The 143,496-nt window shown below is 45.5% G+C and overlaps 1 protein-coding gene and 1 long non-coding RNA gene across 9 annotated transcripts; one reads left to right on the top strand and one right to left on the bottom strand.

The window, feature by feature from the left end:
• Nucleotides 1-47,083: 47,083 nt before the first annotated feature.
• LOC122470591 lies at nt 47,084-54,204 on the bottom strand. 4 transcript variants are annotated; one of them, XR_006293951.1, is made up of 3 exons: nt 54,063-54,204; nt 48,704-48,907; nt 47,084-47,432 (listed from the first exon to the last, which is right to left on the bottom strand). It is a non-coding gene; the product is annotated as an uncharacterized LOC122470591 (long non-coding RNA). The 4 variants fall into 4 exon arrangements; XR_006293947.1 differs by lacking the exon at nt 54,063-54,204 and adding an exon at nt 53,919-54,053; XR_006293949.1 differs by lacking the exon at nt 54,063-54,204 and adding an exon at nt 49,148-49,418.
• IRF2 (interferon regulatory factor 2) lies at nt 49,617-141,402 on the top strand. 5 transcript variants are annotated; one of them, XM_043558384.1, is made up of 9 exons: nt 49,617-49,738; nt 98,958-99,053; nt 107,276-107,375; nt 109,027-109,203; nt 109,527-109,573; nt 119,326-119,443; nt 130,923-131,087; nt 138,664-138,710; nt 140,035-141,402. In XM_043558384.1, the coding sequence occupies exons 2-9, from the start codon at nt 98,967-98,969 to the stop codon at nt 140,341-140,343; spliced, it is 1,050 nt and encodes a 349-aa protein (XP_043414319.1). In that variant the 5' UTR covers nt 49,617-49,738; nt 98,958-98,966; the 3' UTR covers nt 140,344-141,402. The 5 variants fall into 5 exon arrangements, with proteins under 5 accessions (XP_043414319.1, XP_043414287.1, XP_043414276.1 ...); XM_043558352.1 differs by lacking the exon at nt 49,617-49,738 and adding an exon at nt 54,345-54,537; XM_043558341.1 differs by lacking the exon at nt 49,617-49,738 and adding an exon at nt 54,850-54,929.
• Nucleotides 141,403-143,496: the final 2,094 nt, after the last annotated feature.

The raw sequence follows: 143,496 nt of genomic DNA, 5'->3' as shown, positions 1-143,496 counted from the left end.
AAACAAAAAGAGGAAAAGCTAGTTTCTGGTGAGAAGCCTTTCAGGAGAAGGACTGGGGGCTTTCTGTGGCCTACAGGTTCAATACGTACACATACTATGAGTACAGAATACAGAATATACAATATTGTTTGTTGCCATAACAGCTAAAACCTTAAGGCAGCCTTAGGAAGAACTCATTAGAAATAAAAAATAAAAAAGGGGCGCCTGGGTGGCTTGGTCGGTTAAGCGTCCGACTTCAGCCAGGTCACGATCTCGCGGTCCGTGAGTTCCAGCCCCGCGTCAGGCTCTGGGCTGATGGCTCGGAGCCTGGAGCCTGTTTCCGATTCTGTGTCTCCCTCTCTCTCTGCCCCTCCCCCGTGCATGCTCTGTCTCTCTCTGTCCCAAAAATAAAAAAAAAAAAAAAAATTAAAAAAAAAAAAACGTTGAAAAAAAAATTAAAAAAAAGAAATAATAGTGTTTTCCTACATGATCAAGGAAAGGTCACTTAGTCCTTGGCATACATAAAGAAAGATATCGAGAAGTAGCATAATAAAATTAATGAAAATATACAGGTAACATAAAATAGTATGTATCTCTAGAATGTAGAGAAAAAGACAGCATTATCAAAGTGCCATCTAAATCTAAAATAAGTTATTCTACCATATAAATAATGTGTTTCTTGCAGAAAGGAGAAAAAATTCTCTTTTAAAAAATTTTTTGATGTTTTATTTTTGAGAGCGAGACGGAGTCTGAGCAGGGGAGGGGCAGAGAGAGAGAGAGAGAGAGAGAGAGAGAGAGAATCCAAAGCAGGCTCCAGGCTCTGAGCTGTCGGCACATTCTTTTTTTTTCCTTGCGACTTTTTTCTCTTAGAATGAAGGAAAGAAGGGAAGGAGGAAGGAAGGATACTAGGGTGTTTAAAAAATTGCTCTGTATACTTGTTTTTCATACTCGAAGTATCTTATACCAGAAAGGAATACCTAGCCCTTGTAAACAACTCAGAGAACACATAAAAGTGTCAAAAAAGGCAACCTCTCATTCAAAGAAAAATAATCTTAACATTTTGCTGCTTATTTTTCCAGACTGTGCCATACTTGCATTTGCCTGCATGTCATATGCACAACTTTTTGTATCCTTTTTGAAGAGGCCAAAATTTCTGGAAAACGTTCTTCGGATTCATGAAGTGAATACGGAGGTCTGTTCTTTGAGTCTTTGGAACGGCTTCCTTTCCTTGATTCTACAGCATTTTCTCCTGGATGCATATTCCTGTGTGCAAATAGATGATGTGGCTTGTCCTTCGCCCCACACCCTCCACTTGGGGGCTATCGCAATCCATCTCAGACCTACAGCTGACCGGAGGACGACACACACCGTTCCCAAACCAAGTCTCCCTGTCCCACAGGCGTTCACGGAGGGCAGCTTTGCCTCCCAAAGTGAGAAGTCTTCCAAAGGAACCCCCCCTGATTTGCCTAAGCCCTTAAATCGTGTTAATTCCAGAAAAACTGCAATCCCCGCGAGGCTCTGCTCCTGGGTGCCCCGCCTCCACTCCTGCGCCTGCGCATTCCGAGAGTGGACCACAACTCCCAGGATGCATCGTGACGCCACCCGCGCAGCCCTACTTCCTGCCCGGGCGTTTCCCGGGTAACAGTGGCTCGGCCAGTCTGGGAAAAGTTTAAGGTGGGAGGGGCTTGTGGGCCGCCTGCAAGGCTTTGGAAGTAGCTGACTATTATCGTTATTTTTTCTATCACAAAACGGGCGTCTGGTTTTATGGTGTGCACAGACTTTGCTTTTCTGAACCAGGAGATGATGGTTCTTTGCACCTCGCTGTAGGCAGGCCCGGCACAGGTGGTTCTCGGCTTGCCCTTGTTTATTGTCTTTCTGCCCCTTCTGGAATGTAAGCTCCACACGGCAGGGATTTTTGTCTGTGGTTCACAGATGTATCCCCAGCACCTAGAACAGTGCCCGGCACGCAGTAGCCTCTCAATACCTGTGAATGACTGAATGAAGTGTAAAGATGAGCACCCAGTGAATATTTGTGGAATGAACAATGAATACGTCAACCTGGGGTATTCCTGAACAGTCTCAGTAGGAGCCAGGGAGGGTGGAAGGAGAGCAGATTGTAGGGAAGGGAGGAATTTCAGTGTGATACGTAAGCAGGTGGAAATAGTGAAAGAAGCAGCTTGGAAGGACCTGGGTGTGCATTCCATGTCCGCCTTCCTTAGCTATGTGGCTTTGGACAGGTTCTCTACTCTCTCCGAGCCTCAATTTCATCTGTAAACTGAGAATAATAATATCTGGTTCACAGAGTTGTTCCAATCACGAAAAGTGGATGCATAGAATAGGTTCAGCATAGGGCCTGGGAGGTAGTGAGCATTTCTTAAGAGGTAGCTGTTGTCACTATCGCCCTTATTCAGTACCAAAGTGCGGACATTAATAAGAATCATTGACCTAGACTAGAAGTTAAATTCTTGGAATTGAAAAGATAAGTCTTGTGAGGCGGGGATGCTAAACTCAGAATGGATGTTAATACACGAGCGCAGACTTCCCAGCGAGCTTGGTTCAGGATCTTTTTACGTAGCTGCAAAACAAAATGAAAATCTTTCAGCCTGTGCAACCCAGAAAACAGCTTACCCCAAACCCTTCAGTTTGCCCCAAGGTGCCACTTTATGTGCAGGGCTAGTGGGTTCCAGGTCAGAGGCCCCATTCATTCGCTTTCTACTGATACATGAGAGAAAATGTGCACTCTTTGCTGCTGATGCTGTGCTCGCCAGGATTGTTTTGTTTTTTCCTGAGCTTGTTGCTTTGGACAACAAAAGAGATGTTAGGTTCCAGAAAAGCATTATAAATACCCCACCCCAGCTCCTGTATAATTATTACCTCACATAGTTAGCAGGCATTTAAAAAACATCCAAAGGAATATACGCTCATCTTGAACCCTGTACATGTCTTGTTGCCTACGTAGTGATACAGAATTTTTAGTTTTGGTCTCCTCTGATAAAACATTTTTTTTTCGGTATGTGAGTTGTGTGCTTTTCAGAGAAATACTAATTTTGAAAAAGATAGTGCGGACCTGGTCATTCTATGACATCATGTCTGCTTTTAACTTCTTGTAAGGCAACATTTATAGCCATGAAGCAAAGTAGATTTCACGTAGAAGAAAGATGAAGGCCGGATGTTTGAGGTTTTTCTTTTGGCCTTGCTGTTTCCTGTAGTACCTGACTGCAGCTAGTTATAATGTGTCATGTTTATTTCAGGGGTGGGCAGATTGTGAAAAAATAGACAGTTGGCTGCAGTATTTGAGCTGTTTTTGCTGCTTGATTTCTGCTTTGCTCTGTTGTTGTAAGAAATCAATGGGAGAGCGAGCCATGTTTCAGAATGATCGGTGCTTTCAGCAAATCTTGTTTTGGCCCAAGGCCATTTATTTCTTCATGTAGGTAGGACTGTAAAACTTGGAGTATTGCTTCTGGAGTGTCATCCAACTCAGGATGGCTGACTTAGGTGGGTCAACGTGGTCACCTCGACCTTTCTTCAAGATTACAAGATAATTTTGTATCTAAATGTTAGGGGTGGGTCATAAAAGGATCGCTGTTCTGTGCTCTGTTTCCAAAGTGGGGGAAAAAAACGGATTTAAATAGAATTACTCCTTGCTCTCCTGTGTATTTTGTTTTATACATGTTCCTAAGTAGTTAGGAATTAGAAAAAGAATTAAAACAGTACTTTTAAATGTATTATTTTTAAATTAAGGGTAACGGAATGTCAATTTCATTCAATGTCAAATTACGACTAATTGATGTCCTATCCAAAACAATAGATTATCTTAATAAATCCTTTCCTAATAGGAATAGCCTAGGGTAAGAGTGAGTAAGACTCCAACACTTGACTTTGTTTTAGTGGTGAGATGCTCAAATCTGCATCCTCTCTAATAAAGCCCTTAGCAGAGTTGGAAACCTCATCTTCTATTATTTATTTAACATTATTGCACAACCCCAGGGGGCATGATGCACACCAAATTGTGTTTTTTTTTCCAAAGAGGAGACCTTGATTATTTGTTTCCCTCAGTTTCTTAAAAGGTGGAAAGGGAGATAATTGAGGTTGTATTTATACATTGCTCTTTTCATTCTTGAGATAGGACAGCTGTAGTCACTTTTTGAGTAAAATTGGGATCCAGTTCCTAAGGTTCCTGCCACTTGCCAAGGACACCCTGGCTTGGAGTTCTTGTTCTCACCTAACTTGCTCTCTCAGCCTCCGTGGGGGGACGCTGTGCTTTATGTTGCCAGATTCTTATCAGACATCTTATTCTCCAGCTCCCAGGTAACATGTCTCCCCTATCTTTTCCAAGTGTGCGGAGCCTAAGTTTTTATTTCTTGAGCCTCTTTTCCTTCGAACTCTCCGAGGAAATGACATTTTTAATCTTTTTTTTCTTTTTTAATTTTGAGAGAGAAAAAGCATGTGTGTGTGTGTGTACAAGAAGGGGAGGGGGGCAGAGAGAGAGGGAGAGAGAGAGAGAATCCCAAGCAGGATCCACACTGTCAATGAGAGCTCCACACGGGGCTTGAACCCATGTACTGTGAGATCATGACCTGGCCCAAAATCAAGAGTCGGACGCTTACCTGCCTGAGCCACCCAGGCGCCCCTTTATTCTTTATCATACAGAACAATTTAGCCCTATACTCCCATCTCAGCCTTGGACTTTACCTTTGCATATCCAAAATCATATTAATATGACCTGCTAATCAAGGGTCTTATATTAGGTCATCCACCCCTTAGCGCTGACAAAGGTTTTGAAATTTTGAGTCTTTTCTTCCCTTTCCATTCTAAGTGAATGTGAGCCTTATTTTCTAACTAATATAAATTATGCCATGCTCCCATAGAAAGAAGCAGTTAAAGTCATTTTTTTATTTCAAATATTCTTCACCCCCCCCATGCACGTTATTCTCTTCATTATTTAACTTTATAAATAAATATAAGTAAATAAATATAAACATAAATAAATATATTTATAAATAAATATAACTTTAACGAAATAAATTCTGCACACCTGTTAGGTCCCAGACACCAAAAATAGGTATGGGAATATAACAAAGAAAAACAAGACAGTTTCTTCCCTCATACAGTTCACATTCTAGTAAGGAGTGAGAAACAGACAGGAAACAAATGGACAAATTATATAATGACAGACAATGGTAGGTGCTGGGAAGACAAATAATCTCAGATAAAGAGCTAGGAAATGATAGTACTATTCGTTTAGACAGGATGGCAAGGGAAGGTCTTTTAGAGATAGTGAGTAGGTTCCAGAATAAAGCAAGCAAGGGAGCCATACTCACTTCTTGGAGAAGAACATTTCAAACAAGGAAATAGTAAGTCCAAAGGCCCTGGGGCAGGGAGGGCCAGGGAATAGCAGTTTGGACAGAGTGGCTAGCACACATGAGAGATGATGCTAGTAATGGGCAAAGACATTGCAGAGGAAACCGAGGGCCAGATCGCACAGGGTCCTGCTGGCTAAGACTTTGCATTTTATTTTAAGTGTGATGGGAAATCATTGTAGGGTTTCGTGCAAGAGAGTAACAAGATGTGGCTTATATTTTATTTTGTTGTTGTTGCATTTTATTTCATATACTGTAAAATTTACCCTTTAAAAAGTGTACAATTCCATCGTTTTCATATAATATATTCACAGGATTGTGCAGACGTCATCACTTCAGGGCATTTCATGACCCCCAAAAGAGACCTCTTAGCAGTCACTCCCTACTCTCCCCTGACCCTTAAAAACCCTAATATATACATATTACACACAGTAGAACAAAGATGAGGGTGACAGCATATTTCTTGCCAGAAATAATGCAAGTAATAAAACAGTGGAGCAGCATTTTTAAGGTAATAAAAAATTTTATTTATTTATTTATTAAAAAATTTTTTTAATGTTTATTGATTTTTGAGAGAGGGAGAGAGGGCGGGGGAGGAACAGAGAGAAAGGGAGACACAGAATCCGAAGCAGGCTCCGGGCTCCGAGCTGTCAGCACGGAGCCCGCCGTGGGGCTTGAACCCACGAACTGCAAGATCATGACCTGAGGTGAAGTCAGATGTTTAACCGACTGAGCCACCCAGGCGCCCCCACCGCCACCCCCCGCCGCAAAAAAATTTTTTTTAAGATTGCCTGGAATTCTGTACCTGGCAAATCTATCTTTGAAATATGAAAGTGTGACAAAGGTTTTTTTCGGATGTGCAAAAGCTGAAAGAATCATCACCAGCAGACTCACATCACAAGAAATAGTAGGGGTAGCCCTTCGAAGAGAAGGAAGATGAATGATACCAGTTGGAAAGGTGGATGTAAGCAAAGCCAGGAAAAGCACCAGACAAGGGAACTACATGGGTAAATATGTAAGATTTTTAAAAGTATTTAAACCTTGTTAAAAAATAGCTGACTGTTACCAAAAATAACTGCAATACAGGGCTACAACATGTATAAAACTAAACTATGTGATAATTATAGCAGAAAGGTTAGGAGGGGAGAAATGGAAGTATGTTATTTAAAAAAAATTTTTTTTAATGTTTATTATTTGAGAAAGAGACAGGAAGCAAGCAGGGAAGGGGCAGAGGGAGAGGGAGACACAGAATCGGAAGCAGGCTCCAGGCTCTGAGCTGTCAACACAGAGCTGGACACAGGGCTCGAACCCACAGACCATGAGATCATGACCTGAGTTGAAGTTGGCTGCCTAACTGACTAGCCACCCAGGCGCCCAGAAGTGTGTTATTTTTAGATTCTTATATATACGATGGTATAATATCACTTGAAGACAGACTGTGGTAAGTTCAGATGTCTAAAGCAACCACAAAAATAATAAAACAGTTATACCTAATAAACTAACAAAGCAGATCAAATTAAATCATAGAAAATACTTAATAAAATTAAAAGAAGGCTGAAATAAAAGAAAAAGGGGAAAAACTGATGGGACAAATTGAAAACACAGAAAAATGATAAATATGAACATAACCATATAAGTAATCAAGTTAAATGTAAATGGTCTAAATTTAATACAGAGATTTTCAGAATGGATGAAGTAGAATTTGTTTGGGGGCATGCTAATTTGGACTCAATTATATGTTACCTACAAGAATCACATTTCAAATGCAAAGATATAAATAGATTAACAATAAAATAATGAAAAAATATTTACCATGTTAATCCTAATCAAAAGAAAGTATGGCTGTATTAATATCAGATAAAGTAAACTTCAGAGCAAAGGATGTTACCATAGATAAAAATGTAATTCCATAATGATAAATTTATAATTTGTCAGGAAGGCATTCATCAAGACAAAGCACTAAGATAATATGTGATTTGAACACTATTGGGGCGCCTGGGTGGCGCAGTTGGTTAAAGCGTCCGACTTCAGCCAGGTCACGATCTCGCAGTCCGTGGGTTCGAGCCCCGTGTCGGGCTCTGGGCTGATGGCTCGGAGCCTGGACCTGTTTCCGATTCTGTGTCTCCCTCTCTCTCTGCCCCTCCCCCGTTCATGCTCTGTCTCTCTCTGTCCCAAAAATAAACACTATCAATCAAATTAACCTACTTGACAGTCATAAAATATTTAACCTAAATATGATACAATACACATACTTCTAAAATGTACATGGAACATATACCAACATGGGCAATATTCTTGTCCATTAAATAATTCCAAATAAATTCTAAAAGATTCAGTTCATACAAAGTAGTTCTCTGACTACCATAAAATTAAGTTAGAAATCAATGACAGAAAGATCACTGGAAAATCCTCAAATATTTGTAATCTAAATAACAAATGGTTAAAGAATAAATCAAAAGGAAAGTGAAAAAGTATTTTAAAAGAAATAAAAATGGGGGCGCTTGGTGGCTCAGTCTGTTAAGTGTTCGACTTTGGGTCAGGTCATGCTCTAACGGCTTGTGGGTTCGAGCCCCACGTCGGGCTCTGTGCTGACAGCTTGAAGCCTGGAGCCTGCTTGGGATTCTGTCTCCGTCTCTCTCTCTCTCTCAAAAATGAATGAACATTTAAAAAATTTTTTTTTAAAATTAAAGAAATAAAACTAAAAAGGCATCATATAAAATGCACTGGATTACCCTGAAATAATATGTAAAAAGAAATTTATTGAATTAAATGACTATATAAGAAAAGAAGGAAGATCTTAAGTTATTAACCTCAGCTTCCACTTTAAGACACTAGAAAAAGAAGAGCAAATTAAAACCAAAGTAAGTTGAATTAAAAAAAAATTATAGCACAAATCAATAAAATAGAAAAAAAGCGATAGAGGAAGTCAATGAAAACACCAATAAAATTGATGTATTTTTAGCTAGAAAGATCAGGAAAAAAAATAGATGACGCGAATTATCAACATCAGGGTTAGCATCGCTACATTTTCTACTGATATTAAAAGTATGATGAGGAACATCATGAACAATTTTATGCCAGTAAATCCAACAAGTTAGACGAAAGGGACAATTCTTTGAAAGACACAACAAATTACAAAAGCCCAATCAGAAAGAGATATCCTAATTGCTCTTTTTGTACTAAAGAATTTAATTTGTGACTGAAACCTTTTCATGAAGAAAACTTCGAGTCCACATGACTTCATCAGTGAGTTTTACCAAACATTTAAGAAAGAGATAATACTACTCTACACAAATGCCTTCCGGACGTTGGAAAGGTGGAATTGTTTTTCAGCCAGCATTACCCTGACACCCAAACTAAAGACATTATAGGTAAAGAAAACTCCAGATCAATATCCCTTGTGAATGTAAATGACAAAATTCCAATTCAAACTTCAGCAAATTGCATCCAAAACAGTAAGACGTCGTGACCAACTGGGGTTTATTAGGAATGCCAGATTGGTTTAGCATTTGAAATTCATTGAGGTAATTCACTATGTTTAAAAAAAACAAAACCAACAACTTTTTAAAACTGTGACAGTCTTAATAGAAATAGAAAAGGCATTTGACAAAATCCCACATCCATTCATGTTAAAAAACTCTCAGGAAACCAGTAGTAGAGGAACCTTTACAAAAAATCTATATTAACATCATACTTACCAGTGATACAATAAAGGCTTTTCCTCTAAGATGGAGAACAGGACAAGAATGTTTTCATCACTTTTGTTCAGCACTGTGCTAAAAGTTAGCTATACAAACAAAACTGTCTTTATTTGCAAATGATATGCTTATCTGGTCTTTTTGTAACCATTCAACCTTGCCATTGTAATGCAAAACCAGCCATAGACAATATATAGCCAATGAATGTGTCTGTGTTCCAGAAAAACTTTACCTAAAAATCAAGCATCAGACCACATTTGGCCCACGGGCCAGTCTTTCCCAACCTTCGGTCTATGTAGAAAATCCCTTGGAATCTACAAAAAATTTCTAAAGGTTGTAGGCTACAAGACCAATATATAAAAAAATAATTTTGGGGGCGCCTGGGTGGCGCAGTCGGTTAAGCGTCCGACTTCAGCCAGGTCACGATCTCCCGGTCCGGGAGTTGGAGCCCCGCGTCAGGCTCTGGGCTGATGGCTCAGAGCCTGGAGCCTGTTTCCGATTCTGTGTCTCCCTCTCTCTCTGCCCCTCCCCCATTCATGCTCTGTCTCTCTCTGTCCCAAAAATAAATAAACGTTGAAAAAAAAAATTTTTTTTAAATAAAAAAAATAAAAAAATAATAATAATAATTTTGTTTGTATATAACAACAATGAACAATCCGTGTAAACGCATATATTATTATTAAATTGCACATATAAATGCATAATGGTTGTATACTCTGAAATAATTGCACATTGTTAAAAAAAGTGGCAAGAATAACATACCATATTCCTGTCACTCAGCTTTAGTAATTTTAGGAATTCCTCTGTTCTCTTTCTAGGAGTTTTGCTGTAAAGAGAAGCAGAGAAATGGGCCTTATCTAGAAGGGATTATGGGATAAAGTGAGGGTTTTTATTTTTTTATTTTATTTTTATTTTTCATTTTGAGAAGGAGAACAGGGGAGAGGCAGGAGAGGGAGAGAGAGAGGGAATCCCAAGCAAGCTCCACACTGTCAGCACAGAGCCCGATTTGGGGGTTGATCTCATGAACCATGAGATCATGGCCTGAGCTGAAATCAAGAGTCAGATGCTTAACCCACTGAGCCACCCAGGTGCCCTGGATTTTTGTTTTTTATTAAGGTGGGATATGCTACGGCAGGTTTATATGTGGATGAGAGGAGAGGACACATGGAAGCATAAAAAAGAGGAACTGAGTCCTTGAGTGGGCAGGAGAGGCTGGGCTTGTGTCCTGTGTACAAGGGAGGCACAGGCCTCCGTACCAGACAAAGACGGATAGGATAGGACTTGCTTAACAAGCCACAGTGGCTCTTTGTTATTGATGATGCTTATGTCAACAAATACAACAATGAGAATAGTTGGGAGGTCCTTGTAGTCATTGTTAAATGAGTCCCACAAATTCAGCAGTACTTGACTTTCTTTGATGAAGTTTTCAACCAGCACACTGATGAGTATCTGATAGGTACAGATTTCTAGGTGTCCCCAGCTAAGAAAGAATGATGCCTGCAACCCCAGCTCTCCCTTGAAGCCACGTTCACTTAGCTTAGTTCGGAGTAATCAGCTGATAGGGATGATGGAAGGTCCTCTGCCTATGCCATTCGAGGTTTGCAGTGTTAGTAGTATTTTCATGAACTAAAACCTCTACCCCCTACTCCCTGTTCCTTTGCGAGCCCCACAACCATCAGTCTCCCCACCATTACTAATGGAGCAAAAACTAGCAGTCTCTTCCATTTATTAAGTAGTAGTCACCGATACCTCACAATGGCCCTACGAAGTAGATAGCATTATCCTCTGTTAACAGTTGTGGACAATGAGGCTTGCAGAGCTTAGGTCAGGGTCTCAAGTCACATCTCAGAAGTATCAGAGCCAGGATTAAAATCCAAGTCCGTGCAACTCCAAAGTCTTTGCTCTTAATGAGAATTGTATGTTGAGCCACCTCCCCCTCTCTGAACAGTTTCACTGGCAAGAGTGGATACATGCATATTTCCCTCCAACTCTAATTTATTGTAGGGGCCACATGTTGACATAATAAAGGAACTCAGAAGAATAAAAATAATTCACAGTGCCAACATCCTGTTGTAGCAACTGTTTCATTTTTCCCCATTTCCTTTTGATCTTTATCCATATGTACATATTTTACATAGTTGTAGATAATAATTTTGCATTCTGCCTCTATGGTTATTATACCAGACATTTTCCTTGTTGCTGTTCGGTCTTCAGTGGATGCATTTTGTTAAAAGTGCCGCGATTTAGTTCACCAATCTCCATGATGGACAAAGTTGTTTCCAGTTTGTTGTTGTTGTTGTTGTTGTTGTATAAACTACACTGCAGCAAAACATTTGATTCCCCTCCCCCATCTTTTATAATTTTTTAAAAGAATAAATTCCCGGGGCGCCTGGGTGGCGCAGTCGGTTAAGCGTCCGACTTCAGCCAGGTCACGATCTCGCGGTCCGTGAGTTCGAGCCCCGCGTCAGGCTCTGGGCTGATGGCTCGGAGCCTGGAGCCTGTTTCTGATTCTGTGTCTCCCTCTCTCTCTGCCCCTCCCCCGTTCATGCTCTGTCTCTCTCTGTCCCCAAAATAAATAAACGTTGAAAAAAAAAATTGAAAAAAAAAAAGAATAAATTCCCAGGAGTGAGACTATAGAAAAAATTTTAACATGTTTATGGCTTTGATACTTTAAGAGAGAGTCAAATTAGGAAAGTATGTACCTTTGATGATAGTAAACAGATATCCAACCCACAAAAACAGGTTAGCTACATAAATTCTTGTTTAGGGGAACCAAATAAAGAAAATGGGGAGAGATTGCTCGTGGGTACAGGGTTTCTTTTTGGGGTGATGAAATGTTTGGAATTAGACGGTGGTGATGGTTGCACAGCTTTGTGAATATACTAAAAATACTTTGTGTATACTAGAAAAAGGTGAATTGTATGTTATGTGCATTATATCTCAATAAAGCCATTATAAAGAATTAAAAACAAAGCTTCTGATATTCCAGGTAAGGGTTTCAACCATTGCTATCGACGTTCTGTTTGTTTTCACATTCAGAAGCAGCGCATCACAGTGCTTAAGAGCATCAGACTGTCAGGGTGTGACTCACGGCGTCACGTAACTGCCGAGTGACCTCTGGCCACTGTTGTAAGTTGAGTCCTCCTGAAACGACGCTGATATAGACTTTGGGGTACAGGATGTTTACTGAGGATCAGCACTTATGAAAGCTCCACAGAAGCAGGCCTGGGTGGAGGACGGGGTAGGAATGGGATGCGGGTCTGACGCAGCCCCAGTCACCACCCCTGTAGGGAACTCTGGACTGTCGGTGTCCTTCACTGAGCTGAAATGGCCAGGCCGACCTACATCTGTGACAGCAGAAGGCTGACTACTCTGCTCCGCCCGCCCCCCCCCCCCAACGGGTGAGCCACACCACCAGGCGCCTGGGTGGCACATTTCCATATCTGCCACAGCACGTGGCTCCTGTGGGTTCAAGCCCTGCAACCGGCTCTATGCTGACCGCCAGGGAGCCTGGAGCCTGCTTCGGATTCTGTGTCTCCCTCTCTCTCTCTGCCCCTCCCCTACCCATGCTCTGTCTCTCTCTGTCTCCCAAAATTCATTCTTAACATGAATAGATGTTTAACAAAAATAGTATCTACCTCTTAGGATTGTTAGAGAATCAAACAAGAAAATACATGTGAAACACTCAGAGTTTGTCATACGATAAAAGTTCCGAAAATCCTAGCTGTTACCGTTTTATTATTACTCTACTGAATAATAAAGTCAGTTTTCCCCAGGCTGGCTGAAGAATTGCGACACAGCATAGATACTGAGAAGGCTCTAAAGACTTCTTTTCTTTATAGGCTTTATTTATTTATTTTTTAAATGTTTATTTATTTTAGAGACAGAGAGACAGAGCACAGGCAGGGGAGGGGCAGAGAGAGCCGGGGACAGAATCCGAAACAGGCTGCGGGCTCCGAGCTGTCAGCACAGAGCCCGATGTGGGGCTCGAACCCACGAACCGTGAGATCATGACCTGAGCTGAAGTCGGACGCTTAACCGACTGAGCCACCCAGGTGCCCCTATAGGCTTTATTTTTTAGAGCATTTTCATGTTCACAGCAAAATTGAGCAGAAGGTACAGAGAGTTCTCATAGACCTTCCCCCCCCCCACACCCCCCCCCACATACAGCCTCCCTCACTATTCTGAAGACTTTTAAGAAAAGGAACAACATCTTTCTGCGGTGGCTTGTTTATATTTTGAGGCCAGAATGGGCAGGACCTACAAGGAATGAGTGGAATGTTGTGAAAGCCTCCCTGCTCCAAATCTCCCCATTATCTGTCTACCCCTGACTGATACTTCTATCTCATCCCATCATTCTTGGGTCCATTTGGTGAGTACGGCAGATTTTCCTGCTATGGCAGTGAGCTGTAGGCAAAACCTCACGTCCAGGAAATGAGTTTTGATAAATGGATCGGGGCTCTAGTTGTAGAATGGGCACAGCTGCCCAGGGCAGGAATCGCAAGGCGGGGGGTCTGGACGTTGCCCATAGCAGGTCCTGTGCACTTGGGAGGAGGGCAGGGTGAGCCCATGGGCGCCTTGCACCCAGGCTTGCAGGGGAGGATCAGGCAAGGGGCGCAGATCTCAGTAGGGAAGTGGAAGGTAACAGGAGCCTTTGTTTGTCACAACTTGATCTTCCGTATGACTCTCCTCGAGAGGAGAGACAGCCTAGACTTTTCACTTTCTGATTTTGGGGTTGGTTTCAATTTTATTCACGTTGGTTGGGAGAAATTATCTAAGTGTTGAAACAACTTTGTCTTGTCTCCTCCCCCTCCCGCTCCTCCCCCGTCCTCCTCTCCCTCCTCCCCATCCTCCTCCTCCTCCTCCTCTTCTTCAATCATCTCAGAGTGAAATGGACTTTTTGGGGGAATACGTTCGATGAATTTTAGCACATATACATTTATGTAACCACTATCACAGTCAAGATACTGAACAAAATTTCAGCTGCTGGTCTGTGCTCCATTGCTGTTGTTTGAGACAACTCTGCTTTTAATAATCTAGTATCTTATCCTCGTGGGGTTTGCAAAGACCGTGGGCTTTGGAGTCAGAGAGAAACGCTACCTCCTCCATTACTAAGCATGTGATTTGGGGAGGGTAACTTAATGACACATGGAAAGAAAAGGTAATATATTTATAGGGTCTCCCCTCCTGCCCAATGAGGGTAAAGCCTGTCCTTGCCACCTTGGTAACTGGACCCTACCTGACAGATCAGGGTAGAATTAAGGGGTGGGGGAGGTCCAAAAAGGGCTAGCCGTTATTATTTTCTTCCTCTACTGACCCCCACGGCCAGTTTTGCCCAGACCACGCCCAAAAACTGTGATGCGGCCTATAAACTGAGAAAGTTCTGAGGACTTTTTAAAAATATAGACCTGATTTTTTTTTTAGAACCGTTTTAGGTTCACAGCAAAACTGATTTACAGTGGAAAGGGCGGCAAGTTACTTGAGGGGAAGAATGGATTTGGCAGGGGAAATGAGAGAGGTGGAAAGAAAAAGAGCCAGCACAGGCTGTGTTTGAAGAGAGAGTTTTGTTTTGTTTTCTTTGGCGGGGGGGGGGGGGGGGGGGGGGGGGGGGGGGGGGGGGGAGGTGGAGGGGGGAAAGGTTAAGACGCAGGGAGACAAAGATTGGAGGTAGTTACACGCTTTGATCAGTAGGGGTTGGGGCAGATTGATGCTAGATGTGGAGGATATTACAGACATTTTATTATGTGTTATGGATGAAATCCTCTATGGCATTTTCAAAGGTGATACAAAGATTTTAAGTTGCTTTTAAATTAGTTGTGGATGTAATTCATTTACATCTTCTATTATTGAGGCAGACCATCAAGCCACACAAGTCTTTTTTATATTATGGCATAATTATTATGATATATAGAGATAGATACACATTTTGAAATGTGATATATATATATATATATATATATACATAAGTTTAATATATGTGTATATGCACTGTGCAAGCTGCCTTATCAACACCATCTCACTTAACCCTGGAAACAACCCTGAGAGGTAGATATTGTTATTATTATTCCATTTCACAGTAGAGGAAACCCCGGTTTAGAGAGGCTGACTAACCCATTCAGAGCTATTGAATGGATCTGTATGGAGGCTTTTTAAAGGTCATTGTTAACCAACTGAGCCCCCCCAGGTGCCCCTTGGACCCTATTCTTCTAACCTTCATGCTATATTGCTGCTACTCTGAGCCTCAAATTTCCCATCTGTAAGATAGAGAATAATTCCTGACTCAGAAAAGCATTGTGAAGATTAAATGAGATCATTATAAGCCACCTAAAGGGGTTTATTTTTGTTCTACTTTGATCCCAATGGTCTGTTACCCCGCCTTCCATGTAGGAGAAATTCAATAAAAGCGCTGCCATTTTATGACTAAGCATATTCCACGCTGACTCTAGGTTTTATGCAAGACAATTTTGAGTTAACGATCACTGTGCTGGCACTGGGGATACAAAGGTGAATAAAACAATCCTTGCCCTCAGGAGCTCATAATCCTGTGGGTTAAAAACATACAAAGACCTCATTACCGCACACTGCGGGTAGGTGCAGTTGTAACGGAAGTATAGATGTACAATCTGCCTGAAAGCTGTTTGACAGGCTAATCTGGGAGGGCGGGTGAGAAGAAAAGGAGAGGCATGGGAAGGCCAGACACAGTTGGGGGAGTGGAAAACCACTGATATTTGGTGTTTGTTACTGAGGCATAAAATGCTGGGCAAGAACTGGCAAGAAATGAGGTTGGAGATAAGCACCCGTGTGCCACGTGGAAAAACTTGAATTTCATCTTGTCAACCACCATTTCCAAAACGTCTTCTTTTTCCCCCCAACCTTTTCAAATTTTTAGCCATGTTGTCTCTGTAACGGTATTTATTAACTATTAACATCAGCTCACTTTTTCCTTATCTTGCTTAGTGTAATGTCCCTGAAATCAGTTTTGCCATGCTAGTTTTATTTTTCTAGGACACTTTACAATACATGGTAAAAATTTAGAAAATATTTATCCACGGATGACTTAGTCATCTCATATACCACCAAGGGCGTGTGTGTCACACTTATTGAAGTCAGCAGCGGGGAGTCCTTGAGGGTTCTTAGTAGAGAAAGGATATAGTTAGACTTCCTTTCTTTACAAAAAATAAAAATTTACAATTTTTACTCGAGAAGGATAAGCGAATAGGTATTTCTCATTACAAAATGTCTTCTTTAAGATTTAGGGTTTAGGGGCACCTGGGTAGCTCAGTCAGTTGAGCATCTGACCTTGGCTCAGGTCATGATCTCACACTTCGGCTCGTGAGTTCAAGCCCTGCGTTGGGCTCTGTGCTGACAGCTCAGAGCCTGGAGCCTGCTTTGGATTCTGTGTCTCCCTGTCTCTCTGCCTTCTCCCAACTTGCTCTCTCTCTCTCTCTCTCTCAAAAATATAAACAAACATTCACAAGATATAGATAAGATTTAGGGTTTATATTTCCCTTTTTATACTCCGGCTCCTAGACAAAAACTAGTTGATCAAGTTGAGGCACAATACTTCTTTTAAGAAGGTTTAAAGGGAGCCCTTGTTTCTTTTTATAAGCAAATACAAAGCATTGTGGAAACACCATTTTAAAGGTCCGTATGATTTTGTGATCATATTATTTTTTATTTTAAGAATTTTCTTTTTTTCCTCTTACTCGAATTCAATCTTGTTTTGTAATCATGCTTCTAAAGTAAAATCTACAAAACAAGTCGTATTTGAAAAACTCTAATTTCTATCCTTCACGTCTAAGTGGTTCCCTCAATCCATTCTATAGGGAATCATTTTGTTTATTAATTTTGTGGTTTATCCTTCCACTTAAAAACATATACAAGTTGGGGGCGGCTGGGTGGCTCAGTCAGTTAAGCGTCTGGCTTTGGCTGAGATCATGATCTCACGGTTCATGAGTTTGAGCCCCACTCTGGGCTCTGTGCTGACAACTTGGAGCCTGGAGCCTGCTTTCGGATTCTGTGTCTCACTCTGATGTACGGTTTTTTTTTTTTTTTTAAGGTATTAAGGTAAAAGGTATTAAGGTAAAATAAAGGTATTAAGATAAAAAGAAAGTTGTATTTCTACCTTGCTTTTTTTCACACTGTATTCTGGGGATCACTCCACAGCAATGTGGAGAGATATTCTTCATTTAGAGTGTACTTTTTTTTAATGTTTATTTTTGAGAGAGACAGACAGACAGATTGCTACTGGGGGAGGGGCAGAGAGAGAGGGAGACACAGAATCCAAAGCAGCTCTAGGCTCTGAGCTGTCAACACAGAACCCGACTCAGGGCTCGAACTCACAAACCATAAGATCATGACCTGAGCCGAAGTCAGACACTTAATCGACTGAGCCACCCAGCCGCCCTAGAGTGTACTTTTGAGGAGAAAAGCATGGCATGCAGAAACTTACAAGGTAAGTTTTCTTATCACCTAAAATTAAACTATGAATCAATAACAGAAAGAATATTAATCAACACCTGTCTAAATAACCTATGTTAAAGAAGAAATCACAAGGGAAAGGAGGAAAAATTGTAATTTAATCAGTCAATCAATTAAAATCATAACAAAATGATAATATGAATGGATTTATATGACCTACATATCAAATTTCTATGATGCAGGGAAAGCAGGGCTTACAGGGAAATGTATGGCACTGAAAGCTTATTTGGGGAGGGAAGTTCTCAAATTATTAACCTAAGCTTTCACCCTAAGATCAAACCTAAAAGACAAGAACAAATTATGTCCAAAACCACGCAGAAGAAAAAAAACAACAAAAATAAGAGCAAAAAAATCAATGTACTAGAAAAACAGGGTGGGGGAGGGGAATAGAGAAAATAGATAAAACAAAAAACTGTTTCTTTGAAAAAAAATCCATAAAATTGATAAAACCTCTAGCTGGACTGATGAAGAAGAAGAAATACAACAAACATACAAAAGAGCAATGTTAGGAATGAAAGGGGAAATCACTACAGATAAAGGATAAAAAAGAGGGTGGCTCAGTCGGTTGAGCGTCCGACTTCGGCTCAGGTCACGATCTCACGGTCCGTGAGTTCGAGCCCCGCGTCAGGCTCTGGGCTGATGGCTCAGAGCCTGGAGCCTGCTTCCGATTCTGTGTCTCCCTCTCTCTCTGCCCCTCCCCCGTTCATGCTCTGTCTTTCTCTGTCCCAAAAATAAATAAACGTTAAAAAAAAAAATTAAGGGGCGCCTGGGTGGCGCAGTCGGTTAAGCGTCCGACTTCAGCCAGGTCACGATCTCGCGGTCCGTGAGTTCGAGCCCCGCGTCAGGCTCTGGGCTGATGGCTCAGAGCCTGGAGCCTGTTTCGGATTCTGTGTCTCCCTCTCTCTCTGCCCCTCCCCCGTTCATGCTCTGTCTCTCTCTGTCCCAAAAATAAATAAACGTTGAAAAAAAATTTAAAAAAAAAAAAAATTAAAAAAAAAAAAGTATTGTCTTCAACTTTATGCCAATAACTCTGATAGCTAGATATAATGGACGCATATATTGGAAAAAAAACCCCACAAACTATTAAAGCTCACTCAAGAAGAAACAGATAACCTGAACAGTCTTCTATTATTAAAGAAATTGGGTTTATTGTTAACACTGTACTGCAGAGGGGTAGATTGATTTTATTTTTACATATTATACCTTTATACACTTGACTGTTAAAAAATATAATAAAGGTGGGGTGCCTGGGTGGCTCAGTCAGTTAAGCTTCTGACTTCGGCTCAGGTCGTGATCTCATGGTCCGTGAGCTCGGGCCCCACATCGGGCTCTGTGCTGATGGCTCAGGGCCTGGCGCCTGCTTCAGATTCTGTGTCTCCTTCTCTCTGCCCCTCCCCCCACTCATGCTCTGTCTCTGTCTCTGTCTCTGTCTCTCTCTCTGTCAAAAATAAATAAACATTAAAAAATATATAATGAAGGTAAAAAAGGAACTGAGGAAAGAAGAGAGTGAAGGCAGAGAGACAGAAAGAGGACAGAAGAAGAGATGAAGCTTAAACCAGGGCAGTGATTGCTAAATTAGAGACACGGGGCTTATGACTCCTGGTCTTCGGAAGGGGAGAGACTTGAGCTTGAATATTGGCTTTGCCGTGCACTATGGTGCGACCTTGGGCAACTTATTTGACGTCTTCAGTTCTGTTTGTTCATCTATAAATTGGGGTGGTAATAATGGTGCCCATCCACGAATACCTGGTATGATGTCTACAGAAGAGGTCAAGTATGGCTTTTGAGTCTTGCTTAAAAGGTTGAAGTAATGTGATGTAATGACTGATTGGGGCTTGGAAGTCAGGGAGCAGAGGGAGCGAAGAGTGATTCACAGGTTTGGATTTGGGTGATGGACTGCCACCAGCTGCCATATCGATTTGGAGGGAAGACAATGAGGTCAGGTTTAAATATGAGGTGAAGGAGTTGCTCTGACAGACATCCCGTGCTCCTTCTGGTGAGAGTCGCATGTTGGCACCCAGACCTCAGCGTGAAGTGAAAGGCTGTGGTCCGTGTTGATCTAACTTCTAATGCAAAGACATAAATAAAAAAAAATCCACAACGTAGACAATGAGTTACAATTTTAACGTGGGTTCGTGTTGAATATGTATCTTTGGGGTTCCCACGAATCGTTCAATGGTTAATTCTATGGCGCTGGTACCCACACCAACTATTGTTAGCATAACTCCTTGCGTCTTTGTGCTGAAACATGGTAGGCACTCAACAGATACTTGTTGAATGAATCTGTTAAATATTTCCTTTTTGCAAAGTATTGGAGGTTTTTGCAGTCCCTGGACTCCGATTACATATAGGCAGGTGTGGGATGCAACTCAGAAATGGATGTATAACTAAGACCCCTTTAAATTCATGGTATCACCTGGAAGGACGGGAGGAGTTGAAGCAGCTCGGTGACTACTTGGTGACTCTGCACGAAACGGGTGATTTCTTTTTGTCATTTCTTCCCCAAAGCGTCTCTTCAGGGCAGCTGCAAATCTGCTTTATGCATTCGTTGTATTTTTTATTGCCCTGGCAGTTGGAGCCATGCCAGAAAGACTAGAACCTTCTCTGAATTTTTTTTTTTTTTTTGAACTTTCCTTTTGTGACTTTGGCAACAGGTCCTGGAAGTGTCACAGGGAGAATATGTTTGAACATCACTGTTTTGTGGCCCAAAACCATTTTCGCTCATTCTTACCCGCTCAGTCTGCCTTGGACACCAGAGTATTACGTTCCTCATCGTGCAGGAGCCTGCAAATTCAATTAAAATCTGGAGTGACTTCCTGAAAATCACCAGTTAGGATGATTGCATTCCCTTAATTGGGCAGGATGGCGCACGTCCTAAAACTTGCTGCTGTATCTTATTAGCTGCTATATCGCACTACCCACAGTCCAAGAAAACAGTCCTCGTTCCGTGGTCATCATTTCTCCTGTGGACCTTCAGCTCTCACTGTGTGTTTTCTCAGTATCTTGTGCATGGAGCAGGTTGCCTTTGAATGTCACAGTTATTGAGCAAATTTGAAAATAAGTGGGTTTGTAGGAGTCAGAGTGAGAAGTTAACGGACTGTAGGAGGCGTGAGTCATAGCTGCTCTGAGCTTCAGAAACAGCTCAGCTCGGCCAGCTGTGGGCACTTGCCTCACCGTTTTAGTAAGCGCATCTATCCGCACTCCCCCGAGTGGGGTGGGACAGGAATGACTTGGGAGGTCCTGAATAGGAAAGTCCACACTTAAAAACTGTACCTTAGTATCTCAGTTTCACTCAAGGATGGTCTTTAAGGACTGGTCATCAGTCTGAGCTCACAGGAGTGACTGGAAGAAGGGACTACGAAGGTGATGGAATGCACAGGCTGGAATGCACAGAGGCTCACTTTTTCTGGTCGAGGCCCCCTGCAGGCTCTGCTGATGGCCGCATATTCAAAACTGGGACATCTTTGATGCTTCCTCCTTCTCAATTCCGACCAACAAGAATTTCACATGTATGTTTGTGCACCGCACCCTCAGATGTGTTAGGAGGAAAAAAATCTGTAATGAAAAGAAGCTGAAAAGAGAGGCACCGCAACGTGGTTGGGTTCCATCTGTACCATAGTGATCACATGAGAAAGCAGCTCAGAGGCGTCAGAGGTGCAGAGAGAAGAAAAGGCAAGCAGTTCGAGGTTGGATCAACCGTTCAGCGTAACAAAGGTATCGTTAAGCAGGAGACCAAAGAGTGTGGTGGCCTGTGATCTGGGTGAGGCTATGAGGTTAGGTACAGAGCAGGGAAGTAGACGGAGGAATGTGCCCTTTTCCCCGCTCCATTCCCCTTCTTTTCTTAGTGTGCCTCCCAAGGATCCCCAACTGTCACTCCTTTTATGGTTGAAGGACTCTACTGTAAAAGGCTCTTCAGCTCTTGGGCAAATGCAGCAAGACGAAGACCCTCTACACGTGCCTCTGAGTCACAGCTCTGAGATAAGACATTTGCTCTTGGGACCCCCGTATCCAGCTCTGGGAGACACTGCAGGCTCTCCCACCACCGTGTCTGTAGGCTGGGTGGCCCTGAGGGAACACGGATGCACCAGCTAGCACTCACCGCACTCACTTTCTTGCTGAGAAAATCCAGCAAGGTTGGCTTTATCAGACCCACATCTGGTTTCCTGTGAACATTACAACATGACAAACCCCAGGGTCTCTTCTTCTGAATAAGGGCCTGAGGTTTTGGGACGAGGAGAGAGGCGGAGTCAGCTGTAGCATTTCTGTGCACCAAATATTCTCTTGTAACCTGGCGTCCGAGGCCCCAAGGGTCACCTCGGTCAAGGACATCTTGGTTCGGTGGAAAGTAAGTATTTTTCTGAAAGTTGCCCCTTGCCACCTGGGTCTCATCTGGGAGGAGAAAAATTAAATGGATAAATACGACTCCCCAGGGGCAAAAACAAGACCTTGGTATTTTGTTTCTATTCTATTTTTATGACAGAAACAAAAGCAAGACAGAGGGGTTGACGAGATACCAGAAGACAAGGGCAACCATACCTGTTATTTCTTTTCCTAATTCTAGAATCTATAACCATGACCCCAATATTCCTATTTCAGGGTATGGGCTGCCGAAGCAAGCACACCCCAATATTCCTCCAGCACATAACTAAACACTTAGTGTTATAGGTAACACTTAGTGTTGTAGGTAACACTTAGTGTTATAGGTATCTGGTGCATGTATTTGGAATGTAACCAACGCTAGTGTGGTCAATCTTGAACAACTGGAAAAGAAAAAAAATGTTAGCCTAGCAGTAATCCAGGGTCTAATGGCTGCTCCTAAAATGCGTGGATAGAAAAGGACAGAGGATACCAGGGATATCTGGTGGGACCTCTCTCATCCCATTGGTTCCACTAATCTAGCTTGTCAAGTCATGTTTGGTTCAGCCAATCTGGCTTGCCAAGCAGGTACACCCTCCCTCCCTCCCCCCCATCTATGGAGGCCCCTCCCTGAGAGATGTGACAACCTTGCACCCATGTATCTTTAGAATTTGAAGGAAAAACTCAAACTCAGACAGATGGAGTTTTATAAAGGAAATCCTCCTTAAAGTTACAACGTCATTAAATGTATGGTGTTCACCAATTCATTCATTCAGCTAAGAATTCACCGTCTATCCTCTACGTGTGCCACTTGTTCAGCAGTCATTCGCTTCCAGATGTTGACGGTTGGATAACAGCACAGAAAAATCCACAAACCTTTCCCCCTCACTTTGCCTGGAGGGAGTGGGGGCTTTGTACTTCCCTGCTTGCAGGTGTTTCCTGATTCAGAGAGAGGGCTGAAGGCTGTTCTAAACGGAGAGCTTTGTCATCTCAAGAACAGCTTTTTTTTTAAGAGTAATTCTACTAACCTGTGGTCCCTTCCTTCCCACCTTCAGAACTGACCCTATAGGTCTGGGGCTTCATTGGAGAAATATTTAAAATTCCACTGATCTGTGGCCCTTCACTGATTCTTGGAAGTGGAAAATATTTTGCTTTGGTTTTGAAGTAGCTCCAGGGACAACGCACAACATTCAACCTCTTGCCCCGAGTGGTCGAACAGCTGCAGGTTATTAGAGGAGCTCTAGAATATTCTGTGTTGAAAATGAAATCTCTACACCTTACAGCAGCTGCAAAAGCATCTATGCAGTGGGGCAAAACGGGCTCCGGTGAACGAGGGCCTTGGAAATGTTACACCCCAGGACAAAACCCTCACACACACACACACACACACACACACACACACCCCGCTGTGGCAGGGTGAAATTTGCCTGCATCCCGCCATCATCCCATGTGAAATCTCTAATTAAATGTACTTATTTGGGTCTCCAAATTTTCTTCTCCAAGCAAGCACCAGGGTTCGCTTGCCATCCGCCTACTCTCGCTTTCGAAAAAGCCGGTCACGTGACGAGCCATAACTATTAATGAAGATACTCATTAAACAAAGTAATATATATTTAGAATATTCATCCCTGCTGAACTTTCCTCCATTAGCATCAAAATGGTTGGAAAGATTAAAAGCCGTAAGAATTCCAGATAAGGCTTTAATCCTAAAGCATAGGCAACCAAATTAATTGTATTTCCAAGGCATTTGAGGGCATATTTCTCTGGCCCTGCAAAAATATAATCCTGGCCCCTAAGAATTTTACACCTGACATTTCTCTGGATTTAATTAGATACAAGAAGGGAACAAAGCCACATTTACATGAATGAACATGAATGCCTAATTATTTGTGTTGCAAATTACTGCCTGTTTTCCTTACCGTTTGTGCGGCTTGCCAAGGCTTTCACAGTATTTTTAGCTATATTATCTTGTTTGAATTTCACAGCAACCTTGTGAAGAAGACAGGCGACAAAAGTGACTGTCACCATTTTGCAGGTGAGGAAACTGAGGCTCCAAGAAGTCTCATGGCCAAGGACCGGCAATGGAGCTCTGTAGCAAAAGCAAGGATTTCGTCTCTGCTGTTCTCCACAAGGAATGGAGGCCACTTGTCAGCATAGCTAATAGTTGTGCGTGAGTGCCATGGATAAATATGGAGGAGAAAAGTGGCCAAAAGAATAAAAAAGAAGAAGAAGAAGAAGAAGAAGAAGAAGAAGAAGAAGAAAGGAAAGTGGACTAAGGGAGGGGGGTGAGAAGAAGTGGGGAGATGATGCTAAAGTGTTTCAGTGCAGCAAAATCGGCCCATTGTGCCATAGGGCTGAAAATATCACACGAGCAACTATAACGTGTGTTAACCTTCGTGATTTCCCAAAATACGGTCCATGAGAATTCTTTGGGTGGCACCCAGACCGGGTGCTAGGCATTGCTCTTGGCAGATCCTGCAGCCGGTACATGGGGGTGACAACAATGAGACGCCACTTGGGGATTAAAGGTAACCGCTGGGACTAAGCGAGGAAGTATCAAAAGATAGGGGGAGAAGTCAGACTAGTGTTTGCTCCATCTGGGGAAGGACGAGTGTCAATAGGAGAGAGCCGGCTGAAAGACACCCTCTCAAGCAAGGAGCTAGACAGGGGAATCTGGCAGTGGGGATGAGGGGAGAGAGGGAGTGGCAATCACAGATCCCCTATTGTGGGCAGGATGCTTCAGGTTGCACTCAGTCTGGGGTGCTCTGATTTCTCGCTCACTGGGTAGCCCCGAAGGACCTGGATGATTGGAAGGGGCTGCTGAAGGGGGAGTAAATAGTCTTTGGGAAGACCTATTCCTCCTTATAAAGTAATAAGTTGGTGTTCTGGTTTATATTTCGGGCCGTGGGGGATAGCTGGTGTGAGTCTGTCCTCCCATGATGCAAACACCTGTGGGGGTTCTGAATCAGCAAAGCAGAACTCTGATCTTTAAATGTGATGAGCGTGCCAAGGCCCTTTGCCCATTTTGCCCATCCCGCCTGGTGGCCAGCCAGTCTTCTTGGACCGCAGCCCTGCTGATTCCTCTTAGTGACAGGGGGCATGGTGTTCTTTTCTTTCGTTCGAGTGGGTGATTTACTTGTGGTATGTAGGGCAGTAGTCTGATTCAAGGGCAATAGCAGCCGCATACGGGCATTGGAGAGAATGGGGGTTCTAGTCTCAGTGTTAGCACTAGCCATAGCTTTGATATTTCGAGCTGTTTAACCCCAGTCGAGGCTTCCTCATTGATGCAGCGAAGGGATTTCATTAGATGATATTTGTAATTTGCCCAAGGTCACTTAGCCGGTCAGTGACCAGTGGGCCTTTACTCTATTACCCTTCCCCTGGACCTTAGTCTGCTCCTCCCCACGTGAATTTGGGACTAAAGCCCAGGCTGGAGGGAGGGTTCCAAGTGGACAGTAAAGTAGTTTGAATTTACTTCTCCTTAACTGGGAGGATTTCCCTTCTCCTTAACTAGGTTGGAATCGGGGTAGATTATGCATATACTAGTCACCTACAAGAAGGCCTTACCAATAAAATAATGAACTCAACTACAACCCTGTCTCTCAACTTTCTTCACCTCACTGGACACATATAGAAAATAATGATAGAAAAGATTTGTATATTGCATGCTGGGATAAATGCCTAGGGCTGCACATGGCCACCCCAAGAGATCTGGGACTCAATATTTCGGCTCACCTGTGACCCATTTGCCCAAGCACACTGGTGGGAATGTTCGGTCAAAAGCCCTCTCAAACCAGGGGGCTACCAGAAATAAAGCCAGATTATGTTATCTTCTCTGGGGATCCATCTGAGAGTAGCAGAATAATTCCCTCTCATTCAAGGAGTATAGAGAGGAAAGAACATGCGTCTTTGGTTTGGTGTCTTTTTTGTAAATTGGGGCCACATTCTATAGACTTTTGGTTTCTACCATATTGCTTACTTTGTTATTTTTTGCTACCTCTATTATGACTTCCATCTTCTTTCAGCATGGTTTATTTAATGGTATGGTATGCTTTATTCCTTAAATGATCAACATCCTAACAGAGGTCAGGAAGCCAACTTCCATCATTCAGTAGGTTCTACCAATCTTGTCTGTGCCGTTGAAAACAGAGTCATCCTTATAAAGTCTCTCCCTCTAATACGCTTCAGATTTTACGCCCCCTCCCCAAAGCTCATAGTTTTGTATTCTGGATAGAAAATAACCTACTTGAATGTTACTGTTCTGAGAGTAGAGATGTAAGATCAGTAGACATTAGTCCAGCTGGGACTTCTTTTTTTTTCTTTTTGTTCACTTTTTCGGGGAAGTAAGGATTACATGCTGTAAAGTGCTAGTACATTTTTTTGCACAACACCATGGCTGTCTCGGGGCTCCGCACACGTCTGTACGCCTTCAGCGGGTCTTTTCAGCATAGCTGTCAAGCATCAGACGTTGTGCTTGGTCTCCATCCTCATTTTCTATCTCTCACCTCGTGATCCTTATCTCTTCCCCCCTATTTCTCTGACCCTGTGTCTATTTTTCCTATGCTCTTGGCATGTCCCTTTCATTTCCTCCTTTCTCTTTTTCTGACTTTCTTTTTAATGTTTATATTTATTTTTGAGACAGAGAGAGACAGAGCATGAGCGGGGGAGGGGCAGAAAGAGAGGGAGACCCAGAATCCGAAGCAGGCTCCAGGCTCCGAGCTGTCCGCACAGAGCCCGTTGCGGGGCTCGAACCCATGAACCACGAGATCATGACCTGAGCCGAAGTCGGACGCTCAACTGACTGAGCCACCCAGGTGCCCCTGTTTTTCTGACTTTCTTCCATTTATTGTTTATTCTGTATTTTCCACAACATTTCTTTAGATTTCTGTAGTGTGATAATTGCAATGATTATGCTCATTACTCTTTCTCACTTTCACAAGGGGCTGCTAAGCTTCTGACCAGTCTAGCCTTCGTATCCCCAAGTCATGACAGACCCTCCTTCCTGCTTTGCCGGTCCCACATCTGAAGGGTGAAGTCGGAGGGTGGATCTTGGAGGCAATTCCTAAGGTCAGTGTCCCAGTCGATGAGGAAGGTTTAAACTACTAAAGATCAAGATGATAAGTGTAAACCCCGGTGTGAAAACAATAGGGTGGGAAAGATTTGCCCATCAGTATGCAGGGTTGGCTGCTCCAAGTGGGAGAGAGGACAATAGACTTGAAGAAAGTCCAAGAGCTGATGAACAAGAAACCCGGAAAGTTGTTTTATGGCCCCTCTTCCAGTTACCTAGTGCCGTGTAACAAACCACCCCAACTTTAGTGGCATAAAACAACAAAAAGTAGTTATCTCGCACAATTATAGGGGTTGATTTAAGGAGAAGAGATATGGATCCCACTTCTTAATGGGAGATGATAAGATCACACTGTCAAAAGAGCGGGTGGGATGGGAAATACTGTTATGGTCATCTTTTGGTGATATGGTCTGCCACAGTCTGTGCTCTGGCCACAATGACCCACACTTCTCCCACAAGCAAAATACACTCATCCCCTCCCCCAAACCCAGTGCCTTATGGAAGCAGGACAGGTTGGAAGGAAACAAAATCTGAGGTTTTCCCTCCTAAATCTCTCTTCTCTTTCATGCAGGGATTCCCCTCCCTATTCTTTTGATCAGAAAGAAAGGGTGTCTCTTGGATCTTTTTCTGTCTGTGCAACTTAAGCTGTTTTGAGTTGCAGGTTGTCCCGAGATGTGGAAGGAAACACACACCAGGCTGTTGGTCTTTCTTGGGGTTGTTTATTTCCCTCCCGGACACCCCTGCTGTGATTTCCCTTCAGGGTCCTCCTTAGTTGCTTTATGTATTCTGTTTAGGGTTTTTAGATGTAACCAGTGGGAGGGAGACTATGGAATCTGCTAAATCTATCTTTACTGGAACCAGACCCAGAAACCATTTTTTTCTTTTTCTTCTTCTTCTTCTTCTTTTTTTTTTTTAAGTTTATTTATTAATTTATTTTGAGAGAGAGAGCACGCATGTGCTCAAGCAGGTGAGGGGCAGAGAGAGAGGGAGAGAGAATCCCAAGGAGAAAATTCTCTGCTGATAGCACACTGGGCTCGATCTCAGGAACCATGAGATCATGACCTGAGCTGAAACCAAGACTCAGAAGCTTACCCAACTGAGCCACCCAGGTGCCCCCAGAAGCCATTTCTTAATTTTAGGTTTGCCATCTGGGAATGAGAAGCCATTTTGTTTTCAAACTCAGCCACGTCCTGTCACCTTTATATTTAACTGTTTATTCTTTAGCTTATCTTTGTAACTCTCAGTTTATCGCAGGCAGCTGAAGAGGTCAGGTGCCACTTTCAACACTGTGCCTGGAAATTTCCTCAGCCAGATCTCAGGGCTCATGGGTCCATTTTCTATTTTCCAGGTTACCATGGGTGTCCATGTGGCTAAACTTCCCTACACCACTACATAAAAATGTCTCCTTCCTTCCAGATTCCAATAATACTTTCCTCATGTTTATTTAAGTCTTTGCTGACAGACTTTTCAAGGCCAGTCCCAAAGCCAGTGCACATGTTTTAGGTTTTTATTACAGCAGCACCCACTCTGGTTCCAAAATCTGTATCAATTAAGGTTTGATTGGAGAAGCAAAACCACTTTGAGCAAAACAAGGAGTTTATTGTGGGGATTAGAATGTACATGATTATGGGAGCTGGTTAAGCAGTCTGCAATCTGTGGTCCCCGCGTCCAAGACTTGGGTCTGAAGTCAGCTGGACGGGCAAGCTTCACCAGCGGAAGAAGGAGGCGAAGTGGGGCTGGCGGGGGGGGGGGGGGGGGGGGCGGGGGGGGGCAGGTACAACCGGAGCCTGCGCAGATCGAGGGGACCCATATGTCCCACCCTGGTCTCTCATGGCTCCCGTCCTCCAACTTCCATGATGAAGCCCACCTGCAGAAGAGCTGGTGCACGTCGTCAGGGAGTTATTCACAACCTAACCAGGATTCAGAGAAGCTGGAGAAGCGGTGAACGTGCAGATGCCCACGTTGTTGTGTGTGAGCTGCCCCAGTGCGGACCTTACGCGGACCTTCTGCTACAACCATGGCCGCCATATCACTTCCGTCTTCCCAGGGTTGCAAACCTCCTCCGAGAAACTTAGTTCCAGCTTAGCTGTAGTCTCAGCTTAGTCTGAGATCCAGCTGTTGGCAAGGTTGGTGTCTTCTGAGGCCTCCGTCCTTGGCTTGTAATAACTATCTTCTCGCTTTGTGTTCAGATGGTCATCTCTGTGCATGGACCTGTTTGGTATCTTTCTCTGTCTGTGTTCTAATGTCCTCTTTTTTATAAAGGCATCAGTCACTTTAGGGGCGCCTAGGTGGCTCAGTTGGTTAAGCGTCCGACTCTTGATTTCGGCTCCCGTCATGATCTCAGGATTCATGGGTTCGAGCCCCATGTCAGGCTCTGTGCTGGCAGTGTGGAGCCTGTCTGGGATCATCTCTCTCCCTCTCTCTGCCCCTGCCCCAATTCATGCTCTTTCTCCCTCTCTCTCGAAATAGGTAAGGAAACTTAAAAAAATAAATAAATAAAGGCCCTATCTCCCAATACAGTTACATTCTGAGGTGCCAGAGGTTCAGGCTTCAACATATGCCTTTGGAAGGGGACATGATTCAGCTGATGACATTCTGGATTAGCACAAGAAAGCTCGAGAAATGCTACGTGCTGTATTTTCCTGGAAATTCGCAAAGTACATCTGTATGAAAGATTACACATTATCTTGAAAAATGTCTAGTATTTACACCCCCCATTGTTTTATGCATTGTTCGGAATCCAAAATTGTATTCTCTCCATCGGCTGGTAATATCGAGCTGCCACGTGCTAATCTTATCTGCCCGTTGGTGCTGGTGCTCAGGAGGGGAAGGTGAGGTGGGGGGTTGCGGGTGCCCGAGCTGGGCCCCAGGTCTGTGGAGTTGGTCTGTCACCACCTCCAAGCCTTTAAAGATGCCTGGTGATGGGGCGCCTGGGTGGCGCAGTCGGTTAAGCGTCCGACTTCAGCCAGGTCACGATCTCGAGGTCCGTGAGTTCGAGCCCCGCGTCGGGCTCTGGGCTGATGGCTCAGAGCCTGGAGCCTGTTTCCGATTCTGTGTCTCCCTCTCTCTCTGCCCCTCCCCTGTTCATGCTCTGTCTCTCTCTGTCCCAAAAATAAATAAATGTTGAAAAAAAAATTTTTTTTTAAAGATGCCTGGTGAGTTGTTGTAGAGATGCGGGCCGAGGGAGTGGGGTTTGAAGCTGGGTGAGAGGATTGGCTTTGGATGCATGAACTTGCCCCTTCCGTCTCTACCAGGCGGACCTTCCGGGCTGCCGGGGGCCTCGAGTTTTTCCTTACTCACTCACCACTGCCTGCAGGGTGAGCAGCCTCTCACCTGCCCCAACCTCTGCCGCCACTTTGTTCTCTTGTTCTTTCCAGGTGAGGAAAAGAGCAGGGCTGTGGACGCCGCTGGGGTGTGACAGACAGCTGAGCAAGGGTCCGTCCGGGAAGGTGTGGGCAGGTGTGGGTGCCGGTGGGTGATAAGGGTTACTGACCTTGCACCGTCGGCTGGGTCTGTAGTGGCAGTGGAAGGGCGAGCCCCCTGCCGCACCCCGGCGCTGCCCTCCCTCCTCAGCCATCTCTGTGTGTACCTGCTCAGGCCTCTCCTGGGTGGTGGCCTGCTCTTACCTTTCCAGCCCGGTGCTCGGCTCAGCTTTTTCAGCTCGGGCTTTGGCTTCCCTTCTTGACCACAATCGGGGCTCTTTCCCTAGGCCTGGGGCCCCGTGCTGAACAATTCCTGTGGCCCTGGCCTTCGTGCGGATTGTCTCAGGCAGGCAGACTCCAGACCCTTCGCACCTCAGGCGAGCGAAGGTCCCCACTGCGCCCTTGGCACCTGAAGAAGCAGATCATTCTGTCTATTCTTGCCGTGCTCCTCTCGCGAATAATCTCCAGGACCTCAGACGGGATTCATCGGCTTCTGGTACCTGGCTATGCTTTGACGCTGGTGTCTTTGCAACCTAACGAAGGTATGATTTGAACGAGGCGTACATCTGTACAGGCACCGACCCGGCCCGTTGGAAAGGAGCAACAGCTTTACGTGCTTCTGTCTCCTCCCCACAACCCTGAACCATAGAACGTGTTGTCCCAGTTTCACAGCTGAGAAAGCTGGCTCCCAGAGGGCAGCTTCCCACGGCCAGAGTGTCCACTCGGACCCACGTCTCCCGACTCCAGGGACGGAGCCCTCACACAGGCTGTGGCAGACATACGGGTTTGTGTTAAAACCAGCTCTTGGCCCAGCACTGCCCCCCACCCCCCGCCCCGTGTATGGATTTATTGCATTTTCCTCTAAATGCCAATTCGAAGGTTCCCTTGGTTCCGTGGGAAGGCTCCCCGTGGCATTCGGTAACTCAGTTACACTGAAACGGTTCCCGAGGCACGCCCCCCTCGCCGAAGTGCTTTGAGAAATATGTTGTGTTTAAATTAAAACTGCCACATAAATGTGAGAGAAGGTATCGTGCAGTTTCTCTCCCCACTTGACCTTGATCTGTTATCTCTGTGGCTTTCCTTTTCAGAATCTCCCTTCCTTATCTCCACCTCGGGCGGACTGCCCCCTGAATCTCACACAGCGTATTTGCACTTTCAGCCCCGACTCGCCCTCAAGTCTCCTATGTATCTTTTCTTTATCTATTTTAAGCACAACATGAGACACTTAAGGACATGTCAATTCAATTAAAAAGGCTTAAAATACGCCCGAGACGGTGAGAGTTGTCCCCGTGGGATTTATGAAGCAGAAGATGCTGTCTTGTTCTAGGGTGTTCAGAGAGGGCTCGTGAAATACTTGCTAGTCTGTAAGATTTAGTTGGCGAAGCAGCGTGACAAACGTTTTCTCCTTTGATCCTTACGAACCTGAAAGAGGATTAGGCAAGTTGATATTTTACAGAAGGGGAAGCTGGCTCAGAGCGGGCCAACGACTTGTCCTGTCCTGCAACTGATATGAAGAGAGGGGGGTCCCTTGATCTAAGATCTGTGCGCTTTGACTACCCCGCATACTAAAGTTATTTACCTGTCATCCAGGGGGCTGCTGTCTCCTGTGTACCAGCGTGCCGTAATATCTTTGCAACCTAGTGAAGATATTATTTTAACTCCTTCTTTGCATTTCCACGTCTACAAATTACACCAAGAATTCTGGGTTGTGCACCTGCTTTGCTGGCTATATTGGGATGGAGGTGTGGCCCTCGAGGCTGGAAGATGGGACACACGGTCTCTCCCCCAGCTACTTAGAATCCTGGCTGCGACAGATGAAGGCCATCATTCACACTGACTGCAGAGGGAATCACCATGTCGATGGAGCTCAGAGCCCCCAGAAAGCTGCTTATTCCGTTTGCTTGCTGCTTCCAGATAGGAAAAAAAACAACCAAACTGAAATCCAGGCTCTCTATCCAGGGATCGGAGACTGGCCCTTTCCCAGGTGAGAGATACAATCTAATGGTACGTGACTTTCTGCGGGTTTTGTCCATGATAATGAGAACTTATGAGAACAAACCAGCCATGTAGGAGCTGGAGAACATTCCGGGAGGAGGGAACAGGAAATAGAAAGCCCTGAGGAAAGAATGAACAGGGCAAGTCTTAGAAAGAGAAAGGTGTGACTAAAGCAGTGTTCAGCAAACTTTTCTTGCAAAGGACCACCTAGTAAATAAACAATAGGTGAGCTGTTCAGTCTTTTTGTTTATTTATTTTGATAGAGTAAGCACCAGCGGGGGAGGGACGGGGAGAGAGGGGGACAGAGGACCCAAAGAGAATTCTGTGCTGACAGCAGAGAGCCCCAGGCGGGGCTCAAACTCACAAACCAGGAGATCATGACCTGAGGCCAGTCAGACGTTTAGCGGACTGAGCCACCCAGGCACCCCCACCCCCGTTGTTCAGTCTTAATTGCAGCTACTCAGCCCTTTGTAGCTTGAAAGCCGCCCTGAATAAGACATACACGAATAGGCATGGCTCTGTTCCAAGAAAACCTTGCTTATGGACCCTGATATTGGAATTGCATATCATTTTCACGTGTCACCAAACATTGTTCTTCTTTTGATTTTTTCCCAACCTTGTAAATGTGTAAAAACCGTATTTAGCTCAGGGGCTGTGCAAAAGCAGGTGGTCAGCTGTTTGCCAGTGGAAGTTTGCCACCCCCTGCGCTAAGGCACAGTGAGTGAGTGAGTGGGAGAGAGGGTAGTCCCAGATGAAGTGAGAGAGAGCTAAGTAGGTGAGGGGCCAGACCGCATGCAGAGGTTTTGTAGGCCATTGAAGGGAGGGTGGATTTTATTCTAATTGCTATGGGAAATGCCTGGAGGGGATTAGGCAGGAAAGTGACAGGATCTATTTTAATAACACTCGGGTGCATCTGAGTCCAGAATGGACTCTCAGGAAACCAAAGGAGAAGCAGAGATAACAGGAAGGCACCTTCTCCAGCAGACCAGGCAGAGATGGTAAAATACCAAAACGGAATTCGATCCTCAACCTCAAAGGGAATGACCTATCAGGATGATAGGGTGTTTCAGCATCTAGCAGAGGGGCCTGGTACGTAGTATTTACTCAGTAAATTCTAGTTCGGTACACTTCCTTCCTTCTTTGGTGGTCAAAAAAGCTGGGAATATTGGTTTGGCCTAAGTCTCTCATATAAATGGGTCATTCTATGAAAAATCGATCCGATCATATCATGAAAGTGAACGTTTATGTTTTGTTAATGACTCAGTGATAGGATATGTAGGTACGGGGGTGGTTGGCGTGTGTGTATTCATATTTTTGTTGAGCCACATGAAACAGCTAAAATGTTTTTGCTGATTAAGGTCTCAAGATCGATGGCCTTATTGTTGCCCTGAAAACACATGTCATCTATTTAGTTGTCCTCATTAAAAGTATTCATATATCAGGGGCGCCTGGGTGGCTCGGTTGGTTAAGCGTCCGACTTTGGCTTGGGTCATGATCTCACGGTCCGTGAGTTCGAGCCCCGCATCGGGCTCTGTGCTGACAGCTCAGAGCCTGGAGCCTGCTTCGGATTCTGTGTCTCCCTCTCTCTGACCCTCCCCTGTTCATGCTCTGTCTCTCTCTGTCTCAAAAATAAATAAACGTTAAAAAAAAAAAGTATTCATATATCAAAAACATTTAAAAAACTGTCTGTAGGTATAGAGAGAAAAAACAAAGCAAAAACTAGTCTGTGTGTGCCATTCCATTTTCTCCCAATCTCTTGATCTTTCCTGGCATTGAATAGAAATAAAGATATGAAAAATGCCAAACAGTCAGAAATTTGTCTGATATTGACAATTTGTCAACTTGGAAAGGGGACAAATCACCCAGAACCCCACATGGGACCACGGAGGCCCATAAAGTTGGGATGAAGCACGATAACATTCTAACCAACCCAGAATCTGGGTATTAAACGAGATAACGTAGACAGTTGAGGGTAAAAGCTCCTACATCTCTTTGATTTTGCGTACCTTGAAAGGCAGGGGTGGTTAATCCATGGTTAGTCATATTATATATATGGTGCAAGCATAAAAATGACCATAGTTCTTGGCCTCCAAAGGCCCTGCAGGAGAATCCTTCCTTGCCTCTTTCCGTTTCTGGTGCCCCCAGCATTCTTTGGCTTTTGTACCACAAGTGGTGCAGTCTCTGTCTTTGTCTTCACAATACTTTTTGCTCTGTCCGTGGGTCTTCTCCTCTTCTGTCTTTCATTACGACGCTTGTCTTTGGATGTAGGCCCACCGGGGTAATCCCAAGTGATCTCATTTCAAGATCCTTAACTTAACCATGTCTGCAAAGGCCCAGGTTCTAATAAGATCATAGTCACAGGTTTGGAGTGTTAGGACATGACCATGCCTTTTTGGGGGCCGCTATTTAACCCATTATGACAGTGGACTCTGCCTCTTTCAAAAGGTTACTCTAGGGGATCGGCAGTATAATTGGCCTCCATGCAACGTGCAGGTTGATACATTGCCCTAGAATTATTTCCTAATTGATTCTAGTAAGTAAATCTTGTCTTTTTAACCGAGTTCTGAGTTTTGTGTTCACCCCAGTTTTGTGTTCATGCTTTTATTTTTTAAGTTTTAGATTGTTTAGTGTTTTTATATTAATAACAATACTGCCTTGAGTACCACATGCCCTAGTTTATATCTACCGAGATAGTAATACAATGAATATCCATATCCAGAGATGCTGGATTAAAGGGTCCATGAAGTTTACGTTAAGGTATACATCATCAAGTCGCCCTCCAAAGGGGTTGCAACCAATTTTCTGTCCTACAACCGGTGTGTAGGAGCATCTGTTTACCTTGAACTTGCAAAAAATTATTTCCTATCAGGTCTTTTGATCTTTGCCAAGATCATTCATCAAAAAATCTTATTTTAATGATCATTTATTTAATTATAGCCGCAGCTGCAGCTGTTTTTACATATCAAGTACTCATTTTTTCTCTGAAATCTCTGTTTATGCATATGCCAGTTTTCTGTTGGAGTTTTTATCTTTTTCTAAGCAGACTGGAAGAAATCTTACTTATTTTCTATTTCATAAAGACCTTGTTTTATATGTTGCAAATATTTGTTTTCAGTTTGCTATTTGTCTTATTATTTTGTTCATATTTTTTCCTGTTGAACTTAAAAATATTTATATGTAGGTAAATTTATTAATTTTTTATTTGATGATTTCCAGGATTTTGATTTTACCCATTCCAAGATATTTTCTTCTTATTGTTTTGCAATATCATTTAAAAATTTTTGATTGCCATTCTCTGGTTTTTAAAATGTCACTTTATTTATTTAAACAAACAAACAAACAAACAAAGAACAGTTCACCTATGTCTTCCAACTCCCATACCATGACTCTGTCAATCACCAGTTTGTTCTCTGTATCTATGAGCTTGCTTTTTGTTTTATTTTAGACTCCACATATAAGAGAGATCATATAGTATTTTTCCTTCTCTGTCTGACTTATTTCACTTACGATAATGCTCTCGAGGTGCATCCGTGTAGTTGCAAATGGCAGGATTTCATTCTCTTTAGTGGATAAATAGTATTCCATTGTATACGTACCATAATTTCCTCATCTATTCATTCATTGACAGATACTTCAGTTGTTTCCATATCTTGGCTATTGTAAATAATGCTGCAGTGAACATGAGGGTTTACATATCTTTCTGAGTTGGTTTTAATTTTCTTCAGATAAAATCCCAGATGTGGAATTCCTGGATCATATGGTAGTTCTATTTTGAATTTTTCAAATAAGTTTTATTTATTTATTTATTTATTTATTTAGAGAGCGAGAGTGAGAGAGAGAACACGGGAGGGGCAGACAGAGAGGGAGAGAGAGAAGATCCCAAGCAGGCTTCGCACTGTCAGCACAGAGCCAGATGTGGGGCCCGAACCCAGGAACCATGAGATCATGACCTGAGCTGAAATCGGAAGTTGGATGCCCAATGGACTGAGCCACCCAGGTGCCCCTGTATTTTTAATTTTTTTTGGATGTTTGTTTTTTTAAATTTTTATGTATGTATGTATGTATGTATGTATTTATTTATTTTACATCCAAGTGAGCATATAGTGCTATAATGGCTTCGGAAGCAGTTTCCAGTGATTCATCTCCTATGTATGACACCCAGTGCTCATGTATTTTTAATTTTTTGAGGAACCACTGAACTGTTGTCCAGAGCAGCTGCACGAGTTTGTATTCCCACCAGCAGTGCACCAGGGTTCCCTTTTCTATGCATCCTTGCCAACACTTGTTAGCTCTTGTCTTTTTAATACTAGCCATCCTAATGAGTGTGAGGTGATAGCTCATTGTGGTTTTGATTTGCATTTCCCTGATGATTAATGATGTAGAGCATTTTTTCATGTGTCTGTTGTCCATATGTGTATTTTCTTTGGAAGAAAATGTTCAGATCTTCTGCCCATTTTTAAATGGGCTTGATTTTATTTTTCTATTGAGTTATGGGAATTCTTTATATAGTTTGGATATTAGCTTCTGACCAGATATGATTTGTGATTATTTTCTCCCATTCAGTAGGTTGCCTTTTCATTTTCTGGATGGTTTCCTGCTGTGCAGAAGCTTTTTAGTTGTAGTTCCAATTGTTTAATTATGCTTTTGCTGCTTTTTATATTGAATTCATCAATCTGATTACTAACTGGTACCGTTGCCTTCTGGGCTTGCAAAATTCTGATGAGAAGTCTGCTTTCTTCTTTATTTTTGTTCTTCTCTACATAACATTTTTCTTCCATGTAATATGAATCTTCAGATTTTTCTCTTTATCATGTGTTTTCAGAACTTGATTATAATATGCTTTACTGTGTTTTTTTGTTTGTTTGTTTTCCTTAGGGTTTGCTGAGTCTCTTACATCTGCGGATTTCATCAAACTTAGAAAGTTGGGGGTCATTACTTCTTCAAAAATTTTTTTCTGGCCTCCCTTCTCCTCTTTCTGGGGCTTCAGTTATGCATGTGTCAGATTGCTTTGCATTTTCCCAAGGATCACTCGGTCCCTGTTTATTTCTTCTTTCTGTATTTTTCTAAATCTCTGTGCTTAATTTTGGATAGGTTTTATTGCTATGATTTCATATTGCCTTGTCTTCTGTATCTAAACTGCTGCTGCTAATCCTACCCAGTGAATATTTTTAAAAAGAACTTTTATTTTTGAAGATTTTGGGATTTACAAAAAATTTGCAAAGATAGTACAGAGTGTTCCTGTACACTCCTTATGCAGTTTCCCTTCTTGTTAATATCCTTTTCTATTACTGTGGTACATTTGTTACATAGTGAACCAACATTGATGCATTACTATTAACTGAATTCCGTACTTCATTCACATTTCCTTAGTTTTTATCCAGTGTCCTTTTTCCCATCTAGGATACTACATTACAGGTCCTATTACGTTAAATCATCACATGTATCACGTCTCCCTAACCTCATCTAGGCTGTGATAGTTTCTCAGACTTTCTTTGTTTTTGATGATCTCGACGGTTTTGATGAGGTATTTTGTGGAATGCTGCTCAGTTTGGGATTGTCTGATGTTTTTTTCTCATAGTTAGATTTAATGTATGTGTTCTTTAATGCGGTGGTAACAGATTACTCCAGATTTAGTGGTCTGAATAGCACAAATGTATTTCTTGACAATTCTGGATGTCAGAAGTCTGACATGGGTCTCCCTGGACCCAAATCAAGATGTCAGCATGGCTGTGACCCTCCCTGGCAGCTCTTCGGAGACTCTGTGTCCTTGTCTTTTGCAGCTTCTAGAGGCCGTCTACAATTTCTTGGCTGGTGGTTTCTTCCTCCATCTACAAACCTAGCAGCTCTCTGACCCTTCCATACCTCTGACTCTTTTTCCACTGTCACATCTTTCTCTTTGTCTCCTGACTACAGAGCCAGGAGAGGGTCTCCACTTTTAAGGACTCCTACAATTAGATTGGGTATAGCCAGGTAATCCAGGATAATCTCTCCGTCTAAATTTTTTTTTTTAACGTTTATTTATTTTTGAGACAGAGAGAGATAGAGCATGAACGGGGGAGGGTCAGAGAGAGGGAGACACAGAATCTGAAACAGGCTCCAGGCTCTGAGCTGTCAGCACAGAGAATGACGCAGGGCTCGAACTCACGGACCGCGAGATCATGACCTGAGCCGAAGTTGGCCGCTTAACCGACTGAGCCACCCAGGCGCCCCTAATCTCTCCATCTAAAGTCTGTACCCTTAATCTCATCTGTAAAGTCTTAGGTAATATATTCACAGGTTCTGGGCTTTGAAAGGTGAACACTTTGGGGGCCATTATTTTGCCTGCCACATTGGAGTTATGGGTTTTGGAGAGGAAGACCACAGAGGTAAAGTGCCATTCTCATCGCATCGTATTAAGAGTATATGCTGTCAACATGACTTATCACCCATGATGGTAATTTTGATCACCTGACTGAGGTAGTGTTTTCCTGGTTTTTCCACTATAAAGTTATTTTCCCCTTTATTTCCATCCTGTACTCATTGGAAGGAAGACGCTTAAGGGGTAAGAGCTATGCCCTACATCCCTGAGGGAGAAGTAACTACATAAAATTACTTGAAATTCTTCTATATGAGTTATTTGCATTAATTTATGTATCATTGATTTGTGTCTGTGTGGACTCGTAGATATTTATTTTATACTTTTGTTATAATCCAGTATTTCTTCGTTTTTTGTTTTGTTTTGCTAAAATTGTTCAGATATAGGGCTTTCATTTGGCTCCTGTGTCGCTTTGACTTATCTCCATCATTTTATTTTTTGAGGACATCCTTACCTTCTGGCACCAGGCTCATCTTGTATATTCCCTGCCTCAGCCCTAGACCCTGTCATTTTTACAAGGAGCCCTGGTTTCTTCTATTGGAGAATGGATTCGGATGCCAAGATCTGGGTCTGGGTTCATCTAGGCGAACTTTCTTTTTATCCTAGAAATTTCGTTTGATTCTTCTTGATATCTCCCGTGTATTTCCTCTTTAGGTTCATATTTTCCTTTAAGTATGTGTTCACAATTATAACAGCTTCAAAAAATCCTTATCTGCTGGTTCCATCATCTGTGGCTTTTATTTGTGTCTGTTCTTATTGCTTAGTTTTTTTCTCCCTTTGATTACGGGTCATATTTTCTTACATCTTGACGTGTTTAGTAATTTTTAATTAGATTGTAGACATTGTGCATTTTGTGTTGTTGAATGTCTGGATTTTGCTTTTTGTCTTACCTTAATAAGTTTTTGGCTTTGCTTGAGCAAGTAGTTTTACTTGGATATCAGCTTTATCCCTTTAAGACTTGTTTTTTTTTTTTTTTTTAATTTTTTTTTTCAACTTTTATTTATTTTTGGGACAGAGAGAGACAGAGCATGAACGGGGGAGGGGCAGAGAGAGAGGGAGACACAGAATCGGAAGCAGGCTCCAGGCTCTGAGCCATCAGCCCAGAGCCTGACGCGGGGCTCGAACTCAGGACCGCGAGATCGTGACCTGGCTGAAGTCGGACGCTTAACCGACTGCGCCACCCAGGCGCCCCCTAAGACTTGTTTTTAAGCTTTGCTAAGACATACAGAAAATAGCCTTTACTCCAGGGATTGTTCAGCCTTACCTAAGAGGCATAAATGCCTTGGATGATCAGCAAGACTTCTCCATTCTGCCTGTTGGAGATTTGGTCAATGCCAAGGTCTGTGTGAGCTCTGCGAATATTTAGTTTGCCAGTCATTCTTTGTCTAGCATTTTGTTTTTTAATTTTTTTTTTCAACGTTTATTTATTTTTGGGACAGAGAGAGACAGAGCATGAAGGGGGAGGGGCCGAGAGAGAGGGAGACACAGAATCGGAAACAGGCTCCAGGTTCTGAGCCATCGGCCCAGAGCCTGATGCGGGGCTCGAACTCACGGACTGCGAGATCGTGACCTGGCTGAAGTCGGACGCTTAACCGACTGCGCCACCCAGGCGCCCCATGTCTAGCATTTTGGAGTACTGGTTTCCACATGCCTGGTTCAGTACTCAGCAAACACTAAAGGGGACCATACAAATTTCTGGACCATTTTTCTATATAACTAGCTCTTTTTTGAGAACTCTGCCTCACAACTCCCAGCCCCTCAGCCTCTCTGACCTCTCCTATTTGTTTCCTGACTCCTTTTCCTGGTTCTGTTCTGTTTGCCTCACTCTCCGCTCCCCTCCCCCCCCAACTCCCCACCCCCCACATCACTGCAACTGCGGTGTGGAAATTGCCTCCAACAGACAGCACAGTGCTCACTTTTTTGTTTCCTTTTCCTTAAGGGTTCTAGTCCTGTGTAACCCTCAATGCCTGAAAACAGTTGTTTTTCATGTTTTGTCCAGGTTTCTGGTTGCTGGCTGTAGGAAGTCAAGTATAGTCCTTGTTACTTTTTCATTACCAAACTGTCTTTTTAGTTCTTTATTGTGATGATAAACTTGATACAGATCTGCACATATCTTCCTTCACATATTGTGCTAGACAGTGGGGTGCTTTTTAAATTGGGAAAATCATGTTCCTTAAAATGTCCTGAGGGATGTTCTTATGCTTTTACTAATTTTCTGTCCACTGTTATCTTAATTTTCATTTTCTGGAATTTCTACTAGATATTGGATCTCTTTGATTGAACACCCATTTTTCGTTTTTTTCTCCTATTTTCCATTTCTCTCATTTTATTACACTTTATGTGACATCTGTTTGACTTTATCTTCCAATTATTCTCTAAAATTTTTAAAATTCTGTCTTATTTTCAATTCCTAGGAACATTTTCTGGTTCTTTAATGGTTGATTTTTATATCATTGCTCCTAGTTTATACAGGCAATATCTTTTCTCATATCCTTAATGATGTTAATGCAAGTTTTTGTTTTTTTTTTTTAAAGTTTCCTTTCCTGCATCATCTTTGCTGCAGGAATTCGTTATTCTGTTTGTTTTCACTGTGGTTATGTTAAAGTGTTCACTCTTTTATTAATTAAAAAAAATTTTTTTTACATTTATTTAGTTTTTGAGAGACATAGAGAGACAGACCACAAGTTGGGGAGGGGCAGAGAGAGGAGAAGCAAGCTCCAGGCTCCGAGCTGTCAGCACAGAGCCCGGCGTGGGGCTCGAACTCACAAACCGTGAGATCATGACCCGAGCTGAAGTCAGACGCTTGACCCACTGAGCCACCCAGGTGCCCTAAAGTGTCCACTCTTAAGATTAAGGTACCAAAACGCTGACCCCACCAGGAGTTCTTTGGGCATGAGTTAATACACTGGTGGTCTTCACTGAGGCAAACTGTCGGGGGAACAGTTGGTTTTCTGCTGAGGCTGTCTATATGTCACTGTTTGGTGACATAAGGGTGGATAACTGTAGGGATCTAACTGCTCCTTATTTGGACTTTTAATTTAATCCTGCTGCCCCTGCCCAGTTTTTTTCCTGTTCCGGTATCTTTTCTGGGTTCTGTATGGAAAATGAGCTCACTTCCCATAGAGATCCCTCCAACTCTCTTTGCAGGCGTTAAGGTCTAATGTTCCTTCTCTTTGCTTGGACTTTGCTCCTTGCTCTTTGTTATTCCTCTTTCCAAAATCTGTTTATATGTTGTGGGTATGGATACCACTTAGTTTCCTAGTGATAGATATACATTTCTGTTACCTATTCTCCCTGAAATTTCTTGGTGGATTTTGACAGAAGGTGGTTGGGTGGGTATGTCCTTACTCTGCTCTTCTAAACTTAGGAGTCTTTCACATTTTTATCACAGAAAACATGACTCACCATATTATGGATTCCTAGAATTCCTTTATTTTGTTTAATTAAAGCCTAAACTTGGAGGTAAATTGAATTTTAACCTAATTTGGGCTTCATGTTGGCTAATGGGAAGAAATAAAGCGTATAGTGGGAGGATCAGAGCACACAGCATCACACATCTGGATAGAAATACTAGGTTGGTGCACAGGTGTTTGCCTGCCTGAGCACAGGCTAAACATCTGGACATTAGCTATTTTCTTCTTTGGTTTCTACCAGCTGTTTGGTATCATGGAAGACACAGACTTATAATCAAAGTGACTTGTGAGTGGCATGCTGAGTTAACAAATAGGTTGAGGGGACTCTTCTCTACGTCCTGAACATGACGATGAATAGGTTCACCTCCATCATCGTATCAGCCTCCCTCCTGCTGCGTGCCCTAAGAGGATCCAAGAAATTCACATCTCCAGGCACTGATCAGTGACTTTAACTTTTCTCTTTCATTTCTAAGGAATCAGTTAAAGTATCACAAGAAAACAGTTTTCCATCTACAGTTTTAGAGGCTGAAGATCTGACTCAGAGATCTTAGTAAACACACATGTTTCTTCCACATGTTGGATCTAGGAGTCTTCCTCCCCACCCCCATCTCTAATTTTTGATGGAAAAGGCTAATTTCCTAACTCTACCAATACATTTAACGTGTAATTCCATACAACTCCTTTGGTTTAAACACAAAGCTAGCTTGGACTATAGGACCAGATGAGTTTGTTAGATGGGTGTTCTCTGTGGGATGAGAGGACATTTTAAAGTCTGAAAGCTTCTGTCAAGGCTTTTTAAAGCCAGCTATTAACCACACACACACACACACACACACACACACACTTTTAATCACTCTATTTTTAATCTATTCTTTAAGGTACAGCTCAAATCCTACTACCTCTGGAAGTCTTCTGAGCCTTTCCTTTGGTAGTCTTGGCTATGCTTTGTTGTCTACTATCTGGAATTGTTCATTTTTGGGCTGATGAAAGTGTCATGTTGATACAATGGACACCTATCTCCTGGTGAATAATCCTTCAGAAGTACAGAGAAAACTGGACTAAGCGATTCACTTTTTCTGAGGCCACTGAATTAGTATCGTGGACTTACAAGTAGTATTGAGCAGAAATGAATAGAGCATTTTCTTAAAATGTATTTAGTGGGCCAGACTCCATTACTTGCTTGCTTCCTTCCTGTGAGTACCTCCAGCCGGCCTGGTGGGAAGCCATGCTGGTTCTTTAAGATGATGTTGGAGGGTTCATCAGTATAAAGCGGAGAACCCTTAATGAGAGTAGGGCTCATGCTGGAGTGAGGACAACACCCTTTATTCCCACATTTTTACGTATCTTCCTTTCCATTTAGGGAGGAGAGACATACAGAAAGGGCTAAGATGGGCCATTCCCACAGGGAGAGTAGGCAGATCCCAAAGGGAACTGATGTGACTGCCTGCTTAAAAGTGTCTCCAGTGTGGGTCTATTGGTGGCTTTGGATTAAAGCCCTTTTGGCAGAAGGCCCTTGGAGTGACAGTCAAGAGAAAATCTATTTATAATTAATTATCCAGGGTAGTTCACACACACACACACACACGCTACCTTAACAAAACAGAAATCCGAAATCAAAGTGATTTTAATTTTTCTCTTTAAACTGCTCTGTATTTCTAGATTTTCATTTTAATATTAACATTTTTTTTCTCCATACAAAGATTAAGAAAAAATTAGTAACCCCCTTGTCCTCAAGGTGACCAGTATCAACAGCTTTGTATATATACCTTTATCCTTTTGAATTCAAACATTTTTGGGGGGGACGAGGGGGTCACTGTTGTCTTTGCAAAACTGAGATCCTAATAACACTGCTTTGCATCCTGGTTTTCATTCTTTAAAACACATTCCAGTCTCCAGAAAGTTTTAATGTGTTCTTTTTTATTTGTGCATAACATCCCCTAGAATGGATCAACTATGGTCTATTCAATCATTTAGTTACCGATAGAGAGTCAAGCCCTTTCCAGTTTTGTCACCACAAATAGGTCTGTATTGCTCAAATTTTCTACTATAATCATGTAATACTTACATTAGAAAACAGCATGTAAAATATAAAAATGAGAGAGATAATTAGAGTCAAGAAGCATGCTGAACCTGTTTGCTGAACAAACAGGTAAATAAATGTATTAAAATGTTACCTGGGAGCAGAGCCACATAGCATTTCTGTCTTGAAATAATCATTTCATTGGGGGCCCTGTCTCCCAGTGTAGCCAGCACAGGCCTTGAGATCAGGAACCACGCCTCTTTCCTCCTGGTCTCTTCCAAATTGCAGAGCGCAGCCCTGCAGAGGGCAGGTGGTCCTAGACCTACCCAGTCCAATGTGCTCTAACAATTTCCTTGGAAAACAGCTATTTAGATTTCAGAACGAAAATTTCCCATGTGTATAATGTTACAAGACTGGATTCCCAGGCCAGCCCACAAATTCTTATTTTAACCCAGAATGAAGGTAAACGATATACTTACATTGTTATAGTTTCTTATTTTTTCTATGGTAAAATATTTCTGAATTCCAAATGAGCATCTGTATGCAGAGAACCCTTCTCTACTGTGTGTGCGTGTGTGTGTGTGTGTGTGTGTGTGTGTGTGGTGGGCAGGGGGAGGGAAAGAAAAAGGAACAGCGATTCTTTCCTTCACTGCCCTCAAATGAGATGTTTTCTCTCCCCTTCTGCTGATCTGGTCGTATGTGGAAACTGAGCAAGCAGAATAGGAAATAGGATGACTAAATACGAAAGTGCCAGAAAGACGAAATGCAAAAAGAACAAATTTAACATAAAAGTTGGATATTTTTCTTAGAGTCCCCATTCATATTTGAGATCTAAGAATTTGAATTTGATTGCTAACAATATACTAACTGAAATCTGCATATAAGTGAAATAAAAACTTATAGAAAAGATACTTTAGTTGTTATAGATTTCTCTTAATTTGTTTTCTTTTTCAAATAGCATATTTAAAACATAATGTGAATCAAAGCCAAAGTTTATTTAAATATTAATGATCATGAGATGTATTACTTATGAATAGCTATTGATCTGGACACACAGTGATTTATAAGTTTGTTTTTACATGTTCATTCAGAGAGTCAATGTTTGAACTAAGATAAAAACACAGATGTGTTTTTAGATTTTTTTTTTTAAATATGAAATTTATTGTCAAATTGGTTTCCATACAACACCCAGTGCTCATCCCAACAGGTGCCCTCCTCAATACCCGTCACCCACCCTCCCCTCCCTCCCACGACCCATCAACCCTCAGTTTGTTCTCGGTTTTTAAGAGTCTCTTATGTTTTGGCTCCCTCCCTCTCTAACCTTTTTTTTTTCCCCTCCCCCATGGTCTTCTGGTAAGTTTCTCAGGATCCACATAAGAGTGAAAACATATGGTATCTGTCTTTTTCTGTATGACTTACTTCACTTAGCATCACACTCTCCAGTTCCATCCATGTTGCTACAAAAGGCCATATTTCATTCTTTCTCATTGCCAAGTAGTATTCCATTGTGTATATAAACCACAATTTCTTTATCCATTCATAAGTTGATGGACATTTAGTCTCTTCCCATAGTTTGGCTATTGTTGAAAGTGCTGCTATAAACATTGGGGTACAAGTGCCCCTATGCATCAGCAGTCCTGTATCCCTTGGGTAAATTCCTAGCAGTGCTATTGCTGGGTTATAGGGTAGGTCTATTTTTAATTTTCTGAGGAACCTCCACACTGCTTTCCAGAGTGGCTGCACCAGTTTGCATTCCTACCAACAGTGCAAGAGGGTTCCCGTTTCTCCACATCCTCTCCAGCATCTATAGTCTCCTGATTTGTTCATTTTGGCCACCCTGACTGGCGTGAGGTGATATCTGAGTGTGGTTTTGATTTGTATTTCCCTGATGAGGAGAGACGTTGAGCATCTTTTCATGTGCCTGTTGGCCACACAGATGTGTTTTTAAAAATGAATGTTTTGATAAAATAAAAGATTAGGAGAAACTACATAACATTTGTAGGAAGAATCATCTTCCATGTAACTTAAAGAGACATAGTTCAAAAATTCTTAAAAGACTGTAGTGTAAAATATAAGTCTGTTAATCAGTGCTTTCTTTTTTGAAGTACTATGCTAGCTAAAACTTACAAGTTATTTATATAAAGATCATATATCAAGAACTAATTCTCTGAAATTGCCTATTAAATATTATTTAAAATATTGCTTTAATAAAAGTAAAATCTATTCTTAAAAATGTTAATTTTTCCACAGGAAAAAAATTAGCCATAGTTCCATCACTCAGAGACAACCACTGTTAATGTTTCGATGTGGTTCTGTTTGGTCTTATTTAATTTTTTTTTTTTAACGTTTGTTTATTTTTGGGACAGAGAGAGACAGAGCATGAATGGGGGAGGGGCAGAGAGAGAGGGAGACACAGAATCGGAAACAGGCTCCAGGCTCTGAGCCATTAGCCCAGAGCCTGACGCGGGGCTCAAACTCACGCACCGTGAGATCGTGACCTGGCTGAAGTCGGACGCTTAACCCACTGCGCCACCCAGGCGCCCCTGTTTGGTCTTATTTAATAAAGATATCTTTGGGGTGGTTATACTGTGCATATAAAACATTAGGGAGCTGGCTGGCTCAGTCGGGTAAGCTTCTGACTCCGGCTCAGGTCACGGCCTCGCCGTCGGGCTCTGTGCTGACAGCTCAGAGCCGGGAGCCTGCTGCGCATTCCGTGTCTCCCTCTCTCTCTGCCCTTTCCCTGCTCACACTCTGTCTCTCTCTCTCGCAAAAATAAACATTAAAAAAACCCATTTTCTTTTTACCCTCAATGCGGCACAAATATTTCCTACTATCCTATTTATCTTAAGTTCATCATAAGCAAAAATACCAACAAAAGGAACAGTTTGTATGTGGGAACACACGGATAAGTCTTGTGAAAGATGACGGGATTGCGGTAATGTTTCGCCAGTTTCTCAATGAGGGAAAAAGTTTTGCCCAAAGGTGTCATAAACGCATGACCTCAACTGCATACATGGAAACAAGAGGTCATGATTCTGTTGGTTCTGCATCACTGCAAAGATGAGAAGTTCTTATCAAAGATGGGAAAGAGAAACAAAGAAAAACGGGAGACAATTGAGCACGTTGATGATGACCTTATATGTGGGTACCTCTCATGTGGCTGGTTCCACTCTATCAATGCGTACAACCACCTCTGTCGCTTGCTATCCGTATTTCTTTCTCCCCTTCAGTCTGAACGCCTTTCCACTCATGGTTGGTTGTGTTTTCTCTCTTATCTCCAGTTGTCTGAAAATGAAAACGAACAGCCAGTTTTTGTGGCTTAGTTTTTAAATGAAAAAAAAAAAATTTTTTTTTTTAAAGCAACAGAACCTTTTCCCTAAATGGAATCTTACCCAGAACCTCAGTATGTAAAACAGAAAAAAGTGGACCTTTTTCGGTCATCAAGGAGGGAGTAGTGCAGAAACCAAGATCCACAGCTTGAGGTTGAGAAAATATGTGATGGGCTGTTTAAACCAACATTTGCTTTCAACTTACAAAACGTTCAAGGCAAACCATGGAGTTTTACTTATGCTGATTGTTCTGCCAACAAAAATTCAGTTTTGTGAAAACGATTTATTACACATGGAGTTTCTGACAGAAGAAAAAGATCTGAAAATTTTTGGAAATCAAAAAACTTGAATACATTTGGAGCCACTGAACTTTGGAATGAATATTGATTTTGTGGTGACCGAACCTCTGAAAATGATCACTGTTCACTCAAAACAGTCTGAGGAAATTACCTCAGTTGAATATTTCTTCTCTTTTCCCCTCTTCCTTAAGGGAAGTTTCTTGAGGGGTAAAGAGAATGAAGAAAAAACTTACTTTATTTTTGCAGATGAAAATCAGAGAGAAAGTTAACAGGAAATAAATATTTTTTTGCTTTTTAAAAAATGTTTATATTATTTATTTTGAGAGAGAGAGACAGAGAGACAGAGAGACAGGGCCAGACAGAAAAGGAGAGAGAATCCCAAGCAGAATCCCATGGAGCCCGATGTGGGGCTCAATCCTATGAACATGAGATCAAGACCTGAGCTGAATTCAAGAGTAGGACTCTTAACCAACTGAGCCACCCAGGCGCCCCATAACAGGAAATAAATATTTTAACTGAGGAATTAAAAATGAATATAAAAAGACAAAACTGTTTCAGGGATCATAAATGTGTTGTATCTCCCTAGCAAATTCAATATATAAGGGAGAGGGCCATGAGAAAACAGTTGTACATTCTCGTTAGAAACCAGCAAATTAAGAAATCCTTGCATTTCACTGTTGAGGCGGCAATCGGGAAATTTATAACAGGACCTTTTAAAACCACAGAACCTGTGGAAATCTTCCCATTGATGGCAGAATAAAGTCCAAACTTCTCCATCTGGTGTCTGCCCAGGGCCTTCTTTCCCTCATTTATAACTCTGAAGTCACACATTCCTTCCATTCCCAGAATATGCCAGACCCTTTTGCTTCTTAGGGCCTTAGTCCCCCACTCTTTCCTCTGCCCAACGGCTTCAGCGCATGATTGGTACCTGTTACGTGTTGAATTGTGTCCGCCACTCCATTCATTTGTGGAAGTCATAACCTTCAGTAGTCAAAATGCGACCTTATGTGGAAACAGGTCCTTGCCGATGTAATTGAAGATGAGATCATCCTGGAGTAGGGTGGGCCCCGAATCCAATGACTGGTGTCCTGATAAAAGAAGTTTGGACTCAGGTGCATTCCCCAGAGAACACCTGGCGAAGATGAAGCAGAGATCAGAGATCATTTGCAAGCCAAAGAAGGCCCAAGAGTCCTGGCAAAGCACCGGAAGGCAGGAGGCATGGAGCAAATCCCTCCGTCGGCCTCACAAGGACCCGACCCTGTGACACCTGGATCTCGAACTACCAGCTTCCTAACTGTGAGACAATACAGTGCTGTTATTTAAGTTGCCCAGTGTATGGTCCTTTGTAATGGCAACCCCAGGAAACGAATACCTTCACGCCATTTTCTCAGGGGAACCTTCCCTGACCACCTAGATTCTGCCAGTGTTTTCAGGGGGAGCTCTTGCTTATTTCCTTCAGAACACCAATACAAATCTGTAACTATGTTATTGGTTGGTTTGTCTGTTGACGTCACCCCCACTGGAATGTAAGGTCCGGGAGAGCCAGGGCTTGTCTTGTTCCTACTTCCTTCACAGCAGCTCTCAGTACCGGGGGCATGGCAGGGCTGGGCACACATGGGCGGGAAATGTCACCGACTCACATCAGAGGCTAAGGAGGCAGCACCAGGAGCCGGTGTGAATTGTCATGTACTTTTGGATTTAGTGGAGATGACTTTTTTTTTTTGTTTTCCCCAAGGAAGTCAGAGACTTAAAAATACTCTCAATCCTTTGTTTTATGACACTCTTCTGTCTTTCTGACTGGCAAACTTCCAAACATTTTCAAACAGTGAAAGTGCGTCATTCGCAACGCTAGGAAGTTTGGGGAGAAAGAGAACACACTGGCATCGAGCTTCACAGGCTGTGAGGAACTTGCAGAGAAAGAGAGGAAACTGTAACAGAAAATTCACCAAATGATCTGGACCCAGTGAATCTTGTGGTTTGCTGAATTTATGTTAAAAATTTGAAATGTATTTGTTCAAAATATTTTTAATAGTTGAAACTATTATAGTAGTTCTTTCTAAAAAACTTCAAGGCAGAGCTATGGACACCTTTTCCTTCCGAGTTTAAAAAAGGAAAGTACTACTTTATCATTTGGATATAGTAATGGATATTTCAAAGCTATTTGGGATGGAACAGAGACGTTTTAGCAAAAAACAATTTATGAAGTTTTCAAAATTGTAAGCTTTCCTTGTAGACAAGAAAATCTCTCTCCACCCCCCCCCCCCCAATACACACACACATACAACACACACACACACACACACACACACACACACACACCCTGGCAATTTTAAGGAATATTTTTCCCTGACTTCATCAGAGTAGGACAAAATTAATATTTATTACGAAGGAATGGGCAATATATGGCTCAATTTAAATTCATGATTTTCAGAGAATAATTGCAATAAAATGAACCTCATTTCGGAGTTTCCAGTAACATGGGAGGAACAATTACGTGAGGTAATAGTCAAGAATTTCTCCGATTTGATGCTCTGATCTTTGAACTTTGATAGAAGGCTTTTTCAATGTCTTTACCGTTCTGTCTCAACTAAAATCTAACTTGACTGTATATTTATTCAGTGTAGACTTCACAATAATACTTTTTGGAGGGCAGGACTGTAGTCTATGGGTCTGTATGAGCCAACTGCTCTTGCAAGTGTGGAACACTCATTTCCTATGATTTTATAATCCCCTGAATAACACCATGGAGGAGAGCCTCTGTGGCCAGGACAGAGTGGGATCAGTGATATGGTGGAGAAAATTGGGACATCAATTGACCGATGGATTATGGACTACTGATTTAATCCTAACTATACTCAACACTTTAGTGAGTAAGCCATCATATTCCATGTTCTTAACTCTAATATACAGTTCTAAAAGCTGTGATGATAGGTGGAGGTGATGCTGGGATACTGGGATGATACAGTGGAAACTAACATGCCAATTTACTAGACTCTAAGAGACCTTCCTGGGAGGCAGAGGTTTCCAATGGTTTGGGTTCAGTGCTGTAGTCCCAGTGCTGTGAAAAGTTTGTGGGCACTTAATAAAGTCTGTTACTTGAATGATTATTTTATGAAACTGTTCTTGGTAGAAAAATAAATTAAAAACCCATTTGAAAGGAGAGATCAATCACTATGTGTCCAGCTGATCACTGCTCTTACTTAACTTCCTTGAAGAGAAATTACTCCTAATGCGTGCAGGTGGATCTTCTTTTAGGAGGTTCTATTCCACCGGTGAAATATTAACATGCCTCACTCAGGAGATCACTCTGGTTTCATTATAGAAGATTGCTTGAACGGTGGTTTTTGCATTAGACCTAGGTGTTTGGTCAGAGTTCTTCAGTATGGCAAAGGTTACTTTTTTCAGAGACTTTCAGAAAGGTTGCATTTCGCTATATCGATCCCTTTTCCACAGAGGTTTGTGACTGTATGTATCTCATCAAAGAGCTGAGAAATATTTCCTGACTGTGTATATCAATACCATGTGGACTTTGGGGGCGTATTTAAACTTTTGTCTGCAGTGATACGTCATCAAGGTCATAAGAACTGAGTGAAATTCATTCTATGCTTTATGTGTCTAAGGGCCTGAAAAATTGGAAACAGTACCCATGCCTCAGGGAGCTCCAGGGGGGGCTCAGGAAAGGCAGGAGTCAGCGATCTCTGCCAGTTTCCTGGAGGGTCAGTGAGGTGACACATATACAAGGTTGTCGGGAAAGATGTGATGAGTTTAGTTTTAGACATGCATGATTTGTTGAACCCGAGGAACATCTAGGAGGTAAATCACCCAGACGTCAGAAGCTATCCACTTTGGAGCTATTACCGAATAGAGATATCTGAAGCTGTGGGCATGAGTGAGAGCACTCAAAGAGAAAGCATGCGGAATGAGAAAATAGAAGGGTTTAGGATGGAATGTCTGGAAACACCGTACTTTAGGGGGCTGGCCGCAGAAGAGGAGCCAGCCAGGAAATAGAACAGGACAGAGGAAAGTTATCCAGGCACCCGGATGGGCACTGCTACATGGCACAGAGAGACGGAGTCGGTGAAGGCTGGAAACAGCCCTTTAGAAAAATTACGAGAAGGAAATACATAAAAACATCAGCACCTCAGTTCCCGACCGCTGAGATTCCAGGTGGCTTATGTTTTTCTTTCAACTCTTCGGCATTCTGTACAACGAGTATCGGTCACCGCGTGTTAATAAAAGACTCTGATGGAGTCTAAAATATTTCATGAGAAACAAAAGGGCAAGGAATTATTCACTCACAAGCATTTATTTGAGCGCCTGCGTGCAGGGCACCATGCTCAGCATAAAACAACAAACAAGAGGATGGCTCTGTTGTTTCACAACCAGGAGTGGCAGCTGGTTTGCCGAGGGCTTGTGGGGCCCTGGAGCAGGAGATGGGGCTGGGAAAGGACTTTGGTGCCAGATTATACTGATTTTATATGTTTTGTTAAATAATACGGATTTTATTCTGAAGGCTGGGAGAGGTTTTTGAGGGGTGGAGTTAGGGTTGGAACGCGCTTTATTTGGAGTTGATTTTCTACTTAATTGGACAGTAGTGTGGCTGCTAGCCCGGGGGAGCACAACCTGGGAGCACAGCTGGAGGCGGGTTCATCACTGAATGAAGGCAATACAGGGCAGATGGGGAGGGCCGGGTCCGGATTTGGGAGTAGTAACAAGCCAGCAGGATGCTACCGATTGAATGGATGCTGGGGTTTTTAACTTGGGTCTGCAGGTGGGCAAAGAGTGACAACCGCCCTACAGACTTTGTATAGGACGACTCCAACTGCCTGTCGTGGTCACTGTTATGTGAAATAGGAAAGCCAGTAGCTATGGCAGATGGTATTAGAGGCGAGAGGATGAGAAGGAATGTGTGTATCTATGGCTGAGATCACGTAGAAGACAGAATCCTAAACACTCGGCTGGCTGTCTCCTAACCACACAGGCGTCTTCAGATGCTTTCTTTTTCCAGTCCCTAGAACTCAATACTTCTGTGGGAAAGAGGGATGTTGGAGTCATGTTTTTAGAAAAGTGTTTGCCTGTACATAACTATGGCCTCCCAGGAAGGGTCTTTCTTTGTTAGATCAGTTTGGGAGAAGCTGATTAAACTGCACCTGGGGGAAGAAACAGGTATAATTAGATGAGAATTGATGCTTTTAAAGCAAAGGACCCCCCCACCCCCCACCCCTCCCCGGCGCCTGGGTGGCTCAGCGGGTTAAGCGTCTGACTTTGGCTCAGGTCACGATCTCATGGATTGTTCTGCTGTCAGCACCAAGCCTGCTCTCTTGGAATCCTCTGCACCTCCTCTCTCTGACCCTCCCCCCACTCGTTCTTTCTCCGTCCCTCCCCCCCTCCTCAAAATAAATAAACTTTAAAGCAAAGTCCCCAAAAGTGGTAGGTCCCAAATGAACTGTATTAGTCTGAACTAACACACCCTGAAGGTGACAGGTGCTGTACCTGTATTCTTGCATTTTATCATTTATCCCCATTTCACAGCATTGAAAACTAAGGCCTTAGGTTATGCAACAAGAGGGAGCATGCCCAGCTAATAAGTTAAAAGAGGCCGGATTTGAATCTGGCTGGAAGTGCCACAGTACAAAGCTTCTCTCCTGGACCAGCCACGATGAAGACATCTTGAAATACAATTAATTCACACCCTCGCGCATCTCATCCTGCATTAGGTAACTTCTGTTGCACTGGCGAGAACTCAGTCTGGAGTGTGCTGTTGTTGACGGACTAGGGGAAGGCCTTCCTTATCGCCCCCAAACAGAGCGCCAGGTGGTGCCCGAGATGGCAGCATCTTTCAAATGGTTCCACCCTCAACCACTGATGAGGGTTCAAATAAGGTTAAGGTCGCCAAGTCCTCGCTCGGCCCAGTTCTTGAATTAATATCTAAGTATTGCTGTCTCGTCAGTTCCTTTTATTCCTTTGAGGCGGGCAGCGTTGCAGAGTGAATTTTCATCCGCTCTGAACACAGCGGTGCTAAACACCACTGACACCTGCCCCACCAACAGGCTGGCAAGAGCCCCTTGGCTCCCCCTGCCGCCCTCCTCCTCCTTCCTTCCCAACCTTCAGGTAACCCTGAGGATGGAGGGAGGGTCGGGTACCTGCTTTCCTCTCCTACAGCCGCGAGCTTCGGCCCTGAAACGAAGCGGGCTCCCGGTCGCCCCGGGACCCCCACGTCCCCCCACCCCGCCTCGAGTGTGAGCGCGGCGAGTGTGAGCGTCCCGGTGTGCCAACGGCAGACTCACGAGCAGCCGCTTGTTGCTCCCGCCGCCGCGCCGTGGGGAAGTGAAAATGAAATTGACTTTTCCGAGAAATGATGAAAGCGGCTCGGCCTGCCAATGAACAGCCGCGGCGAACTTCCGCACCTCCCGGCCCGGCCGCTCGCGCCCTCCCTCCGCCTCCACCTCCGGGTTGCACAAGCTTGAAACAAACACTGGGGAGGAAGGGCGGAGGGAGGAGGGCGGAGGGGGGAGGCGAGGGAGGGAGGGAGCCAGGCAGGGAAGAGGGCGGGGGGTGGGGGGATTTCCAGCCTCAGCTCTTCGCAGTTTCCTCTCCTTGTTTTGCTTTCGATCTGGACTGTTCTCAGGCAAGCCGGGGAGTAACTTTTAGTTTTGCTCCTGCGATTATTCAACTGACGGGCTTTCATTTCCATTTCACACACCCTAGCAACACTTAAACCTTGCGGAATTGTATTGGTAGTGTGAAAAAGCACACTGAGAGGTAACATTTTTTTCAAATAATAGTTGTGACTGTGCGTGTGTGTTTTTCTCGAGGGCATGTTTGTGAGGACTGGAGGGGATGTGTGTGTGCGCGTGTCCTGATGGTTTGACACAGTGTTTTGCAGACGGAGAAGGCTGGGGTTCATAAATATTAATGCCGATTTTTGGAGAAACAGTCGGAGCTCTTACGGATCATCTGATTTTAGGGGAAGCAGGTTCTGCTGCTGTTGCTGCTGCTACTGGGGCTGCTGAGGCTGCAAGGAGGAGGAGGAGGTAGAGAGGGAGGAGGAGGAGGAGGAGGTTGGTGGAGGTTTAATTTCACTTTTGGATTTGCAGATGCGGAGAGGTTGGCTCCATGGACACAGACCTGCTCTGTGTGATTCTGCGCCCCAGGTGTTGTGTGTGTGGGTGCAGGTCCGCCGGAGTGGGGCCTCCTTTTAAAACAAAATTACCGTGTGCATGTGTGTGCGTGTGTGTGTGTTTACAGACGCCGTGGCCACCGGATCCGAAGGAGGGGAGCGGGTCCTTCACGGTGTCCGGCGGCGGCGCCTCTCTCCGGGCAGCTCCAGCGTGAATAAGCCGGAGCCCGCCGTCCACCCGGCTGCCTGCGCCCCGCGCCCCGGCCGGGAGAGGCGCCTGGCGCCGCGGCCAAAGGAAACTTGGTGGGGCGCCCCGCGGCGGTCCCGGGGCTCGCCGGCCCGCGGGACTCGGGGAACGGTCGCGGGCGTCGGGTGCCAGCGGCCGGGGGGCGGCGGGCGGGCTCCGAGCGGGGGTGGGCGCCGGGCCTGGCCGGCACGCCCGGCTTCCCGGGAGCTGGGCCGCTGCCGCCACCGCCGCTCCGGAGGGACGCCGCGTCCTCCTTCCCGCCGGCCAGCGTCCGGCCTGGCCCTGGGGCTTTGTCACTGCACTTGTCCAGGCGCGCGGGGGGTTCCGGCGGCGCGTCCCGGTAGGGCGCCGCGCGGAAGGGGTCATCCGCCCCGGCCGCGGCCTAGCGCCGGGCGCCTCCGGGTCCCCGCAGGCGCCCCCGGGCCGGCCTGGCGCGCTGGGCCTGACCCGCCTCGGCTACGGAGCGGGCGAGGTGGGGGCGGGGAGCCTCCGGGGACCGAGCGGCGCCCTGCTGGCAGGCGTGGGGGCGGGCGTCCCCTGGGGGTCCTGGGGCGCGCGGGCCGCGGCGGGGTGGGGACGCGAGTGCCCGCCCCGCGCCCTCCGACCCCGCTCTGGGCGCCGAGTGGCATTCGCCCGCCGGCCGAACGTGGTTGGTGCACGGCCGTGGCCGCCACTTCCTTTCCGCCTCGCGGGCCGGGCTCGCCCACCGAGCGCTGCCCGCCTCGGCCAATCGTGGCGCCCGCCCGCCTGCGGCCGCGCTCAGTGCCCCGGCCTGGGGGCCGGCCCGCGAGAGGGGCTCGGGAAGCCTCCGCAAGTTCGAAGGGCCTCTGGAGGTAACTCAGCCCCTCGCCAGGACGCGCCGGCATCTGTCTTTGGCCCCACGCCTTGGTACGTTTGCCGCCCTACCCCCTTGCCCGGTTAGAGGGGGAGAAGGGGAGGAGGCTGGCAGCCCGAGCCGGGCGCAAAGACAGTGTTCCGGGCACCAGGTGAGGCGCCCGGGTCCGTGGTTGTAGGCAGACGCCTCGGTCACCGGCTGCAGATGTGCTCCCTGGGACTGGCAGGCGAGGTTGCCACATTTTAGCGGCGTGGCTAGCACTCATTTTCAGTCCCAGAGTAGAGTGTTTGGAACTTGGGGACATGTTACCCGCTCCGTCCCTCCTCAGCCCCTCCCTCCGGTGCGGGCGGTGGGTTGTGCTGCTCGTCCTTGGTTACCGGTTGGGAAGAAGGCAGTGTTTCTAAATGAGGAAAAGTGCTGGCCTTTGCCTTCCGCCACTGGCCTCCCTGTTGCTGTGACCCGGTCTGCTTTTGATGAATGGCTAGGGAGGGTGGAGGATAGTTACATTTCCTGTTGTGGATTTTCAGGAATCACCAAGGTTGTTGTCAAGCCTGCAGTCATTTATTAGTTTTCAGCCCGATTGCAAGTAGCATTGGAACTTAGGAGCCTGCACTTTTTGGCGCTTTCAGGGCAGGTGCAGGAAGGGGTCTGGTGACAGACGAGTTCGAAAGGTGGATCGTCTTGATGTTAGACAGACGCGCGCTTCCTTGCCAGGACCTTGAGGGTGATCCCTGTTTCACGGCAGCTTGCACGCAGATTCAGGATTCTCTCCTTTTCTCAACGCCCATCCTTCCTTTTTTGGACGGGAGAGGGATGGACATAGGAACCTAAAAAGTCTTGGAAAAACTTGTCTTTTCTAAGGAAACCTCGGAGATGGAATGTTTAGAAATTAAACTGGCATTGCTAAGGGGTAATCTTGGAACATCTATCGATTGATGTGGCAAAGTCCGGAATGTCGCTGTTATTAGTGAATGATTATAATTTATAACAGCCTGTTGTGTAAGAAGTTAGATTCTGGCCTCTTAGATTCAGGAGCCCTGTTCTGTGATGGCTTGTAATTCCTTCTTAATATTAAACGTTTATATATTTCATCCAACGCGAGTTGTCTTTTTTTCTTTTGGTCTTCAAAAGTTCAAGATAATTTTGCCTATTTCAGACTTACTTACCTGTAAAAATGTCACCGTAATCGAAAGTAAGAGTTTGTAGTTAAATTGGAAGCAAATTGTGGCAAAGAAATGGTTGTGCTAAGTGCAGCTCTGTGAACTATGGCCCCACTCTTCTCTTACTGTGCTTTCTGAAGTGCTGTATTAGGCAAATATTCAATATGCTAAAGCTAGTTGAGGGTGTTAAACTTACAACTAGTGGAAAATTTGAGACTTTGGATGTTTAACTTGAGATGTGCATCCATCGTTGTTTCATGGTACTTTTGCAAGGGCATTGTACTTTTATTCTTAGGATTATCGAATATAAGCTCTGTGGTTTCGAGAGCATTTTCACACAATTTCCTTTTGATAGAGAACAGAACTCTAAATGGGGTATCTGGGACATGGTTCTGGTTTGTGCTTTATACCAAAAAGGACTCAGAGCAGATAAAGGACTTTATTTATTCATTTAATAAATATTCGTGAGACATTCACTATGTGTCAGACACTGTGCTAGGCTCCGTGAGTTCAACTGGGAACAGGAAGACAACTTCCTTTACCTTCTTGAGAAATTGCTTGTAGTTGGTGAGCTGATAATAACACAACGAAAAGATAAATAACAGTGATTGCCTTTTGGGGTTAGTTCTATGGAAGGTGATAATAATGCTTAACTGCATATCTGATAGGGTTGCTTTGGGGAACAGATGAGATACCGTGTATGAAAGAAGGTTGTATAAGTTACAGCAGTCTACAAATGTGTGAGGCATTAACTTTCAGAATTCCGTCATTATTATTAATGTGAAAAAGCCAGGAAATCAAGACTGTGGATTAAAGACTGGCATTCTCCTACAGAATTTTCAGCAAAAAGGGATTTACTTCTCCTGAGAGTATAATATGGGTAATGGCAAGGAATTAAACACAGAATCGCTATTTTATGTAAAGCATCAAAGAATTTAACAGTGAAATATAATGTCAGTGAATTTTTTCCTGTCAGAAGAGAAGTTAGATGGTATCCATGGAGACCAAATGATATGGAAATAACAGTGATTGGACTGATGTCTTTCTCTCTCCCCCCAACCTTTCTCCCCGCCTCGCGCCCCCCCCCCCCCGCCCCCACATATGTTATACATCTTCTCAGGCTCAGTATGCTTTGGTCTGAATTTTCTTCACCATTGCTTCACACTCTTTAAAAATTCATTATTTTTATTACAGGTATGCCCCTAGCTAATTTTAGCATTTTGCTGTAACACCTTTAATGGGAGCTGGTTAACTTTCATTTGTTGAATGCTTACTGCATACCCAACACTATGTATGGGAAAATAAATAAAGTAGACAGTATATATATGTAAAAGTATATAAAGTAGGGGCACCTGGGTGGCTCAACTGGTTAAGCATCCAAGGTCATGATGTCACGGTTTGTGGATTCGAGCCCTGCACTGGGCTCTGTGCTGACAGCTCAGAGCCTGGAGCCTGCTTCATATTATGTGTCTCCCTCTCTCTCTGTTTCTCCCTCTTCTGCCCCCCCTCAAAAATAAATATTAAAAAAATTTTAAGGTATATAAAATAATATATAAAAATAATATAACTGCCAAGAAGTGTTAGTTACTATTATATATATTATTATACTATATATTTTATATAATAATATATAATAAAATCATATATTATAAAATAAAATATATAATAAAATATATAATAAAAATATATAATAAAATTTTACTATAATAAAATCAGTTCTTTTCATCTGTATGGGATACCATATTCTTCTCACATAGGGTCGGAGGTCAGGGCTTTCTGCCCGTTTGCCCCCTATGTGCCCTACTTTTGTCCTGAGTGAGATCAATATTTGGTGGACAATGTCTGTCCAAGGTAGGGTTGAGGGTTGGCCCTCAAGGGGGTGGCTGGTAGGAATGAAAGTGAGGAAGTTTGGATAAATCTTGACTTTTTTTTTAAAGATTGATAAATTATCCATAGGTTCCAGATTTAAACCTGAAGCCAATATTTTATATAAAATACCTAGGGAAAAACCCAAGCAAGAAATCCAGCCCTCAGGCACCAAGCTCTATATGCTCTATAATTTCTATATAATTTCTATTATAATTTTTATAATATAATGAATAAGATAATACAGTTTTCACTGGAGAGGACTCCGCGAGGCCCCTTGGGCTGCACCTTCGAGCATCCTTTTTAAATGATTTTCTCCCTCTGTCTATGAAATAAATTGTGTTTCCTTAGGAAGACTTGGATTTCTGTTTTTATTATTCAGAATTGTAGAAGACTTCTGGTGAGAACTCCTGACTGACTTGGGAGAAATAGCATCCAGTCTGGTTGATCTCATTTCGGCCCGAAGTAGAGAACCTTGGCGTTTTAGACCCCAGACAGCCTTTTTAAAGACAAACTCCTGGCCCCTTAGGTTTTCTGAGTTCTGAAACTAGCACAGAACCTCTGCTGGTGTTCGGCGTTGATAAACAAAACTTGAGTCCAGCAAAAATGTCCCCGCTGCCTCCTGCCCTATGCAGGCCTCATTGTCCCCATTTTTATGAGAAACACGGCTTGTGCAATTCTTTCTGAGGAGGGATTCTGAGCATGTTTATCTCAAGGGCAAGGCTGATGTAGTTCAACGAGATATCTTCGTCTGGGATTTTGTGTGATGAAGTTCTGGCCAGTTTTCATTAAAGCAATATTTTTTGAGAGTTAACTACTTGCTGTATAATCTTCATAAATAATTTCTTTTCAGGCGTACTTAGCAATCTGTCGCTACGCTTGCACACTCAGTGTGATGGAAGGAAAGATGAGCTTCCAATTTAATTTGAGCTAATAAATGTCAGGTTTGTGCACGATCTAAAGAAATGTTTTATAGATAGAATACACTGTCCTGGCCCCATACTCTTAGAATCCTGCTGACTTTCCCATTTCATGAGATTGACATTTTTGAGTGAGAAGGGACTGCATACAGATGGCTTTTTTTTTTTTCCAGCAATATCTAATGTGTTATTTTTGAAGAGAGCTTTTTTTTTTTTTCCTCCTTACCCTAGAATTACTGAACAGGGTGAGGAAAATTAACACTGGGGAGGACAGTGTCCCAACACCTGGGGAGGGTGCCAGTGGGGGCATGGATGGATGGGATGGGAGTGGGAGGGAATTGGAAGGTGATGGTTTTGGGGGGGGGCGGTGAGGGGATGAAAAAAGAGAATAGGTGTTGGGTGGAATCGTGCCTCCTGAATTCTCGTGTGGGAGAGAGAGAGAGAGAGAGAAGAAGAAGGAATCAGGCAGGTGGATTTTCTGTCTGTCTACACATATCACTGAAGGGGTTTTGGGGTGGCAGGGAGCAAGTTGGTAGTTCATGGATACTGACTCAAGGGTAAGTTGAAGTACTGGAGGACCGTCCACATCCGACTTTGAGATGAAGGCTTTTTATCCTGGGGAAGGTAAAGTCTGATGGGAGAACCGCTAGGGCATCAGGCGACTTCAGGCAAGCGCACAAGAGGTTGTGGACAGTTACCACTTGGGCGTGGTTGAAGCCACCTTGGAGGTCGTAGTGCTGGAGCCAGAGCACTTGGAGGCATTGATACCCCCACTCGAGACCTCAGACTCCATCGAAAATTGCCTTTGGAGGCAACCATGGACCCCCGAGAGGAAGATACATGGTGATAAAAATTTTTAGACATGTTGTAATAGCTCTCTTAGCCCCATGCTGGTCTTCCTTGCTGCTGTTTTATTCTTGTCGGGTTGTAGGAGGTCATCGGGGATCAGGAAATCAGAACGGGCTACTTCGGTGTTTCCCAAAGGAATAACTGACCCATGTTAAGCCTGAGCTATGCGTGCCGAAGCTGGGTCCGGCAGGTCACTGATTTGGAAACTAAGCACTCTGTATTGCAGTTGGGATTGGACATGGCAAGGAAGTTTCTGGAATTCTATCTGGTGTTACATGCTTGAAGCTTTAAAGATGTTAAACTCTCTGTTCCAGTAATGCCACTTCTAGGAACCTAGTCACGTGGAGAAACCAGAAATGGGACAAAGATTTATGTACAAGCATGTTTATTGAATTAGCTTTTGTCATAGTGAGAATTTGGAAACAACCTAAATACCCAACAATGGGAATACATGTAAGTGAATTATGGCACATCCAGACAGTGAGTACAGATAGCTTGGAAAATTCATGTTTTTTGCATTTAATGATGGAAAAATGCTTGTGAGGAATGTTGAGTGGAGAAAAAGAGATACTGAATGGTGACTCTAATTCCATTTAAAAAATGTGTGTGTGTATTTGTATATACATCATTAAGGAAAAAAACTAGAAGAAAATATTTTGATGGTGGGATTGAGGGTGTTTGGCTTTTTTCCCCACTTGAAACACTTGTGTTTTGCAAATTAAGGTAACAGCACCATTGGCTTCTATAACCAGAAAAATATTCTCGAGACGACTCTGTAGTGTCCCCTCTGACGTCATCTCTGATAAATGTAAGATCAGGACACGACCGAGGGGGATGTTGTATGTGGACTTGGCCATTCTTGAGCTCTTTCTGCCTTGACGTTTGGAACCAGGCTCTAGAATCTGGGCTCTCCCAGCCAGGGCTGAGAGATGCCCTTGTCTGGATTCAGCTCTTGTTACTTGAAGTCACTGAGATTGGCAGCTCCTCGGTGAGGGTGGGGCCCGCTGTTTTGTCAAAAACCGGGGAGGGTCAGAGATGTTATCCCACTTTGCAGATATGTCTTTTCTGTATGTGAATGCTGCAGAAACAAGACACTGGGGTAGAAGAATTCTTTATACATCTCTATGGCCAGGACAACAGCTAGAATGATGTTGCAGTGATAATCACCCATACCCAGAGCCTCTGGTGATGCTGGGAAAACAGGTGGAACGTGGGTGTGGGCTACACTCTGTAGATGACATCAGAGCAACCATCCGTCTCCTCAGCCAAGGGAAAAACAGACGGGGGGGCGGGGACCCAACAACAACCACCTTTGCTCCTTTGAGAGGGAATGGAAAGGATTCAGGGTTCTAATCCTAACCTTTTGGAATGTAAGGTTTTTTTTTCTAGAGGTGTTCTAAGATCTGGGTTTCATTCCTTTTGAAATGTCCTGGCACCCTGGGAACTTAACCCAGGGACCTAGTCTAGGCTGTATCCCTTTGGCCCTCTTGAGCAGATAAGGGGTAAATTGTCCTATTGGATCAGAGCAATTCATTTAGACAAATGGCTACAGATCCAATTTTCATGGCATGTGAAAAATAAAGTGTTTCTAGGGGAAGTGGATGCAAACATTCCCTATCTTGGAGGGCACTTTTGGGGATGAGCTCTGGGTGTCGTATGTAAGAGGTGAATCACTGGGTTCTGCTCCTGAAGTAAAGACCACACGGTATATTAACTAACCTGAAAAAAAAAACCCAAAAAATCCCCTATCTTTATATCCCATACATTCTCTATCTTTATATTGCATACATTCCTGTGTCCTGGGTGGCTAAAGTGTCTCACAGAAGCACTGAAGAATCCCGGGAAGTTTTATTTCCTCACACAACACCCTTTATTGGAGAACGACTTTTGCTATGACTCAGAGTGTGACTGAAGACTTTTCACAACGGCAGAATCCTCCAAATCCCTAATTTGTGTCTGAGAAAAAACTTAGTTCCGATCCCTTTGTAGCTACTGGAGATATTTTTGGATTGTTACAAATTTTGAACTGTTAACGGGTGCAACCATTACCACTTCAGAGGCAGAATACCAAAGCATAGCTTGAAAAAGAGAAAAGTATTGATTAGGACAACACTGTCCAATACAAATAACACATGAGCCACGTGCGTAATTTTTCATTTTCTAGTAGCCATGTCAGGAAAGTAAAAAGAAAGCGGTGAAATTAACTTCCGTAATATTTTATTTAGGTTAGGATGTCCAAAGTATTACCATTTCAACATGGGGTTCATATGAAATTATTAATGAGGTCATTTGGTTTGTTGTTTTTGTTTTTGTTTTTTTTGCATACTGAATCTTCAAGATTCAGCGTGTCTTTCACAAACCTGTGTGGCACATCCGAATTTAGCCTGGTCACGTTTCAAGAGTGCAGTAGCCACGCGTGGCTGTCACGTTAGGTGGTGCAGGATTAGGAAATGAAGCAAGGTGTGAAGGGGGAAGTATGGGGAAAAGTTGTAATCCAAGGACTAAACCTAAGAAGACTGAGGGAGAGCAGATTCGAGTGGTCCTTTTGGTGATTCGGTCATTTGGTGATAACTGCTTGCACCTCCCTGCCTCCCCCCCCCACCCCCCCCCCCCCCCCCCCCCCCCCCCCCCCCCCCCCTCCCCCCCCCCCCCCCCCCCCCCCCCCCACCCCCCCCACCCCGATCTCTTCAGCCTAAGGTAGTAAAATGCTCCAAATTTCTTTAGAGGTCACCTGCCATATGTACCATTCCATGGCGATCAGTCACAAACACCTTGAATCTTTTCTAGCCTCTGGAACTGTTAAGAAAATAGTTGATTCCTTGGGTTTTTCCACTTATAACACCTACATGGCAAATTATTTGTGAGCTAGGGATCATATTATATTTCTTTGCATTCCCCACCAGTACTTGATATGCAGTAAGAACTAGATAAATATTTGTTGGTTTGATTTTCAGCCCTGAAGCAAAGGTTAGCTCACAAGGCTGAATTCCAGTTTGGAATGGGCGACATAGATCTGTCTACTTTGTGCTCAAAACCAAATGGCATATGTATTGAGCACATAAACGTTGAGATTTGTCACTTTGCATTAGGATTTGTCACTTTGTATTAGGTGTTCAACATTTTGAAGGTGAAAAACTGTGGTTTTTTTTCTTCCTTTGTACCCAGGACTTGACAAAAATCTTACCAGTCCCTTTCTTCTTTTTAAAAAATGTTTATTTATTTATTTGAAAAGAGGGCGTGCGTGCATGTGCACTAGCAGGGGAGGGGCAGAGAGGGGGAGAGAGAATCCCAAGCAGGCTTCCTGCTTTAAGCGTGGAGCCGGACACGGGGCCCAATCCCATGAATGATGAGATCACGACCCGAGTTGAAATCAAGAGTCGGACGTTTAACCGACTGAGCCACCCAGGCGCCCTGTCCCTTTCTTTGACATTGAAGTTCTGATGAGTATACTGACAGCTTTCTGTACATGTCAATAAGCTACGCTCACTGATAAACTGGAGATGCGTATTTGGGAGCTGCTACTTTCTTGGTGGGTTAGTCATTGACGATAACTTTATTATTAACAGACACTTAGCCATAATGTATATGCGGTGAAATTCTTTTAAAATCAAGTACAGTATTTTACAGTTGCCTTCATTTGTTCCCTTTGACTATCATTGTTGGTTTGAAGCAACAGACTTCTCCACAGAGCCAAGGCAATTTATTTTTACTGAAGCCTACCAAAGAACTGCTTAGGTAGCTTTTCTCCGCGAGATTAAATACGACCTTCACTGAATCATGTTAGCAGGGCCAGCAGCTAGAAAAATAAAGACTAAACCAAACCTTCAGCAAAGAAATTCCCAGCTGCTCAGTGGGTCCGAGCTTTTCTGATTGCTTTCTTCCAATGAAAACACTGTAGATTAGTTTTAAGTGAATTCTAGTAGGTTTGGGGATTTGCAACTGACAGAAGAACAGGAAAGTATAATCTCACTTTAAAATAGTAATCCTGAAGGTAAATCTTTATGGACTCTTTTTGGGGAATGTTGGGATTTTGTTCATATGGGAAAACTTAACTCAATGTGCATTGTTTAGCTGACCTTGAAAGTTAAGCTCCTCAGGATAGAATGGAGACAGAGAAGTCAGAAGGGAAGCTGTTGCCCCGGAAGGACACGGTGGACTTGTGGGGTGTCCTGGGTGTTCCCAGGGACCAACACCGACAGCATTGCCCTCCTTTCTTTCTTCCATTATAGGGTAGAAGTAGAAATGGGGCTCCTGCAAAGGAGGCCCCTGTAGGGAATGTAGATGAACTGCTATTTCCACTTTTGGGTGTGAGTTGTGAATAATTGGTCATACTGGTGATTCGAGGAGTCCGGATGAATTTTAAATAGTGCAGGAGAGGATTTGCCTCTCTTACAGGTGCTTTTCATACATTAGGTCTTAAAAACTTTTTTTTTTTAAATTTTTTTTAACGTTTATTTATTTTTGAAAAGAGAGAGACAGAGCATGAGCGGGGGAGGAGAGAGAAAGAGGGAGACACAGAATCTGAAACAGGCTCCAGGCTCTGAGCTGTCAGCACAGAGCCCGACGTGGGGCTCGAACTCACGGAACATGAGATTGTGACCTGAGCCAAAGTCGGACGCCCAACCGACTGAGCCACCCAGGCGCCAACCCCCCCCCCCCCCCCCCCCCGCCTTTTTAAAAAATTTCTTTAAAGTCAGGTTGCAGTTTGGGTTGAGATGAGCCATTCCACCGGAGCAATGGACTATTTTGATCATTGAGTGACGTGTTTCACAGCTATTGACTCAGTGCTAACTCTGTGGAGAGGGAGGTGCAAAAAGGTAAAAAAGTAATGAGCTTGGATTTGAGGTAGCTAGGCAGAGGATATCGCCATGAGGATATAGCTGTAAGGATATAGCTAATTTTAACAGCTAGATAAAACACAGTCAAGCAGTCAGGCGTCTAAGACCCCAGTTCTGGAAGGTGCTCTTGGACATGTGTCTTGGACCTTCGAGAGTCCTCCATGGGCCATGTGGCGTCGGCTCAGATTGTAGGGGAAGCAACAGTGCTAATATGACAAAATTTTGGCCGAGCGTATCCATTTTATTTTCTATTTTTTTCTTTTTTTTTTTTTAATTTTTTTTTTTTTAACATTTATTTATTTTTGAGACAGAGAGAGACAGAGCCTGAACGGGGGAGGGGCAGAGAGAGAGGGAGACACAGAATCGGAAACAGGCTCCAGGCTCTGAGCCATCAGCCCAGAGCCCGACGCGGGGCTCGAACTCACGCGAGATCACTCGAGATCTCGCGAGATCGTGAACTCACGGACCGCGAGATCGTGACCTGGCTGAAGTCGGACGCTCAACCGACTGAGCCACCCAGGCGCCCCCATTTTATTTTCTAAAAGACAGATTCTTCTATCCTAGGCATAGAACAACATGCTGCTTTGTGGTTACTGTCGTTTTTCCACGGTTCTTTCACATTTCGTTTGGCGTGTAGAATTCAACTGTTGTCTGGTGTCTTTTGTCATTCAGGAAAACCATGTGAGTAAGTCCTGATAGCTATCTCCGCTGTCTACTTCCTTTTCCCTCAAGGTAGACCCCGTAGCCAGCAGTGCTGCTAATAAATTTTACTGCTGTGCTCTCGCCCCGGAGGTCGGTGCTGGGAGAATCTAGCCCTTTCTTTGTACGTCCAGGAGAGGCTTTGTCCTCACTTGGTTTGAGGTATCCTCGCCATGAAGGGGAAGTTGGCCCTTACCAAAATTTGAAAAACCTCATATTGCCTCTCTTGCTCTCTCATTCTTTGGGTGTGTGCATGTGTGTGTGTGCACACAAGGACACACAGGCGTGGATGGGCGCATGTGGCCAGTCAATACTTCAACTTGCCTGGAATCAAAGAGTAACTGTCATGCATGATGGGACCAAAGGCAATAGTGGAGTAAGCAGTGAATTCACAAGTGCCTGCCTTCTTATTTCTTTTTATTGTGGTAAAAGTTATGTAACATGAAATTTACCGTTACAAACATCTTTAAGCATATAATCCAGTGGCGTTAAGTGTGTTTACAGTGTTCGCAGGTGTCCCCACTGTCCACCCAAGGACTTACTAATACCTCCAACAGAAACTCTGTGCCTATTTTTGTTTTTATTTTTTTAAATGTTTACTTAATTTTGAGAGAGAGCAGGGGCAGGGGAGGGGCAGAGAGAGGGAGACACAGAATCTGAAGCAGGCTCCAGGCTGTGAGCTATTAGCACAGAGCCTGATGCTGGGCTCGAACTCACGAATCGCGAGATCATGACCTGAGCTGAAGTCAGATGGTTAACTGACTGAGCCATCCAGGCGCCCGGAAACTCTGTAGTGAGTGAACAAGAACCCCGCTGCCCTCAGCCCCTGGCAACAACCATCGTACTTTCTGTCTATGAATTTGATCACTCTAGCTACCTCATATGTGTGGAATCCTACAATATTTGTCCTTTTGTGACTGTTTTTTTTTTTTCCCGCTTAGAGTGCTTTCCAGGTTCATCTGTGTTGTAGCATGTGCCAGAACTTCATACCTTTTTAAGACTGAGTAATAGTCCCACATTTTGTTTTTCCGTCCATCTGTTGATGGTTGCCTGGATTGTTATTATTACCATTTAGCTGCAGTAATCATTCCTGTAAAAAGTATCAGGCCTGGTTCCTGCTTTCCATTCTTTCAATGCAGTGGATCATCTGGCAATTCCAGGTTTCAAAATTTTGACCAACCACCCAACTTGTCCACAGTGGCAATTCCATTTTACGCCCTTCTAGTAATCCATGAAGGTTCCAGTTTCTCCACATCCTGGCCAACATTTGTTATTTTCTGTTTTTCTTTCTCTCTTTTTCTTTCTTTCTTTCTTTCTTTCTTTCTTTCTTTCTTTCTTTCTTTCTTTCTTTCTTTCTTTCTTTCTTTCTTTCTTTCTTTCTTTCTTTCTTTCTTTCTTTCTTTCTTTCTTTCTTTCTATAGCCCTCCTGATGGATGTGAAACAGTATCTCCTTGGGCTTCTGATTTGCATTTCCCTACTAGGTGGTGGTGTTGAGCATCTTTTCATGTGCTTCGTTATTTGTAGATTTCCTTTGGAGAAATGTCTGCTTAAATCCTTTGCCCATTTTTGAATCAGTTATTCAGTTTTTTTGTTGCTGAGTTGTAGGATTATGTCATTCTTTTTGTGGGTTCCCAAATGACATGCTAGATGGTCTTCAAAACTAATAATGATTCCCCCGTCTTCATAGTGTGAGTAGCATACGGCACAAAATCATTTTAAAAATTTTGTCATGATGGCGTGCCTCAGTGGCTCTGTTGGGTTAAGCGTCTGACTTCAGCTTAGGTCATGATCTCGCAGTTCCTGAGTTCGAGCCCCGCGTCAGGCTCTGTGCTGACAGCTCAGAGCCTGGAGCCTGCTTCGGATTCTGTGTCTCCCTCTCTCTCTGCCCCTCCCCTGCCTGCTCTCCGTCTCTCTCTCAAAAATAAATCAACATTAAAAGGAAGTTAAAAAATTTTTTTGCGATGTTGTAAAAGCAACATTGTTGATAAAGCACCTATTGAGGAATTAAATTATGTTGTAGGAAGTAAATTTGGGTGGATTGGTAAACAGGGAATCAGATAAAAGTACCTAATCTCATAGAATACTAGAATTGGAAGTTTCCTTAGAGATTATAGTCTGCTCCATCGGTTTTTTAGCTGGAGAAATCAAGTGACCTGCCCAGGATCTGGTGGCCAGATGAAGTACTTGGTATGTTTTGTTGGACTCTGTAGTAAAGAATTAACTTTTTTTGTGTGCTGTACTTTGAATTCTAAAATTTCTGGTTAGAGGAAGCACAGCAGTGCCTGAATGTGGTAGTGAATTAATTGTAGTGGCTGCTCACAGGTTCATCACCATTGTGGTATGAGGATAAAAGTGAGTGAAAGTAGCCTGTCATGATCTGGCCGTTTGTGGGTTCGAGCCCCGCATCGGGCTGTGCGCGGACAGCCTGGAGCCTGCTTGGGATCCTCTGTCTCCCCCTCTCTCTGCCCCTCTCCCACTTGCTCTCTGTTTCTCTCTCTCCAAATAAGTAAGTAAACATTAAAATAAAAAGCGAGTAAAAGCAGCCTTAGAATAGCATTTGGAGCATGCATTTAAATATAATACATCCAATAATGGTTTAATACTACTACTTGTGTGGATGAAGACAAATTTATTGCTGTAATAACAGATCTGTAAAGTAAAATGAACGCATTTGTGTATTTGTTGTGAATTATCGACCAAATGAGGAACCATTTATTTGTTCTTACGAGAGCTACAGTGGATGAGGAAATTCAGTGAAATACCACAACTGTACAATAGCAAATTTATTGTTGGGTTGCTTTTATGTTGTGCTCAGATTTTTCATCTCACCTGATCCTTCTGCAGAGTTGGTTTTCATTAAATCATACGGCCTGGCAAGATAACATATGGATCATAACTAAGAGCGAATTGTAAAATAATTGGGAAGAAGATACATAATGTCTCTGACGTAACGCAGAGGGGGGAAACTTATATTCCCTCTGGTGTGGGACCCAGGCTTTAAAAAAAAGTCCTCAAAATTAGCCTCAAGTACTAGGAAAACAAATATGATAATGACGAAATCAAGTTGAAGACCCCTTTCTGCAAGCACGTATTTTAAAGGAAACTCTCAGGAGATTTAATTCCTTCGGGAGACATTTTTGAACTGGGCTGCGGAGATGTAAAATTGACAATTCCATGTTCTCAAAGAGCTTATCATTTACTTAGAGAGACAGGCGTGTAGATAACCATCTGTAGTAACAGAAAGAATGAAATGTGTGCTTCATAAAAGCACAGAAAGTCCAAGGCGCTGTGTCTTTGACCAGCGAAACGGGGTGTGCTTTACTCCCTACTTCCCACCTGCCAGAAAGACGATGGCCGATGGCGGTGTTGACTGGTGTCCAAAGGGCGAGCGGGGCATCTTTGGTTGACAGAAGAGGAAGAGCAAAGGTGAGATGGGTTGAAAAGTCCTTCCATTCTTGGCACATGGGGCGTGGTCTGATGTGGTGGGGTTAGATGGATCCCGGGAGTGACAGGGACAGTCTGGGTGGCCACAGCTACCTCAAGTTCTGTGCTCCCGTGTTTCCCAGTAGAGAAAGGCTTTGTTTTGAGGACAGAGCAAGTTTTTGGGGGGGGGGGGTGGAAGGTGATTGAGAAAGGATTGGGAACATTTTCCCCTTACCTTTTGGAAAATGGTAGGTAATTACTGTGGCCCGGGGGTGGCAGGACCGAGAGCCTGTCGCTTTTGAGAGGAGATGTAAGGGGGCATGCATTGGTCATTCCTACGCACCGTGGGCCTTGCAGAAGGGGCCAGATTGTGGTTTTTGTTTTTTTTTTTTTATTTTTATTTTTGGGACAGAGAGAGACAGAGCATGAACGGGGGAGGGGCAGAGAGAGAGGGAGACACAGAATCGGAAACAGGCTCCAGGCTCTGAGCCATCAGCCCAGAGCCTGACGCGGGGCTCGAACTCACAGACCGCGAGATCGTGACCTGGCTGAAGTCGGACGCTTAACCGACTGCGCCACCCAGGCGCCCCCAGATTGTGTTTTTGATGATAACCAGGTCTGTCTTTGGGGTGCTTTGATATGTTTCTAAGAGGAAGTAGTGCACAGGTATGAAAATATTTTTTTGTACTCTCTTTTGTTTGTTTTGGTTTGGTTTAAATTTTTTTTTTTTTAACATTTATTTATTTTTGAGACAGAGAGAGACAGAGCATGAACGGGGGGAGGGCCAGAGAGAGAGGGAGACACAGAATCTGAAGCAGGCTCCAGGCTCTGAGCTGTCAGCACAGAGCCTGATGCGGGGCTGGAACTCACGGACTGTTAGATCGTGACCTGAGCGAAGTCGGACGCTTAACCGACTGCGCCACCCAGGCGCCCCTATTTTGGTTTGGTTTATAAAGAGAGAGAAGGGATTATGCACAGGTCCACAGTAGACCGTTGTCCTTAATATGGATGAGAGACCCATCCAGAGAGACTGGATGGTGAGGTGCCCCGAAACCATGCATGAGCACAGCGGAAGTTTTCAGGACGGGCGTCCTGTTGGCTCACATGTGATGGGGATCCCGCTCTCCCCTGGGTGGTGAGACTGGCTTGTGGCTTAGGAGGCTCCTCCCTGTCCAGGTGTGAGGTATGCTCGTTCACGGTCTCTGAGTTACGCCCACGGAAGGCCATGGAAGGGCTGGTGCATGGATTGTTAGGGTCAAGCCCAAACTATGGGCACTTGGGAAGCCCAGAGGAAACTGGTGGTCTTGGCTGCACCTCGCTGAGGCCCCTTCCCATCTGCATTCCCTCCACACGGCTGAAGCCAAAATGGCACCACCATCGGGTGTGGAGGCCACGTCAGCTTGGTTGACTGGCTGCACTGATAGCATGATGGAGATTTGCTGGGCTCTCCGCTTCATTGGAGGGATAAGGTTTGAAGATCTTATTCAAAGGCCTTAGATTTTTCTGGGTTATATTACAGATATCACATCCTGCATCTGTTATTCATGGCTGCCTTCTCGACTCTGATGATAAACTTTGGAGTACCGTCATGGGTTCCTCAGGGCTCAGCAAAATGACTCGCGTACACCCAGCACTCGATAAATATTGGTTGAATTAAATTGTAATGATTGACCTAGTTCTCCATTTGTTCTCTCCCATCCACCCACGGGCCCGTGTAGTACCTTAGAGCTAGCAGGGCTCGTGTGCTGTGTTGCCTAGTAAAGAACAGGACGGGACAGCAGGTGGAAAGCACATCAGCCATGTTCACGTGTGCCCAGGGGTGTAGGGGGTGTTTCCCCTCATCGGTCAACAGGGACCCTTGTTAAGGTGCACGAACAAATGGCTCTCTGTTAATTAGCCAGTCTTGGACGGGCTTTCTGGCTGTGTCTCTCCCGCTTCCACCCTTTCCCTGTGGCACAGCCTCTCCCTGTTACCGGTTCAGTCCTGCCACGTACACTTCCTCCCTCTTGCCTCTGTTGTTATTCTTCCTCTTGTCTGGAATGTTCTTCCTTTCTTTTCACCTGAGGATCTCTGATCTCTCCAAGCCCAGTTCAGATGGCCCCTCTTCTTTGAAGTCTCCCAGAGTTAGCTCTTCTGGGTTTTTCCCAGTAAAACACCCCCGGAATGCCCTCCACAAAAAAGTCACCTTTATAAAACTCAGGGGCACATTCTTGTGAAGCTAATGAGATGGCGTTGAGGGTGGGGGAGTCTGTTGCAGAGAGCGAACCAGGAGCCGGTGGTGTTGAATGCTGCTGTTGAGTTGTCATGGGATGGAAGACATCCTGAAGTGCCCCGTCGAAAGTTCCACCGTCATCAGTTTGTTTCCCTAGAGTCACCTTCAGGACGAGATGCCTCATTTTGGAGTTGGTTGCTTATGTGCCTGAGCCCATCACTGCTGTGTCAACTCTGAGGATGCAGATCATGCCCTCATCACCTTTGTCTCACCCCCGTCCAAGCTGGTCATTGTGCTTGGCACATAGGGCTTTTTAGAGTACCTGGCTCGGTAAGATTTTTATTTTTAATGTTTATTTATTTATTTTTTTGAAGAGAGAGAGAGAGAGAGACAGAGCAGGGAGGGGCAGAGAGAGAGGGAGACAGAGAACCCCAAGCAGGGTTCCCACTGTCAGCACAGAGCCCGATGCAGGGCTTGAACCCACGAACCGTGAGATAATCACCTGAGCTGGATCCAAGAGTCAGCCGCTTACCTGGCTGAGCCACCCAGGTGCCCCTAAATGTTATTTACTTTTTGAGAGAGAGGGACAGTGAGAGCGGGGAAGGGACAGAGAGAGACAGGGAGACAAGAGGATCTGCAGTGGGCTTTGCATTGACAGAAGAGAGTCCGATGTGGGGCTTAAACTCATGACCTGAGCTGAAGTCGGACGCTCAACTGACTGAGCCACCCAGGTGCCCCAATAAAATTATTTTATTAAAAAAATTTTTTTTTACATTTCTTTATTTTTGAGAGACAGCGTGAGACAAAGTGAGAGTGGGGGAGAGTTAGAGAGAGGGAGACGCAACCTGAAGCAGGCTCTGAGCCGTCAGCACAGAGCCCGATGCGGGGCTCGAACCCATAGACCGTGAGATCATGACCTGAGCCGAAGTCGGACGCTCAACCGGCTGAGCCACCCAGGCGCCCCAGGATTTTTTAAATGAAAAGTCGAGTAAATATATTTCAAAAGTTTGTTAACATACTGAGCTCGATTTATCTGGAAAATGTCACGAACGTAGCAAAATTATTCTCCTTTATGTCGCATGCTTTTCGCAATCAGTTTTCCCCCTACTTACTTACCACTTATTCATAGTAAGTTTTTTCCATCACATCACATAGTTCATATTATCTGCTTTTTCTTCCCCAGCCCCTGCCAACCGTGGGTTCTCCAGGAGGGATTTTTCCACTTTCTTATCACTGGTTTGCAACCTTCTCGAGAGCTTCCCTGATATAATCTGGAATTGGCCCCTGAACTCAGAGGGCAGAGACAGATGAGGGAGGAGGTAGGTGGCAGTTTTAATAAGCAAAGGGCACTTCCTGTGAGGCTTGTCTTGGCTGCAGCAAGATGATTAGATCCCTGCACCTGCCCGCCAGACCTTCGAAGTTTACATAGAGGCCTTAACTGGGTTCAGTCAGTATACCATGCAGGTGTGCTCAACATGACATCACCATCTCAAGGCTGTGTCCTTGGAGGAGCTTCTGGGAGCAGGAAAGGCAAGCAGAAGCCACATTCCAAGGACAGAGGAGGGGGCGAGGAGCCTCCTATCGGTGAGGTCCCGTTCACAGGTCAGCTGGCGGTCCCGTCTTTTCCATGACCTTCCCCAACACCGATCAATAAATAATTACTAATTACTGCATATCGTTATTTGCAAGGCACTGTGCTTGATACCTGTGAAGGTTTAAAGATGAATAAGATGAGATTCCTGCTCACAAGGACTTCATACAGGGATAGGCTTGTTTTCAAGTTCGTGAAGCTGTGAGCTTTGGGAGGAAGCGGTGGGATATGAAGCCTGAAAGGTAGGACAGGCTGAGTTATGGCCCAGATTTTATTCTGTGGGCCTCATGGAGCCGCTGAAGGATTTTGTGCCGGGGGAGACAATGGTTCGGAAGATTAATCTGGCCGCCACTGTGCACGGTGGGGACCGTGCTAGTATCGCGGAAGATGGACCCTGGGTACCCCCCCGCTCCACTCTACTGGATGGAGGCCTGGCTCCACGTTTGAAATTTTGCGGGGGGACGTCTTAGAGGAGGCCAAAGCAGTCATCCCGTCTTCCTCCTCATCTAGCTCTTGCTCAGAGATGTCGCCACGTCGCCTTTAAGATCTCTATTTATAGATGAGGAACCCGAGATCTGGAAAAGTTAACAGGTTGTGAGTGGTGAGGTTCGGATCCACATGTGCTCGGCACCAAACCTAAGCTGTGGAGCCCATCCTGCTTCAGCAAGGAGAGGGAAGGCAACCAGTATGGCAACCAGGAGAGGGGTTGGCAGGAGGAGGGAATGGTGACCACACAGTGGGCACCAGATTCAGCTTCCGGTTCGATCCGGAACTTGTCCGGGAAGTGTTGTTTAGAAATATTTGAAGACCGTTCTGCAGCTGGTGGGGACATATTCGTTCTTGGCTCAGGGGTATTTCTGTACTTAGACTGGGTAGCAGTTTTGGCTCGACGCTAATGGAATTCATTGGCGATCAGGATAACTTATCGATGGAAGCAAACTCATGAATGCTCCAGTGCCGGAGTTGGTTATGGGTTGGGTCTCCAGCTGATTTGAACATAAAGAGCTGAATTGAATGGCTCTGTAATAATGATAATAATAGCAGATCGTCATCATCATCCTCATAGTAATACCTTTGTTGAGAGCTTACTGGCTGAGGGGACAACTCAAAGAAGATCTTCAAAGGAAAAGTGGCAGCGGGAAGGAGACTGTCCAGGCACAGCCTCAGGCACAGCCTGTGGATGTAGACCGAGGGAGGGAAGTATTTATTCTCAGCCAGGGGGAAAGATAGACAGTGCCCTTCAAAGTCAGCCGTTTCCAGAGCAAATCATTTCCAGGCAACTGTTTTTGGGAAAGGCGTTGATTTTCATCACAGTCTGCCAGTAATGGATTTGAAATCAGATGGCAGCAAACAGTTGTGTCGTTTTATGCAGATAGGTTTTCTTAGAAGGTTCCAGTAGGCTGGTCCTTCTGAAAATCCCTGTTAACTTGCCTTTTCAGAGCTAAGCACCGAAAGCACGGCCCTCTCTTCCTTCCTCCCGCCCCTTTCCCTTTGTCTTTGCTGTATCCACATGCGTCAAAACACACCCATTGTTGGTCTGCTGAGTGAAGAGGACTTGAGTGGCAACAGCCATTCAGGGAGGGGCGCCTGGGTGGCTCTGTCAGGTTGAGCATGTGACTCTTTATGTTGGCTTGGGTCATGATTCCAGAGTCCTGGGATTCTGTCCTTCGAGTCCGGGCTCTGTGTGTCACCAGCACAGAGCCCGCTTGGGATTCTCTCTCTCTCTCCCCTCTCTCTGCCCCTCCCCTCCCCTCCCCTCCCCTCCCCTCCCCCTCAAAATAAATAAATAAACTTAAAAAAAAAAAAAAAAGAAAAAAACAATTCAGGGAATTCAGGTCTTGCCTGACTCCCTGCCCTGCTCCTTCTCCCCGAGCTAGTGTGTGTGTCTCATTTACCCACTTTGTTGTTCACACTTTCCTCACGTGCACTGTCTTATTAAATGTCTTTCCTACATTCCTGGCATCCCTTGAGGACTACGCGATGCCTTTTTCGGGCTGGCCTAAATGGGTGGCTTCACGGCCACCAACGTATCCACGGAAAGAGAGGCAGTCTTAAGCGAACTCTTAAGTCCCGAAAGGAGACGCTGTACCTTTCCGAGTGCTTCTCCTGTTCTGCAAAGGCAGTGCTCAGAGGACATGCTGATTAAGGGAAAATTAGGGTCGCTTGTTTTCCTGTTTTCCATATGGAAAGAAGGTTTGAACATGCAGTACGAGCCGGAGTCCATATGCTTTGAAATCTGTCCATGATTCTCGCTTTGCTGAATTGCAGAATCGGATGCCATCTAGGTACTGGCGTCCGGGCCCAAACACGACCAGTAGTCACAGCGTGATTTCTGCCCTTTTAGGTCCGTATCACCTTCTATGAATTCTTCTGGAAAATACTCAAAAAAGGTGATGGATTTAAAACTGTTCTTAGATTTTCATAATTCAGATGTATCTGGGAAATAATTTATCTGCACACAGCCTTTTTTTTTTTTTTTACAAGAAAGAATATTATCTTTGTATTTGCAACAGATTTCATGTTTATTACAGGTTTTTTTTTTTTTTTTTTTTTTTTTTAAGACTACACGTCTCACACATGATTGCTTAAATTGCTTGGGAAACATTCCTAGAAGCGACGTGGCTGGTCAAAGGATGCCACTTAAAATTTTTGATACCTATAGCCAAGCTGCTGTCTGGAAATTTTATACCTTTTTATACCATAACCCATGTGAGCTATAAAGAGTTATTCTAGATGTTTTACGTGTTTCCTCACCTACTCCTTGCAAAGGAGAGAACAGATAGGGTCAGCTACCTGTCCGTCACGCAGCTATTGAATGATTGAGCTAGGATTTGGAACCCAGCATCTCAGCCAGACTCCACATTGCACACTGTTGCCTTTTGTGCTCTGTTACTTCCACAGCAGCCGGTGTGAGAAAATTAACAACGTGATGCTGTGATGAGCCCCTTCCTTCGATGAATCCCTAGGTATGGATATAATCTCTTGAACCCTCGTTCTTGATGCATTAGAAAGGATAGGTGCAGAATGATTTCCCTGAACCAAAACCTTTGGTCTGTACATTCTTTTTATTTTTTAAATTTACTTATTTATTTTGAGAGAAAGCAAGCATGGTAGGGATGAGAGAGAGAGGGAGAGAGAGAGGAGAGAGGGAATCCCAAGTAGGCTCCGCACTGTCAGCGCAGAGCCCGGTGCGGGGCTCGAACTCGCCAACTCTGAGGTCATGACCTGAGCCAAAACCAAGAGTTGGACGCTTATCCGACTGAACCACCCAGGCGCCTAATGGTCTGTACGTTCCTAAGGAAACTGTATAGTTCAGTGGCCACTTTCCTCAGTTCTCCCCTGCCTCATTCTGCAGGCTAGAAAAGGCTGGAGGCGGGATTAAACCTCCTACCCTTGTAACCTCATTGTCCCCTTGCCTCCTGCCATCATGAGGTTGCCAACATCACCAGAGGGACGGGGTCGGATGGAGGCGAAGGTTTTACAAAGTTCGGTCTAGGGACTCCAGGTTTAAAACCCATGTTTATCTTTGCTGGCGGACCTGGTGGGATAGATCACACCCCCTCCCCCCAAAGTGTTGTCATCATTGCAGCCCTGGGGTCATACAGGGTCAGAAGACTTCCTCATTTAGAAAAAGCCCCAGACAGCTCACTTATCTTGTTCCATCCTTGCTTGTGGGTGATTTGTATTCTTCATTGCACCTCCCTCAGAGCAAAGAGCAAATGAAACAGAAAGTGTTGGGAAATGCGACAACTGTGGCTGTGTGCTTCCTTTCTGATCTGCAGCCCCCCCGGGTGACTTTAACGCTCACGTTCCCGAAATGTTCCTGACTTGTGGAAGCAGCTGTCAGAACCAGCGCCGTATCCAAGTGAAGCTTGGACACCAGCTTTCTAGCATTTGTGTCTGAGGGCCCAAAGGGCACGCATAGATGAGCACTGTCCACTCAAGGTTGAAGCCTACTTGTGGACACTCAGTTCTCATGATAATGGAGCTGTGATGGGGAATCAGCTCGGGCCAGGGCGAAGCCATAGCTGCTTCTTCCTCAAATGGTAATGATTAGAGTGCCTACCTCATAGGGTTACTGTGAGAGTTAATGAGATCATGTGTATAAAGCATAGACTTTAATAGCAGGTGCATCACGGGTGCTCTATGGATATCCCTACCACCATCGTGATCTGAAAAATCAGAAGAGTGGTTTTTTTTGGAGGCCAAAAAAATGCCTCCAAAAATGCATATATTTATGCACAATTCAAGTCAGTGAATGTAAACACTGATATAAGTGCTTTGGCCCTTATGGGGGGAAGGTCTCTGGGAGGTCTTCACCTTGGCCGTTGTTAGCCTTAGTGTGTTTGCTTTCTTCACATGTGCCCACGGATCTCTGAACTGAATTTCTGCCCACGTTCCACAGACGCCGAGCAACCCAGTGTGTATTGTACTTCTCACATTGCAATGATATCTGTGCTTTCATTCAAAGTGGTTTTAAGTGATTTTTAAAAATGGTGCAGGTAAACTTTCCAGACAATTCTTTGAGTCAGTTTGCATTTGTGCCACTGTAGGTATTTAGTCCTTGTGTTTCCCAAGATGGTGGCCACAGAGCAGTAGGGCTTCTGTGAAATGGGAGAATGGTTCGTGTACCCACTCATACTCCACTCAAAACAAATAAATAAATAAAAACAAAATAAATAAACTTGCTCTAACTTGGTACTCATAAAATTATTTTTGGTAATAAATTTAATTTTGGAAATGAAATGTTTAAAATGCTATAGGAGAAGGAACAATGTCATTACTATTGTCATTGTAAAGGAACCCTAGGGAGGATGTTTGAAAGAAATTTAAAAAAAAAAATTTTTTTTTTAACGTTTTATTTATTTTTGAGACAGAGAGAGACAGAGCATGAACGGGGGAGGGGCAGAGAGAGAGGGAGACACAGAATCGGAAGCAGGCTCCAGGCTCTGAGCCATCAGCCCAGAGCCCGACGCGGGGCTCGAACTCACGGACCGCGGGATTGTGACCTGAGCTGAAGTCGGACGCTTAACCGACTGAGCCACCCAGGTGCCCGAAAGAAATTTTTTAAAAATGTTTATTTATTTATTTTGAGAGAGAGAGAGAGAGAGAGAGCGAGCAAGTGTGGGACAGGTAGAGAAGGGGGAGACAGAGAATCTGAAGCTCCTCACTGTCAGCACAGAGCCTGACGCGGGGCCTGAACTCTGGAACTGTGAGATCAGGATCTGAGCTGACGTCAGATGCTGAACCAGCTGAGCCACCCAGGCACCCCTGAGAGAAATTTGAATCTCTATTTAAGGCTTTTCTTATTTTATAAATAAATATTTTATACATTAGATCGGAAAAGGAGAAACATACCCATATTGCTAGGTAGATGTAGCATAAAGGCAATAATCGTTTTTAAGTGGTTACTTAAGATTTCAAATGTTCTAAAAATATCCTACTTTCATGCAAAGGAAGTTTGCATTAAACTTTTCGATTTCGGGACAAAAATATGCTATTATTCACTAATTTAAGTAGAGTGTGTGCCAGATTAATTTGTAACGTAAGTACAATTTAAGGAAGAAGATGCTGATTTCCTTGTGTGACGTGGGAACGCTAATATATTCCAAGGATAGAAATAACTTGAAATTAATTACAGAGCCCGCATCCCTTATTTGCAATCCCCAAAAACCCTGAAAACGGAAAGTTTTTGTCATGACTCATTTGGCAGGATGGTCTGCCCTGAATTGGCACAGAGCTATTCGTAGCTTTCACTAATCCCAATCAGTGTGAATGTTCACGTTTTACTGCAGAATATTACTGTGTGGATTAAGGGGTTCTCTAGATATTGCTGGGGGTGTTCTTGTTCTATACGGTATATGCACCATGTTTCTGATATCCCCATACTGCTGAGTTCTGAAACCTATCTGGTCTAAGGATTTTGAATAAAAGAGCAGCTATCTCCTATAAGCGGAACAGCCCCACATCCTGGTTTTCCTAGGGGCAGTTCCTCTTTACATCTGATTAGAGGCAAGGTATGACTATTTATAAGGCCCCATTCACACTTCGAAGCGTTCCATTTTGGGGGCACCTGGGCAGCTCAGTGGGTTAAGCGTCCCACTCCTGGTTTCAGCTCAGGTCATGATCTCATGGTTTGTGAGTTCAAGCCGGGCGTCAGGCTCTGCATGGTGGGTGTGGCGCCTGCTTGGGACTTCTCCCTCTCTCTCTGCCCCTCCCTTGCTAGCGCCTTCTCTCAAAATAAATAAAACTTAAAAAAAGAAAGAAGAGAGAGAGAATTGTTCCATTTTGGACAATCCATGATTTGGTCGCCATCCTGACCGTCTGTGAGTTCTTGGTAATGAGCAGTTTGGTGCTGATGGACGTCAGTAAGTTTCCAGTGAGTTCTCCTATATACAGCTTTAAAATAAACGAGGTTCTAGGTTATATCTAGAGCACCCTAAGGTGACTTGAAACATTGTTGATAAGAAATCAAAAAGGTATTTTATTTTAAAGGTATTTATTTATTTTATTATTATTATTTTTTAAATTTCTTTTTTTAACATTTATTTATTTTTGAGACAGAGAGAGACAGAGCATGAACAGGGGAGGGGCAGAGAGAAAGGGAGACACAGAATCCGAAACAGGCTCCAGGCTCTGAGCTGTCAGCACAGAGCCCGACGCGGGGCTCGAACTCACGGACCGTGAGATCATGACCCGAGCTGAAGTCGGACGCTTAACCGACCAAGCCACCCAGGCGCCCCAAAGGTATTTATTTTAAAAAGGTCTATCTTACAGCTTTCTTAGATGCGATTCCCCACAGCCTTTATATGCATCTTTTTATGATGGCAAATCATTGTTTCCTGATCGTAATTGCTTGCGTACAGCCCTCTTTCACTAGTTCGCGAGTGCCTCTCTGTTCCCCCTTTCATCATCGCTGATGCCCAGCATCTGCAGTATATTCGTGGTTTCTTTATCGAGTCTCGGCCTTTGCCATACCCTAGGACCTGGGTACACAGTGGTGAGCGGGCAGATAGGGTCTCGGGCCTCGTGGAGATTCTCGTCAAGTCGGGCAGACAGATTCGGGGGCCTGGCCTGACCTTCAGAGACTAAGGGAGGCTTGTTGAGGAAGTGGTCTCGGAGCTAAGACAGGACGAGTGTGAGGTTACTCAGTGAAAGGGGACGGTCTTGCTCTTGAGACCGGGAAGGAGGCCCCGGGGGACAGACCCGCCACTGGAGGTGCTGGGAGTAAGGACAATGGAGGGAGATGACACCAGAGCCGGGCCTGTGGAACAAGGGGCTCTGAACGGATCGTATCTGTGCTTTTACAGGGGTGTTCTGGCTGCAGGGTAGCTACCAGATTGGGGTTGGAGGGCGGGGCCGAGCTCACAGAGCTGCTTGGTCCTGACAAGGAAGGAATTGTTCCCGACCAGTAGGTCGTGGCTTTCTATCCCCACAGTGTTCGAGTTACTCTCCTGGAGAATAGTAAATATGCGCTCTGCTCGGTTCTCTGGGGCCAAAGTAGTTAGTGAAATGTTCCGCCAAGTTCGAGCAAGTAGAACTGAAGGTTATTCAGGCTTCCGAATTCTGCAAGATGAGGAAAAATTGCAAATGAGAAACAGGAAGCAAAACCCTTACTCATGGTGGGTGTTTCTCGAGCCAAGTGCCTGACAGACTGAGGGAGGGGGGAGGCGTCCTCACAGAAGGGATGAAGCCCGGCTGGGAATGCCAGCTTTGGGGGCCACCGGGTGACAACCAAGAGCTGGCCTGAAGCGTCCTCCAGAGAACGTGGTGGTGTGGGGCCTCTGAATGCCGCGTATCTGAAGAAAGGCAGTGGGCGCTTCTGACTGCTTTCCTTGGCCGCTAACTTCACCCAACGGGTGAGGCAGTGTCTCTGGGAAACCACCCTCGTGTTTCCAAGTTGAGAGAACTGATAACTGCTGTTAAATATTAGCACAAAGATTAGGAGGCATATGTTTCATGCTGAACGCTGAGAGCCTTCTCTCACATGTGCACACTGGCCCTTGGTCGCTTCTGGTTTTCCAGACAACCTGCAATTTGAATGAGTTATGGACCATCATCCCTCGTCTTCCCCAGGAAATGAAGCTTCCAGGCTTCTCGTTAAGATCATTGTTGCCTCATTGCGTAACGTGACTGATGCGTGTAGTTAATCCTGTCGTGGTGCCTGGATTGAAAAAACAAAAAACAAAAAACCACAAAAAACAAAACTGCCAGCAGTTTCATTGAAGCACCAGAGAGGGAATTTTCTAGAATTTGTTGTATTTGCAGAAAAATGTCGTGTTTGCTGCTGTTTCCCCCTCTGGACTGTAAATCACTCATGTACTTTGCTCTGGTCTTTCTGGCCGAGGCTTTTTCCTTGCAACTCATTTCAGACTTGCACTAACGTTGCGAGAACACTACAGAGAACTACTTTGCTGAACCTTTGGAGAGTAACTTACCAGCAGGACGTCCCGTCACTCCCGAATGCTTGAGTGTATCTTCCTGCAAACAGGGGTCCTCTCTAACATGAATGACCGCAGCGCCCCTGTTCGAATCAGGCCGTTACCCTTAGCACCACCTGATCCACAGACCCCATCCGGGTTGGCCAGTGATCTTAACAGTGACCCCATGGCACAGGGATCCGATTCAGGCTCAGGGGTCATGTCTCCTTAATCTTCCCGTAACGTCTGTGATCTTGACATTTTTGACAGTTACGAGCCTGTTATCGTATAGATAACCCATCAGGTGGGGCTTGGTGACAGTTCACTCGCGGTCAGATTTAGGCTACGGAGTTTACGCAGGAATATCACAGACGTGGTGCTCTTTCCTCATTGCGTCCTCTCCGGTGGTGAGTGTGCTGTGTTCCTTTCTCCGTGACGTTCATTCAACCATTTGGCCGAGGAGGTATTTGTCAGGCTTCTCTTTGGTTATTCTTTTTTCCTTTTGTGGTGAATATTTTGTGGGATGTCCTTCGAGACCGTGTAAGGGTCCCATTTCTCACCAGCCTTTTAACTCACTGGTTTTAGCATCCACTGATGTTTCCTGGCAGCAGAATTACTTCTCTGGTAGCTGCTGCATGGTGATTTTAGTTCCATACTCTTTCCGCACTTAACTACCCTTCCTCCTCTCTATTTTTCATTGATTCCTATTTTATCCAATGGACTGTAACACGCTTTTGTCCTTGTTTCGACATTCAGATTGTCTCTGATTGGCCGGTGGGAGCCTTCATGTGGATTGTCCTGTTCTCTTGATGTTCTCGGTGTTCTTTGGACATGTCCTTACTTTCTGACCCCCCCCCCCCCCCAAGATGGTTCCGTCTCGTCTTCTGCTTTCCCTGCCCTAGACCTGCAATCAGCCATGTTTCCAAGAAGCCCTGATTCCTTTTAGTGGAGAGTGGTATTTAGAAACCACGATTTGGGTGTTATGTGTGCTTATCACCAGTGGTGTGTTGCTGCCCCCAGACCCTCGTAGTGGGCAGGGTTAGGGAATAGTGTACTACGTGTACATACACATATTTGTATGTACGTGTATATATGTACACACACATATTTTTCCACCTATATTTATTTCTGTGTTTATCGACATATATGAACTCAGTCCTTATTCTATTCCAACACCCAAGATTGTTCTAGGTTTCTTTCTCTGTTTGAACTTCCTTCTCCAAAAGTGAGAAACCTGGCTTCCATTTCCCCTAATGTATTAATTAATTTACTCTGTTGCCTGCGTGTATCTAATCTCACATCCCTTCGGCCGCCCCACTGCAATGAAGTTGCCCTCCCCATCTCATTCCTCAGGCTTCTGTGCTCCCAGACAAGACTGCTGTCCCTGGACAGGAGCCCACTCACCCCACTTGGGCCCTGACACCCCACTCTGGGCTGCTCTCCCCCGCTGTCCCCGTGTCTCTCCTCATTGCCCCACCTGGGCTCCAAGGTCCCCCATACAATGTGCCAGCACCTCCTTCCACCCAAGGGGACACCCTCTTTATGCCAGTAGTCCTCACTAGCATGCCTCTGTTCCGCTCTCCTAATGTCTTCAGATCATTAGGACCATAACAAAGTACCACAGGCTGGGTGGCTTATACAACAGAATCGTATTGTCTCCCGGTTCTAGAGGCTGGAAGTCTGAAATCAGGGTGTTGGCAGAGTTGGTTCCTTCCGGGGGGCTCCAGGGGAGAATCTGCTCCATGCTTCTTTCCTCGCTTTGGTGGTGGCTGGGAGTCCTTGGCGTTCTTTGGCTTGTAGACCCATCGCATCGCCCCCATCCCTGTCTCTGTCTTCATCTGGCCTCCTCCTCTGTGTGCGTCTGTGTCCAGATTTCCCTCTTCTTGTAAGGACACCAGTCCTCTTGGATTTAGGGCCCATCCTAATCTAGTATCACCTTGTTTTAACTTGATTATATCTGTCAAGACCCTATTTCCAAATAAGGTTACATTCACAGGTTCTGGGTGGATGTGAATTTGGGGGGAACCCCATTCAACACAGTACATCTGCTTTACTCCATTCTGCCTAATGGACTTTTGGACTCAATCATTCATGGAGTGGGGGAGGAGGGAGGGAGGATAGAAGGAACCTCTGTAGCTTTGAGAAGTTCATTATTGCCATATTCTACTTCTTCTCAAATCCAAAACTAGAGCACTCTGCCGACATCAAGGCTTCTCAGGACTTGGAATGAACACAGGATGGCACTCATTAGCATGTGACTTTACGAGGCCCCACGGGGACTGTGCCCCTCAAGACACCCTATGCTGTAACGTATTACAGCTTTTTACTCACTGTTGGGTAACCGTCCTCACCTGGTCTGGTGCCCCTGGGGTGGGGGGCTCCCCTGGCCCCTAGCCACCCAGTTCCAGGCCAGACAGTTGTGTCTTGGTGTGCATTGTCAGTCCCGTACTAGGCGGTGCTGGCCTCTGAGAGAGTCGGCTAGAGTCCTTGTGGAGCATGAGGTCTGGCTGTCATCAAGAGAGCCCTGTGTCAGCGCCCGGGCTCAGCAGCCATGGGGACGCTGCCCACGGACCAGCACATCCGGGAAGCGTATTGCCCTGATAATCGAAAAATGATCTCTGCTCCCTGCTTTTTTTTTTTTCCACTTTTTAGCTTGTATTATATTCTGAACCGTGTTAACATATATACACTTACATAGAATATATAAAAATCTTTGGGACATATAATTACATGTAGTAACTCTATATTAACGTATATCTTCTGATCATCATCCCATACAAAGGAAATACCCTTCCAGAGTCACACTGTTTCGTTATTTGAGTCCACCACATGTTATTTAACCATCTCCCTACTGTCTGGTATTTGGATCAACGTAAAGTTTTTGCTTTGTAGATAATGCTCCATCGAATAATCCTTGACCGAATATTTGTGTCTGCGGAAACTATTAATTATGAAACACCCACCCACTGGTGATCAGATAGTAGGCGAGGCACTTTGCACATCATCTTAGTCCTACCACAAACCCTAAGGAAGTTAGCCCCATTTTACAGATGAGAAAACTGAGGCCTAGGGATGTGGGGCTCTGCTACCCTTTGCGTTTGGTTCCTAACGCTTTGCCCTGGGGAGAGGCCGTCTTGCCGAGTGAAATACTCCTAGACCTGAGTGGCCCCTACAGTTGTGGAGAAAGTGGTGGAGACAAAGAGATTTATGAGTTTTTAGGGGAATGGTGGGTGGATTTCTCACTCAGGGTCACAACTCCCCAGTCCTAGCCTCATCTAGGGCACGGTGATAAGGATGTAGCCCTAGCGACAGGCTCACCCCTTGCCTACCTTGGTGGACAAAGGAGCCTCCAAGGCCTTCCCTGATCTCCACTCTGCTCAAGGGTGGCCGTGCTGTCCCTGAGTCATTGTGCCTGTCCGTCCTGCATCGTGACACCGTCCTACTCGCTGACAAATAAAGACAGTGCTAGGCCCCGTGGAGATCCTAATCATTTATTAGGAAGTTCTAGGTCAAATTAGTTAGCCAAGAGTCAGACAAGATCAGTTATTGTTAACATCCAACTATTCCTTGAAGCCGCCCTATCAGTATGAACAGAATGACTGCTGTGGTAATAGTTGAACCTGTAATGGTCAGGGAAAGCTGTTGGGGAAGGGTAGACTTAAAACTGGCCCTCAATTCCAAGAGAGAAGGGAGTTGGTGCGGAGGACAAACAGGGTGCGGGGAGATGTACGCGGGGTTGGCGTGGCGTTTGCACGTCTGGCCCTCCCCAGAGCTCCTAATGCTAAAAATAAGGGAGAAGCAAAATGCCCTCACGGCCCACAGTTGCTCTTCATGCACACTGAGGGGATGGAAACTGACAAATACCCCAAATGTTGACCACCATAGTGGTTTCGGTACCTTACAAAAATGTTAACGCGAAACGTCCATCGCGGCGTTGGAGCACAGCTTGTCCAGGAGGGGCTTTTTTTGCGCTCCTGAAATAGTTCTTGGGGCTGAGCAGTCATAGGCTGGGCAGGGTGCACCTTCTTCCTCCCCTTCTTTCTGAGGACCGCCCCAGGACCCAGGTGGCCTGTGCTCTGGGCCAGGTGACCCTGCCGTGTGGCAGAAGCAGAAACAACTGGAGAATACGCCCAGGGACGGACAGACAGACAGCGAACCCTCTGGTTCTCCTCTGTTGCTTTCTTAAAGAGGAGTGGGAGGGGTGGAAGGCGGCAAGACAGTTTTATTTTGGAGTGGGGAAATACTGTTTTCCTAGTACACATTACAGAAATAAAGGTCTGGCCGGACAGGATATGCAGTTGGTCTCGCTGGTTTCCACCAGCCAGGAAGGTACTACGAGGGGCAGGAAGTGTGAATCGATGGGGGTGGTGCTGGGCACTGGAGGCGGAGAGCTGCAGTCTACGCATCCGGCCCAACGAGGGCAGCTGGAGCGGCCGGCTCTCTCAGCCCTGGCTGGGAGCCCCTGCAGCGCAGGCTCCCCGTGCAGACTGGGAGGCGCTGGGCCCTCCATGCCTCTTTATGTGGACCCCAGTTTGGCCTCATGGTCCAAAGGCCACGTAAGGGCCGAAGACTCCTTCTGTTTAACTCTGAACTCAACCACCCAGTAGCTCTGGGACCTTGGGCAAGTTACTTATTAACCTTCTGTGTCTCAGTTTCCTCATCTGTAAAATGGGGGTTTTAGTAGCGCCTACCATACAGGATCGTGGTGAATCGAGAGAACTAATACTCCTAACAAGCTGGGAACTTGCCTGACAGTGTTAAGCACATAATACTCATCAGCTATTGTTCGTGGCCTTGGAGTGTAGCATGGGATACTGTGTGCTCGGTACCTGCCAGCTGCTGGTGTTTTCAAGGGCTTAGCAAGTCCAAACAGGGATAAGAATTACACAGAAGCTCCCTTCACTTAACCAACAGGTTGCCTTCCCAAAGGTGATTAAGCTTATAGAGTGTGAGTCAGGCTTCTCTCAAAAAAAACAAAAAAAACCCAAAAACAAAACAAAACAAAAAAAACAACCCAACAAAACAAAAAACAAAACCACACACACAAAAAACAAAAAACAAAACCAAACAAGAAAATAAAACCAAACAAAAAAAAAAAAAAACCCAGGCTTTTCTCAAAATAGAACAGTTTCAACGTCAGGTGGTTAACCTGCCTCTTCAAAAACCCCACCAGGGTGTCCTAGGCAGATATTTTGTTTTTACCAGCCACCTGACTACTCACTGTGATTTGGAAAACTGGAAGTGGCCTTGAAACTATGTGTCTTTGTTTGGGGACAAATGGTTCCTCATTCACACTGGCCACATTTCAGGTGTTCAGTAGCCACACGTGGCTGATGGCTCCCTTGTCGGACTGTGTAGATACAGAACGTGTCCAGAATGGCTGGATAGGCCTGGCAGGTGCCTGCTGGGATGTAAAGTGCAAGGCTACACAGATCTACATGTTAAGATACGTGGCGATGTTGACACAAGGTTCCAGCTTGACAGGAGCAGAGGATACATATTGGAGGCAGGATTTGGTAAAGATAGGCTTTGTAGAAGGAATGGCATTTGAACTAGCTGTATAGGGGTGGATGGCTATTTTCAGGCTAGGTCTTTCTTTTTTTTTTTTTTTTTTTTTTTTTTTTCAACGTTTATTTATTTTTGGGACAGAGAGAGACAGAGCATGAACGGGGGAGGGGCAGAGAGAGAGGGAGACACAGAATCGGAAACAGGCTCCAGGCTCTGAGCCATCAGCCCAGAGCCCGACGCGGGGCTCGAACTCACGGACCGTGAGATCGTGACCTGGCTGAAGTCGGACGCTTAACCGACTGCGCCACCCAGGCGCCCCATCAGGCTAGGTCTTTCTCCTGAGCTCTAACCTCATGGATCGAATTGCCCACCCAACACTTTTTTTTCCCCCCGATATCCCAAAGATATCCCAGAGCCAGTAGACCCAAAACCAATCTCGATATTTCTCCTCTTAAACCTTCCGTATTCCCCTTGCGGAGAGCGGCATTACCACCTGCCCGGTGTAGAGACGGGAGAAAGGAGGTCACGGAAGTCCAGATAAGTTTGAAGAGGGAGGGGAGTCAGAAATTCAGAAAGAGCCTGGTGGCTTCTATTTTCCTCCCTGAGGTTAGAGGCAAGACCCTTTGCCGGAATTGATGGGTGTGGAAGTGAATTCGGTAGCCTGAAGATGGAAAGATCTCCGATTGCTCCTGTGGGGAACAGCCACAGGAGCTGATGAGGGAGAAGCAAAAAAGATGTGCAGAAATCTGCATGCTCAGGTGAGGTGTCGTGGATGGTCAGGACTGGGCATCATTCAGCCCAAGCATGGGTTTGTGGCGCCTGAGCAAACAGGAGGGAGGAAGTGAGACCCATCTGCAGTGGAGAAGCGCTGGGGCAGCTGGGTTGGGCAGAGAACGGGGCCGGAGAAGGTGCTCTGGGGAGAGGGGCCCGGGGAGCAGGGCTCCTTGGGCAGAGATGGACGGCAGGGTTCTGGGCCCCCTCTCCAAAAAGCGCACGTTCGCATACATGGGGCATGGTCCGTGTTTCTCAAGGCTTGCTCTCTCTGGATGGAGGACTCCTGATTGCTTTGGGCTGCATTGAGAACCGTTTCCTAGAATGACCGTTGGCTCACCTGCAGGACGGAAAACCAGTCGTATATTTTGGTGTCTTTCGAGCACCCAGGTGGAGGCCAGAAGTCAGTTTCGGTTGCAGTGGTGCAGTGCAAGTTACTATCAGAGGCTCAGTCACGCTGTTTCAGGTCCCAGACCAGCCTGTGGTCAAAGACAGGGAAGTTTTTGTCAAGTAGCTATGGTAATATCTTCTCTAAAGGATACAGAAAACACGTCCAAGAAGAAAATTGTGGGTAGGATGGCAGATATGCAAAACTATAATTTGGATGATTCTCAGTATGGGAAACTTGTTCAGTGGTATTTAAAGGCATTTTAGAATTTTAATTTCATGTGCATTCATATTCCATTCATGATGAAAGCTACTCGTCATTGGCGCCCTCATTTTCCTATGACTCATTTGGAGATGTTTATTAAACATATGGAATCCGGAAGGCCATGGAGCTTATGGGTACTGAATGACAGTGATACCTACACTTAGCTGCGTATCCAAATTGCCCTAGGATAATAAGAAGAACTTGGAAATGCTATTGCAGTGAGTCTAAGATGGGGCCAAGGAGTCTTTTTGTTTCTTTGTTTTTTTGCTTTTTTAATTCCCTAGGTAATAATGTGCACAGGCAGTTTGGGGATCTGGTATAGGAGAATGGAATAGTATAGAAAAATATAACTATGGTTTATGATATCTCAAGGAGAGCCTTTCCCAGTAATCCTGCCCCATCGTTCAAGGTTGAGTTCCTGAAAAATCCACATAGTAGGAGAATTCATGGTTGAATTGCTTAAAAACCTTGAGAAAAACTGGGCTAGAAACTAAAATTATTAAATGAATCTATGACACGCATCTTTCGAAAGTTCAATAAAAGGAAACAGCCAAGTGCACGAAATAAGGATTACATCAGTGATGAGTGATATCACACAGTTGCTTTGTTTGCCATTGTGTATTAACTCTCCTGAAGTTTATTTATTCTTTTAATGTTTCTTTATTAATTTTGAGAGAGCGAGACAGCAAGCAGGGGAGGGGCAGAGAGATCGGGAGAGAGAGAGAACCTCAAGCAGGCTCCGCACTGTCGGCCCAGAGTCCAACGCAGGGCTCAACTCACCAAGTGTGAGGTCATGACCTGAGCTGAAACCAAGAGCCGGACACTCAACCGACTGAGCCACCCAGGTGTCCCTCTCCTGACGTTTAACAAAACGTTTCAAAATTGGTTTCGCATTGGTGCAGATAACATGTCCACTGAGAGGCATGTTTTTTCTGTGTCCAGCACTCATCCCAGTGTTAACACGTCTTCCTGATTTCCTGAGTGGTAGTTGTTGGACTTCATCCTCTGGGGCCCCACTGGCCTATGCAGAGTGATTTGAATACCGTAGGCAGAGAAGCACTGAGTACAGAGTATGGCCAAATGGGTGGGCCTCCAGCCCCGCCTTCAGACACGGAGTCCTGTTACCTCACTCTGATTATTTATATCCATTGTAATAATCACTCACGTGATTGTTTTCATACCGGGTACTTGCTGTTAAATTTCTCTGTCTTCCGGGAGTCCTTCTGGTTCTAAGGTTTGCTGTATCCTTCTCTTCTGCTTCCTCCTTTCCACATGACCTTCCCCTTCTCCCTTCGCCGCACCCCCCCACCCCGCCACATGCTCACACACATCTGTGTGCACACCTGGGGAGTGGTTCTGCCCAGTGCAATGCTTTTTATATATTTTTTTAATGTTTACTTTTGAGAGAGAGAGAGAGAGAGCACAAGTGGGGGAGGTGCAGAGAGGGGGGTGGGCAACAGCAGATCTGAAAGGGGCTGGCACTGACAGCAGAGAGCCCGATGTGGGGCTTGAACTCATGAACCGTGAGATCATGACCTGAGCCGAAGTCGGACGCTCCACAGACTGGAGCCACCCGGGTGCCTCTGCTTTTTACACTCTTTTTGACCATGGTACCAGTATAATATAATTGAAAATGGAAACAAAAATTTCAAGAAAACAAGCTTTCTCTTATTTGGGGGACTCTCAGAGTTTGTGTTCTGTGTTCACCTACATTAAAATTGCTGATCTTAATCCAGTAAGTTGATTTCGTGACCCAGTGTTTGAAAAACACTGGTCTAGAGGCTTTTGACATCTTTGGATTTGAATCCCAGCTTTGCCACTTAATAGCTCTGCAGCTTGGTGACCAGCTTCATTTCCTCATCTGGAGAACAGGAGCTAAGATACTATACCTCCTATAGTTTGTTTGCAGATTCAATGAAATCATGCATGAGAAGCCCCTGGCTTAGTGTGTGATTCCTAGGAAGCACTTCAACGGGTGACGGGGATAATGATGGTGATGATGGCGATAATTTTCAGTTTTCAACTCCAGCTTTCAGCTCTCTCAACTCACATAATTTTGAACTGGAAATTAACTTTTGCCAAAAAGGTACAAAAGTCAATGTGAGGGGTGTAGACTATCATGCAAGAGGAGCTTGCCTCTGGGGAAAGATTACCAGATGTGCAGAAAAAGTTACTAGTACAAATTGCTATTACATTCTTAACACCTGTATTGTCACTTGGCTTTATTTCCCTTGCATTCCCATAGCCACCATTTCGGACCAGAGAAGCAGCTCGGGCTCTTCTCCTTGCTTCAGTTTGCCCCTGTATGGGTGCTGCTTGGGTCAGGGCTAGTCTCAAGCAGGCGCTCAGCAGTCTTATAGCCTCTAAACAAGCTGGGCAATGGGGGGTTCAAAGGGGCTTGGGTGACTCGGACATGATTTTCTTTTTTCTTTTTTTTTTAAGTTACTTTTTCAAGCTATGCTTTTGCCCCTCTCTAAAACGGGGACAACAATATTTAACTTATTAGGGCCGGTGTGTGGGTTCGTGATGATTTCTACAAACCAGCCAGCCCACGCTGCTCACCTGCTCGCGGACTCGCACGAAGCTCCACCCACGGTGGTGTCTAAGTCAGTTGCTCCGCCCACGGCAGCAAACACATCTTCCCCGGTCCTGACCTTGGCTGTTTCTACCAACTTCACCTTTGCCAGGCTTGCTTGCCACTTTGCCTAGGCGATTCTTCCCCATCCTATAAGTACTCCCCTTGCCGCACAGCTTTCCCTTACAAACCCATCCAGTAATGATTTATATATTCCTCGTGAAACTGGTTCGCGTAGTTGGCAATTAATCATATACTGCCTTCTGATCTCCATTGCAGTCTTTTATTATTATAATTATAGTATTATTAGGTAGCTTTATATGATTTATGTCACATACCCCCAGTTAACTTACTAATTCCTTGAGGGTAGTGATCATGCCTCACATGTCTCTGAGTCGTCCATAGCATTTAGCAGAGTTCCCTGCAATAACATGTGTAATAAATATTTGTTGATACACTGGACGACTGGATACTGCCCACATGAGCTGCCATAGAGCTATGAGGGAAGGTTAGTGGATGAAAAGAGATTTGAGCTAGCTTTTGTGAGGGGGGTAACCCTCCCATAGGTTGGTAAGAGGGGTGGGCACATGGTTACGTAGGGAGGGCTGTTAGGTGACAAATACATGTCGCAGCTGCAGAAGAAATGGGATGGAGCATTGCTGCGGTCAGCTTCTGCGACACGGACTCATGGTGAAGCCCTGATGTTAGCTAGCTGCACAACACCAACCCTCCTGACTTCCCTGCTCCCCAGTTTTGACCTATCTCCTGTGCCCTTGCAACTGGGAGATGAGCTGTGGGGCTGCTGGTGGAAACGCTCTGTTTTTCTCTGAGTGAAGATGCTTTTATTTCCACTTCATTCTTGAAGGAAATACTCGCTGTCTATAAACTTTTAAAAATAGCTGTTTCTTTCAGTACTTTTAGAGACACCTTTCCATTGTCTTCTGTCTTCCCTGGTTTCTGTTGAGTAGTAGTAACTGTAAGGCTTCTGGGTCTTGGGGGTGTTGTTCTTTGCTCTTTAAAGGTGATGCCCATGCCCCACCCTCCCCCCACCCCCTCCCCCAGCTGTTTTTAAGATTTTTCGCTATAGTTTTGGTTTTCAGCAAACATACTATAGTATGCTTAGGTGTGGTTTCATTCGTGTTTGTCTGTTTGGGGTTTGTAGCAAGTTATTAAGATAATTGGTCATGGTCTCCAAACATCGCTTTTTGCCTCATTCTTTCTCGTGTCTTCGTGGAACTACAAACTGCCCATGTTTTACATCTTTTTAGATCTAAAATAGAATCTCCTATGGATTTTATGTTCTTTGTAACATTCTCCACTCTTCTGCCTCTAAGTGCTTCATTCTGTTTATTTCCTTCTGACTTCTGTTCTGGTTCACTGATTTTTTTTTATGATGTCTAATATGTTGGTACACCCGTCTGTTGAGTTCTTAATTTTAATTATTTGCTCTTTAGTTTTATTTTTTTATTTTTTTGAGGTATTTATTGATTTTGAAAAGGGGGTCAGAGAGAGGGAGAGAGGGAGAATCCCAAGCAGGCTCCACACTGTTAGCACAGAATCCAAGTCAGGGCTCAAACCCGCAAACCATGAGATCATGACCTGAGCCAAAATCAAGTTAATCAGTGCTTAACTGAATGGGCCACCCAGGTGCCCTTGCCCTTTAGTTTTAGAATTTCTTTTTTAGGTTCTAGGTTTTTGCGAACATTTTCTGTCTTGTTTTTATTTCCTTGAACATGTTAAGCATTCTTGTTTTCAAGACTGTGTCTGAAAACTTTTGGTATCTGCGTCTCCGTTGTATCTGTGAAAGACCTGTGTCAGAATCCCTGTGGGTCTGTTTTTGTTGTCCATATTTCATTGATTTTTTATTTATCCTTGTGTTCTCAGCCAGATTGATTGAATGCTCACCATTGCATATGAAAAACTCCAGAGATAATATAAATCCTAGGATAATGTTGTCTTCCTCAAGATATAATTTACATTTGCTTCTGGGAGTTCCAGAATGATCTGGGAGATCATTTTAATTTGCACAGGGATTGAGGTGATTCAGAGCTAGGCTTCAGTCTCTGAGGTCAGTCTCTTTCCATTTACTTTTATCCCAAACAAGCGTGTGTGTGTGTGTGTGTGTGTGTGTGTGTGTGTGTGTGTGTGTGGTTTCCAGGATTCCCTTTTCCTAGTTGGGTCCTGATCTTCAGTGTTTATCCCCCTACTTCTGGGATCAGCAGATGCCCCCAGGCTGGGAAAAGAGTGCCCCAAACGTCAGGCTTACCTTCCTGGGTTTCATTCTTCTCCCAGACCCTGCTGTCCTAATTCTTTACTACCTTGTTAGCTCTCTGATTCTTCTAAACGGATTAAACACACACACACACATGTTTTGTACAGGTTTTCTTGTTATTCACCTTGGGAGTTAGGTCTGAATTACCCATTGTGTCATTATCAGAAGTGCACCCCTCCTCCACTCAGCCAAGGATTTTATTATCTTAAATCCAGCAGGGATGTTTAGAAGTCTCTAGAAAAGAACATTAATGTGATTTAAGTGGTATTTTAGGAAATTTAATATGTCAGTGGTATGCAAAGCAGACAGGAGTTGGGAAAGGCTCAGTACGTTGAACGGTTAAAAGACCATCATAACTGAGTGCTTTCTAGAGTAAGAAAAAAAGCAGGTGTTAGGGTTTCTGAATCTGGGCATTTCAGAGAGACATGAATGAGAGCCTTGGCTCTCCTACTTACTAGCGGGTTGCGTTGAACTGTTCCTTTACCTGTCCTCTCATCTGTGATATGGAATTTTAAAGTCCCTGCCTTCCAGGGTTATAAAAATTACATGAGGAACTCCTAGAAAACTCTGGTTTTAAGACTTGGCATATAGTATGTGCTCAGTAAATAGTAGCCATTTCTGTTACCACTCCAAGATCCAAACTTCAGTGATTCAGGTTAAAATTCAAGATCACTGTTAATGGCCCTAAGCAGGACCATAACAGTGTCATCTTCATGGGGGCTGTTCACTTGCTAAGAGTTCAGTCACTGTGTTCCAGGAAATAGCTTGTTTGCGTTTATGCAGCATCGCGGTGCCCTAAATACCCGCCATGTACTGAACTGATTTATAGGCTGATTCCGTGGTTTTAAAGATGAGACCAACCCCGTATCTAGAAGCTATAATGATAGGTGGCTTTAGAAAGTGCCTTTTGTCGGGCTTGATGGTAGATGCTCTGTATTTTAGGTTTATGGGAACTCAAAGACTTTAGCGTTTCACTTTTAAATTAAAAAAATTGTTTTAATGTTTATTTTTGAGACACACAGAGAGAGAGAGAGAGAGACAGAGCGTGAGTGGGGGAGGGGCAGAGAGAGAGGGAGACCCAGAATCCGAAGCAGGCTCCAGGCTCTGAGCTGTCGGCACAGAGCCTGGCGAGGGGCTCAAACTCGCCAACTGCGAGATCGTGACCTGAGCCAAAGTCGGAACGTTCAACCGACTGAGCCACCCAGGCACCCCAGCACTTGACTTTTAAAAACAACTCAGTGTACAAGAATGGATAGAAGCTTACCAAAAAAAGATACATCAGATGATGAGCCTTCATGTTACAAAAGGATTCCTGGAGTCACGGATGACTTGGCATATTATCTTTTTGAAACCTCTTCCTTTTCCTAGATGATCGAAGTGTGGACCGGAGGGTTTGAGTGACTAGTGCAAGGGCACCCGCTAATAATGGCAAAGTCAGGACTGGAACACAAGTGTGTTGATTTCTGGCATACTTTGGTTTTCTTGGCAAAAATAGCCCCTCTGTGTCTCTTCTAACCAGTCCTGTGCCTTCCTCAACTCTGTTAGAGTTTCATATGGGCCATGGGAACTGGTGCCTACGGGAAACTTGCCTTACAGAAGGAAGACCAATCTGTCACTGTGAATTTCCTGGACAGAAGCTGGAAAATACATGCCGAGTAAGCATCTTTTCTCCGTATTCGGTCTCTGACCCTCTGTGACTGTCATCCCTGCCTTTTAATCTCTAGAAGTATAATTTATTTTTAGTTCACGCTAAATGATAGGTTTCTGGGGCTAAGCCCAGAAGAGAATTCTGTTTTTGCTTCTTTCACAGAAGTCAGGGTGCACACTCAACTTCTGATCGTCATGGGAAATCTGTGTCAATAACACCTGTTTTCTTCCGTGTCATGTGGCAACACCACTGGTAATTCATTACTTTTTTAGCGGGGGAAGTGGGGCCGGGCTATAAAATCAAGTATAAATAGAGGAAGTATCTTCAGGTAAAAGGATCAGGTTTTTCTTGTTTAACATCAGGGATGTCCTAGCTGTTTAAAACATAACAAAACATAGAAACTGAAATAAGTGAAACCCTTTAAAAATTTTATGTTTGCTTATTTTTTTTTTTTAAGAGAGAGTGTGAGGGGGCAGAGAGAGAGGGAGGCACAGAATCCGAAGCAGGCTCCAGGCTCTGAGCTGTCCGCACAGAGCCTGATGTGGGGCTTGAACCCGCAAACTGGGAGATCGTGACCTGAGCTGAAGTCGGATGCTTAACCGACTGAGCCACCCAGGTGGCCCAAGCGAAGCCCTTTGTCACAGTTTGTCCTACTCTGATAAGGCGATACTTGCATGTGTTTGCCTTTCCTACAGACCTGCTTATGATTAATGACAGTCCTGATTAAAGATTTAGAAAATGTTTTACATGTGTAATTTCCATAGCATTTTGGCTCGGTAAGTAATAGCGTGAGGTTTGTTAGGAAGGTGCAGAATGTGAATGAATAAGGGATGAACCAGAACCTGAGACGCTAAGACCGGTGGAGGAGGTCTGCCTGCCTGAAGGACCAGACTGTGCAGGAAGTCACAGAAGAGCAGGTGGCTGATAATTAAAAGTAAAAGGCAATCTAGAGCCTTGCTCCTTCGAGTCTGGTTCCAGGACCCAAGAGTTTATTAGAAAAATGGAATCACGGGTGCCTGGGTGGCTCAGTCAGTTAAGTGTCCGACTCTTGATCATGGCTCAGGTCACGATCTCACGGTTCATGAGTTTAAGTGCTGCGTCGGGCTCTGTGTGCTGACAGCACGGAGCCTGCTCGGGATTCTCTGTCTCCCTCTCTGTCTGCCCCTCCCCTGCTCATTCTCTCTCTCTCTCTCTCTCTCTCTCTCTCTCTCTCTCTCTGCATAAATAAATAAACTTAAAAAAAGAAACATAGACTCACAGGGCTTCATCTTCCAAATGAAGATTTGTGTGCACATTAAGGCTGGTGAGCGCTCGTCTGGATTCTGTAATACGCTCTTACCTTTCCTGTTAACAAAATGGATCATGGCGTTTATCTGCATCAGTCTCCAGTTTCCCCTTCAGTCTTGGGGTGATGGCCACAGGCCCAGGCATGGTTTTCTAGGCCCCGCGGGACCAGCCTGTGTCTGGCACCCTCTCTCTTGCTGACTGCTTCCTGGTATCATTCTGTACCCAGGACTCTTGATTTGGTATGGAAATGTCTTCTTACCTGTTTCCTGTTCGGCTGGGAGTTCCTAGATGCTAGAGGATGTCTTACCTTTTCCTGTTCCTGGAGTATCGTTCTCAATAAATGTCTCTGAGTGGGTGGATGAATGAAAGCGAGTGGAGTGACTTCAGGGCCATTAAGAACCGCTGTGTTGGGAGCTCCTTTGGGCCTGTCCCTGAGGCTCCTGTTACGTGTCTCAAAGAGTGGCCCAGAGCCTCCACGGGAGCGGATGGGGGCCAATCTGCGATGGCAGCCCAGCCTGGCACACCTTTCGAGCTGGCCTGGATCTTGTTTGAACATCTCCTGCGTGGAAGGCAGCGTTCGGGCTTTGTAGGAATATAAAAGACCTATGAGAGGTAGAATTCCTCCTCTTAAAGAGCTTACGGGTTGGTCAGGGAGAGGGCGGGTATGCAGTGGGAAAGTTTATAGTTAAGGTAAGAGTTGGGTAAGAATAAAGACAGCAGAGAGCCGCCCTAAAGCAATGTTTGATTCTCAGATGAGCAGCAGCGTAAGATCAGTGACTGTTGGGGAAGTCCGGGAGGGGAGGGATTTATTCAGGCTGGAGTGGTCCGGGGAGGCCCGTGGAGGAGGAGGGCAGAAGGGTCTTGGAGGCTGGGTCAGGATGGACAAGGCCGGGGAGGGAGGAGCAGAGAGCATGGTGTGTTGAGAGAGCAGAGCCCGAGGCATCTGCAACCGGGAGAGATGTGCAAGGGAAATGCAGGTTCTAGAATGTAATTAGGCTCGAGAGGCCAAGGACGCGGTCCCACCTGGTTCACGTGGCGATGCTTGCACTCTGGCATGAGCTGGGGGAGGCACAGAGGAGAGAAGTCCTCAGCAAGCTGCAAGAGAGTGTAACTGAAACTTCGCCCATCTCAATGCAAATTCATCTCGGTAGAATTTTCAGAGCTCATTTTTGGAGGAGGAAATGAGTAAAAGAAGGAAGATGCGACGAAGGGTTGAAAAGAGGATAATGTCACACTGCCCGTGAAGCTTTATAGAGTGGGGGCTTGAGTTGGCCTCCTCTTTGCCTTTGAATCCCATCTCAAATTTAGATTGGTGTGCAAACAGGATGAAGGAGTGGCAGGCAGTACTTTGTTAGTGATTCCACTCTGGATGTTTTAAGTGGGCAAGGGAAGAAAGAGTATCTAGAAAGGTATCTGGAAGGAGGGGAGAGAGGCCTTATGTGGGCTGGGAGAGGAACCGCGTTGAGACCGTGCAGCTGTTTGCAGAGGGAAGGGGAGGGTGGTCTCAGGGCAGGGGGGGTGGGGTGCCGTGCACACTTGTAAAGGAAGACCGATGAGGGAGGGGGCAAGAGAATGCAGTAGTGAGCGCAGAGCTGAAGCCAGAGCAAGATGCTGCTGTGCCTTGGAAGCCGACAGGATATGTCCGAACGGGAGAGCTCGCTGGTGAAAGACCTTGGAGCCAAGTGAACTGATTCTTTTAGGCTTTCAAGCGCAAAGATCGGGGCTTCAAAGCATTTTGGCAGCCCAGATTCCCAGAAGCAATGAATTGGTTCTAAGAACTCTTACCCACAACTGTTTTGCCCTGTCCATCCTGGGCTCTTAGAAGGATAATGCCCAGAGGTATTTGTAAGATACTGGTCCTCCCATTACCGGCCTGGTAATACACGGAAGGCATCTGCTATAAACACGGCCAGGTTGGGGCGGGGGGCTTAAGACCTTGCGTTAGGCCAGATCACTCAGGGCTGTCCGGGCCTTTGAGCCCGCAGAATTTCTGCCAGCCCAGGCGTCCTACGTCCCTGGAACCGTCTCTGCCAAGAGCAGGCCCGGCTCAAACCACTGACCCGCTGAGCCGGCTCCTGCGGAGTAAGCGTGCCCAGGGTGGGCAGGTGGGCTCGACGCAGAGCCCCCAGTGCCCGCCCTAGCCCTCCAGTCCCCATGTACACATCAGCTGCGTGGTTTTGGGCAAAGGAGGGGGATCGTGGAGGACGGTCAGGCAGGGGTCTAGAACTTTCTAGTGCAGACATGGCAGGCAGTGGCAGAATTGCCTAATAACTGTGCTTCTCTTTGCAGAAGGGTACCATGCCCGTGGAAAGGATGCGAATGCGCCCATGGCTGGAGGAACAGATAAATTCAAATACAATACCGGGGCTGAAGTGGCTTAACAAGGTAAGTGTGTTGGGTGCTTGTGTGTGTGTGTGTGTGTGTGTGTGTGTGAGAGAGAGAGAGAGAGACAGAGACAGAGACAGAGAGACAGAGAGAGAGGAGGAGGAGGAAGAGGAGGAGGAGGGGGTCCTTACTAAAACCACATACATATAGACTGCCAGAAAGTAAAATTGTATTCCTTGTATTCAGAATCTGATGCTTGTTAATTACAAAACCAACCCACCCAAAATGATCTGTGTTTTTCTTTAATGATTCTTACCCTCTTCCTTCTCTGAATTTTTCTCTCGCCTCTCCTGGCTTTCTAGGATCAGAGGATGTGGAAATTCTTGGGTTTTATATTGGGAATGGGGCATATTGGCTTTCTTCTCAGTATTCTCTATGGAGAAGACTTTTGGTTTTGTCTTTAAAAACGTCTCTTTCTTTTTTTTTTTTTAAGTTTATTTATTTATTGTTTGAGAGACAGAGACAGTATGAGTGGGGGAGGGGCAGAGAGAAAGGGCAAGAGAGAGAGAATCGCAAGCTGGCCCTGTACTGCCAGCACAGAGCCCGATGTGGGGCTCTGACCTACGAGACAGCAAGATCATGACCTGAGCCGAAACCAAGAGTCAGACACTTAACCAGCTGAGTCACCCAAGTGCCCCTGTCTTTTCTTTTTATTGTGAAACACCATGTGCCTACTTGTCCTAAACAAGTAGTCTGTCGTTTACAACCCACACATATACATAAATACTCTCTGACTTTATCAACCCCAAACTCTCAATCTAATTGATCCTACCTGTTGGGAGTGAATCAGGAAGAGAGCGGATGTCAAAATAAAGAACACCTGAAAATACATAGTTAGCAGCTAGAAAAGCATCTAACATATCACGCTGTCTTTCAGAGGGCCCAAGAGAGAAGTTTCTCTCCGCCTACCAGGAATATCTCAGTTCTTCTGAGTAAATTTCCTTTTTCTCTTCTGCCTCCCCACTCATTTTAATCTTCAGGACCCAATGAATAATTCAGCTGGTCAGGCTTCATCCTTTATCACATGGTTGAGTGCTTAGAGCCTGATTGTGGCCCTCTTCTCACAAGTGTGCAGGATACTACAGCATGATTGTGTTGGCTAAGATCACTCCTGGCTTCATCTTTGCTTCTCAGATAGCTGTCAAGCCTTATTTCTTTTTTCCTCATCCACTTTTTTGGTTCACTTATTTTAAATGTATTGTATTTGAGCGCATCGGTTTCAGTGGGTCCTTTCTGAAACAAGGTGGGGTAAAAAGTAAATAGAAATCACTTAAGTAAACCATATGTCCACTTCATGGGAGCTGTCGTGTATCTTAACGTCGCATGGCAAATAAAATGTTTTCCTAGGCTTGCTGTATCTCTAGCGTTTTAGATTTGTATCCTGGAGGGGTTTTGTAATTAGCCTGCTCCAAATAAATCAGGTTGGGCCTTGGTCTCCGTGGTCAGCAGGGACACAAGTGGAATTATAAGGAGAGGGGAGTTGAAGAAATGTGGGGTACTCAATAATAATAGTAACAACAGCTACTCCTTTAAGCAAGATACGTGCATGCGCTCACGTAATCCCCACAATGGGGTAGATACTGTTAGGTTTTCCATTTTACAGACCAGGAGGCCAAGGTGCAGAGTCATTAAGTAGGATTATATTAAAAAAAAATTTTTTTTAATGTTCATTCATCTTTGAGAGAGGCAGAGACAGAGACAGAGAGCTGGTAGTGGAGGTCCAGAGAGAGAGGGAGACACAGAATCCAAAGCAGCCTCCAGGCTCTGAGCTGTCAGCACAGAGCCTGACGTAGGGCTCAGACTCCTGAGCTGTAAGATCATGACCTGAGCGGAAGTTGGAGGCTTACCCAACGGAACCACCCCGGCACCCTGGTAGGAGTACATTTTAAAGAACAAGGTAACTTTGCCTATATTGATCGAGTACGAAATTAACACAGAAGTTCCTGATTTCTGAAGAGAGGTAACTTTTTTTTTTTTTCCTCGTACAAAAATATATCCACCAGTTTGGCTGGCTTGATGCAGTGGCAAACTTCACATGTCATTGCGTCCCCTGTATGAGGAGGCACTTGATATGGTGCAGTGAACTGTCCTTTCAGTAGGGCTGAATTGTGCCCCCGCCCCTGCCCCCCTGCAAACCCTATATCCACTTCCTTACCCCCGGAACCTGTGGACGCGTCCTTGCTGGGAGAAAGGGTCTTTGGGAAGAGTTAAAGATCTCAGGATGAGATCTACCTGGGCCAATGCGGTGACAAGTGTCCATGGAAGAGGCGGAGAGGAGAAGACCCACACAGAGCGGAAGACGGAGTGAAGACAGAGGCAGAGATTGGAGAGATGGATCCACTAAGCCAAGGAGTGCCTGACCCCACCCGAAGCTGGACGTGTCAAGGGAGGACTGTCCTTACAGCCTCTGAAGGAGATGCGACCCTGCTGACCTCTTGGCTCTGGGTTTCCGGCCTCCAGCACGGTCCTGGGCTATACACTGCCCTGTCTATGGCAGTTGGGGACAGCCTGTGAGAAGCAAATCCACCCTCTTGGGACTGCTTCCTCGCTGGGACTCCACCGCGACACCTTTTCTTCCATCTACTTCGTCGGTGATTTTCCTGAGAGAGGACCGCAAAGGAAATGGATTCTTCTCTGTGCAGCGAACGCTCCACCCCTGTCAGGTGGCCCTCCCCGTTGAGCTCCCCTCAGCTGGCTCCTGGCTTGTGAGTTCTCTTCCCTGGCGGAGCGGGAAAGGAGACCCCTCGGCCGCCTCGTCTGGCTCCCCTGCTGGCCCTCCGCCTGAGCGGGCCGTGGCTGCCGCGGTGAGGCCTCTGAGGCACAGGAGGCCGCGTGCGCCCTGGGGACCGGTCATTCGGGCCGCCCACCCGCCTGGGCAGAGCGTCTGCAAGGTTGTCTGTGTGCTCAGGCAGGGCTGTCACCGGCACTGTGCACCTCGGGTGGCATCAGGACCTTTTCTCTCCGTACCTCCACCTCCTCGGGGCATCTTTATCTAGGTTTCTGCTAACTTAGGCTTTGACATTCGCCTGCCCACCTAAATATTTGAGACCTTGCTGTTCTTTCCTTCTCCTTCACAAGCATTCTGCCTGAAATTCCTGCTTGCGTTCTGTGGCTTGAGGTCGTCGTAAAATCTCTTCTCCTGCTGAAGACTGGTGGGGACTCTTAGAAAACGGCCCTGTCCGTGGGGCTCTGTTACTCACTTAGGCCTTAGCTGCGTTGTTCAGAATGTGTTGGCGTTGATGGGGGGGTACTCCGTGCTGGAAGGCCCTGGAGGGCAGGCCAGGGAGGTCTCGGTTGTTACTGCTCGCTGGCTGGGTGCTGGGCCTCCCTCCCGCCCGTTACTTTTTTTTGATATTTGTGTAGAAAGAGGAGGGGGAGGGGCAGAGGAAAAGAGAGAATCTTAAGTAGGCTCCATAGTCAGCATGGAGCCCTCTGGGGGGCTCGATCCCACAACCCTGGGATCATGACCTGAGCTGAAATTAAGAGCAGGACACTCAACGGACTGAGCCACCCAGGCACCCCAGGGCCCGTCACTTTTTATTAGGAGCATTTGCACACATACACAGTAGGTTTAAATGGTATAATGGCTAGAGAGAAGAGTGTAGCAAAATCCCCTTGTAGCAAAACTTGCCTCTAGATGTAACCATTATTAACATTTGTTAAAAATGTTTTATTTATTTTTGAGAGAGCGAGCGCGAGCGGGGAGGGCAGAGAGAGAGGGGGAGGCAGAAGATTGAAGCAGGCTGCACGCTGACAGCTGGCCGACAGCAACCTGATGTGGGGCTCAAACTCACGAACCGCGAGATCATGACCTGAGCCGAAGTCAGGCTCTCAACCAACTGAGCCATCCAGACGCCCCAACAATTGTTAACATTTAAAAAATTTGTGTGTGTGTGTGGTATTTGAAAGCAACTCCCTGACAGCATACATGTATAAGACTTAAAACCATTTTCTATATGTTCACCATATCATTATCAATTGTGTAACCATAAATAAATCATAATTAATCGTAATTTTTTAACATCATCACTGCACCGTCCATATCTGAAATGCCTCGACTATTCCCAAAATGTGTTTCTACAGTTGATTTGTTCAGTCACAATCCAGAGAAGGCTCACAGGTTGTGTTTGGTTGGTCTGATTCGAAGTGTCTCCTGATTGTCATGATAATGAACGGTAGCTCCTCCTTTTTTTTCCCTTTTTGCCATTGACTTGTGGAAGAGACCAGGTCATTTCTGGATAGGTCCAAACGCTTATTTGTGGTTTCTCTGGGCCATTTTTTGAGGGGGGACGGAGGCAGCCACATCCAGGCTCGTTGTTTGCTTTGTAGCTCTGATTGATTCCCACTCTGGTTCTTGGAGTTCTCATTTCATGTGGGAGACCTACCTGGACCCCAGGGCCAAGGCCACTCTCCAAGCGTACTGTGTCCCTAGGTAGTTTCAGACCTTATCCTTTCATTCACAAGCAGGCTTGTGTTTATATAAATATCAGTCCACCTCAGATCAAGGTAAGGAGTCCAAACAAAAATAGCAGAGTAGATTGGAACATCTTATAGACAGTGGAGGAGAGAAGAAGCAGAGGAAGTTAAATGAGCTAGTTTCCACTTGGGGCCAAGGTATGTTTGTTCTGCATTACTCAAGATAATCTTAAATGTTCTTCTCAGTTCAAGCAGTGCTTCTCTCTCTTGCCCTCAGGTAGGTAGGCAGAGTCCTCTCTCTGTATAAGCACTGGTAGAGTCTGTAACATGCCATCCTTCCATACATGGTAGGCACATCCTATGTGGTTGGGACACTCAGGGCTTCTCATAGCAAGTGCTGATGTCCCAGAGTCTACACAGACACGGAGCAATGCCATTATCACCTTTGGGACATAAAGATCTATGACCAGAATGTTTACTCGTCAGAATCTCTTCCAGTGCGTTACATTTTTTTTAATGTTTTTATTTTTGAGAAAGAGAGAGAGCGAGTATGAGTGGGAGAGGAGCAGAGAGAGAGGGAGACACAGAATCCAAAGCAGGCTCCAGGTTCTGAGATGTCAGCACAGAGCCCAACGCGGGGCTCAAACTCACAAGCCACGAGATCATGATCTGAGGTGAAGTCGGGTGCTCAACTGACTGAGCCACCCAGGTGCCCCCAGAATCTCTTCCAGTTTTAAAATGAGTCTCCCCTTCTTTATCTTTTAACATAGTCTTTAAAAAAAAAGATATATGTGGTATGTTTATTAGTTGTTTATTTTTTGCAACAGGAAAAAGTAGTTAAAAGTAACATGTAGTTTTTTGGGGATACCTGGGTGGCTTAGCTGGGTAAGTGTCCAACTCTTGATCTCAACTCAGGTCATGATCTCATGGTTTGTGAGATCAAGCTCCTCGTTGGGCTCTGTGCTGACAGCATAGAGCCTGCCTAGGATTCTCTCTCCCTTTCTCTCTGCCCCTCCTCCACTCACACTCTATCTCAAAGTAAATAAATACACTTTAAAAAAGTTACATGTATTTTTTTTTAATTTACCACTTTAACCATTTTAAAATGTACAATTCAGTGGCATTAAGTATACTCACAGTGTTACACAGCCATTGCCACTACAACTCCAGAATTTTCATCACCCCAAGAGGATGACACTGTGCCTGTTAAGCAGTCACTTTCCATTGCAAGGCACTGCAAATCCTTTCCTTGTGCAAGGCATCAACTAATCTGCTTTCTGTCTCTTTGGATTCGCCTTTTCTGGTCATTTCATATAAATGGAGCCATTCAATAGGTGGCCTTTTGTAGAAGGCTTCTTTCACTTAGTGTAATGTTCAAGGTTCATTCATGTTGTAGCTTGTGTCAATAGTACATTCCTTTTTGTGACTGAATAATATTCCATTTAATGCATGTACAATATTTTCTTTATCCATTCATCAGTTGATGGACATTTGGCTGTTGTGAGTAGCACTGTTTTGAACATTCATGTATAAATATTTGTTTGAACACCGGTTTGCGATTTTTTTTTTTTGAGTGAAATTACTGGGTCATGTGAGAACTCTGTGTTTAACTTTTTGAGGACTAGCCAAACTGATTTCTACTGTGTCTACCCTATTTGATATTCCCACCAGCAATGTGTGAGGGTTCCAGTTTCTCCACATCCTTACCAATAACTTCCTACTTGTTTTTTGATTTTATCTAGCCATCCTGGGGTAGGAAGTGGTATCTCATTGTTGTTTTGATTTGCATTGGCCTAATGATTGGTGATGCTAGGGGTCTTTATGTGCTTATTGGCCATGTTATTTATCTGCTTTCAACAAAGGTCCATTCAGACTCTTTGCCTATTAAAGAGGATCTAGGGATCCATGGTGGATAATTGCTAGGTTTAGTCATTATGTTTGTGGTTTTGTGATTTGGGCATAATTTCTGTGGTACTAGGTTTGGTAGGGTGTGTGTGTGTGTGTGTGTGTGTGTGTGTGCGCGCATGCGCGCACCTGCAGGGACACAAATGCTTGAGAAGATCTATATACCAGAATCCTTTGTGCTTAATGAGATAGATTTCAGCTTGGGTGACTGACCTCCAGAACTCCTTGGACCTACAGAAAGGTGCAACAGCAAATTCCATGAAGGGTTTAGGTCTTTAAGCATAAGCCTTTGGATCCTGGTTGTTCTCTTGAGGAGAAGTTGTTTCACTGAAATAAATTTCTTTTCCTTTTTTTTTTTTCCATTTTCATGTGAACATCAAAAATGACATTAAAATGATTTTGCCCTCTGATTTTCATCTACATTAAAAAATAAAATTTCACTCAGACCTTTGCTCATCACTGCCCTTTGGAGACAGCTAACCTGAAACCATGCAATCTCGGTGGATGATACACAATGAACAAGGAGGGGTTTATGAAAGGCCTCTGACTTTCAGTTCTTTTTAATTTTAACAGGTTTTGGGGAACTCTCAAATGTTCTGAAATATTTTTAGTTCAGGCTTTGTGATTGGCTCTATAGAGAGGCACTGAGTCCCTTTTGGGTCAGTTGGGACCCTTTCTGTCGTTCGTTGTATGAAACCAAGGTGGTGGAAAATCCCTACTGACATCTTCTTCCCTTCCCCAGTGTATTATGCAAGGATCTCCATACCTAGAAACTACCAGAACTACCTTTAGGGCTTCAAAAGATACAGTTTTCCTGGGCTTTGTTTCCACAGAATCCAAGACAACAGATGCGTCATAGGATTGGAAATCTGAATCTGACCACTGGGAGACAATGTGTGATGTGATTAAGTGATGGTGGAATCACGTGACGTGGTTTTGAATTCACACACTACAGTAATTTCCTTGGCTATAGAATGTAATTCTGTCGCTCAGTTTCCTCAACTGTGAAAGAGAAATAATAACATGTGGAGCTCCGTAGGTTCTCACAGAGAACAAAACTGAGACCATGGGAACACGTGGACAGTCAGATGTAAAGTGCCAGGGGAACACAATAATTGCTGGTCCTGTCCAGTCACGGGCATGGCTTTGTTTCCAAAGCTCTGGTTTCTAATCCTGTGTTTGCCAGGGTTGCTTCCAGCTATTCTGAGTTGCCTCTCGGGCTGTAAGAGAGGTGGAAGGGATCTACTGTGAGAATTGCACCGAGAGACTTCTCCAGAAAAGTAGTATCATCTCTGCACACTCAATACGTCTTTGTTTGTACATCTTGATGTTCCATGCAGCGCAGTAGACACTTAGGGGTTAGGACATTAGACCACATCTTCGATTTCTGTTGGCTACACGAGTAGATTGAGGTAGTTAGTCTCTGTGCCAGTGACCCCAGATAACCCCGATTTCCCTTTTAGCAGCACAAATGGGTGTCATTTTGGAAAGTTGCCTACTTTTTAATTTGCCTAAGGCAACCAGAGTTCCTCTTTGGCAAATGATGGAAACCAATGGTAATAATAAGCATTAGAAGTTGCAGTCAGTGACCAGTTATATGTGGTCCTTTGAGGAAAAATGACGCAGGTAACAGAACGCATTGGCATATCCCCAGATCATCGCGTTGACCTTGGAGTACATTCCTATGCTGCCAGACTCCACATGACTCTGAATCTTTCCCGAATAGGCCATCAAGATTTGGGGCCCAGTGGGGAGGTGCGTTTACTAGTGGATTTTACTGCAGACACTTAGCAAACCCAGTGACACTTAGTAGAGAATCTTACTAGCCAGGACTTACAAACCTCCCGCAAAGGTGGCCTGAACCCCGTGGTTGCAGTTGCTTTTTTGCTTTTGTTTTTCAGGAAAAGAAGATTTTCCAGATCCCTTGGATGCATGCGGCTAGACATGGGTGGGATGTGGAAAAAGATGCACCACTCTTTAGAAACTGGGCCATCCACACAGGTAGCAAACGCCCCTGCATCGTCTCTAGAGGCAGACGCTGTTGTCGGTTGTTGCTTACATGTCTTCTTTTTCTTTCTTTCTTTCTTTCTTTCTTTCTTTCTTTCTTTCTTTCTTTCTTTCTTTCTTTCTTTTGTAATGTTTATTTATTCTCGAGAGAGAGACTGACAGAGACAGAGTATGCGTGGGGGAGGGTCAGAGAGAGAGGGAGACACAGAATCTGAAGCAGGCTCCAGGCTCCCGGCTGTCAGCACAGAGCCTGACGCGGGGCTCGAACTCCCAAACTGTGAGGTCATGACCTGAGCCAGAGTCGGACACTTAACCGACTGAGCCACCCAGGCACCCCGTTTTTCTTAAATTGAGGTATAGATTGACAAATAAAATTGTGAGATATTTAAGGCGTACAATGTGATGATTTGATGTATGCACCGTGAAAGGATTTCCCCCCCATCACGTTAATGAACCCACCCGTCACTTCTCATATTTACCTTTAATTTTTGTTTTTGGTGAGAACATTGACATTCTATTCTCTTAGCAAATCTCGATTTTACAGTAATACAGTGTTAACCATCGTTTTGTGTTTTTTTTCTCACTGCACATATATGGCTTATGGCTTCGTGAAGATAGCTCTGAAAAGCTGGTGACGTGTCCCCAGGCACATCCAGGGCACGTGGGGTACACACTTCATCATTCAGAAGTGATGCTGTGCCCGTGCTGGGGAAACTTAGTCCTTAAATTTCCTATAAATGTGGGATTCTGACTATGGCGCACTAGGTGTGCACCAGGGGAATATAGAACTTATTTGTTGTGGCAGGTAAGCGAGAAAGAGCGAGGAAAGGGCATAGAGAGAGAGAGAGAGAGAGGGAGGGAGAGAGGGAGGGAGAGAGAGAGAGAGAGAGAGAGAGAGAGAATGCCAAGCAGACTCCATGCTTTCAGAACAGAGCCCGACGCGGGGCTCAGTCCCATGAACCGTGAGATCGTGACCTGGGCCGAAATCAAGAGTTGGATATTTTATAACAAAATTTCAGTAGGGAGCTATTTACAGGAATCGGCGTTCTGATTAATATTTGAGTCAGATGAAAAAGAGACACTCCAGTTATCTGGGTTTGTTGGCCTCCTGGCCTTCCAGCCTTCTCTGTTACGTACCTTGATTCTCCTTTGTTCTACCGTTATGAGGGTTTTCTCAAGCTGTTTGGTAGAGCCAGAGTGACCAGTTTGTCCCAGTTTTCCCAGAACTGTCCAGATTTTAAAACAAAAATTCTCACATCCCAGGAATTCAGTCCCAGTCCCAGGCAAACTAGGATGGTTGGCTGCTGTAAGTAGAGCCTGGAATTAAAAGGGTTCTCTGCACTACCTAGCCAGCATTCCTGTGTTTCCAGGCATTTTTACTCTATATTTCCCCCCTCTTTTTCTTTTTTTTAATAATTTTTTTTAATATTTATTTTTGAGAGGGGTGGGAAGGGCAGAGAGACAGAGACAGAATCCTTAGCAGGCTCCAGGCTCTGAGCTGTCCGCACAGAACCCGACGCGGGGCTCGAACTCACAAACCATGAGATCATGACCTGAGCTGAAGTCGGGCGCTCAACCGACTGAGTCACCCAGGCACCCCTTCCCCTCTTTTTCTTAACCTTCATTCTTTTGGCTCTTTTGTTAGGAAAGCATCAACCAGGAGTAGATAAACCTGATCCAAAAACATGGAAGGCGAATTTTCGATGTGCCATGAACTCCTTGCCTGACATTGAAGAAGTCAAGGATAAAAGTATAAAGAAAGGAAACAATGCCTTCAGAGTATACCGGATGTTGCCATTATCTGAAAGACCTTCTAAGAAAGGTAGATAAAGAAATTTACTGATGAAAACCGTGATCACTGAGTATATATTGTAGTACCCTTGTGATTTCGTTATTTCCACATCCGTAGTCACTCCAAGGATGGAACAGTAGTTCACACTGTGGATGATGGTCCTGCCTTTACCTGGCTGGGGAAAGTGACTGTCCGGTCACCAAAGACAGTCAAAGAAACATTTGGAATTTTGACCACGTACAGATTAAAACATGTACAGGTTCAGTTGAGAGTTTCAGAAAGAATTGAGGGGAAATGTCTTCTCTGTACGTTCTTCACGAGTTAATTCAAAACTATTCTATTTGTTGCCACAGGAAAGAAACCAAAGACAGAAAAAGAAGACAGAGTGAAGCACATCAAGGTAATCTTTGGTTGTTCAGAGAGAAAGCCAAAGTTGTGACCGTATTAATGATTCCTATTCTGTCTCATGAAAACAAGTCATGGGATCTCTGTGAAGTATTTAACCTTTCTTCTTTGGCTGTCGTGTTTTATGTGCTTTTCATGTATCCTCTTTGGCATGTCCCCTCGTGTAGGCTCCAGCACGCATATCCCCTGCTTAATGCAATTCCACTGAGCAGTTTATGAATGAAGTCACAAATTCACACTGAGCTGGACTCCAGCCTCCATCTGGTCCCCAAGACTGTTGCCAGCTGGTCACTTAGTTTCAGCTGAGCTCCAGCAACCAGCTACTATCTGATCACATGAAGCATATTTTTAGGCTATTAAATATATGTAATGTATATTAAGTATTATACACTTATATTAAAATGTAGCATCTATACGTTATGTGTATATTCCATGACAGGCCGTTAGGTTGGGGGCACAGTGGCCCGTTGGAACACCCTGTTAGTGTGGTTCTCAGGAGATTCTTTCTGCAACCGCCCCCGGCCCAGAACTACTTCTCAGGACTCCCAGGGTTTTCCATAGGGGTGTGTTTGTGTGTGTGAGCTTTTCAGTAGGCTGTGTAGTCTGGAATCCCCTGTGGCCCGAGGATCTTTGTGCCTAGATTGCGTAGCCCTTGTTAAATAGCCAGAGAAGAGCCAGATGTCCCTGGAAAATGGAGGATGAGTTTCAGTGGACAAGCAAAGAGCAGACACTACATTCCCAGGCCTATGGACCATCGAAGAGAAGATTGTCTTAGGGTTCACTGCACTCCGTTTGCAGGTAGAGAAACTGAGGCTAGAGGGAGTAGAGTGACGTGGGCCCAAAGGCTGTGTAGGTCATGTGGCCAAAGTCACATGGTCATTTAGAACTGACCTTAAAGGTGATGCCAAGTATTCTGATTCCTAACCCAGAATCACTGTCAAAGAAAAAATCCAGAGTGTCCAGACGGCACGATGTTTGAAAGCAAGCCAGTTAGTAAAATAGAAAGAAAAAAAAAAACAAGACTATTTACTTCTGATATAAAGTTAATCTTGTGAAGGTAGATGGACTTTGAGGGGAAGCTGAGATAAACTGTTAAAGTGTTGGACATACTCACCTTCCATTCACAGTGGAAAACGAACATTTTAGGCAGTGTATTTTAGGCAACCTCCAGTTTCACTCTAAATATTTTTACTTTCTGACTTATTTTGAATACAGAGTGGTACTAAGACCTAATTTTGTTTTAACTTAAAAAAAATTTTTTTTAAACATTTAATTCATTTTTTGAGAGACGGACAGAGCATGAGCAGGGGAGGGGCAGAGAGCAAGGGAGACACAGAATCCAAAGCAGGCTCCAGGCTCTGAGAGGTCAGCACAGAGCCTGATACGGGGCTTGAACTCATGGACCGCAAGATCATGACCTGAGCCGAAGTTGGAAGCTTAACTGACTGAACCACCCAGGTGCCCCAGTTTTAACTATTTATTGTAGAAAATGTTTATGCACACAGGAAGGAGACAACTGAGTAAAATTTACTCTGCAACCATCACCCTAATTTCCACATTAATCAGCTCATGGCCCTTTAATTTCAGTCATGGCCCCATTGCTTCCCCCCCCCCCCCATCCCATATGAAATTGCAGATTTCAGGCAACCATTTTTTTAAAGGTTTATTTTTGAAAGAGAGAGTGCAAGTGGGGGAGGGACAGAGAGAAAGGGGGACAGAGGATCCAGAGTGGGCTCCGTGCTGACAGCAGTGAACCTGATATGTAGCTCGAACTCATGAACGGTGAGATCACGACCCGAGCTAAAGTCGGATGCTCAACCCACTGAGCCACCTCGGTGCCCCATAGATAGCCATTTTTGATTCGCAAAAACCATTTTCTATGGCTCAGCTCACTATTCTGAAGCAAAATCCACATCATATCATTTTCCCCCCATAAGTATTTCAGGATATACTTTCCAAATATGGGCACTCTTTAAAAATTGTTATCAACACAGTATCATTATTGCATCTGAAAAATTAACAGTAATTCCTCAAGCGCATCAAATATCTGGTGAGTGTTCAGATTCCCAGTTGTTTCGTCAATGATGTAATTTTTGTACAGTGTGTTTACTTGAATTAGAATCCGTATACAGTTCACACACTTTGGTTGGCGGTGTGTCTTACAAGTGTTTTTTAACATATAGATCTTCCTTAACATCACTTTAAAAAAATTTATTTTTCCTTGCAGTTGAAAAAACCTAGTCATTAGTTTTAAGTTTCCTGGAGTTTGGATTTTTTTTTTTTTAGGGCCTACGTTTTAATTAATGTTGTTGAGTCAGAAAAGTTGAACTTCCCCACAAATATGTGAGTTTGAAGAATTTGCTACAATCTTAGGTATGACTGTCTTATCTTCACTGTTTTCGTAGCATCTAGCTCAGTGCCTGGTAGGGAACAGATACTTAATACATATTTGATCACTAAATAGATGCACAAATAAATATAAGGTGTGAGGTGGGAGCGGGGGGGGTTTACATTGCAACGCAGATTTAATTTCAAAATCTCTGTTAATAGACAATAAGAAGGGAGTAACAGATGTTCACTTTCAATAAACCTTGCTCAAACATACCTACCATACTCCATCGAAAAATAGACGCCAGCGATTATATGATATGCCATTATCTTAGGTATGTCCAAGCAAGAAAAACTGCTTGCAGTGAAACCATGGCCCACAATTGATTACCAGGCAATCCTATTTTAGGGCTGTGGAGATGCGCTTCTTAGAATTGATGACCCTTGCTGTTCTCATCAGAGAAGACGTCTTCAGTCACGTCAGCAATGGCGGTATCTTCCATATGGCCGCTCAGTTGTGGAAGGGACGGCCCTGGGCGAGGTGTGGCCATAGTGGTCCAGGGGAGCGAGAAAGAGCTTTCCTCTTACGTGCAGCTGTGTAGGTGAGGTTCTATCCCAGCCAAGTGCATATTGTGCAATCTTCCACTGATGACGGTATGGTTAATACCTGAGACTTGTCTCTCAGACAGACCTTATTCCTTCGGCAGAAGGCAGGCGATTCATCAGCCATAAGCACAGCCTACCTTTTGAACTTAAATCTGCTTGCGCCTGTCCCACAGTGTAGCAGCAGAGTATAGATAAGGCCAGTAACCTTCCCAAGTTCTGTGGCTCATGACTGCCAAAGCCAGTGTGTTTCCTGAAACGTTTGTGGAGATTGTTTCCGAAGTTAACTCTCCAGGTTGCCTGGAATCATACAGTTCAAGGGCTTTATCCTTACTGAGCTGTTAATACGTTACTTTTGTCACAGTGCCTGAGCTCTGAGTTAATGTGTCCTGTGCAGTGTGCACCTGGGTAGGCCAGATAGGTTTCTTGCACAGAGAAAGTTTGCCTTGTGTCTAGTAACCGGGTAGGAGAATTTGCTATTGAGACAGGCTCCTTCCCGTCTTCACTGAGTTCAAGTTGAAGTCTTAACTAGCAAATGATGTTTCGAACGTGTGGGCTAAGTGTCCGCATTTTTCTTGGGTAGGTCAGGCAGTTTCTGTCCTTGCTCTGTGTTCCCTCAGCCAGGAGCTTCCCTGAGACTGGGAAACTGAGGCCCATCGGCTACGCAGTAGGTGCAGAAACTCTGCCTCGATGTTCCTCAATGTTCTCTTTGTGAATGTGTATGCTCTGAGCTCAGTGGACCATGTTTTACTGGAACCAGGCCTTGCCTGAGTGGAGGTAACCATCTAAGGAAGTAAGACTGAGGCACACAGTAGTGAGCAATACCGTGTTGTGCATCCTCAGTGCGTATATGCGTTTCAAAAACATCACAAGGCCAAGATCAATAAGGAGAGAAGTGGATAAACAGAGGGGTGGTAGCTGACATTTTAGAGCCAGGTTCTACCAAGTTCTGAGCTCTAGTTATTATGTCATTGAGCTCTCCCTGTGATGGGCAGGTTATGAGGAAATGGAAGCACAGAGGGGTGAGTAATTTCCCTAAGGTAGCACGGCTTTTGAAACTGGGATTTGAATCCGGGTCACTCTAGCTTTGGAACCCACACTCTTTCACCACACCTGGTGCCTCTTGGCCTTTCAGAAGCTGTGGGACCCGAGCCAGGCTTTGGGGCAGGGATCAAATAAAATGGTCGTCAATCCCTGGCACCAGGAGCATCAAATGAAGGCCGGGAAGTCAGAGTTGCTGTTTGGTCTTCCCTGGATGAGTCAGGAAACTGGCTTAATTAGAGCAGGAGTCTGTGTGAGGCAACAGTGGGAAACAAAGACTGTGGGTGAGGAGGATTAGAAATTAATACTTCCTGCCTCACTGGATTGTTTGCAGATGAAACAGACATGCTTTGAAACTGTAAAGTGCTTCCAGATCAAAGCATTGGTGCTATGATGGGAATTATATTTGAGGAGGTTCCTCTAAAGCCACTTGGTCAAGACCAGGCCTGGTCTGTATTAGTTCTGACTGCAGACCTCTGGGTAGAAGTTACAGAAAAGCAGGTATTTGGTTTTTATTAAAAACATTTTTTCTAATGTTTATTTATTTTGAGAGACACAGCGCAAGTGAGGGAGGGGCAGAGAGAGGAGATGCAGAATCCGAAGCAGGCTCCAGGCTCTGAGCTGTCAGCACAGAGCCCGACGCAGGGCTCGAACTCACGAACCGCGAGATCACGAGCTGAGCTGAAGTCAGACACTTTAACTGACTGAGCCACCCAGGTGCCCCTGTTTTTAGCACAACTTTCTTTCTTTATTTTTTTAAATTTATTTCCTTATTTTTGTGAGAGAGACAGAGAGAGCGAGTGGGGGAGGGCAGCAAGAGGGAGAGGGAGAATCCCAAGCAGGCTCCTCGCTGTCAGCACGGAGCCCGATGTTGGGCTCGAACTCACAAACCGTTGTTAGATCCTGACCTGAGCCAAGACCGAGAGTCGGATGCTTAACCAAGTGAGCCACCCAGGCACCCCTAGCACAACTTTCTAACCGAGCTGTTGGCTCTAACGGTGACTTGAGATGGATTAAAAACAACATGCTCCCTTGTCACTGTCCGAAGACCACCTGGCAGGCTGCTCCTGGAGCGATCCCTTCCTTGGTCGGAAGAGGTCTTCAGTTTTTAAACCTTAATCAGGTGAAAACACAGGCTGACAACCCACTTGAACAGGTCATGAGAGCTGCCCTGGATGGAGCAGGGGAGAGGGCTTGCCCCAGGTGCCTCCTCCCACTCTTGATAGCTCTCGAGGGTACCGCTCAGAGCACAATGCCAAGGCTGGGGGGTTGAATAACCTCTCTGGATGATGTTGTGTAACAAGGCATGGTTGAACTCCTGGGGTAAGATCAGAGCACGATGGAGTTGATATTTGGGAGTAGGAAGGAACGGAGGAGAGGAGACCACACTGGGCAAGTGTAGATGAAGGTGGTGGCAGTTGGAACGGAGAGGAGGAGAGTTTGGACGGGAGGTAGAGGGTGAAGACAGGAGTGGGTCAAAGAGGAGACCCTGAGTCCAGACCCTGAGTCCAGTCCTGTCTGTCTTCCCTTATTAAGACAGAAGGGAATGTTGGGAGTGGAGCATGTTTTGTGGAGAAGAGGGTGAGTTTAACTTGGGACGTGTTGAATTTGAGATGACAGAGACCCCTCTGCAGCCAGTGTCAGGTAGAAAAGTCGGATCTAGCAGGCCCCAGAGCTCAGGTAAGCGTGGGAGCGCAGGAGTGTGGTCATGTACTCAAGAACGACACTGGAGGCCTTGACAACAGATGTCGTCTCCAAGGAGGAGCTGTATGAGATGAAAGCAGAAACCCAAGGACAAGGCGAAGAGAGAAGGGAGCCAAGGAGAGAAGTCAAAGGGAGGTTGCAGTGAGAGTAGGAAGAGAATGAAATTCTAGGGAAGTTATAGTTCTAGGGAAGGAAGGAAGGTGTCATAGGACTGCGCGGGAGGCATCAACCTGTTTATTAGAGTTCCTGCTCTTAGCGGCTTCATGGTGTGGAGTGTGGAGTCCCCTGGGCATTTATGGAGCCCAGCCATCAACCTGAAATTTTAGTTAGTAGAGAGACCCAGAGATGTCCTTCAATGTGGCGTCAAGGAGACAGGCTTTGCACAGATGAATTAGGGCATTTCTGGCAGTAGGGGGCTGGATTGCCCATGGAAATGGTCATACGGCCATTGTATTTGGCCTCGAGGAGAGGGACGTCTGGACAAGGGGCTGTGGCACAGGAATGAGATGGAATTGGCTTGGAGCAGAGGGCTGAGTGCCCCTTGCTGGCCTCTGACTCGGTCCATCCCCAAACCCCTCCAGCAAGTACAGCTTTTGAGACCAACCAAAGATGTGTTACTTTAGAGGTCTAAAGAGGACAGCCCCTGCCCTTGTACTCTCTCTTGTGCCAGTTTGCTTTTGCCTAAAATCCCTTTCAACTGCAGACCAAACTTTAGATTCTATACTGAGAAAAAAGGTTCTTGGGCATAAATATTTGGCAGAGTTAATGCACCAGGGAGGGGTCTGAACCTAAGCATAATCTTTGATTTTCTTTGGGGCAGGTTGGAAACCAAAACTAGCTGATTCACAGGACAGCCTGTCTCTAAACTAAGAAAGGGAACTGAAAGAGGAGGCTGGTTCAGGATTAATCTGGTCCTGAGATGGTACAGCAAGGCAGGGGACAGGGCAGGCATGGGGCACCATATGAGACCAGGAGATGCTGGACAAAGACCTCTATGCACGTGTTTCATAGAGAACTGTGCACCCCCTTGCTTAGTTTGACTCCTTTGCTTTTTAAAAAAAATTTGTTAATGTTTGTTTATTTTTGAGAGAGAGCGAGAGAGCGTGAGCCGGGGAAAGGCAGAGAGAGAGAGAGGGAGACACAGAATCTGAAGCACGTTCCAGGCTCTGAGCTGTCAGCACAGAGCCCGATGCAGGGCTCGAACTCACAGACCATGAGATCATGACATCACTGAGCTGAAGTCAGAGGCTTAACTGAGTGAGCCACCCAGGTGCCTCCCCCCCCCCTTTTTTTAAAGTATATAGTTTAGGTTTGACTAAGTACAGTGAAGATCCTTTTGTTTTGCGCCCTGCGTGGAGACCTTCCGGACAGGCGCTGGCTACATCTCGCTCTACGGTGTACTCTTACTGTCCTTCCAGAGTGATGATACCAGCGACGTGGTTTGCGCTGAAGATTTCAAAAGCAACAGGGCATTCCTGAAGTAGGATGTTCGAAATAGTCTGACTCATCTCCGTTGGAAGAGCGTGCTGTTTGTTGCGTTAGAGACGTAGCGCGGGACACAGGGTAGGGATGGGGCGGGAAGTAACACAGTGTTGAAAATACTTCTGTCTGAATCTCTGTGGGGATTAGCGCAGGGTTGATTAAGACAGAAAGCTCCTGGAATAGGATCATGTTGCGTGACCAAAGACGGAGTTCGGTTCTTGTATCTCCTTAGGCTAAAAGTAGTGTGATCTTGGAAAATTAATTTAGTCTCTGAGTCATAGTTTTCTCAAGTGTAAAGTTGATAGAAGTATCACTTGCCACTAATTAAACTGTAGATCATGCGAAGCACTTTGAGAGGCCTTCAGCTGAGATCAGAATAATTTAGGTCTTTAAATCTATGCACGTCTGGCTGCCTCATTACTTTTATAAGCAACCTAGAAGCAGAGTGAGTAAAAAATAACTTGACAACCTAAGAGAGCCATAAAGATTAGCAGTTCCTTTCCTAGTTCCTTAAGATGTTCTGCACATAGTTCCTTTTGGGCACTTGCGGAAGAATGGATAGCGGGGCGGGGCCAGGGAGGGAGATGTGGAAAGGGGGCCGCCGAGAAAGCAGCGAGAGAGGCAGGTGGCGTCAGAAGGTGGGGGATTAACACCAGACGGTCACATTGTCAGGAGGGATAGTGCGTTCCCCCCCTGTTGGATGTCGGAGTGTGGGGTTGAGGGACGGGACTTAAGGACAGGTCATCGCAGTCGCGAGCAGTTGTATTGGTGATCTTGAATAATAGAAAGCATTTATTTGATGCTAAGTGCTAGGGGCATATTTGTCTCATTTAATCTTCACATCATCCCTGGGACATGGGTCCCTTATTGTCCTCAGCTTACAGCTGTCTACAGTGCCCTAGAAGAGGCTTGGAGAGGGTTAAATGAGGTCCTGCATCCAGTACAAGGTGGAGGAACCAGGCTTCGAGCCCAGGTCCGTGTGACTGCAAAGCCTGACAGACAACACGCGTGTCCTCCCGGCCCCACGGGAGCCGGAAGCTTGAGCCCGCGGCTGGGGTGGCGGCCCCACCCCAGGCTCTAACAAGGGTACGGGTGAGGAGGCCACGGTGGGAAAGGCAGACACCTGTTCAGGAGTTTGGCAGTAAAGGAAGAGAAACGATGGAGACTCGTGTCACAGGCAAGCGCGTGTTCCCCAGAACGGGCAGAGTTCCTATTTGGACTTGTACAAAGGGGGAGATGCAAGGCGCTGCAGGAGAAAGGGAGAAAGGGGTAAGACTGTGCCAGGGGGGACTATCCTGGGCCCTTCTCCTGTTTGCCCTTTGGGGCCTCTTGTCGGCCGTGCAGTGAGGAAATTTATTAGGACTGAGCTACGTGGTGAGGTGGTGCCTTCGAGGTTAGAGTGAGTTACCATGGTGGGAGTCTGCCAGGTGGGGTCATGAAGGAAGAGGTTAATTTCTTCCTCCTTCCCTAAGACTTTTGGGGAGGGGGTGTTCATCCCTGATTCCAGGTAGCATGTAAATAAATGGGTAAGACTAGTCGGCATGCCTTGGAGGTGCCACCACTCTGGATTTTTCAAAGCACAGGCATGTCTATCTCCGATGACCTTCTGCTCCCGTCTTGTGTTCTTTCTGCCCCCACTCTTCATTCTGGTTTCCCAAAGGGGTTGTCCTGGGTGGCTTTTTTTTTTTTTTGTCTGGCTCAATTGATCATAGATGCAAATGCAACCTGACCTTGAGGAAAAGCTTTCTCCTCAAAATGCTGAAAGTCCATAGGTACCTCAGCACTGGCTCCCCCAAAGTTGGTTGGCTTTCTCAGAGGTCGGAGGGCTCCGGTGGGCTTGAATAAAGCAGAATGGAGAGCTACACTAAGGAAAAGGAATTTGTTGCATTGTTTCAATAGCACGAACAAGTAGCCTCTCGGGCGGCCCGGGACGTTCACGCACTCGAAAGGCATTTACGTGTAAGCCCTGGACGTGGGGTTGCCCCACTGGACTCCCATGGCGGGGAGGAAGCCTTCCACTTGGTCTGGCCCGTGTTGTCCGCCACCGGCCCAGAGCAGGGTGCTCAGGTGACCAGGGCCCAGGGCAAACCTTACCTGAGGAGAAGTCGTTCACAGAGTCCCCTGGGTTCCTGTTCTTGGCGCAATGGTTGAGGCGGACCTTTTCCTCGGAAATAATTGTAGAAGACGTGGCATGATTCCTCCCCTTAGAAAGCCAGGAGTTGGCCCTCTTGAGCACCCCGTCTCTCAGAGAAGGAAGATCTAGCAGCTAGGCACATGGTACCCAGACAGTTACGCAGCCCTGCTCAACCCCCAAACCGTCCTCTACAGGTGTAAGCATCTCATAAACGCAAATCAGCTTGCTGGGACCCTTTCCTAGAAGGAAAAGAAGAGAAGGCCGTATGTGGTAGGTCTAGTCTATGCAGAAACATGCTTCTTTAGCTTCAGGCTGATTTAAATGAGCAGGGAAACGCGTTCAGGAGACGAACATGACCCTAGCGTTAAAGAAAGTAGACAGAGGGTAGAGTTGAAGCTAAGAAAAAGGAGGGAAAAGGAAGTGTTCTCAATTCTTTTTTCTTTTCTTCTTCCTAGCAAGAACCAGTTGAGTCATCTTTGGGGCTTAGTAATGGAGTAAGTGATCTTTCTCCTGAGTATGCCGTCCTGACTTCAGCTATAAAAAATGAAGTGGATAGTACGGTGAACATCATAGGTAAACTGTTTTGACATCTCATTTTTCATACACACAAGCAGCCCCCCGGGGTCTGAAGTTTGTAAAACGTGATTTGAAATAACATAGTCAGGGGGAGGAGGTCTTGGAACCATCTGAAAATGCAAAGTTCCAGCCGCTAGATTTCAGGGCTGAAAAAGAAAGACCTCTGAGGGTCAGATAAAGGAGCTTGCGATGGGTCAGCCTCAAGAGTGACTTCCCCGGAGAGTCCGGTAGGTGAAATGGGTTTGTTTTTTTTTTCTCCCAGTGGCTCACGATCAGCAGTTCTCCGTCTTTCAGTAAGCGGTCACGTGGGCAAAAGGGTTATTCATTTAACTTGGGACCCAGGAGAGGGAAGACTGTCCTCGTGGGTCCTCTCTGCCCCTGCTCCCTGGCATACCTCCCATACAAGCGGTGCTCGTTCTTACAAATGAAGGAACTGAGGCACAGAGACCTGTTGCCAGAGGGCACACTTGGACTCCACAAAGATTCTTGAGCGCCTTCTGTATACCAGACTCCGAGCTAGAAATAGGCTGGGGGGCAGGACAGTCTCTGTGGAAGGACGGTCAGTCACCACACCGCGCCACAGGTATCTACGGCGCTCGCATTTGAGAAGAACGCTGCAAAGAAAAGAACAAGAGGGAATATCCGGGGCCGGACTTAGATCGGGGGCTTCGTGAAGGAGTGGCATTGCCTCTGCAGCGGGTGGGTGAGGAGGGGCCGCGTGGGGCGGGCCCCAGAACTGTGGGACACGGACCTCAGTGTAGGAACCCACTTGGAGGACTAGGAGGAAATCCAGAGGGGCCGAACGTTCCCCCCCCCGCCATCAGAGGGGGACACAGGGTAGGCTCCTGGGGGCCTGTGCAGGCCATGGGAAGGACCCTGGATCTTATTCCCAAACTGCCAAGAGGGTATGTTTCAAAAAACACGTATTTTTAAATTTTTATTATTTTATTTATTTAAAAAAAATTTTTTTAATGTTTGTTTATTTTTGAGAGAGAGAGACAAAGTGCGAGTGGGGAGGGGCACAGAGCGAGGGAGACACAGAATCTGAAGCAGGCTCCAGGCTCCGAGCTGTCAGCACAGAGCCCGATGCGGGGCTCAAACCCACGAACTGTGAGATCGTGACCTGAACTGAAACCAGGAGTCGGACACCTAACTGATTGAGCCACCCAGGCACCCCAAATATATATATATTTTTATATTGAAGTATAACAGTAAAGTGCACAACCGTTTTACATACACCTGCAATGTAAACACCACTCCTTGGAGGGTTTTCGGCAGGAGGGTGACCATTGTGAATTTCATTTCAACCAAGTCCCATTGGGCCACTGCACTGAGTGGACGGTGGGGGTTCTGTGCAGGCGTGGAGGCCCGTGACCTTGTCTTCCAGCTCCAGCCCCAGAATCCACAACCAGGCTTTGCCCTCAGGCGCCTTTGGGTCCCTTAAACCCTTCCCTATTTTGTAGCCTGTCGGGGCTTCTGATGCCGGTAAGAACCAGTGAGATCACGCAGAACTGAGAGCAAACCTCCAGTCCAGGTACCTTCGTTTCTGGATCCTTAGCTGAGTACTGATGGGAGGCCCCGGATGGATGCTGTAAATGTCACTCGCCCCTCCCTCCCCCTGGGTTCTGGTGACTGGGAAGTAGGATGATGTATGCAGGGACTCCCCTGAACGCTGCGGGCTTTGGCAGAGTGCAGTGTGAAGGAAGGACGGGAGCATATGTTGCGAGCTCGCTGTATCAGGGCAGATAATGGCCCTGCCTGCCAGGCTTCCCTTCCTCGGCAGGCAGGCGGTCTGTGGAAAGCCTTCCCCATTGAGCCCTTTAAAAAGAAACAGCAACAACAAGCTAATTTGCCAAGACTCCAGGCACTTTTTCTTAAGATTCAGCTATTTCCAGGGAGCTGGTGGGTTTTGCGCTACCCTTCATTTATGCGGTGAATTCAGCCTCAGATAAAATGGCAAACGAAAGCCAGAGTGGTATCAGAGGGGTTTTTCTGGCCTTTTTTCCCCCCCTTAAACATTTGGTTGAGTCTTTGGCATGTAAATTCTCTGTCAGGTTGATTGTTCTTTGCCCTTTCCGTAGGATTAGTGCTCTAGGGGCTGGTGCTAATTTAATGAGTCATTACTTCCTTACTTCCGGGCAAAGACTGGAGGCCCGGTTTGGTGTAGAACTTGATTACACGAGTCTCTTCCTTGGCCTAATAATAAAATAATAATGGACGCAGTAAAAGGAGTTTGAATATCTTTAATTCGTTGGTGGCCCTCGCAACGGTGTATAGTAATATACCAAGTGGGCCCATACAAGCATTTTAAAGGAATGGGTGATTGGTGGTCCTTGTTAACAGTAGCTCTGTCTCCAGTTTTAAACCCTTCACAGATTTTTTTTGGTCTCCACTCCCACGTATCCTTAATTAGCCATTCCCAGCCTGTGTGACTTGTGGACGGAGGTGAGAGACCCAGGGATTCTGATTCCGAGGCCACTGTAGAATTTGAGAGATTCGGTTTCTCTTAACCTTTTAAAAACACTTTATTGAAAACTGACACCGTTTCTCGCGTTCAGTTCATTTGTTTCTAAACCCGGGGGCTCATTCCAGTTTTGTGTTTAGGCACCAAGAGGAAAACTTCCAGATGTTTTCATTCTCCTTTTATAAGCATTGTGTTGATAGGGTTAAAATTGGGAACTGAAATGAGTACTTGATGTGAGAGCAATTTTTTACACTGTCCGTAAGCTCTTAGGTAGGGAAATAGATTGAAAATCAATACGCCAAGTCAGTGGAGGCCAGCCACCCAGTACATTTTTATTCCAGACAGGGTAGAGGTTATTGTAAGTGAATCCAGTTCAGTGTGGAGAAGGAGAAACGGGGAACGGACCGTGGCCCGGACGCAGGGACTCTCGCTTGATTGCTGTTCTGTTTGACTTTTATTGTTGCCAGAGATGATAGTGGTTAGTCACACGCAGGCTTACAGGCACACTCACACTTGTGGCCGTCGGCGGGCTGGGTCCTGGGCTTGCCTTCTTGTCCATAACTGCTAAATGCACTTTCAGATGTGCCTAGTGGTGCACAGCAAAAGGGAGCACCGTGTCTCAATACTTAAGATTTGTCTTTTTACTTATTTGTTTTTTTTGAGGGAAAGAGGGAGCAATTGGGGGGCGGGGTGGAGACACACACACACACACACACACACACACACACGCAGAATCCGAAGCAGGCTCCACGCCAACAGGCTGACGGCAGGGAGCCCGATGTGGGGCTCGAGCTCACCAACTGTGAGATCATGATCTGAGCTGAAGTCAGACGCTCAATTGACTGAGCCACCCAGGCGCCCCGGGATTTGTCTTTTAATGTTCTATCTCTCCTGTCTGATTAAACACACAGGTTAGCATATAAGATAGCCCAAAGACCCACCCCTGCTTTCCTTTTAAGGAGTGGGGGGGAAAAAAACTCCCTTATTTTTATTTTTACTTTTCTTTAGCATTGAATTCTGTCTTGTGGGGTGGGGGAGGGGGGAGGACTTCTGTTTTTCGGAAGCGGAAGACGCCAGCAACATGTTGAATTGTTCTGACAATACGCCCTGGCATCTTGCCCAGGTTAGCAGCGCTTTTGCTGAGCCGTATTGAAATCATCTCCGGGCCAGTGTAAAAAGTTTGCAGGTGCGGACATTCTGTCTGACTTGCCCAGGCAGTGCTTTACAACCCCATTGTGTTTCTTGATAAAAGGTAACCCCACCCTTCAATAAAGCAAAGATTGCCGTGTAACAGAGGAGGCTATTCATTGCTCCAAAGTAAATCGAGCAACCCTTAGTCACGAATAACAGTTAGGAAACAATGTAATTTGAATTTTGTCTGGATTTTGTCTGCCCAAATGCACCTTATGGGATGTATGTACTTCTTTTGGTAATTGCTTCCAAGTTTGACTGGCTTTGGAAGCAAAGCTTGGTAGCTCTTTTGGACAAGTTTAGGAGCTCAGGTATCACCAGGAAGGACCTGCGTTGGAAGAGAGCAGATTCGCGACGTGGGTCCCCACGAGGACCTCATGGTTACGACTCAAGGTTGGCAGCCTCTGGCACCAGAATTCCTAACGCTTTGAGGTCGACCAAAGGTGGTGCTAGGCGGTAGAATTATGTCTTCATCTTTTCCCAGCTCCTTTGCTCACCCTTCTTTTTTTTTGCTGTTTTTCCTGGTGCTTAAGATGTAAAAAAAAAAAAAACAAAACTTCATCAACAAGATAAATAATAGCTTGAGGTGGCTCTTTATTTTTTTTCATATTTTTTAAAGTTTACTTATTCATATAGAGAGGGAGAGAGAGAGAGAGAGAGACAGAGAGACAGAGAGACAGAGAGTGCAAGAGGGGAAGGGGCAGAGAGAGAGAGAGACAGAATCCTAAGCAGGCTCCGAGCGGTCAGTGTAGAGCTGGATGCAGGGCTCGAACTCACTAACTTGTGAGATCATGACCTGAACTGAGATCACACGTTGGACGCTTAACCAGCTGAGCCTCTCAGGGGCCCCGTGAGGTGGACCTTTAGGTGGAAGGCATTCCCTGGCAAGGGAGAGGGAGCGAAGGTCTTCCGTGCTCCTTCTCGGGGTGGGGTGGGGGGGCTGCGCCTCCTGCCTGTTTCTGGGAGGGCTGAGCTGTTCACCCCCTCACGAGACAAGGCATCCGGTTCTGTTAGGACTAGAAAACGCAGAGCAACATGAACCCCCACGTGAGACGTGAACCCAGACCCAGAACCCATAGTGCACCTTATTTTTCTCCGGTGGACCCGGCCTGGAAAAGCCTGGTCCCAGAGATGGGCCTGTGCGGGACGCTCTCCGTCACCATGAGCGTGCAGAGTTCCGGCAGTAGTCTGAGCTATGTCTTTTCAACCTTAAGAAGTTTTGATTTGCCCAAGAAACCTGCCATCCTTTCATGAGGCTAAAGGTTTCTCACCTTCCCCTCTGCCTTGCCACTCCCACCTCATTTATAATTAACCATCGGCTCCTCGGGTTTCTCAAATCCGGCCCCTTCTTTCTATTTCTGATACCAGTCCCAGTCACCTTTGCTGTCACAGCGCTCTGTTTCCATTCCGCCCCCGCCCCATTCATTCTCCACACAGAGTGACTTTTTTAAAAAAACAATGCCAGTCTCACCATGTCACCATTGTCCCCAAGACGAAGATCTGAGTCTCTCTTGTCTCCACAGAGTCCTGGTGACCTGGTCCTTGCCCACCCCTTTTATTTGTATATATACTTTGAATGTTTATTTTTGAGAGACATAGAGACAGAGTGTGAGCGGGGGAGGGGCAGAGAGGGAGGGAGGCACAGAATCCGAAGCAGGCTCCAGGCTCCGAGCTGTCAGCACAGAGCCTGACGCGGGGCTCGAACCCACGAACCGCGAGATCATGACCTGAGCCGAGTTTGGAGGCTTAACGGACGGAGCCACCCAGGCGCCCCATGTATTTGGTTTTGAACTTGAATGATTCAGCATGTTGTGACTTCCACGTGCCTGTCCAGCGTGCAAGCGAGGTGGCTCTGGCTTTGTCACTGTGGCGCGGCCCTTAGGGCTCTGTCAGCGCAGCACAGAAAGAAACGGACGTTTGGCAGTTCCGCTGGGAAGCGTAAGCTGCTACCCCGGCACGTCTCACCCACATTTCTGCTCCCAGACTGTTGGCCCTCGTGATGTATTGATCAACTCTCCTGAGATTTTATTGGGGCGGAGTATTTGCTCCCCTTGATGGTAACGTGTGGTGCTGTTTTCTCGGCCCCGTCACCCTCGTGCTTCACCCTGACCTACATCAACCGGTTGAGGTGGGTGCAGGCTGCAGGGGGTCCGTCTGGCCTGTGCGAGGACAGAACTCCATTCTCTAAAATTATTAACCCTGTAGTGACGGTCTTTCCCACCATTGCTCTTGGACATCTGTCCCAGATCATGCCTGCATTTTATTCATACACACACACACACACACACCCCAGATTAGAAAGACTTGGGTTTTAGACCTCCTTCTGCAGATTTTTTAGTTTATTTATTTATTTGCCACATGACCTTGGGCAAACTCCCTAACCTCGCTGAGAGTCCATGTCCTCAAATATAAGGTAGAAATAATAATACTGATCCTGCCTACCTCATGGGGTTGTTGAGAGCACAAAATGAGCCTAGTGGAAAAGTCACTGTGTAGTTAGAAGGTGGTAAAATAATATTGTGATTAAGTAAGATCTGAGTAAGAAAAGTAGCCTCCAATCTGTGCCTCATCGTCACAGCTAATATTAACGGTTTCAGTTCTCAGACTTTCAGACAGGACCAAGAAGAAATTTCTCTCCATAATACCACACTGATGGCCTGATTTTCTGTGCCCTCTGATACCCTTTAACGTTTCATTTACTTATTTTGAAGGAGACAGACAGTGGGAGTGAGGGAGGGGCAGAGAGAGAGGGGGAGAGAGAGAGAGAATCCCAGGTCGTCTCCATACTGTGAGCGCAGAGTCTGATGCTTAAATGACTGGGCCACCCAGGTGCCCCCCTCCCCTAATTAGCTTTATTCTCGACCCTGCAGCTACCTAGGTGACCTTGGCGGTTACTTGTCTGGCCTCTCTGGGTTTCAGCTTTCTTTAGTTATAAAGTGGTAGGACCCAGCCTCCCCGCCTTCAGAGGCCCTTGTTTTCATTTCTAATAGTCTCTGCTATTAAGAGCTTTCTGTGAGGCATGGGGGCAACTGTGTTCTCAGGTGGGGCCCTCCACTAAGTCAACAATTGTTAATAAAGTTGGGATGACCCTTTAAGGAACCACACTGGCTCATCAGTAACCAGCCACGAATAATATTGTTGTAATTCTTAGCAACGAGGTCCAGATAAAATTACACTGCTGTGGGGGACTCTTTCCCCGATGTGCTGGAGAGGGTTGGTGGATTTCAAGCCCCTCCAACCATTGGAGAGTTTCCTTGGCACCCAATATAGAGCTGTTGAAAAGCAATCCCACTGCTGGTTATGAGCCCAGAGTCTCATTAAGGTGAGATGCGTAAGTTTTTATCCTCAGATGGGCTTATTAGGAAGCCAGAGGCGCCCGGTCAGAATTTCCTGAGCTCTCTTAGCTGGGGAGACCATATCGGGGAGTGCTTGAGTTGAGCCTTGGGGTCAGGGAACGTGGAATCTGATTGCTGGTTTTGCCACTTACTGGCTGGCTGGCCTCAAATTAATATTTAAGTCTTCATGATGCCTTTTCCTCGTGTCTAGAATGGGGACAGTAATTGTGCCTTCCTCATGGGGCTGTGGAGACTTATAGATGGGACGTACGGGGTGAGTGGGAAAGGCAAAGATGAGTGCTTGGGAAGCCTGAGGCTTTGTACGATTACTTATCAGAGAGGATATTCAGGTGCCTAGCAGGGTGCCACTTGTGACTTTATTTGCCTTAGGGGTTGCTAACAGTTCTGCTACTTGCCGTCTTTTCAGGTGTCAGGAGTCAGGAGTCGGTGTTACGGGGGGCAAAGGCTAGTGGTTTGGGGAACTCATGAGAGAGACACAGAGATTGGTCAGTTGATTGGGGGTTGTGCCTAAAGCACATCCAAAGAGCATCTCAGATGTTGAGATTTCCCTGTTTCTCTTTTGGGCTGGAACCTTATGGGTTGGGACCTCAATGATGTTCAGATATTAAGTGAAATAATGTAAAATTAACCTCTTCTTGGCCGGTGCACTCAGTTGTGTAACCTCCACTATATTCAAGACCTACGACATTTTATTGCCCCTAAGCATTTCCTCCCCTTACCCTCAGCTTCTGGCAACCATGGCCCGCCCTATCTTCATCATTTCATCTAGGTTCTAAAAAGCCCGGCTCGCCAGAAGTCCTGACATTTGCTAGGAAACATTCATTGTCACATCCGGCCTTTGCAAGCGGCCATGGTCTCCTCTGGGACTCCGGCTCCAGTCGGTGAGCCTTGCCGTGTTCATTCATCTCTTTGTTTAGCAGAAATTCACTAGCTGCTCTCAGACATCAGCCACGAGCCTGGGCTACGACTTGATACACAAAGTTCTAATCCCAGTTCTCGGCTCTCTCAGGAGCCACAATTTGGTGGCGAAGATGACGCATCCAAATAAAAAGTTAAAAGGAGACATAAAGAATTAACTTGCAGTAGGAGGCAGAAAGTCAGGAAGTGTCTCCAGGTCATGTCATGTTGTTAGTGTTGGCCGAGCAGTGGGGACCGCAAGTGAGGGGCACTCTGGAAGGGGAGGTCAGACAGTTCTGGATGGTCAGGAAAAGGCTCCAGAAAGACAGAGGCATTCTGAATGCTGCCTGTTGCTCACCTTCCCCTTCCAACCCATGTTACTGCCTCACTGAAGCCTTTGATCCTTCCCACTGGGAGAAAATTCTCTACTGTCTTTTCTTTTCACACTGTCCTAAACTTCACCTCTCGAGCCTTCTGTGCTGACCAGGAGCCCTACGAGACAGCTCACAAACCAGGCCCTTGCTGGCTCGGTCATGTCCTGCCCCTCCCCAGTATGTGACAAGTTGTCCTACGAAGTAGGTGCTCAGCAAATCTTCCGTATGTTGAATGACCGAGTCGGGCATTCTGGGCAAAAGCTGGGAGGGCGAGAGTTCGTGGTCAGAGAGTTTGCGGGGCTGTTGTAGAGAGGAAGGCTTTTGAGCTGCTGCCACTGGGGACAGTCCCAGCTCGCTTGCCGTCTATTTGCAATGACATTGCGAGAGAGAATTGAATTTTGGAGTATTGGAAGTTAACGTGGCTTCAATGGAAATCTAATTCATAGAAGAGCCTAATTGCCTTGGTGTGCAGGGTATTACTTGTAGCCAGCCCTCCTTGTGCACACGCCCCGTTTGGCTTCTATCTGCTGACTGTCTCGTTTTCCTGCCATTTTGTGCGAGAAGAGGCGGAAGAAACTCGAGAGAGGTCAGTGTCAGCACTCAGTCTGCGTCTGGTGAACTGCATAATTGATGCTCTCCTGCTCAAATAGGATAGTCCAAAGATAAAATAAGAATTGGGGAGTCTGCCTGCCATATATAGTTTGCCTTCCTCTTCTTTAATTTTATCCCCTCCAGGAGAACTTCGACAACATTCCATTTCCCTTCCCTTCTGAATGCTGTGGCTTTGTGGATGGTTATCACAACCCCAGATCTCCTTCCCCAGCCTCGTGCGTGCTTTTCCTCTCTTCCTTCCAGAACCCGAGAATTCTCACTCCCTTCTCAAGCCTTCTCCGAGTAGAATCAGGTCATGTTCTCCCTACGTCGGGCTGGTCATTTCATCTCCCTCCAAAAAAAGCAATTAAAACAGGAACTCATTTCTAAACAAAAATACCGGAGCAATGAAAATACTTTGCGCGGTTAAAACAAGCATTTGTCCATGATGGCAAACTTCTCAAGAAGATTGGAACACGGCGGCCTTCTTGCCTACCCCGATGGTCGGGAAGATGCGAGGGACATGGACACCGTACATAATCCACAAACTGTGTGACTTCGGAGAAGTCAGTCTACCTCTCTGTGCCTGAGTTAGTTTCTTAGTTGATCATAGGATGATGGTGGTTTGCCTGTCATGGTCATGGGTGGAAATGTTAAAATAACTTACACGAGTAAAACATTGACTGTGACGGCAAAGTATTTTGAGGGCCTTGGGAAAACACTGTTATTCCTTTGTTATTTCCATGGGTTTATTGGTGGCGGTTTTCAGGGATATTTCGTCCAGTCAGTTGCCAACAGAAGTCTAAGGTCAGTTCTGTTTGAAAGTAGGGGAGGGCATTAGGGACATTCAAATTAAAACCACAGTAAGATACCACTGCACACCTATCAGAGTGGCTGACAGAAAAATAGTGGCCACGCCAGAAGCGGACGAGAATGTGCATAAATTGAGATCGTCCGTACGTTGCTGGTGGGAATGGGAAACAGTACAGCCACGTCAAGCCAGAGTTTGGCAGTTCCTTGTAGAATGAAACATGAAGTTACCGTACGACCCAGCAATTGCATTCTTGGGCTTTTATCCCGGAGGGATGGAAACTTAGGTTCATATAAAACCTGAACACGCATATTCATAGCAGCCTTATTTCTAACAGCCAAAACACGAAAACGGCCTCCTTCCCCAGCCTCTTGGGTGCCTTTCCTCTCTTCCTTCCGTGGCTGGAGAGTTAAACAGATTGTGCTATATCCACACCAGGGAATATTACTCGGCAGTGAACAGGAACCAACTGTTGGTGTCCACAGCAACTTAGGTGAATCTCTAGGGAATGACACTGAATGAAAAGCCAATATAAAAAGGTTACCGTGTGAGCTCATTTATGAAACATCCTTGAGATGACAAAAATTATGGAAATGGGGGACAGGTTAGTGGATGTCAGGGGTTAGAGATCATGGGGAAGAGAGGCTGAAGGAAGGTAGATATAAAAGAGTAACGTAGGAGATACTTGTGATGATGGGTGTGTTTTGTATTTTGATTGTGCTGGCAAACATGAAACTCCATAAGTGATAAAATTGCAGAAAGCTAATTGCGTGTGCGCACGTGCGTGCACACACGCACGCACGCACAGGAAGACTGAGGAAATCTGAACAAGATGCGTAGAATGTTATCAATGTCGGTATCCTGGTATTGTACTGTAGTCTTAAATTTTAATTTTTTTAAGTTTATTTATTTTGAGAGAGAGCATGCCGGTGGGGTAGGAGCAGAGAGAGGGGAGAGAGAGAAGCCCAAGCAGGCTCTGCATTATTAGTGCAGAGCCTGATGTGGGGCTCGAACTCGTGAACCATGAGATCATGACCTGAGCTGAAACCAAGAGTCAGATGCTTAACCGACTGAGCCACCAGGCGCCCCAGGAATTGTACTATAATCTTGCAAGATGCTTGCATTGGAGGAAACTGGATAAAGGGCACACAGGATCTCTCTATTACTTCTTCCAACTGGGGAGCTGGTGCTACCAATGTGTGTTGGGCTGGGAAAACCATTCTGTTCCACTGTTCAGATATTCCACCCAGTGGTCATGTTGCCTGCAGGGTAGGAAGGGGCTGGGAGTGTAAACAGAGCACCCACAGCTGGACATGACACAATGGAGTGGATTTTGGTGGTCCTTTCTCCTTAATAATAACATTTGGTAATATCTCTCTGGACCCAGGACCTGGAAAATGGCACAACAGCTTCCTTCGGAGCAAGAACAGAGGAAAGAAATGGGTCAAGTTCAAAGCACTGTCTTTCTGGCCCTAGGGCTAGGTCTGGATGCAGCCTCCAGTCCTGCAGGCTTGGCTGTGATTGGATTGAGTTTGGGACATTGCCACATGTAAGCACCATTGGCCAGCATGCTGGAAATAGCCCTGGGGAGCCAGGTTACTGGCAAGCTGCTTCTCTGGAGACATTAACCCAAAGCTAAAGCTGTCCTTCAGTTTCATGGCCGATGACATGTGGTGACTGAGAATCTGACTCCTGACCATTCAGCTTTTTGGGGGAAGGTTTTCTTTCTTGAGAGCACACGTTAGAATCGTGAATCAGGCATCGGCGCCTGATGGCTGTCTTTTCTTTGAAGTTGTAGGACAGTCACATCTGGACAGCAACATCGAGGATCAAGAGATTGTCACTAATCCTCCGGACATTTGCCAGGTTGTAGAGGTGACCACCGAGAGTGACGAACAGCCGGTCAGCATGAGCGAGCTCTACCCTCTGCAGATTTCCCCCGTGTCTTCCTATGCAGGTAAGGGGGCAGGAGGGGAGCTTTGGAACTGGGCACAGATCAAGGTGGGGCAGCCCTTCAGGGTGGGGCCACCCACCCTCCACACAGCAGAGGATCTCTCGTCAGTCTTGGGAATTATTCTGGCTTTATTGTCTCAATGAACATCTCCTTGGGTACTTTTGTTCCCAGAAGTCATGGCCATAGCGTTTCTTTACTTGATCGCCCATAACATCTTTGTGCCTGACTAACAAATACTATTTCTTTGGAGAAGTAGTACATCTAAGGCTATTTTGTTTGCAGAAATCTGGAAGGGTGTGTTCGGTGGAATCTGAGTTTGACCAAAAACTGGATAGAACCTCGGGGACCATTTCTTCCAGCTCCTTCATTTTTACAAGTGAAACACTTATTCTAGGTCACATGGCCAGGGAGGGTTTGGGTCAGGACTTGAACTCAACCTTGAGACCTGGACCTTCATTCCACCCCGGCAAGTTTACTTGTTTCCACATATTTTCCCCTTCTTTTTCAATTTAGTAGAGCTTCTAATCAGGCCAGGTATCTGATTCCCCAGGGAAGGGCCACATAATGACCCAGGAATAGACTCAGACGCTCATAGGATTAGAACGAGTTTCAGTTGGTTCTTCGATCCTTACAGAACAAACCGATGAGTCCTTTCTCTGCCAACATTACATCATCTTATACTCTCTGATGATCTCTGTTTAATTTTGGGGGGACTTGGTTATAATTAGGAAATACAAATCCTGAGTCAATGTTATTGCTTGCAAACATTACAAAAAGAAAGCAGAGGTCCTATCATGAATAGCTACAGTCAGCTCTCATAAATGTTGAGGAGTCCTTCCCAGTGTCCTTTAGTTAGGTTGCTGCTCCCGTGACTGACACACAGTCGTGTTGGAATTGGGTTGATCATGACAGGTTCCTTGTGAATTATCAGCCACTAACCTAACCTTTTAGTTCCTGAACATCAACTTTCTGGGTTTGTTTGGGTTTTTTTTTTTTAAGCTTATTTTTTAAAATCGTGGCTAAGTAGGCATAACACAGAACTGACCATTTTTGCTACCTTTAAGTGCACATTTCAGTGGCAGTAAGTGCCTTCACAGTGTTGTGTCGTCGCCATCCCCGCCATCGGTCTCCAGAACTTGTTCATCTCGCAAAACTGAAACTCTGTCCCCATTAAGCACGAAGTCCCCGGTCCCCTCCCCCCAGCCCACCAAGAGGGACCACCATTCTGCATTCTGCTTCTGTGAACTTGGCTACTGTTGGGGGTACCTCATGTGAGTGGAATCAAACAGTATTCCTCCTCTCGTGATTGACTTGTTTCCTTTAATGCCCTCAAGGGCCTACCTTTCTTCTGTGCTAAGAACATACAATGAATGTGAGATCAAACCTTGCCTACAAGAACCTTCTAATCTGTCAAACCAGATAAGCTTGTCATTATTTATTTGTCACATTTTGAGCCCCTGCATGTGCCTTTATGGTCTTTGCCAGGCCCCAGGAAGAATAACTACTATTTGCTGCAAGTTTCTCGTGCCCCGGGAACTGGGCTAATGGCCTGGTATCAGCTGACTTGTTTAATTATGAGAATAACCCTGTCAGCCTGGGTATCATCCTTATTCCCTCTTTAAAAATGACAAAACTCAGGCCAGTGTGGGTAAAGCAGCGTGTCCGGGGACGAACAACTGGTAAAACAGATAGAATCCACCTACATGTGGCTGGTGCCCAAAGCCTGTTCTTAACTGCCCCCCCCCACCCCGCCCGCCCTCCCCTGTTATGCTGCCCTGGACAGCTGCACAGGGTTCTTCCGTTCAGTGTGCACCCACAGCCCTGATCTCAAGGACCCACCGAAGACGCAGAACAGCATGTTTATGCCTTAATTTTACAGCTGAGATAACACTAGGTTACTTTGCTTATATTTACATAGCTATGGCTAAAAACGAGTGACTTTCTTCTATATCATGAGCTACAGGCATTATTCCACCCCGTGGGTTTGTTGTTTTAAGGGTCGTAGTTTTAGAATAGATGTTTCTGTTTATCTGTTGAAGACTTTCCGAAGACTTCTTGAGGATTCCGGAAAGACATTTTCTTGCTATTCTTCCCTCGGTGGCATTTTGCCTTAGCAGAAGAATCCCAAGGACAGCTGATCCATGCAGAGAGAAATGAAAATTTCATTACCCTTTTCAGGATATTTGCATAGATTTGAAAAGAAGGATTCCAGTGCAGGCTGGCAGGCAGCTGGGGGGTGTTGTTGGAGCCTGGCTTTTCTGTCTGGCCTTTGGTTCTTTCCATTGTTTTTATTGTCCGAATTCTCCAGAACCTTTTGGAGTGAGGCTCATTGGCTAGAGCCAAAATGTTTCATCACGGCTGCTTTTCTGGAGCTTACAGATGTGAAATGTACCTGTTACGGATGGTGGCTGGTTTAAGTCTTTTCGACAGGAGTTTTACAGCTTTCTGCTAGGAGAGGCAGCTTTTTGGTTGTAATTCACTCTTCTTATTTTCTGTTCCCCAGAAGGATAGGCTGTTTGTGTTTTCATGATAAGATTCCTTTGTTTGGACTGGAATTCAACTGTCGACTTCCTCCAACCATTTTCATTCACTTGTTTAGGAAACTGGTATTCGGAGGCTGTTGTTTATTATTTTTTTACCCTCACTGATCACTGAAATCTAATCCAGTAGTATTACAAAACCACATTCAGTTTTGCAAGTCTGTCTAAATTTTGTGGCGAGCAAGAAAAGAGGTGGTTTCTTCGAGTGGAGGTACTTGTGTTGGATGTTGGAAGACAATATAAAATTCTTGCTGGATTCTTAAAACTTTCACCCTGGGGAGAGATAATCCCAAAGGCCAACCTTGGGAAACTCTGGAGGACGGTCATTTTATATTTAAAGGTTTACTATAAAGTGGCGTCTTGCATGATGTATCTATGGCACCAGGATTTTATTAGGTAATTGATGGTTTAGTAAAAGAAAGCCATAGCAATATTTTGTGGAGGGCTGGACGAGAGGATGGAGAAGAGTTAGAGAAGAGAATATAATACAAAGGATTGATTGGTTATAACCAAGAGAATGGAAATTGCCTATTGACCTGGAACTGGCAGTGAAGACTTCCTTAAGGAAACCATAGTAGGCTTGCATTTGGTTGGGTGGGGCAAAGATAAAAGTGCTTTGAAATTAAGAACACTCTGATTTGAATCTTTTGATTGAGCTTTCCAGGGAGTTGAGCAAAGGATGGAGGGAAAGAAATCCTTGTCAATCTTATTAATAAAGTTTATGGAATAAGAGCCTTCCAGAAAATATACCAGGGTATCAGCATGCAAAAAGGCTTTAACATTACACATATTGCATGATTGCACGTGGCACATATTGTGTAAAGACATATTGTTTTCCTCCCCGTAATGTTCCTGAGGTGTATGGACAGTAAAAACTGTGCTAAAGTGGAGTGGGAACCCAAGACTAGTGTCATCCTAGAACCACAGCTCTGGAAGAAGAACCTCAGAGATCAGCCTACCCAAGGGTTGACCCCCTTCCCTCTCACCAGTCACTTTCAGGGAAACTGGGACCACCGTGTTGAAATGAGCTACTCACGTACCTGTTACCGCTCTGCACGTACTTTATTTAAATTTTTTTTTTTACATTTTTTTTTGAGAGACAGAGACAGAGCACAAGTGGGGGAGGGGCAGAGAGAGAAGGAGACACAGAATCTGAAGCAGGCTCCAGGCTCTGAGCTGTCAGCGCAGAGCCCGACGTGGGGCTCGAACCCACAAACCATGAGATCATGACGAGAGCCAAAGTCAGACGCCCAACTGACTGAGACACCCAGGCACCCCTGCACGTACTTAGTCACTAGTGCTAGTCAAGCAACTCCCAATTTTTTTATCCCATTGTATTCACAACCAGTAAAAAACCAAATGCAGACTAATCAAAAGGGAAAACAAAATAACAGTACAGGCTGATATTGGGCAGTAGCATTGACCCAGAAGCAGTAGCTCCAATGAACACATTTGTCACATACAAAAGGATCTCAGGGTGCCTGGGTGGCTCAGTCAGTTAAGTGTCTGACTTCGGCTCAAGTCATGATCTCATGGATTGTGAGTTCGAGCCCTGCATCGGGCTCTGTGCTGACAGCTCAAGAGCCTGGAGCCTGCTTGGCATCCTCTGTCTCCCTCTCTCTCTGCTCCTCCCCTGCTCATGCACTCTCTCTCTCTCTTTCTCTCTCTCAAAAAATAAACATTAAAAAAGGGGGGGGGGTCTTGAGAATGGTAATGGTGAGGAAAACCAAGGAAACAGAGGAAAATGGGCCTGTGTGCACCTCAAAGACACTGTGAGCTGGTGATTTGGGGCAGCCAGAAGAGCTGTAGTTATTCCAAAGAGAAGGGTCTCGGGTCCTCAGGCTGGAGCTTCACGCATCCATCTGCTCCTAGGTAAAAGGCACTCAAGGCCATTCTTTTAGACAACTAAAAAATCTCAGCTTGCTATTATGGAGCTGTTGTTATATAGTGTTATGAAATGCAGTTACTTCAGAAGTGATCTTAATCTAGAAACCATGCTCTCCGCTGACATTTGCGTTAAGTTCAGAACACGTATGTCTTTTCTTATCTCAGACCGTCTCCCTGCAGTTGAAAACTGGGTACTTAAAGGCAGTTAGCATTCTGATGGTGGTCATGGTCTCTGCGAGGTCTTCCCAAGGAGTCTCCCCAGGGTCTGCCTTCCAACCTGTCCCGCAGCTGGGGCTCGGGCTGTGGCGGAATCCCGGAACCTTGGTGGTAACTGCTCATTTTCACATATCTCCAGCCCCCAACACATGCCTGTTGGCATCTGTTTGTTTCTTTTTATTTCAAGGGGAAAGGAACCGACGATGATGGCATTTAGGGAGGGTACTTAGGAGCAAAAGGGGTCTAGACATGTAGGAAAGGAAGAGAAACCTTGGCTTTGGAGCACAAAGAAAGCTAAGCCTAAAAATGGAAAGGGGATCTTGAAATTTCAGCTGGAGGAGGAGGAGAGCTTCAGGAAGCAGGGCTGCTGCGTTCGGTGCCCGGGGCCCTGGGCTCAGACGCACAGTTTTGTTTTCTCTCTTCTGTGCTGACTCAGGCCACAACTCTGGCAGGTTTCTCAACATCTCTGTTCCTCATTCTTCTTGGGAGTGGCAATACTGATTCCTGCCTCCTCGGGAGACCGAGCTAGCCCAAGGGTTCCGTGAGCAGGGGAATTTTCCTTTTTTGTTGTTTTTAACTTGTTTTTGTGTGGAAACGTTTCTTGTGCCTGGTGTTGCCAGCCAGCGTCGTTAGCGGCCGAGGCCCGGCCTTGTCCCGGTGGCTGTTGCTCCCAGTTGGGGAGGGAAGTCTTGTCCGTCTGAGGAGAGGAGAGGCCCGTATCCTATCTAGTTGCTCCTGGTCAGCCCTCGGGGATCACTCAGGCCCTGGGGGTGGGGGGGTGGGGGGCTGGGGGACAGTCACTGGAGGACAGTGGCTGATCCAGGCGTAAAAAGGCTCCAGGGTGGGCCCAATGTGGTCAACATTCTTGATTTGTCTGGTTAAGGAATGAACGAACCTGTGGCCCAGTTTATCCGTTTCTTCTTTAACCTTGACTTCATCGAGATCCTGCTCTGTGGCCGGTGCTCCGGGTGGGTGAAAAGGCTTCGTCTGGGCTGGAGCCATTGGGGTCCTGGCTGTGCCACCCGCCAGATGTGAGACTGGAGGCCAGTCCCTCAGTAGATTTAGGATGGGAAGAGGTAGAAGGTGCTAGAACACATGAGCTTTTCTGCATAAGCGGGGGGGGGGGGGTTGGGGGGGCGGTATGGTAATAGGAGCTGCTCCCCGACTGACGATCTCAGTCAGGGCTGAACAAGACCCACGTGCAAAGACACCAGCACGGCTGACACAGCTCTCTAGAAAAGTACATTGTTATGCGTTCTCTAGGCCTTGTCTGTAAATGAATGACCCAGACTCCGAGATCTCTAAGGGTCAGTATATTTCTCTGCCCTCTGTGCTTTCGTTTCTCCATGCTGCGAACACTGAAGAGCCGCACGCCATCATTTTTTTATTTAAAAACGAAAAATTTTTTTTTACCTAAAAAATTTATTTATTTATTTATTTATTTTAATTTTTTTATTTTTAAATAAATTTTAAATAATTTTTCAACATTTTAATTTAATTTTTTTTCTTTCTTTAAAAAAATCCTGTATGCACAGGTGATGTGTGATCAATCACTTGCTATTGACTTGGACTGTGTTAATCTACGTGTTGTGCAAATCCAGTGTTGAGCAAGGCTGATGAACTCAGGATAAAGGTGTGCTATCGTTTATTGAGTGTATGCTGTGGGCCAAGCCCTGTGGTAGGCCTTTTCCCACATATCCTCTCGCTGATTCATCACTCAATCCTCTTTGGAAGATGTCAGTACTCCTGTTTTACAGATGAGGAAGCTGCATTTTGTGAAATTGAATAACCTGCTGTGTGTCTCACAGCTGGCAGACTGAATTGGGATGGCAACCCAATTGGTTATCTGTTGCTGCACAACATAACCACAGACTCAGTGGCTTAAAACAACACACATCCATTATCCCGCCCCAGTTTCTGAGGGTCAGGAGTGCAGGCATGGCTTAGTGGGGTTCTTTGCTCAGCATATTGCCTGCACAGACCTGTGGTCAAGGTGCGATCCAGGGCTGCTAGGTCGTCTGAGGACGGAAGTGGTGGGGAGAGTCTTCTTCTAAGCTCACATGGTTGGGGGGGTGGGAATGTAGTTCTTTGCAGGTTGGCAAACTGAGAACCTCAGTTTCTTGCTGGCTGTTGGCTGGAGGCAGCTCTTACTTTTTGGTCATGCAAACCTTCCCAACATGGCTTCCTCAAAGCCAGCCAGGGAGAAAGTCTCCTCACGGGACAGCATTCGGTCCTCCTTAACGTAACCACACACATCCCATCGCTCACTGTGTTCTGTTGCTTCAAACCAAGTCTCAGGTCCCACCTACGCTCCAGAGGAGGGAATCCCAACGAGCAAGTAAACACCAGGAAGGAGATGAGGATCCTGGGAGCCCCCCTAGCATCTGTCCACCACAGTAACCCGGGTGGGAGATGTAACTTTATAAACCCAACATAGAAGTATGAAAGGGACATGAGGTAAAGGACCAGATCCAAGTAAGTGGGGGTAATCCAGGAAGGCTCTGAGTCGGGACTTGAATGAACTGACAGGGATGGAAAGAAAGCACGAGTGGGGTGTGTGGATGGATCGGCCCTGAGGAAAGGGGGTGAGGCAGACGCAGCAGGGAGCGGAGAGCAGATTGGCATCCTGGGGACCAACACCCCATCCTGGGAGGCAGCGGCCATGAAAAAACATAGCCTGGCCCCCAGAAAGGGAGCTACCCCCAACTCTAAAACTTTTCTCGCGAGGGCCAAAATCAGAGACATAAAATCCACTGCAATGTCTCCTGAGTCCCAAGTGCTTAACTTTACAAAGGGGTTGAAGATGAGTTCGCTGACCCATTTCTTTTGGGAAAAAAAAAGGAAGAAGTGCTGATATATTTTTCAAATACTGCCTGAGCCTCACGACAGTTGGAGCGGCAGGAATGATGGCCCTGTGTTTTTCTCTCTGTGAACAGAAAGCGAAACTACCGATAGTGTGCCCAGTGATGAAGAGAGCGCCGAGGTAAGCATGGCGGCCGCCACTCGGCTCCAACCGACGCTGTGGGGAACCATTCTCATTCCCATCCAGCACCTCGGTGTCCCGGCTGCTGGTTAAGCTGCTCTGCGTTTGATCATGAGTTTCCTGGAGGATTTTGTGTGTGTGTGTGTGTGTGTGTGTGTGTGTGTGTCTTAAAATATACATAGCATGAAATTGACCACACTTTGGGATTTTGAATTCTAAATTTAAGCTTTGGGACCTGAATGGGAGGCAAGAGAATGAGATGTTACTATTAGAAAAAGAGGCTATGACGGCAGGAAAAGGAAACTCAAGTGGAGGCCAGGAACTGTTGATATTCTCACCACTATAAACATCCCAGTTCAGCCGCAGAAATAGAACGTCCAAGTGGCCAAGAGCAGTGACCGGAAGTAACTGTCAGAAAGTGCTAATAAGCAAATGTATCGGCACCTTTACCTGGAGTCCCCTCTCTCTGTGATCGGCGCCGAGGCTAGATGTGTGTTCAGTCTGGATTCCCAGTCGCCTGCTTCCCATTTCCCTGCTCGAGGCTGGGCTCACACAATGGCAGGAAACGGCTGTAATGTGATGGAAAGCATTCCTGCTAAGGGCCTGCTTTGTGTCTGTATTTGAGGTAGAGAGACTGACCGACTAATGGTTGTTTTTAATTCGTCATTTCCCAGTGTACTAAATACTTCAAATAGAGTCCAGGAATTCTGCAAAGACAGGAAGCGTAGATGCTCACATGCCAACCCTGTTTCTTCAAGGTCAGAAATTCTAGCTCATCCTCTGAGCGAAGCCACCTTGGAGGCCCCGTTTGCTCAGCACACTGGAGCTCTAAGCTATATCCATTTGAAGACAACGGAAGGGCTTCTACCCTCCGAGTTCCTCACTTCCCTTTCTCTGAAAACGCAGATTGACTCACAGATTGGATTGGGCCAGGAGTGAGGAACCAAGTCTCTATGACAGACCAGCCATGATGACCTAAAACCTAACCTAATGATCAGGCTGGGTGGTTGGAGGAGAGGGGAACCAGAAACCCAAGTTGCTGCCTTGTTTTCCTGCCTTCATAGAACAGTCTTGCCTGTTTTTTCTGGGAGGTAGTAAATGGGAATTGATAAAAAGGGAAGAGAAACCATTGCTTGGGATGTGAATAGCTGGGTATGGATGTCAGTTGAGGGCTGTCGAGACGCTAAGCTTCTGTTCATTCCACGCCTCTTAAGAAATTCATTTAACACACCGACACGTGGGAACAGTGGTGCCTCTTTATAGAAAGCCGTTCGGTAGAAGGCAAAGAAAAAAGATGTATCTCTCGATTATTTTTCTTTGCAAGGGACGACCACACTGGCGGAAGAGGAACATTGAAGGCAAACAGTACCTCAGCAACATGGGGACACGAAGCACCTACCTGCTGCCCAGCATGGCGACCTTCGTTACTTCCAACAAACCTGACCTCCAGGTCACCATCAAAGAGGAGAGCTGTCCGGTGCCTTACAACAGCTCGTGGCCCACTTTACCAGACCTCCCCCTCCCGCCCTCCGTGACCCCAGCGCCCAGCAGCAGTCGGCCGGACCGGGAGACGCGGGCCAGCGTCATCAAGAAAACGTCAGATATCACCCAGGCCCGCGTCAAGAGCTGTTAAGCCTTTGACTTCCCCCGGTGGTTGTTGGGATGTCTTGGCTGTGTTTTGTTGTTTGTTTGTATTTTATTTTTCTCTCTGACACCTATCTTAGACAAATCTAAGGGAAAAAGCCTTGACAATAGAACATTGATTGCTGTGTCCAACTCCAGTACTGGAGCTTCTTTTTAACTCAGGACTCCAGCCCATTGGTAGACGCGTGTCTCTAGAGCCTGCTGGATCTCCCAGGGCTGCTCCCTCAAGTTCAAGGACGTCATAGGACCAACACCCACACGGGCAGCGAGGTGCTGCATTGCCTGCAGTCAAGGCCAGCACAGTGGAGTGGATGCCTCCGAACGGATGAGAAAATGTGAACTAGCTGGAATTTTGTATTCTTGTGAATATGTACATAGGGCAGCACTAGCGACGTTGCAGTCTGCTTCTGCACCTTATCTTAAAGCACTTACAGATAGACCTTCTTCTTGTGATCTTGCTCTATTTCACGGCACATTTCAGCGTTCCCCCTTCGCGGCCCTTTGTGTCCTGCCTCCCGGCCCGTCCCCGCCACTTTCTTTCCTCCTTGTCCTCCCCACAGAGGCTGTGATCCGCATCCCTGAGGAGGAGAAGAAGAAAAAGAGCTTCTCCACAGATGTCCCATTTTTAAGACTGCTTTAAAAAAAAAAAAAAAGAAAGAAAGAAAGAAAGAGAAAGAAAATCTAATCTGCTGTGCTTGAATGCCACGCGGTACAGAGGAAAACTATCATGGAGATATTATGCAAATTCCAAGATTTGAAGACAAAAATATTCTAATTCTAACCAGAGCAAGCTTTTTTATTTTTTATACAGGGGAATATTTTATTCAAGGTAAAATTCTAAAGAAAATATAATTGTTTTTTATCTTTTCTACAGCAAATTTATAATTTTAAGATTCCTTTTCTTGTTTATCAGCAGTTGTTATTACATCCTTGTGGCACATTTTTTTTTAATTTTGTAAAGGTGAAAAAGCTTTTATGAGCTCATGTAGCAATCAAATTATCCTGTGGATTGATAATAAATGAATATGATATATAGTTAAATTTTTAATGGGCATCATGCCTGACTTTGTCTGTGTCTACTTGGGAGCATCACCATGGGACAGGGCTGGCCAAGTATCGTTGCTTCTTGGGCATCAAAACTTTCTCCCATTTCAACCACGAGAAACCCCGGGGGGTTCTTAACCATGAGGACCAAATGGCCTCTTCTCTCGAATGCTCACCGTGAGCCAGGTGCCAGGCTGCGTGTTTTACAGGAGTTCCCTTTCTCACTCATCAAGGTTGTGTCCAGGATAGGGACTTCTCTCCATCTCACATGGAAGAAATGGTGACTTTTAAAATGCCTTTGCGCAAGGTCACATGGGTAGTAATCAAGGGCACGAATGAAGCCCAAGTCTGATGTGACTGTGGAGGCAGTCATTTACGTGCTCCCCCCCCTCCTTCCCCACCTCTGTGCTTTTCCTGTTCTTCCCCATAGGCTTATACATAAGACGAAAATTTTGTATTTAAAAAAAAATTTTTTTTAAGAACATTTATTTATTATTGAGAGACAGAGTGTGAGCATGGGAGAGGCAGGGAGAGAGGGAGACACAGAATCTGAAGTGGGCTCCAGGCTCTGAGCTGTCAGCACAGAGCCTGACACGGGGCTCGAACTCACAAACTGTGAGATCATGACCTGAGCCAAAGATGGACGCTTAACCTACTGAGCCACCCAGGCGCCCCCGAAAATTTTGTATTTATGTCACACACCAGGCCCAAGGGCAAGACGTTTTCAGTAACAGGAGGTACCTGTTGGGTTCCTAGTCTACATCAGTCCTCATTCCAGGACCTGACCCTTAGACCGAGAAGCTGCCCTCAGTACATAGGACATGTCTTTTTGCATGAGAAAACTCCAGACTCCATCACCTATTTGTCATTTCAAGGTGTATCCCTGACCTTGGCAAAGCCACTGTGCTAACCTCTCCTGCTTCCGAGATGTCTACAAAATCCGAAAACTGAGGCTTAGCTGCCTGTCTGCTACCTCCAGGGTTGTGGAGGAGATTGCCAAGTTAATTTTTGAAAAGGTTCCTTCAATGAAAGGACAGTGAGCTGTTTTTATGCTTTTCTCCATGTGTGGCTACAGACGTAATGAGTGGTCATAACATTATCCAGCTCTGAACGGAAATTAACCGAAGCATTTTCCTGGTTGATGTGTTGAAATGTCACATCTGGATGGTTGACTGCTTCTGCGAGGAGCACTTTGTGGACCGTGTGTTTACCTCAATTTCATGGGTGAGCCTCACTTTCTTAGTGAAAAAAGTCCCAGAGAACCTGCTCATCTTCAGAGTCCTAAATAGAGGAGTCCAGCTCTCTGTGACTTGTATCTAAGTCCTTTTATTTGGTCCTCCCGTTGTAAAATAAATTAAAAAAAAAAAGATCGTAGCAGAACGTGGCCCTAAGCCACGTGGCCTGGCAGTCACTGGGGTGTGGGTCGCTCCTGGTCCCCGTCCCCTTCTCTCTTCCCAGCTTGCTTCTCTGAGGAGCCAGCTCACATCCTGCCCCTTTGCGCAGCTCTGCGCCACCCCCGCTTGCGTCCCCCACCTCTGTGGTTGTAACCAAGACTTCCAGAACCTGACCAGGTGAAAGAAAGTTCAGGATTTGGAAATGCACAATTGAAGTCTCAAAGATAATCATCCATGGCCGTGGAAAACAGAATTCTGTTTAAATTCTTTCTGAGGAAGGCTGTATTGTTTCTAAGTGTTACTAGCCAGTTGTGTAGGAAGACAATGGTGGGGGTTGACAAGAGGAAGAAAAGCAAATGAGATGGGGCATCTCAGGGACTCAAGCCTCAGACCTTGTTGTTGTCAGTTAGAGGAAGTACAAGGGACATGTGCTCCGTTTGGCTAGCGTCTGTGTGAGCTGATAGGCTTTTATGACAGGCTGTGTGTGTGTGTGTGTGTGTGTGTGTCTAAGTAGCAAGTTCGATGGAACGACTTCTGGAACAATAATCTCCATTCTCTGCAGCCAGCATCCAGGGCTCTCCCCTGATAACAGAAACAGTGTACAGCTATGAGCTGTGAATCCAGTGACAGGATCTTTCTCCCAGTCAGAAGGCCGAGAGAACCCAGCACATCCTCCAACTGCACAAGGCTTCCAGAACACCATT

The sequence above is a fragment of the Prionailurus bengalensis genome, chromosome B1 (assembly GCF_016509475.1).
Source record: "Prionailurus bengalensis isolate Pbe53 chromosome B1, Fcat_Pben_1.1_paternal_pri, whole genome shotgun sequence".
In the NCBI taxonomy this organism is placed as follows: domain Eukaryota; kingdom Metazoa; phylum Chordata; class Mammalia; order Carnivora; family Felidae; genus Prionailurus; species Prionailurus bengalensis.
This window is presented reverse-complemented; position numbering and strand designations above follow the sequence as displayed.

What these genes read in the sequence shown, in the direction of transcription:
- IRF2 (XM_043558341.1), top strand. Translation starts at nt 54,873, where the DNA reads ATGCGGAGAGGTTGGCTCCATGGACACAGACCTGCTCTGTGTGATTCT. An exon ending in GGCTGAAGTGGCTTAACAAG is followed by an intron (nt 99,054 to 107,275) that starts GTAAGTGTGTTG and finishes TTTGTTTTTCAG; the next exon opens with GAAAAGAAGATTTTCCAGAT. An exon ending in GTGATGAAGAGAGCGCCGAG is followed by an intron (nt 138,711 to 140,034) that starts GTAAGCATGGCG and finishes TTTCTTTGCAAG; the next exon opens with GGACGACCACACTGGCGGAA.